General features: G+C 51.1%; 7 protein-coding genes and 2 long non-coding RNA genes across 30 annotated transcripts in view; 2 read left to right on the top strand and 7 right to left on the bottom strand.

Moving 5' to 3' along the window:
- The window catches only part of FAM187B (family with sequence similarity 187 member B), a 21,517-nt gene extending 460 nt beyond the window's left edge, over window positions 1–21,057 (top strand). Inside the window, exons 1-2 of one of the 2 annotated variants that reach the window (XM_082708706.1) lie at window positions 1–273; window positions 20,646–21,057. The exon at window positions 1–273 is cut by the window's left edge and continues 460 nt beyond it. In XM_082708706.1, coding sequence (XP_082564832.1) covers window positions 1–273; window positions 20,646–21,033 — 661 coding nt within the window. In that variant the 3' untranslated portion in view covers window positions 21,034–21,057. Of the gene's footprint in view, window positions 274–17,492; window positions 18,284–20,645 lie in introns of those variants that run through there. The other variant, XM_082708705.1, reaches the window with a different exon arrangement.
- Window positions 21,058–47,667: 26,610 nt separating this feature from the next.
- On the bottom strand, window positions 47,668–51,104 carry LOC309852335. The gene is made up of 3 exons (XR_014305179.1): window positions 50,621–51,104; window positions 50,010–50,178; window positions 47,668–48,058 (listed from the first exon to the last, which is right to left on the bottom strand). It is a non-coding gene; the product is annotated as an uncharacterized lncRNA (long non-coding RNA).
- A 6,023-nt stretch (window positions 51,105–57,127) lies between these two features.
- Window positions 57,128–70,802, bottom strand: FXYD5 (FXYD domain containing ion transport regulator 5). 9 transcript variants are annotated; one of them, XM_082708689.1, is made up of 10 exons: window positions 70,786–70,802; window positions 67,991–68,171; window positions 67,191–67,251; window positions 65,261–65,341; window positions 64,469–64,519; window positions 62,985–63,101; window positions 60,843–60,938; window positions 59,783–59,812; window positions 59,631–59,705; window positions 57,128–57,463 (listed from the first exon to the last, which is right to left on the bottom strand). In XM_082708689.1, the coding sequence occupies exons 2-10, from the start codon at window positions 68,114–68,116 to the stop codon at window positions 57,414–57,416; spliced, it is 687 nt and encodes a 228-aa protein (XP_082564815.1). In that variant the 5' UTR covers window positions 68,117–68,171; window positions 70,786–70,802; the 3' UTR covers window positions 57,128–57,413. The 9 variants fall into 9 exon arrangements, with proteins under 9 accessions (XP_082564815.1, XP_082564819.1, XP_082564814.1 ...); XM_082708693.1 differs by lacking the exon at window positions 70,786–70,802 and adding an exon at window positions 67,576–67,653 and having other exon boundaries at window positions 67,991–68,256; XM_082708688.1 differs by lacking the exon at window positions 70,786–70,802 and having other exon boundaries at window positions 67,991–68,316.
- FXYD7 (FXYD domain containing ion transport regulator 7) lies at window positions 68,543–77,698 on the bottom strand. Of its 2 annotated transcripts, none has more exons than XM_082708698.1 (6): window positions 77,585–77,698; window positions 73,266–73,295; window positions 71,131–71,205; window positions 70,971–71,004; window positions 70,762–70,802; window positions 68,543–68,946 (listed from the first exon to the last, which is right to left on the bottom strand). In XM_082708698.1, exons 1-6 carry the CDS (start codon window positions 77,613–77,615, stop codon window positions 68,924–68,926), a joined length of 234 nt encoding a protein of 77 aa, XP_082564824.1. In that variant the 5' UTR covers window positions 77,616–77,698; the 3' UTR covers window positions 68,543–68,923. The 2 variants fall into 2 exon arrangements, with proteins under 2 accessions (XP_082564824.1, XP_082564823.1); XM_082708697.1 differs by having other exon boundaries at window positions 68,795–68,946; window positions 70,962–71,004.
- Window positions 77,699–77,906: 208 nt separating this feature from the next.
- On the bottom strand, window positions 77,907–82,274 carry FXYD1 (FXYD domain containing ion transport regulator 1). Of its 2 annotated transcripts, none has more exons than XM_082708696.1 (8): window positions 82,099–82,274; window positions 80,812–80,876; window positions 80,305–80,337; window positions 79,680–79,754; window positions 79,347–79,383; window positions 78,394–78,443; window positions 78,152–78,203; window positions 77,907–78,043 (listed from the first exon to the last, which is right to left on the bottom strand). In XM_082708696.1, the coding sequence occupies exons 2-7, from the start codon at window positions 80,870–80,872 to the stop codon at window positions 78,181–78,183; spliced, it is 279 nt and encodes a 92-aa protein (XP_082564822.1). In that variant the 5' UTR covers window positions 80,873–80,876; window positions 82,099–82,274; the 3' UTR covers window positions 77,907–78,043; window positions 78,152–78,180. The 2 variants fall into 2 exon arrangements, with proteins under 2 accessions (XP_082564822.1, XP_082564821.1); XM_082708695.1 differs by lacking the exon at window positions 82,099–82,274 and adding an exon at window positions 81,286–81,413.
- A 3,106-nt stretch (window positions 82,275–85,380) lies between these two features.
- On the top strand, window positions 85,381–93,338 carry LGI4 (leucine rich repeat LGI family member 4). Its single transcript, XM_082708675.1, has 9 exons — window positions 85,381–86,250; window positions 86,691–86,762; window positions 87,023–87,094; window positions 87,987–88,058; window positions 88,189–88,260; window positions 88,502–88,671; window positions 90,685–90,849; window positions 90,954–91,459; window positions 92,284–93,338. The coding sequence occupies exons 1-9, from the start codon at window positions 86,081–86,083 to the stop codon at window positions 92,596–92,598; spliced, it is 1,614 nt and encodes a 537-aa protein (XP_082564801.1). The 5' UTR covers window positions 85,381–86,080; the 3' UTR covers window positions 92,599–93,338.
- On the bottom strand, window positions 88,679–90,678 carry LOC309852331. Its single transcript, XR_014305178.1, has 3 exons — window positions 90,020–90,678; window positions 89,537–89,929; window positions 88,679–88,951 (listed from the first exon to the last, which is right to left on the bottom strand). It is a non-coding gene; the product is annotated as an uncharacterized lncRNA (long non-coding RNA).
- Window positions 93,339–94,203: 865 nt separating the features above from the next.
- FXYD3 (FXYD domain containing ion transport regulator 3) lies at window positions 94,204–100,233 on the bottom strand. 10 transcript variants are annotated; one of them, XM_082708676.1, is made up of 8 exons: window positions 100,127–100,233; window positions 97,216–97,272; window positions 96,038–96,073; window positions 95,912–95,935; window positions 95,044–95,122; window positions 94,926–94,962; window positions 94,589–94,626; window positions 94,204–94,448 (listed from the first exon to the last, which is right to left on the bottom strand). In XM_082708676.1, the coding sequence occupies exons 2-8, from the start codon at window positions 97,256–97,258 to the stop codon at window positions 94,217–94,219; spliced, it is 489 nt and encodes a 162-aa protein (XP_082564802.1). In that variant the 5' UTR covers window positions 97,259–97,272; window positions 100,127–100,233; the 3' UTR covers window positions 94,204–94,216. The 10 variants fall into 10 exon arrangements, with proteins under 10 accessions (XP_082564802.1, XP_082564809.1, XP_082564804.1 ...); XM_082708683.1 differs by having other exon boundaries at window positions 95,048–95,122; XM_082708678.1 differs by having other exon boundaries at window positions 96,038–96,070.
- Window positions 100,234–119,981: 19,748 nt separating this feature from the next.
- HPN (hepsin) lies at window positions 119,982–136,776 on the bottom strand. 2 transcript variants are annotated; one of them, XM_082708631.1, is made up of 13 exons: window positions 136,464–136,776; window positions 135,818–135,888; window positions 130,793–130,894; window positions 130,660–130,701; window positions 125,471–125,600; window positions 125,272–125,394; window positions 125,118–125,158; window positions 124,502–124,667; window positions 124,207–124,397; window positions 121,229–121,324; window positions 120,878–121,020; window positions 120,531–120,695; window positions 119,982–120,341 (listed from the first exon to the last, which is right to left on the bottom strand). In XM_082708631.1, exons 1-13 carry the CDS (start codon window positions 136,748–136,750, stop codon window positions 120,300–120,302), a joined length of 1,599 nt encoding a protein of 532 aa, XP_082564757.1. In that variant the 5' UTR covers window positions 136,751–136,776; the 3' UTR covers window positions 119,982–120,299. The 2 variants fall into 2 exon arrangements, with proteins under 2 accessions (XP_082564757.1, XP_082564758.1); XM_082708632.1 differs by having other exon boundaries at window positions 119,982–120,327; window positions 136,464–136,770.
- Window positions 136,777–137,559: the final 783 nt, after the last annotated feature.

The raw sequence follows: 137,559 nt of genomic DNA, 5'->3' as shown, positions 1-137,559 counted from the left end.
CTGTAACCGCTGCGGGGAGCCCGGGGAGCGGAAGCGGCTGGGCTACTGCTACATCGAGGAGCCCCAGGAAAAAGCCATGCCGTGCTGGCTCTACCTGAGAGGGGAGAAGACGCACTCCAGCCGTCTGCGGACTGAACTGCAGGTGGAAGCCTGTCTTGCACCCTGCGACCATGTCAAGGAAACCAACCAGCCATACTTCATCTTTGACATTTACCCATTGGGCAAGTTGACCAACAACATGTGGCTTACCTGCCCCTTGGCCTCCATCTACAGGTGATGGGACCAGGGCATCAGCCCTGCCTTTGACCCTCGCCTAGGCTCTGTCTCCTGTGCCCCCCTGGGGCAGGGGGTCGCCTTCCAAAGGAAATGCAGGCTCTGTCTCCCAGCCCATAAGCATTCATGGTCAATCTGTCCAGGAAGGGGTCTCTTCACTGGCTTGTCCAGAGGTTCATTCAGTAGGAACTGCTTGTGTCTATTCCGAGCCGGACCGTGGGCAGGTGGTGCTGGGGACATATCGGGGACTGGAAAGGTTGAGCCTCTGCCCTCCTAGGCACCTGATATTCAGGAGTGACCAAATGTAAAACCTTGGCTTTGGCCATCCATGTCAACATCATCACTAGTGTTGTTTCAGTGTCCTCACTGGACTCTGACAGATACAATTTGTCCATCCTTGCACCAATGTCACAGCATTTTTATTACTATACCTTTATAAAAAGTCATATCTGATAGTATAGATTTTCCAGCTTTGTTCTTCAGGATTGTCTTGATTATTCTTGGCCTTTTGTATAAATATTCTGGAATCAGCTTGTAGTTTCCATACCCCCCAAATCCTATTTTTTAATAAATTGGAACTTCATTGACTCTAAAGCTAAATTTGGGTAGAATCAATATATTACAATATGAAGATTTCTAATCGATGAACATCATAAATATTCCCATTAGGTAAGCTTTGTTTAATTTCTCCCAGTAATGCACAGTTATTAATATAGAGATCGTATGTATATTTTATAATATATATTCCTGAGTAATTGATTTTTCACGTTATTACAAATTGTGTCTTTTTTATGGCTATTTTGCATGGTTTAATAAGTTGGTACATGAAATAAAATAATCCAAGGTTATAAACAGTGTTTTGACTATTTACAAAATTTTAATATACCTGATATTAAAATCCGATTCAAGTCATAGATATATAAATACCACACACACATAATATATATTATACATAGTATTATAATAAAATATGTTATTATATTATATGTTATATATTATATTATGTTGTACACCTGAAACTAATATAATGTTACATTCTATTAGTAATTTGACATTTTGACTTTAACATTCAACATAATTTGACAAAATGACTTTAACATTTCAAGTAATGGAAATATGGCCTTATATACATTTCAGGTGTACAATGTAATGATTCAAGATTTCTATACACTGTGAAATAATCACCACAATAAGTCTAATTACCATCCATCACTGTACAAAATTACAAAAAAAATTTTCTTGTCGTAAGAGCTTTCAAGATTTACTCTTTTAAAAGCTTTCAAATATGCAACAAAATATTATTGACCTTTGTCAGCATATTATGCATTACCTCTCCATTTATTTATTTTATAACTGGAAGTTTGTACCCCTTGACTCCCTTCACCCACTCCACCCACCCCTCAACCTTCCTCCCCTCTGCCAACCAACCATTTGTTCTTCATATCTATTTTGTTTGTTCATTTGCTTAGTTTTTAATCTTATTTTTATTTTTTTTAAAGATTGTATTCATTTATTTGACAGAGAGTGATCACAAGTAGGCAGAGAGGCAGGCAGAGGAAGTGGGGGGGGGGGGAGCAGGCTCCCTGCTGAGCAGAGACACCACCCCCCCAATGTGGGGCTCGATCCCAGGACCCTGAGATCATGACCTGAACTGAAGGCAGAGGCTTAACCCACTGAGCCACCCAGGTGCCCATTGCTTAGTTTTTTAAATTCCATGTATAAGTGGAATCATATGGTACTGGTCTTTCTGTCTGATTTATTTCACCTGGCATAATTCCCTTGAGGTCCACCCATAGTGTCGCAAATGGCAAGATTTCATTCTTTTTTAATGGCTGATAGTAGTCTGCTGTGCATATACACTATGTCTTCTTTATCCATTCATCCACTAATGAGTCTTTAGGTTGTTTCTGTATCTTGGCCATTGTAAATAAAGCTGCAGTGATGTAAGGATACATATATCTTTTCAAATTAGTGTTTTCATTTCCTTCAGATAAGTTCCCGGGGTGGAACTGCTGGTTCACATGGTAGCTCTATTTTTAATTTTTTTGATGAATCTTCATACTGTTTTCCATTGTGGCTGCACCGGTTTGCATTCCTACCAACAGTTCTCAAGGGTTGCTTTCTCTGTACGTTCTCACTACCGTGTACCTCTTCTTATCTTTTAAATAATAACCATTCTAACAGGTGTAATGTGATATCTGATTGTGGGTTGGATTTGAATTTTCCTGATGATGAGTGATGTTGAGGCTCTGCCTGCTCATGTGCCTGTTGGCCATATGTATGTCTTCTTTGGAAAAAGGTCTATTCAGATGCTCTGTCCAGTTTTAAATTGGGTTATTTGGGGTTTTTTTGTTTGGGTTTTGGGGGTTTTTTGTTTGGGTTTTTGGGTTTTGGGTTTTTATTGTTGTTTTTGTTTGTTTTTACTATTGTTATTGAGTTGCATAAGTTCTTTATATATTTTGGATATTAACCCCTTATTGGAAAAATATTTTTCAAATATTTTATCCTATTCCATAGGTTGCCTTTTCATCTTGTTGATGGTTTTCTTTGCTGTATAGAGCATTTTAGCTTAATGTAGTCCCACTTGTTTATTTTTACTTTTGTTGCCTTTTGCTTTTGGAGTCAAATCCAAAGATTTGTTACTGAGACCAATGTCAAAGAGCTAAATGCCTATATTTTCTTCCAGGAGTTTTATGGTTTCAGGTCCTATACTTGGGTCTTTAATCCATTTGAGTTAATTTTTGTGTATCATGTAACATAGAGGTCTAGCTTCCTTCTTTTGCATATAGCTGTCCAGTTTTTTCCAACAATATTTATTAAAGACTGTTCTTTCCTCATTTTCTATTCCTTTTTTAAGTTTTTTTTATTTTGATGAAGTCCAATTTATCAGCCCCCCCCCTTTTTTAAGACTTCATTTATTTATTTGACAGAAAGAGAGAGCACAAGCAGGGGGAGCTGTAGGCAGAGGGAGAGGGAGAAGCAGACTCCTCACCGAGCAAGAAGCCCAATGCAGGGATGCATCTCAGGTCCCTGGGACCATGATCTGAACCAAAAGCAAATGTCTAACAGACTGAAACACTCAGGCACCCCTCCTTATTATATATTCTTGATCCTTTGTCATAAATTAATTAACCATATACATGTGAGTTTATTTCTGGGCTCTCTGTTCTATTCTGGTGATCTATGTGTCTATTTTTGCCAATACCACACTATTTTGATTACAATAGCAGTATAGTTTGAAATCAGGGAGTGTGATACCTCCAGGTTTGTTCCTTCTCAAGATTGCTTTGGTTACTGGGGCTCCTGGGTGGCTCAGTGGGTTGAAGCCTCTGCCTTCAGCTCAGGTCATGATTCCAGGGTTCTGGGATCGAGCCCCACATTGGGCTCTCTGCTCAGCAGGGAGCCTGCTTCCCTTCCTCTCTCTCTGCCTGCCTCTCTGCCTACTTGTGATCTCTGTCTGTCAAATAAATAAATTAATTAAAAAAAAAGATTGCTTTGGTTATTTGGGGCCTTAAGGGTTCCACACAAATTTTAGAATTATTTGTTCTATTTCTGTAAAAATGCCATTGGATTTTGATAGGGATTGCCTTGAATCTATAGATTGCTTTGGGTAATATGGACATTTTAAGAATATAAATTCTTCTAATCCATGAGCATAGAATATCTTTCTGTTTTTTGGTGTCTCCTTCAATTTCTTTCATCAGTGACTTATAGTTTTCAGTGTACAAGTTTTTCACCTCCTAGGTTAAATTTATTCCTAGATATTTTCTTTTTGATGCACATGTAAGTAGGGTCATCTTCTTAATTTCTCCAATAATAGTTAATGTATAGAAAGGCAACTGATTCTTGTACATTGATTTCATACCTGACAACTTTACTGGATTTGTTTAACAGTTTTTTGGTGGAATACTTAGGGTTTTGTATATACAAAACCATATTATTCACAAACCATGATAGTTTTACCTCTTCCTTTCCAAGTTGGATGTCTTCTTTCTTTTTCTTGTCTAATTGCTTTGTCTAGGATTTCCAGTACTATGTTGAATAAAAGTGGGGAGAGTGGGCATCTTTGTCTTTTTCCTGATCTTAGAGGAAAAGCTTTCAGCTTTTCACCATTGAGTATAATGTTAACTCTAGGTGTCTCATATATGGTCTTTGTTATGTTGAGGTACATTCCCTCTATTCACATTTTGAGAATTTTTATTACAAATGGATGTTGAATTTTGTCAAATGCTTTTTCTGTATCTACTGAGATAATCATATGACTTTTATCCTTCATTTTGTTAATGTGGTGTTTTGCGTTAGTTGATTTGTGAATGTTGAATCATCTTTGCATCCCTAGAATAGATCTTACTCTATTATGGTTTATGATCCTTTTAATGTATTGTTGAATTTCTTGAGGATTTTTGCATCAGATTTGCATCAGATTATTCATCAGATTAGCCCGTAATTAATTTTCCCTTTCTTTCCTTTCTCATTTCCTTCCCTTCCCTCTGTCCTCCTCCTTCCTCCTCTTCCTCCCTCTTCCCCTCCCTCCCCTCATTCTTCTTCTAAAAATAAGTTTGGAAGCATTCCTTCCTCTTGAAATGTTTGTGAGAGTTTGAGAAGAATAAGTATTAAATCTTCTTTGAATGTTTGGTGGAATTCACCAGAAAAACTGTCTGGTCCTGGACTTTTGTTTTTTTTTGGAGGTTTTAGGTTACTGATTCAATCTCCATACTAGTAACTAGTCTTCTGGGATTTTCTGTTTCTTTACGATCCAGTCTTGGGAGATTTTATATTTCTAGAAATTTATCTGCTTCCTCTTGGTTTTCCCATTTGTTGGCATATAATTGTACACAGTAGTCTCTCATGATCCTTTATATATAAACTTTATAGATTTATTCATTTATTTTAAAGAGAGAGAATGTGTACAAGTGGGACAAGCAGAGGGAGAGGGGCAGAGAATCTCCAGAAGACTCCACACTGGATGTGGAGCCCCGTGTGGGGCTCATTCTCACAATCCTGAGATGATTACCTGAGCCAAAACCAAGAGTCAGACATTTAACCGACTATACCACCCAGGCATCCCATGATCCTTTATATTTTTGTGGTTTCAGTTGTAACTTCTCCTTTTACATTTCTGGTTTATTTATTTGAACCCTTTCACTTTTTTTTAGTGAGTCTAGCTTAAGGTCTGTCAATTTTGGTTTATCTTTTCAAAGAATCAGCTCTTAGTTATGTTGTCCTTTCAACTGTCTTTTTAGTTTCCATTTCATTTCTTTGCTGCCATGAACTTTATTATTTCCTTCCTTCTACTAACTTTGGATTTCATTTGGTCTTTTTCAGTACGGTTAGATTGCTTACTTGAGATTTTTCTTTTTTTCTTGAGGTAGACTTGTATCACTTGTGCACTTCCGTCTTAGAACTGCTTTTTCTATATCCCATAGATTTTGGTATGTTGTAGTCCCATTTTCTTTTGTCCCAAGGTGTTTTTGATTTTTCCTTTCATTTCTTCATTGATGCACTAATTCTTCAGTACCATGTTGTTTTATCTTTACATATTTGTGATTTTTTTCCAGTTCTCTTCTTATAATTGATCTCTAGCTTCCTACTAGCATAGTTGGAAAAGGTGCCTGATATGATTTCAGTCCTCTAATTTATTGAGACTTGCTTTGTGGCCTAACATTTAATCTATCCTAGAGAATGTTCCATGTGCACTTAAGAAGAATGTGTACTCTACTGCTTTGGATGGAATGTTCTGTTATATATCTATCAAGTCCATCTTGTCAATGTGTCATTTAATGTTGATGTTTCCTTATTGATTTTCTGTCTGGATCATCAATCCATTGATGTAAGTAGCTTATTAAAGTCCCCTACTGTTGTTTTACTGTCAGTTTCTCCCTGTTAATATTTGCTTTATATATTTAGGTGATCCTGTATTGAGTGCATTAATATTTACAGATGTTATATCTTGTTGTATTGAACTCTTTATCATTACGTAATGTCCATCTTTCTCTTTTATTGCAGTCTTTTAAAAAATATTTTATTTATTTATTTGAGAGAGAGAACACAAACATGAAGGGGAGGGCAGAGGGAGAGGGAGAACCAGACTCCCTGATGATCAGGGAGCCCGACACAGAGCTTAATCCCAGGACCTTGGGATCATGACCTGAGCTGAAGGCAGATGCTTATCCAGCTGAGCCATCCAGGTGTCATAGTCTTTATTTTAAAATCTATTTTGTTTGACATAAGTATAGTTACCAACCTTTTGTTTGTTTGTTTTCTTTCATTTGCATGAAACATCTTTTTTATCCCCTCACTTTTAGTTTGTGTGTAACTTTACATCTGAAGTGAGTTTCTTGTAAGTAGCATATAAATGGGTCTGGATTTTCTTCTTCTTTTTAATCAATGAAGTCACTCTATGTCTTTTTTGTTGTTGTTGTTTTAGAGACAGAGAGAGAGAGAGAGAGAGCAGGGGAGGGGCAGAAGGAGAGGGAGAGAGAATCGTAAGCAGGCTCCACACCCAGTGCAGAACCCAGCACAGGGTTTGATCTCACAACCCTGAATCATGACCTGAGCTGAAATCAAGAGTCCGATGCTTAACTGACTGAGCCACTCAGGTACCCCCTACAACTTTCAACTGGAGAATTTAGTCCACTTAATGATATAAAGTTATTATTGATAGATAATACTTATTCTCTTTTTGTTAATTGTTTTCTGGCTGTTTTTTTGTTTTTGTTTTTAACATTTCTAAAATCATTTTTTTTAAAGATTTTATTTATTTATTTGATAGAGAGAGATCACAAGTAGGCAGAGAGGCAGGCAGAGAGAGAGAGAGGAGGAAGCAGGCTCCCTGCCGAGCAGAGAGCCCGATGCGGGACTCGATTCCGGGACCCTGAGATCATGACCTGAGCCGAAGGCAGCGGCTTAGCCTACTGAGCCACCCAGGCACCCCCAAATCATTTTTATTGGATAATCAATGCTCTTGATTTTCATTAACAGATATTATATGGGTAAAAAAGTAAAAGATTATTTCAGTGTGAAGATAAAACATAATAAATTAGATGATGACATGCAGCACCTGGGTGTGCTCAGTCGGTTAAGCATTGACCCTGAGATCATGACCTGAGTCTAACTGTCCAATGCTTAACCATCTGGCTGTTTTGTAGTTCCTCTCTGTTCCTTGCTCTCTTCCTGTGTTGTTTGATGACTTTCTTTAGTGTTATGATTAGAATCCTTTCTCATCTTTTGCGTTTTTGCTTTGTGATTACCATGAGCTTCACATATAATGGCATAATATATATACATATGTATATATATTAGTCTATTTTAAGGTGATAGCAAGCTAAGTTGAAAACATTTAAAAAATTTTTTAAGATTTATTTATTTATGGACGCCTGGGTGGCTCAGTGGGTTAAAGCCTCTGCCTTCAGCTCAGGTCATGATCCCATGGTCCTGGGATTGAGCCCCGCATCAGGCTCTCTGCTCAGTGGGGAGCCTGCTTCCCTTCCTCTCTCTCTGCCTGCCTCTGCCTACTTGTGATCTCTGTCAAGTAAATAAATAAAATCTTTAAAAAAATATATTTATTTATTTATTTATTTGAGAAAGAGAAAGCATATACAGGGAGAGAGAGGCAGACTCCCTGCTGAGCAGGGAGCCCGATGCGGGACTTGATCCCAGGGCACTGGGATCATGACCTGAGCCAAAAGCAGATGCTTAACCAACTGAGCCACCCAGTTGAGCACATTCTAGAATTCTGTATTTTTACTTCCATTTTATGTTTTTGATATCACATTCTACATTTTTTAATTTTTGTTTGTCCCTTAACTAATTATTATGAGTCTAGTAATTTTTGCTAATTTTATTTTTAACCTTCATACTAACTTTGTGATTAATCCACTGTGTTTTTATATATATCTTTACCAGTGAGATTTTTACTATCATTTGTTTCATGTTACTAATTAGTGCCCTTTCTTTCCAGCATAAGCACTTTTTAAAAAACATTTCTCATAAGGCTGGTTTAGTGGCAATGAACTTCTTTAACTTCTGCTTTTCTGGAAAACTCTTTTTTTCTCTCCTTCAGTTCTAAATGATAACATTTAGAGTATTCTTGGTTGGAAGTTTTTTCATTTCAGCATTTTGAATATATTACACCACTCTCTTCTGTCCTGCAATATTTCTGCTGAAAAATCTGCTGATAGTCTTATGGGGGGGGCTTGTATTTACACAGGTTGTTTTTTCTCACTGCTTTTAAGATTCTCTCTTTAACTTTTGAAATTTTTGTTATAAATGTGTCTTCGTATGGATCTCTTTGAGGCCGTCTTTTTTTGGAACTTTCTGGGATTTCTGGACCTGGTTGAATGTTCAAGGAAGTTTTCAGCCATTGTTTTCTTCAAATAAGTTTTCTTCTCTCTTCTCTCTCTCTTCTCCTTCTGAGACTCCTATAATGTGAATGTTATTCTGTTTGATATTATCTTATAAGTTCCTTAAACTATCTTTACTTTTCAAAATTCTTTTATTCTTTTTGCTGCTCTGTGTGAGTTCCCCTGCCCTGTCTTCCAAATCACTGACTCTTTCTTCTGTTTTATCTAATCTGCTGTTGAATCTTTCTAACCCACTAGTGTATTTTCAGCTCAGTTATTGTTTACAGTTCTGTGGCTTCTGTTTGGTACTTTCTTAGATTTTATTTATTATTAATTTTTGGTTGAAGTTCTCACTGTGTTTACCCATTCTTCTGAGTATCTTTATGCCATTACTCTGAGCACTTACTCTATCAGTTATATCAATTATCTCCGTTTTCTTTTTTTTTTTTTCCTGAAGTTTTATCTTGTTCCTTCATTTGGAACAATCTCTTCTGTTTTCACATCTTGCTAACCTATCTGTGTTTGTATCTAAGTATTAGGTGAAACAGCTACATCTCCCAGTCTTGAAAAAATGACCTTGTGTAGGAGATGAACCTTTACCATTCAACCCTGTCCTAGTTCTTGGTTTTCTCTCATACCTTTGTGATTTTCCAAGCAATCTGCCTTATTCTCAGTATGTCCCAGTTGTTGAGGGTGTGCCAAGACCTGTCAGAATGTCAAAGGGAGGAATCTCAGTCAGTGCCTAGTTTCTGGCTGATTGGAAAACGGACCCTCTGGCAATAGCTTTTAAATTAGGCAAATTTATATCATCCTATGGGGCTGCAATTGTAAATTCTGCTGACCTCTAGACTAGGTGATCTACAGGTGTCCCTTGTGTGAGAGTAGTGAAAATTGGGGCTCCAGGTGAGTATATAATCTCCTTTCCTAGAAGTAACAGTGAACTGTAATGAGACCAAGGGAGAGCACATAGTTGGTGTCACTTGGCCTACATTCCCTGAAAACCCCTTCATAGCTTCTATATGTGTGGCAGACTAGAAGCCTGGCCCTCAGGCTAGAACTCTAGGATGAGTAAATAGGTCTTTTTCACAGGAAGACTGCATTGTGTTTCAGTCTGCTGTCTGTGGAGTGCCCTGGAGATAGTAGCCTGCCAAGAACTGTCTCTCCCAATTGTTTCAGTCCCCTGAGACCCAGAAACACAAACACACACACACACACACACACACACACACACACACACACACACACCCTAACCAGCCATCAGGACTAGGCAATCAAGGGGAATCCCTTGTGTCAACTGTGTGTAGCTGCTAGCTTTCATGAGGCAGGCGGAGTGCAGAGGGCGGGGAGCACCCATCAGGGTTGCAGAGTGCCTGTTACCTTTGGAGGAGCAGCTAGAGAGAAAAGTTGTATCTTTTAAATTTCATCTCCTAATTGTTTGTTGTTGGTCTATAAAAATATATTTGGCATTTAAAATATATATATATTTTGTCAGAGAGAGAGTGCATAAGCAGGGGAAGCAGCAGGCAGATGAAGAAGCAGTTTCCCTGCTGAGCAAGGAGCCCAATGCAGGACTCCATCCTAGGACTCTGGGATCATGACTTAAGCTGAAGGCAGATGCTTAACCAACTGAGCCACCCAGGCATCCCTATACTCGGTATTTGTATATGACTTTGTATCAATTTGTTTTGCTAAATTCACTTATCTCCAGTAAAATGCTGAGTGGATAACCTTATGGGAGACATGCTATGTTGTTCTTAATATTTTACTAGTAAATATAATACTGCTATAGGTTTTTAGTAGAAAAACTATCAGATTAGCAAAATTCCCTTTTATTCCTAGTTTTCCAAAAGTTTTGACCCATGAATGAGTGTTGAATTTTATCAAATGCATTTTCTGCATCTACTGAGATGATAATACGGTTTTTCTCCTTTATTATGTTAATATAGTGAATCACATTTATTGTATTCATATTAAACCAAACTCCACCTTCCTGGGATAAATCCAATGTGATCATATTTATTCTTTTTGTTTATCATTGGAGGAAATTTGTTAACATTTGTTAATATTTTGTTTAGGATATTGTGCCCTTGTTCATGAAAGAGATTGGCCTGATATTTTCCTTAGTTGTAATAACCTTATATGGTTTTGGTATTAAGGTGATGCAGGCCTCACAGAAGTTTGGAAGTGTTTCATCTTTTTATATTTCTGGAAAGGTTTTGAAATATTGATGCCATTTCTTAATCGTTAAGAAATTTTTGGAAGAATTCAGTGGTAAAGTTTTTTGGCATTATACAGTTTTTTGTATATAGATTTTAAATTACAGATTCAATTTCTTTCATCGTAAATATGAAACAGTTCAGATTTTTTTCTTGTGCCAGTGTTAATAAGCTTTTCAATAAATGTATCCATTTTTTAAAAAAGATTTTATTTACCTCTTCAAGACAGAGAGAAAGAGAGAGAGAGAAAGAATGAGCACAAGCAGGATGAAGGGCATAGGGAGAAGCAGACTCCCCACTGAGCAGGGAGCCCGATGTAGGACTGGATCCCTGGACATGGGATCATGACCCAGACAAAGGTAGAAACTCAACAAACTGAGCCACCCAGGCACCCATGAATTTTTATAAGTTTTGGTCAAAAGTTGTTTTCAATATCATCTGATTATCTTTTTATGCCTGTAAGATATATAGTAATATCTCTTTTCTCATTGCTAGTATTTGTTGTTTAGGCCTTCTTCCTGCTTTTTTCCTTGATTCGTCTTGCTAGGGCTTTATCAGTCTCATTCCTCTTTTAAAGAACCAGCTTTTCATTTATTAGTTTTGTTTATTATAGTTTTGTTTTCTCTCTAATTGATTACTGGTATTTGAGATACTTGCTTAGATCTCTAGTTTTTATCCTTTCCCTCCCCCATCAAAATATGTATTTAGGCTGGAAATTTCCCCCCTAAGTAAAACTTACTTGCATCCTACAAGTTTTGATGTTAAATATCTTCTGTCAGTTAAAAATACTTATATTTTCAATTGCAGTTTCTCTTTTGATCCATTAGTTATTTAAACATTTCACTGTATAAGTATCAAATATCTAGTGATGTTCTTGTTATCTTATTGTCATTTGTGTCTAACTTAATTCTGCTGACCTAGAATGTGATTCTCTTCCTTTAACATTTATTGAGATTTGTTTTATGACCTAGAACCTGGTTACTTTTGGCAAATATTTCATATGAATATGAAAAGAAAGCATGCTCTGAAGTTGAGCACAGTGTTCTATATCTATACGGTCAAATTTATATCATATAGCTCAAATCTTCTATATCTTTACTAAATTTTTTGACTGTTACATTGTGGATTTTTCATTTTAAAATTTAGTTACTATAAGATTTTGCTTTATATATTTTTAGGTTCACACAAACTTAAGATCATTATAACTTCCTATTAGAGTAAACCATCTTATAAAATGTTTCCTGTAATCTCTATTAATACTTTCAGCCTTTGTATCTACTTTCTGTTACCAGTATAGCTACTACACCAGTTTTCTTTTATTTAGTGTTTGAATGCTATTTTCCCATGTCTTTACTTTCAACTTTTATCTTTTACTTAAGATGAATCTCTTTAAAAGTATGTATTTAGATTTTTGTTTTGGTATTCAGTCTGAATATCTTTGCCTTTTATTTTTTCTAAGGATTTTATTTATTTATTTGATAGAGACATAGTGAGAAAGGGAATACAAGCAGAGGGAGTGGAGAGGGAGAAGCAGGGTCCCCACTGAGCAGAGAGCCTGAGGTGGGGCTCGATCCCAGGACCCTGGGATCATGACCTGAGCTGAAGGCATACGCTTAATGACTGAGCCACCCAAGCGCCCCTAAAATCTTTGCCTTTTAATTGGAGCATTTAGTTCATTTACATTTAATGTAACTACTGATACAGTTGGGTTTAAGCTTATCACTGTCCTCTTTTGAGGACCCATTTTGAGTTTATTTTGGGGATGGTGTAAGAAAGTTGTCCAGTTTTATTAATTTTTTAAGTTTTTTATTTATTTGACAGAGAGAGAGAGAGAGTGCATAAGCAGGGCGAGTGGCAGGCAGAAGAATAAGACTCCTTGCATGTCCAGTTTCATTCTTTTGCATGTAACTGACTAGTTTTCCCAATACTATTTTTGAAGAATCTGTCTTTTCCCTATTGGCTATTTTTCCCTGCTTTGTTGAAGATTAATTGATCATATAATTGTGGGTTTATTTTGGAGTTTTCTTTTCTGCTCAACATAATCAAATAGGATTTGTTCCTCAGATGAAAGAGTGGTCCAATATCTGTGAATTGAAATACGTGATATATCGCATTAATTAGAGAAAGAATAAAAACCATATGATCATTTCAGTAGATGCAGAAAAAAGCATTTGACAACATCCAACATCCATTCATGATAAAAACCCTCAAGAAAGGCCATATATGAAAAACCCATGGTGAACATCATATTCTGTAGGGAAAAATTGAGAGCTTTCCCCCTAAGGTCAGAAACAAGACAAGGATGTCCACTCTCACTACTTTTATTCAACATAGTACTGGATTCACCAAGTATATTTTTTCATCAGATATTTTTAAATTATCCCATCTCCCCCTCTATTAGCTTATTAGATATGCATTCTTCTTATTTTCTCTAGAGATTACAAAATCAGTCCTCACTCATTAGAACATAATATGAATTTGTACTTGCACCATATCCTAGACAATGTAGACTTTATAACTCTTTAGCTCCCTTTATTCCCCTTCTATCTGTTGTGCTCTTGATCAAGTATTTTTATTTTAAATATATTTTAAACCCCACAAGACATTATTTTAAAACACTCTAGATATTCATTTAATTTTACCCACATATTTACTCTTTGGTAGTTTTCATTCCTGCATTACCTTGCTTACATTTTCCTGCTGCCTGGAGAATTCTCTTTAGTACTACTTTTAGTGTGCTCTGCTGTGGTAAATCCTCTCAGTTTTTGTCTGAAAATACCTTTATTTTTTGCCTCTGTCTTTTTTTAAATTTTTTTTATTTTTTATAAAATACCCTCCCCAATGTCCATAACCCCACCCTCCTCTCCCAACCCCCCTTCTCCCAGCAGCCCTCAGTTTGTTTTGTGAGATTAAGAGTCACCTATGGTTTGTCTCCCTCCCAATCCCATCTTGTTTCATTTATTCTTCTCCTACCCCCTTAATCCCCCATGTTGCATCTCCACTTCCTCATATCAGGGAGATCATATGATAGTTGTCTTTCTCCGATTGACTTATTTCGCTAAGCATGACACCCTCTAGTTCCATCCATGTTGTCGCAAGTGGCAAGATTTCATTTCTTTTGATTTTGCCTCTGTCTTTAAAGGATATTTTCACTGTGGCATATAGAAGTCTACATATAGAATTCTAGCTTGGCAATCATTTCCTTTTAGTGCTTTGAAAGTGTCATTCCAAGGACACCTGGGTGGCTCAGTTGTTTAAGCAGCTGCCTTTGACTCAGGTCATGATCCCAGCGCCCTGGGGTCAAGTCCCACATCAGGCTCCTTGCTCGGCGGGGAGCCTGCTTCTCCCTTTGCCTCTGCCTGCCATTCTGTCTGCCTGTGCTCGCTCTCTCTCCCTCTCTCTGACAAATAAATAAAATCTTTAAAAAAAAAAAAGAAGAAGGAACGTGTCATTCCATTGTCTTCTAGCTTCCATAACTTATTTGAATATTGCTTTATTTATTTTTTAAGATTTACTTATTTGTTTTAGAGAGAGAGAGAAAGAGAAAGAGAGAGCACTCAAGGGGAGGGGCAGAGGGAGAGGGAGAGAAGCAGACTCTCTGCAGAGTGCAGAGTCTGGTGTGGGGCTCAATCCTATGACCCTGGGATCATGACCTGAGCTAAAACCTAACAGACTGAGCCACCCAGGCACCCCCATCATTTCTTTTTAAAAGTCAATGTAGGATCATAACCTGAGCTAAAACCTAACAGACTGAGCCACCCAGGCACCCCCATCATTTCTTTTTAAAAGTCAATGTAGGATCATGATCTCAGGTCTTGATTTCAGGGTGATAAGTTCAAGCTCTGCATTGGGCTCCATGCTGGGTGTAGAGTCTACTTAATAATCATAATGATGATGATAATAATAATTTTTAAAAGTCAGTGTAGGGTCTTATGATTGTTACTTTGAAAACATGTATCTTTTTCCTCTATGGCCATTTTTATTATTTCCTCTTTGGTTTGTAGCAGCATTTTCCTATAAAATGCCTAGGTATGGCTTCATTTATATTTATCCTGCACAGGTTTTGAAGGCCATCTTGAATTTGTTGCTTAATATCTTTCATCAGTTTTGGAAAGTTTTCATTCTGTATCTTAAAATATTACTGATGTTCCTGTCTCTCCTTTGCTTCTAAGTCTCCATTTACATGAATGGTAGAACTTTTCCCCATATCTTATATGTCTCTTACACTCTTTTCTATATTATCTTATCTTTTCTTTTTTTGCATGCTTCAGTATAGATATTTTTCTGTGTGCCCATCTTTCTTTTCCTTGATCCACTTTTCTGTTGTGTCTAATAGCTTGCTCCCCTTTCTAGGGAATTCTCAATTTCAGAAATTTTATTTTTTAGTTCTAATATTTCCATTTGATTCTTCTATATAGGTTCAAAATCCTCATCTTAATTAGTCATATTAATCACAGTTACCTTAGAGTCTGTAGTTGCTGTTAGCAAGAGTATTAGTATGATATTGACTTCTCAATTGTAGCAGTAAGCACAACCTCACCCACGCTATTTAAAGTATAGCAGGGAATCTGGATTCTCACACGCAAACTCTTGGATTTTACATGTTGGTCACTGATTTAAATATTCTAAAAACATCCTAGAGAGACCAGTGAAAACATTTATCCAGGCTGGACCCAGCCAATTTGTTGCTTCTCATCTAGAAGATATGAAAATCGGAAGAGGGATATTGCACAGGGTCCCCATAGCCCTGTTTACCTGTTTAGAAAAGAGCCCTGGATGGAGGGGAGAGAGGGAGGGAGGCAGATGGAGGGGAGGCATCAGAAGTATAGATGTTAATATGTTTCAGGTAGAGGGACTTTATAAGGTCCTGGGAAGCAGACAAACACTCCAGATGGGTTTAATAGATGTGAGGACAGAGGGGATGTGTGGCCCACTCCTGGGGTGAAGGTGGCAGCAAAAGGCCATAGAAGAAGTTCCAGAGCCTAAACATAGAGCTTATCCCAAACACAGCCTGTAGAGGTCCCCACATGGGACAGGGATAAGACTAAGAGAGCCCCCAGCCACAGGAGCCAGGGAGAGAGGGAGGCAGGATGTCTTAGCAAAGACCTAAGTGAACCTCTGGCCTCACCCCTTGTCCACTACCCCTTAGTCACTCTGACTTCTATGCCCTCGAAATATGGCAGCCGTATCAGGGGTTTGGGAATCTTCTTCTTGGGATTATTCTTCCTTCAAATATCCACAATGCCCTTTATCTCACTTTATTCAAGTGTTTGTAAAACTTCACCCCTCCCATGAGTGCTCAGACAGGCCTGATCCCACTCCCTGAAATAGCTCACCCCCACACACCAACCCTTCATTTCCCATCCCCATTTCCTTGCTCTCTTCTTGTCTTTAGCAATTAGTGGGCAATCCTTATTATTCAAGGACCCATACCTGTGAATTCACTCACTCACTAAAATTCTGGTAGCCCCCAGATCAACACCCACCGTGGTTTTGTAGTCATGCGCAGACATGCACAGGGTTCTGAAAACACTGGTTCTCCTCGGTGCACACTCCCAGCGGAGATCCAACACCATGACACTGCCTTCTAGTTCCAGCTCTCCTACGATTAAAAGCATCCTTTTCATGGCCTGTTTAGCACCACTTTTTGCTGTTGTTGCATTTTTGTACTTTTTGTGATTCTGCTATTTAAAATGGCTCCCGGGCAGAGCTGAAGGCTGGCCAGTATTCCTAAGCACAAGACGGCTTCGACGTGTCTTGTGAAGAAAACAGGTGTCTCAGATAAGCTTTATTCAGCCATGAGTTAATGGTGCTGTGGGTTACAAGTTCAATGTTAACGAATTAACAAGAGAGGTCTTTAAAGAAAATACGCATAAAATAAGGCTGTGTATTGAGTGGTTGACAAAAATGTAATGACCAAAGGCTGATAGGACCTTAAACCTGCATTAATCCTGGGAACAATGTTTCAGTATTTGCTAATTCAGCAACTTTATAGAACAGTTATAACTTCTATGAAAAGGAGAATCTACTGTATCTGATCTTATATATTATATATTTGCTTATCATCTATCTCTAGTGGGTAAGTCTGAAGGAGGAAGAGGCTTTGTCCAACCAGCTCAGAGCTGCGATTAGAGTAAGGGCCAGTAACAGGCCTTCAGTAAAAATTTGTGAAATGAGTCAGTGATGATGGGGCAAGCCCACACAATCATTATTTTTAATTTCAGGGCCAAGAAGGAGTTTAGGAAAGGATTTGGGAAGGAGACACCTGAGAAAAATATTTATTTGTTTAAAATGAATTGAATCAGGCAGCTATCTGTGGAAAGAGTCTGGGACCAGTGTGTGCCAAGGTCCTGAGGCAGGTGGAGCCTTTTGCTTGGTAACCAGAGAGGAATTATTCACCTCTCCACGCTTACCACTCAGAATTGGGCCCAGAACATAGTCAGTGTTTGGGGGAAATGCATCCAATGCTCACATGTGATATTTGGATGCCAAACCAGGGGATGGTAGAGAAAACCCTGAGGAGACAAATTAAGTTTCTTCCTATCCCAGTGGAGTAGAGGACTTAGAATAGAGATGAAAAAGCATTGTCACACTGTCACCAATCAAATGGGGATTGTGACCTCACATACCCATGCGGTGGACCCCAGGACACCTCCCTCTCGCTGAGGCTTGAATTTCAGGGGTGACTTAACAGTGGCCAGGGGAGTGCCCTGCCCGCTGGCCCCAGTCCCAGTCCATCATGCTCGCCACCCCATGGCTGCTTCTCAGTCTCGCCATCCCTGCGCTGGACTTCCACATGACCTTCAGCTGTCCCAACGAGAACCAATGCCAGAAAGCCCTCCTCTCTGACAATGACATCTTTCTGCCCTGCAACTCTTCAGGGGCACAGTGGTACTTCTTCTTCCTGCAAGACAAGGCCAGCTGGCCGAACAAAGTCTCTAGAGTTTCCAACATAGAAATCATACCCGGGACTGGCATTCTCATCCGAGACCCGGCGCCCTCCCAGACAGGCTTCTACCACTGCCAGGACAGGAACGGCATCCAAGTGGTGCAGTATGGGATTGACTTCCAAGATGTCAGCACCTTGCACATCACCCACAGAGGTCTGGGCCAGAAGCCCCTGCAGAATGAGACCCTGAGTCTGGGTGGCACGGAACTCATCTTCACCCACTGGGAGCCCTGGCAGGACTGTAACCGCTGCGGGGAGCCCGGGGAGCGGAAGCGGCTGGGCTACTGCTACATCAAGGAGCCTCTACAGGAGCCCATGCCGTGCTGGCTCTATCTGGGGGATCTGAAGATGTGGTCCAGCCGCATGCGGCCAGAGATGCAGGTGGAGGCCTGCCAGGTCCCGTGCAAAATATCCACAGTGGATTTCATCACCTTTGACAACTACGAGATCAGGGAGGATTTGGGGTCCGTGTGGCTCACCTGCCCCCGGGGATCTATCTACAGGTGACTCTAAGGGGAGGCATTTAAGAGAGGGGGGCAACTACAGCCCAGAAGGACACAGTCCTTGCCCAAGGGGAGCTGTGTTGACCCTAAATCCTACACACTTGACTGTAGGGATCCCACCCACCCTCTGTCCCTACGGACCTGTGACAGCCCCTCCCTTGGGGGGAGCCCAAGCAAACTCTTGGGGCTTCTGCAGCCACCTGCTCTGTCACATACGGTCCCACTCCCTCCCTCTGGTGTTCTTTTCCTTATTTGCGCTGTGACTGCACTTCTTCTCTTTCCCACACTCTCTTGTCTCCCTTCCTCCTTTAAGTGTAAAAGTAGCACGTAGTCTCTGCAAAGACCCCACAGTTCGGGAAAGGGCACCCGCCCCTGCTTTCTAGCCTGGGACACCTGCTTTGTGTCATTTGGCAGACAAGCAGTTCCCGAGTGCCAATTGTTGGGAAACCCAGAGAAGAACGGAGAGACGTGGGGCGTCTGGGCAGCTCGTTCGGTCAAGCATCCAACTCTTTATCTCAGCCCAGGTCTTGATCTCAGGGTCATGAGTTCAAGCCTCACACTGGGCTCCATGCTGGGTGTGGAGCCCACTTTATATTTTTTTAAAGATCTTTTTATTTATTCATTTTGGGGAGAGAGAGCACAAGCAGGGGGAGCAGCAGAGGAAGAGGGAGAAGCAGGCTGCCTGCTGAACAAGGAGCCTGATGTGGGACTCAATCCCAGGACCTGGAGATTGTGACTGAGCCAAAAGCAGATATCTAACCCTCTGAGCACCCAGGCAGCCCAGGTGGAGTCTACTTTAAAAAAAAGAAAAGAAAAGAATCAAAAGAGGTCACTGAGATTTCAAGGGCTGCCACGTCTCTAGGGAGCTGGGTAGAGTGGCATTCCATGTGACGTTTATGTCTTGGACTCTGGATTCAGCCAGGCCTGGTCTCCATACTTCCCAGCTGTGTGCTTTTGGGCCTGTGGCTTCTCTCTGGGCCTCAGGCTCCCTGTCTGTTGAATGGGGTTGGATGAGTTTCCTTGGGCTTTCTACTGGGTGGCTTAAAACACCTGAAATGTATTCTCTCACAGTTTTGGAGGCCAGAAGTCCAAAGTCGAAGCGTCCCCAGGGCCCCATGCCCTCTGAGATGCTGTGTGAAACCCGTCCTTGCTCCCTCCTCGCTTCTGGGTATGGTGGGCAATCCTGGGCCTTCCTTAGCTTGTAACCACATCCCTGACCTGCCTATCACCACTTGGCCTTTTCCCTGTGTGTTTGTGTCTGTGTCTCCTCCTTTTCTTTAAAGGACACAGGTCCTATTGGATTTAGAGCCCGGGGACACTTCCGTCAGACCCCATCTTAACTGATCACATCTGCAACAACCCGATTTCCAAATAAGGTCCCATTCTGAGGTTTAGAACACATACTTGGTAAGGACACTCCCCAGGTCAGTCCGGAGATCTTGTGGGACCGTGGCCTCATGGGGTCATTGTGATGTCTATAAAGGTACTTATAACAGTGTCTGAGGAAAGTTCCACACTCTCAGAGGTATTAGCTTTTCCTCATAGGATTATTGGCCTCATCAATATTGTCGATTGAGTGCTCCTCTTCCCCAGCCACGATGGCTGTGATATGGGCCTGATCTGTGTGTTCACTGACATGGTGCCACTGAGGGCTTATAAGCCAAACACTGTTCTTGGTACCGGGGATCAGGGGAGACCCAAACTGGGAAAGATTCCTGCCCTCATGGAGCCATGAACAATCGCATAAATAAACATACAGTGTTCTAGGTGGCAGTGGTTAAGGGCCAGGAGGGGAGATGGGCGTGGAGGAGAGGATCGGTTTAAAAACAGAGGGCAGGGACGTCATCTGAGAAGTTGCCGACACTGAAAGGAGGCGAGGGAGCCCTGGGTGCTGAGGGAGATCACTCCTGGTGGAGGGAGGGGCAAAGGCCCTGAGACAGGATGGGGCCCAGCCTGCTGGAGGTTTACCTGGGAGGCCGGTGCAGCTGGGGCAGAGAGAGACAGAGAGGGAGAGCAGAGAAAATGAGGCCAGTCAGGGAGAGCAGGGGTGGGGCGTGGGGGGCAATCACGTAGGCAAGTGTTCTGGCTCATTCCTTCAAACAGCCTTGTGAAACAGGTAAAATCTTTACGTCCCCAGTTTTCAGGTGGAGGCTCAAAAAGCTAGAGACCTATGTCCCTGGCCCATTTAGGGCGGTGGGGGGGGTGGCGGGGGGCATAGGGCTCTGAGCTCCCTGCCAGCCCGGCCCTGCTTTCCCCCAGCACTCCTGGAGGGGATGCCCTGTTGGCTGTTCCACATCCTTTCCCGACCTCTGTCCCCCATTCAGCCCCCGGCTGCTGCAGCTCACCTTGTCCTCCTTTGCAGGCCCATCCTCTGGGAAGTCAACGACATCCCCCTGACCTGGCAGGGCCAGCTCTCCAACCAGGTCCTGAGCAGCATTCTGGAACCCACCAACGGTGGCAGGCAGCTTCAGATCTTCCAGCCGGCCATTTACAAGTGCTTCGTGAAGCAGGAGCTCATGGCACGCTTCAACCCCAGGCCCTTTCCGGATGTGCCGGAGACCCTCCAGCAAGAGGAAACTGGACCACAGCTGGAGTCAAGGGAGGCCCGGAAGGGGAAGGCCAGGTCCGTCCTCAAGGGACTCAAGCTAATGCTGCTGGTAGGCATCTTTTTGGGCCTGCTCGGCCTGCTGCTCAAGCTCTGCCACCCTTCCCAGCACAAAAGAAGCGACCAGGTGCTGCTGGTGAAATAAAGCGAGCCTCCGTGGCCCAGGACAGCTGGTCTCCCGCGTCTTCATCCCCTGAACAGTCCTTCCCATGGCAGCTGGGGCGTGGGCCTGGGCAAGGGCACAAGACAGACCCACAGCTACAGCCCAGGCCTCACGTCTTGTGTTCCTCCCTTGGGGAGGGAGGGATGGAATGAGACCATGTGCAGAGTGAGTCCTTGGGAGTTGGTAAACTGTCGCCACCTTCCTGACTGCATTCCTACAAGGACAGGGGCTGAGATGGAATGGAGGTGGGGAGCCCCGAGACTCTGCAGGCCTGCCCCCACTCTGCCCCCACTGTGCCTAGGGCCTTTGGGCTTAGGGTGCTGCCAGGGGAGTGGGTGCTGCCAGGGGAGTGGCCCAGTGCCACTGGACACGTGTCACCCTTCCTGGCTCTTGCAGGGCAGAGAGCCCCCTCAGGCCCCTGAGAAGGAGAGACAGACCCCTCTACTAGGACAAGGCGCCAGGCCTGGCCCAGTTGGCCCACGGGAATCACCAAGCCTGGCTGTTCCCAGAAATTATATATGCTGTTCAGCAGAGTACAAGAGTGAGAAATCAAATATTAATGCCTTGTAAAATTCATTGCCCTGAGAGTCCATTGTAAAGCCACGACAGGACCAATCTGAAACTTCCAGAACAGAACTTCTGCCCCTGAGTTGAGGGCAGAGTTCACTCCTCACTTCCCAGACACTGTTGCCAAAATACTTAAGGCTTCACACGGTGCCCAGAGACACAAAGATTCATGTAGAATGGGGGGACATTTGTGGAGAACTAAACAGGGTCCATCGGGAAGCAGAGGCAGAGAATCACAAAGACAGGAATGGGAAATGTTTGTGAACTTTCTGGCAGGATCGGAACTCACACCATTCATGAACATTATGTCCTCACGGCCTCCCAGGAGGCTGGGGTTGCTATGAACCTCATCTTGTAGTTGAGAACATCAATGCACAGGGGGTTCAAGCTCCTGGCCTGAGGTCACATGGTAAACTTGGGAGGAGGCCTCTGGGCCCCTTCCAACCAGCTCCCCAGAAACCCCCAGTGTCCTGCACCCACAGGGGCACATTGTATGGTATCTGGGGGCAGAAGAACCGGAGCCGAGCACAGGCCTGTCCGCACAGCCTAGAAGTTCACAACCCACAGCCCAGGCAGTTGGTGTCCCTCCATGACAGGCAGACCCTCAGGTGATCCCAGCGACTGTCACCTCCTGGCCCCTGTGACTTGTTTCCAACCATATCCCTCTTCCCATTGTGAAGGTGTCGGAATGTCAGGCCTGGATTAGATTACGTCACATAAGACTGTGTCTTCACCTGCGGGAGCGAGGGAGGCCTGCTGACCCGAAGAGGTCCGCGGTCATGTTGAGCATGTCTGCTTGGTGGGGACTGTGAGCCGCCTCTGGGAGTGGCAAGTGGTCTTTCAGACCTGAGGCTGCAAGGCAGTGAACTCTGCCAACGATCTAAACGTCAAAAGCAGGTTCTTCAGTCAAGCATCCGGATGAGAACACAGCCCAACCAGCACTTCCGTTGCAGCCTTGGGAGGCCCTGAGCAGAGGACCCAGTCCAGCCACTCTACACTCCTGACCCGCAGACACCAGGGTGTCAGGCATGCATGTTATTTTAAGACACTGAATGTCTGGTAATTTATTATGCCGTGGTAGGCAACCAAGACACCCCCCACCCATTGCCCCAAGCCCACCCTGAGGTTCCCCTGTAGCTTTAGCAGTTATGCAGATGGTCCCTTGCACCAGGCATGGGCCAGGCTGACAGCAGAGTGCTTGGTGCCCGTGGGAGCCACCAGAAGGCATGGGAGTGGGAGCTCCAAGTCCAGGCCACATTCTACACATTCCTTCCGAGGGTCCTCAGTGACACTGAGCTTCTGGCAGCTGCAGCAGTGAGTGGCCCCATAAAGCACTATGGATTGAGTTAGCCCCTTCCCGGCCTTGCTCTCCCTCCCTCCTGCTCCCCGAAATTAGATTCTTCAAATATTTTCTCCCCCCAGCATTCCCTCTCCTCCCCCAGGACTCCAAAGATATGGATGTCGGAGCTGTTGTTGTCCCCCAGTCCCCCAAGACTGTTGATTTTCCTCCCATCTTCTCTGCTTTGCAGGTCAGAGAACGTCTATTTCCTCTCAAGTTTGCTGACACCTTCCTATGTCATCTCCCTTCTGCCCCTCAGTCTGTCCCGTGAGCCTTTTACTTGGGTTAATGTATTTTGTAGTTCTCAAATTTTCATCTGATGGTTCATACCTACCTCCTGCCTCCTCATTGATACTTTCTATTTTCATATTTGCTTTTGGGGGGATCCTAGCTGAGATGCCAGGGTTGCTAAAGCGGTGGCCTGCCTGAGCCAAGCAGAAACCATACATGAGGGGCAAAGCCTGGAGGGGGCTCTGGCAGTCGATGTAGGAGTTTTTATACTGGCGGGGTGGTGTGGGGTGGGGGGGTGGCTGGGGCCATGCCAGAAAATTCTAGCTGATTTCCACCAGGCACAAATGCAGGCCTCTCATTCCTCCGAGAGCTTCTCGTGCTTCTTGAAACTGAGATATCTGAGCAAAGCTGTTTCAACTCATAAAAACTGGCTCAAAAATGTTTTCAAACACAGCCCCAGCCAAATAAAACACATCAGCCCACAGGTGTTAGTCTGTAGGCTCTTGCTTCAACCTTTATCGGGGTCAACTGGACGTTTCTGTTTTCAATTATTCATTCAATAAATATTTATGAGCCAGAGTCGCTAGGGACAACTTCTCTCAAGAGGTGACATTTCAGGGCGCCTGGGTGGCTCAGTGGGTTAGGCCGCTGCCTTCGGCTCAGGTCATGGTCTCAGGGTCCTGGGATCGAGTCCCGCATCGGGCTCTCTGCTCAGCAGGGAGCCTGCTTCCCTCTCTCTCTCTCTGCTGCCTCTCTGACTACTTGTGATTTCTCTCTGTCAAATAAATAAATAAAATCTTTAAAAAAAAAAAAAAAGAGGTGACATTTCAGATGAGCTCAGATGAGCCTTGAACAGTGAGAAAGAGCCAGACAAGTAGGGTTCTCGAGGCGGTGGGTGTCGGGTTCCTACAGCTACTATAACAAATGACTATCAACAGAATGGCTTGAAACAACACGGATGTACAGTGGTACACTTTGGGAGGTCAGAAGACCAAAATGGGTCTGATTTGGGGTGACTGAGTCTAAAATCAAGGTGTCAGCAGGGCTGGATTCCTCTGGAGGCTCAAGGCAGGGAATCCTATGCTTGCCCCTCCAGCTCCTTCACAAGTCCTCCATCCTCCAACAGCGGGGCCTTTTCAGATCTCTGTGCCTGACTCTCTGACCAACAATTCCAGGGTCACATCTTCGACTCTTTGACTCTCTTGCTTCCCTCTTACAAGTCTTTTTTTTTTTTTTTGAAGATTTTATTTATTTATTTGACAGAGAGATCACAAATAGGCAGAGAGGCAGGCAGAGAGAGGGGGAAGCAGGCTCCCTACTGAGCAGAGAGCCAGATGTGGGACTCGATCCCAAGACCCTGAGTTCATGACCTGAGCTGAAGGCAGAGCCTTAACCCACTGAGCCACCCAGGCGCCCCTCCCTCTTATAAGTCTTACAAGGACTTTCAGGATTACATCAGGCCCACCCGATAATCCAAAATAATGTCCCCATCCCAAGATCCTGACCTTGATCATACCTGCAAAGTCCCTTCCACCGTGTAAGTAACATTTTTCACAGATGCAGGGGTTTGGAGCAGAACCCTTTGGGGAACTGTCATTCAGCAGGTCCCAAGTGGTTCTGGGCAGAGGCAGTGTGTATGAAGGTTCCAGAGTGGGTATCTACTTGGGGGATGGGGCTGACTGGGGCAGGGAGGACAAGAGGGAGGGAGCACAGCCAGATCCTGTAGGGCACAGAAGGCCAGGGCTTTGGATTCTGTCTGAAGTGAGATGGGAGCCACAGGAGGCTCTTGAGCAGTAGAGACCCTTGATCTGATGTCCAATTAAAAAGGTGATTCTGGGGGGTGCCCGGGTGGCTCAGTGGGTTAAGGCCTCTGCCTTCAGCCCAGGTCATGATCTCAGGGTCCGGGGATCGAGCCCCACATCAGGCTTTCTGCTCAGCAGGGAGCCTGCTTCCCCTTATCTCTCTCTCTCTCTCTCTGCCTGCCTCTCTGCTTGCTAGTGATCTCTGTCTGTCAAATAAAATCTTTAAGAAAAAAAAAAGTGATTCTGGGGCTCCTGGGTGGCTCAGTCATTAATTACCTGCTTTGGGCTCAGATCATGATCCCGGGGGTCTTGGGATCAAGCCCCACATTGGGCTGCCTGCTCGCCGGGAGGCCTGCTGCTTCTTCTCCCACCCCCCGCTTGTGTTCCCTCTCTGGATGTCTCTCTCTGTCAAATAAATAAAATTCTTTAAAAAAATAAAAAGATGATTTTGGCAACATAGAGATCCTGACGGGTAAGGATGGGGAGTGGCAGCCACTCTCCATTCAGTCAACTGGACAATGAGAAGCTTCCATCACCCAGTGGGAGAACCAGTGAGGCCAGCCCTCGCCACCTCTTCCCCCCACCTCCGAGTGCTGTGGAAGGCACCACATGCCCCATATTCCATTTTTAACCATCCTGTTTTGCCCTGTCATTGTTATATTGTTTTTTTTTAAACTTGTTAATTTTTTAAAAAAAGATTTCATTTATTTGTCAGAGAGTGAGAGCGAGTGCACAACAGCAGAGGGAGAAGGAGAAGCAGATTCCCTACTGAGCAGAGAACCCGATGTGGGACTTGATTCCAGGACCCTGGGATCATGACCTGAGCCGAAGGCAAACGCTTGACCAGCTAAGCCACCCAATTGTCCCTCCTTGTCCTATTGTAATTTTAAGACTTTTTTTTTTTTTTTGAGCAGTTTGAGGTTCACAGCAAAATCGAGGAAGGGACAGAGATGGATGGCCTCTACTTCCCCTCCCCACTCATTATCAACATCTGGTGAATGCCCAGCCTCCCCATCATCCACACCTGCCACCTGAGGGGTGCATCTCTCACAATCCATGAGGGCACAGCAGTATCACCCAAAGTCCACAGTTCACACTAGTGTTCACTCTTGATGTGTACATTCTATGGATTTGGATAAATGTATGCATCATTGTAGTATCAAACAGTCATTTCGCCACCCTAAAGACCCTCTGTGCTCTACCATTCATCCCTGTCTCCCAGCTAACTCTTGGCAACCACTTATTTTTGTACCCTCTCCAGACTTTCCCTCCTCTGGAATATATACAGGTGGAATCGTAGAGTGTGGCACATTTTCCGACTGACTTCTTTCACTTCGACCTATGCGTGTAAATTTCCTCCATGTCTTCTCATGGCTTTTGTTGGCTCGTTTCCTTCTAGCCCTGAATCCTCTTTCATTGTCTGAATCTACCACTGTTGATCCATTCCCCTGTGGAAGGACATCTTGGTTGCTTCCAAGTGTTGGCACTTACAAAGAGAGCTGCTGTGAACATCCGTGTGCAGGTATTTGTATGAACCTAAGTTTTCAACTCCTTTGCAGAAATACCAAGGAGTGCAGTTGCTAGGCTGTATGGTGAGTTTGTTTAGTTTTGTAAGAAATTGACAAACCATATTCCAAGATGACTGTGGAGTTCTCCATTCCCACCAGCAATAAATAGGAGATCATGGTGTTCCACATCCTCACCAACATTTTTTGGTGTCTGTGTCCTGGATTTTCGCCATTCTGATAGGTGTGATGTGGTATATCATTGTTTTAATTTGCATTTCCCTAATGCAAAGACCTCTGACCCTCTTTTCATCTGCTTATGTGCCATCTGTGTATCCTCTTTGGTGAGGTGTTTTCCATCATAATTTTTTCTAAATTCTTTTTTTTTTTTTAAGATTTTATTAATTTATTTGACAGAGAGAAAGATCACAAGTAGGCGGAGAGTCAGGCAGAGAGAGAGGAGGAAACAGGCTCCCGCTGAGCAAAGAGCCCAATGCGGGGCTCGATCCCAGGACACTGAGATCATGACCTGAGCCGAAGGCAGCGGCTTAATCCACTGAGCCACCCAGGCGCCCCAATTTTTTCTAAATTCTGAGGCTCACTTTTTAAAAAAATATAATTACTAATAGATGCAATTCCAGTGTTCGGCCTACAGCCCTTCCCATCGCTAGAGAAAGAAAGGATAATGGAGAAAGTATTCCCCTTTCTTTTTTTCTGACACTGCAGAAACACAGAAAAGGCTGCCCTTAGCCTACATGTCCCCTGACTATACAATTTTGAATGTGCTTCCTTCACATGGACACAGCCTCCTAGGAGGGTACTAGGTTGATGAGTCAGGCACAGAGTGGATCCCGACCTGCCCCCTGTGCTGGCCACACTGCCCAGTGCTGACCTACACAACTCCACAGGGCAACCCTGAATACAGACACCTTCTGTGTTTTGAAATTGCCTTTGCATATATTAATTCTATTAGAGGAGTCCTGTAAGTCATTCTGTAAGTCAGGATAGGCTAGGCTTTGCTACAGTAACAAAGAAACCCCAGAATAACTATAAAGTGTTATTTCTGGCTCACGTTATGATCAGATGCAGCTCAGGGCTTCCTTAAAGCAGTGACTTAGAGGGTACAGGCTGCCCTCTGGAGCATGGTTTCCACAGTCACCACAGAAGGGACAGAAAGAACTGGAATCAGGTATGGATGTTCAGGCCAGGCTTACAAGTGTCATTCATTTTGTCCACATTTCACTGGCCAGACCCTATTCACACAGCCCCTACCTAACTTCAGAGGAAGCTTGGAAACCTGGCCTTCTGTGTCCCCAGAAAGAGGAGGTAAACTGGTTTGCATCTGGCCTGTTATTGCCACAATCCAGGCTTTAGAGATTGTGGCTGCGGCTTCTGAAGCAATTTTAACCCCTAAAAAAATCTGTAATTCTGACTCCTTATACTAATTGGTTGACCTGAGGGGAATATTTAAGTTGACATTTCTGAATTCCTAAAATTTATATATACTGCTCAATTTTTTTTTGTTCAGACATAAAAAGATCATCTCTTCTTATCTTTCATAAAAGTAAAGCTTTTAGCCTGCAGTAGTCTTGGGAGACACAGAGTTTCAGGGGGTCCACATCCTTCCGCAGCAGCTCAGGGCACCCCTCATTAGCCTTCACGAGAGTCCCTGGCCATGCTCTCCCTGAATGCTCAAGCAAATCCAGGACACCCTACATCTGCCTAAAGCCCCAGCAATGGCCATTCCTTGCTTCTAGAATCAGACTGACTACCTTCACGGCCTACCGTGCCCGCACCAATGGGCCACTACACACTTCTCATCTTTCCTTACATATGTCACCCCCTCTCTGCCTCCAGCCAAACTGGCTGCCTTTTACCCTCCTCCCCAGGCTGTGGGCACCCTTCTAGAAAGCCCTTTCTTCCCCCCTCCTCTTCATTAGCCCCTCATATTGTTCAGGCCTCCTTGCCCTCCTGGAAGCCTCCCCACAATATTTACATGTTCAGAATGGTCCCTAGTGCTGTTCACCAAATCTCCCTGGCTGTCCACCTTCCAACAGGATAGGATGGTGCTTTTGGCCTCCTTGGGGTCGGGTGGGGCCATGCAACCATCTCCAGCCAATGAGATGCAGGCAGAAGTAATCCAAGTCACTTCCAAGCTAGAGCACTTAATTCCAGAGCGAGATGTTCTCAAGTCCTCTTTCCTCTGTGTACAGCCCACAGTACTTGAGATGGAGGCTGTTCTGCCAGCCCTGGGTTGTGATGTGAGCAGAGTTCTAACTAACCTACAACACATTAGTAAGAAATAAACATTTGGGGGCACCTGTGTAGCTCAGTTGGCTAAGCACCTGCCTTCAACTCGGGTCATGATCCCAGGGTCTTGGGATCGAGCCCCTCATCGGGTTCCCCACTCAGCAGGAAGCCTACTTCTCCCTTTCCCACTCCCCCTGTTTGTGTTTCCTCTCTGGCTGTCTCTCCCTGTCAAATAAATAAAATCTTCAAAAAAGAAAAAAAGATAAATAAATATTTGTTGTCCCAAGCCATAAGACACGGGATGTTTGTTCCCACAGCATAACCCAGCCTCTCCTGACTGATACACTCTCCTTCCAAAACCCTTGTCACTTTCACAGTTTTTCACTTCTTTTGTCCCTGGTGGGTTAATTGTTTTCTTTCCCTACTGAACTGAGAGCTCCAAGAAGACAGGGATATTTCTGGTATGGTTTCCTCACTGTACCTCCCACTCACAAAACAGCTGGAAGCAGTTAAGAGCTCAATAAATGTATGTCTGCTGATCACAGGAAGAAATGAATGAGCAGTCAGCCTGAGAGGTAGGTACAACTATCTCTATTTTACAGGGAGGCAATGGAAGCTCAGAAGGGCTGCCTTGGTTGCCCAGGGTCACATGGCAGTAAAAGGCAGAGATTGGTCAGAACCAGTGTCTGAGTCTAGAACCTGTAACTGTTGTGTAACTACTTTTTCTGGATGGCCTCAGGGGCCAAGGACACCTCTACTCAAGGGTTTCAGCCTTACCTCTGAGGAATGTCTCTGTGTTGGTGACACTAAAGGATAAAAGGTGTGGATATCTATGGGTCATGGGTCCTCTCTGGAATGATCCACAGCTGGCCAGACAAGGCAGGAAGATTCAAAGGGTGGGAGGCAGTTGGCTATCTCTCTATCCTTCAGTTTCCCTCCCAACTTCCACTGAGTGCTCACTCTCCGCCAGGACCTGCGCCAAAAGCTTTAGGATCGTGAGCTCATGGCCTTCTCATGACACATCCCAAGTGATTTTTATTTTTTGTAGGAGGACACTGAGGGTCAGAAGGATAAATCTACTCACCTATTAATACAAACAGTCTATCAGTTATGGCGGCTAAATAAAGCACCCTCCCAAATCAGGGATTTTGAATAGAAAGAATTTATGCTTACAAATCTGGAGAGGATTTATGGTTTTCTGCTCCGTGGTGGGCTGGGCTGGCTCTCCAGTGTTGGCTGAGGTGTCTTCCATGGGCAGGAGTTGGCTGGCCAGGCTGGAGCAGATGCCATGAGCTGGGGTATCTGGGCTCTCCGTGTGGTCTCTCACCCTCCAGGAGTGTGAGCCAGGCTTGTCTGCAAGCTGGTGGCAGGGCTCCAAGAAAGGGAACAGAACCTGCAAGCCCTCTTGAGGCCCAGGCTGAGGCTGCATTGGACCCGGGACTGGGGCAGAGCGGGTGTGGCTTGCCATGCACCTTAAAGGCGAGGTTTTGGGAAGTCTCCTGGGCAAGGTTGTTTTAGACAAGCTGTATCTGTTATCTCCTGCTGCGTAAGAAACCATCCGAAGTGCAATGGTTTGACACAACATTTATTTTTCTCTCCTTTCTGTAGGGTGGGGACACAGGCTGGGCTCAGCTGGGTAGTTCTTCAGATCTTGGCTGGCCTTGTTCATGCCTCTGTGGTCAGCTCTGAGCAGTTGGATGGCTCTGCTTCCGAGGGTTGGGTGGCAGTTGCCTAGGAAGCCTTCAGTCTCCTACCCTCTAGCAGTCTAGCCTGGACGTGTCCACAAGGTCGCGGCAAGGGTCCAAGAGAGCCAGTGGTAGATGTATAGGCTTCCTGAAGCCTAAGCTTGGAACCAGCACAGTATCACTTTGTCCATGGCCAAAGGAAGTGACAAGGTCAGCGCAGATTCAAAGGGTGGGGAAATAGACTCATCTCTTGATGGCAAGAGTAGCAAAGTCACACTGTAAGGAGGGACGTTGGGAGTAAAGGACTGCATCCCCTCTGTACTCACTTTATCAGAGGCAGTAAGGAACACAGCTGGGATTCTAACCTAGGAGGAGGATGCTAACTTATCTGTATCGCTTCTGTTCCTTTCCTTAGCTTCCCTTCTCCTCAGATGTCTTCCCTATCTGTAATTTGAGCCCCTAGTAGCCTTCTCTATTAGTCAGAACCCATGGGGCTGCAAGTAACAGACATCCAGGCAAAGGTGCTTAAGCTAACAAGGAGTATACTGGCTCTTGGAATGGAAAAGCCCAAGAGTAGGTCTGGCTTCAGGCACAGTTAGATCCAGGTGCTCATGAGTGGTGAGGCTGGGAGTTGAACCCAACCAGGCTGCTCCAGAGTCCTTGCTCTTAACCATTTCACAAAAAACAGCAAGCCCTAGTCTGAGCAGATACTCTGTGCCTGACACTGTTTGGAGCCTCAGGAGATAACAATAGTAATAGTAATAATAATACCCATTTAATAATTTAAACCTTCCAGCCACCCTATGGGGTAGGCATTGCTATTATGTTCATTTTGCATATGGGGAAACTAAAGCACTGATGGGGTAAATATGCCTAAGGTCACACGTGGAGCAGCTAGGAACTGAACCCAGATGGTGGAGTCCAGAATTTGTATCTTCTGCCCCCAGGGTCTCCCTCCTGAGCCAGGAATGAGGTCAGCCTCCGAGAAGTTCATGAAGAAAGATGGAGGGAGGCCCCAGGACAGCCCAGTTTTTTCCCCTCGCTGTGTCTGCCTCTCCCTGCTCTCCCCTCCACCCGCCGCCTGGCACAGCCTTCCCAGAACCCACTTGTGAACAGACTGACCTAATGCAGGCTGGGCCAGAGGGCTGAGTCCAGGCAAACAGGCAGGGGCTGGGCCTGAGTCACCCGGCGGGGCTTGCCAGGGCCCAGAGTGGCGGCCTGAGCCTGTGCCAAGGAGGGCGTGGGCTTGTCGAGACGACACCTGGTGCCACTGGGCAGCTGGAGCTCCTTCTGAGCCCACAACCTTGACACCCCTTAGATCTCTGCAAAACAGTCCTTGCCCACCACCCTGACGGGAAACCTGGGCAAGATGCCACGTCATTTTTAATGCATTTATGAGAAACCAAACATGCCTATTTATAGCCTTTTGATTTGTCAGCCAACTGAGAACTGGGTAAGTGTAATGACATCCCGTGAGCGGAATCCAGGCGTGGCTGCTCGCCCCTCAGCAAAGACAGCGAGCTTGCTTCATGGGCTCATCAGCCTCTCATACAACCTGTGGGCTAGGGAAGACTGAGGTTCAGCGGGGGAGGGTCAGGCGCTCATCGCCTCAGCTGGGACGCTTCAGGGCTGGAAACAGTATCCAACTCGGCAGACCTCCTCAGCTGCGTGGTCAGGACCCTGCCATCCACCCCCGGAGGGACAAAGCTCTTTGTCCAGTTGTTAGTGAGAATCTTTGGGAACACTCCACCTGCTTCCCATTTCTTCTTCAGCACCCCACTTCCCACCTCCCTTCCTTCCTTCCTCCCTTCCTCCCTCTCCTCCTGTCAAGGCGATCATCACAGCGCTCACAACATCTGGCATTAGAGAGGCTCCGTTGTGCCCCGACTTCTCCCCACACGGAAGCCCGCTGGCCTTAGTGGATTCTCTAGCAAATGCCCAAATTATCGCCATTTTCCAGATGGAGGCCAGTGCCCGGTGGCTCCTCCATGCTGTGTTCCCCCCTGCCACCGACGCTCTCAACACTTGTGCACAGACCCTGTGGCTCCTGCCACTGAGACTGAAGCGAGGGCACCGGAAGTGAATCACCCGTGGGGAGCTGCTGTTTGACTTGGCATATGTCTCCAGGGGTCCTTTGAGGCCGCCATGTCATGTGGGAGTCTCTAGGACAATGGCCTTTCCTGGGATCTCATGCCCCGTGCCTCCGTGTCCCCTCCTCGTCCTTGTTGTTGGGAGGATCGAGTCAGCTGAGGCCATGACGTGCTTCACTGGCCCTGAGACATGAAAGACCAAACTTTCCCCAGAGATAAGGCCTGACTGCATTCAAAACAGCTGCCACGGGTGCCCGCACGTCTGTGCAGGGTCGTGGGGACCTACGGCTAACTGCCGGGCACCCGCCTCTCCTGCACGCAGGCCCCCTCCCTGTCCCTGTTCCCTGTTCTTGTAGCCTCCCCGTGAAAACCCTCTGGCTTCCCTTGGACGGGAGAACACGGCCTTGGGACTTCCGTCCACCGTCTTCCCAGGTTGCTGGCTCCCTGCATAAAGCAACCTTTCTTTTCCCGCTATCGCTTGTCTCTTAAGTGTTGATTTTCGAGGGGCAAACAGCTGCAGAACCTGAGTTTGGAAACAGTTCTTGGTCCTGTAACACTCCAAGCCTGGCCTGGAGCACAGGCTTCGGTGCTATTGTCTTCAACGGCTTTGGAGTGCTGGCCTGTTGTCAGGACAGGTCCCCCGTAGGTGTGTCTGCGTGGACCACCCCGGCCTCCGGTCTCTGGCCTCATGCTCCAACCACAGCCTGAAACCTCCTCCTTGGGCTCGGATCATGCTGACCCGCATCCCACATACCCTCACTGGGTAGACCCGCTGGCCTCCGTGGGCCATGCAGACGCTTGGGACCCGGGGAGCACAGCCTGCCAGACTCCCAGATTCGTGGCTTCGGCCCTCCTTTCCTGCTGCGGAAACAGCACCGGCCACCCCGGGATCGCCCCCCACCACTTCCTCCAGAGGCAGGCAGCTGTCACGGCTGCTCCACACCCTTCCGCCACAGTCTCCCCATCTCCTTACAAGATGTTGATGCCTCTGGGTTTTGATTCATCAGTGGTTACCCACAAAGCCCTTCCCCGTTAACTTCCTGCCCCAACCCCGTGGTGGGGTGAGGATTTGATTGACACCAGCCCCCTCCCACCACTGTACCAAGCTAATATCACCCCTCCCTGGGCCTCAGCTTCCACATCCATAAATGAGAACAACCAAGAACAGGTGGATGAATTCCTCTAAAGCCCTTGGAGCAGAGCCTGGATGGAGCTAAGAGCCGGTGTTGGCTCTTGTTCTGACAATTACTACTATCACCACTTTTGGTTTCTCTGTTAGTTATCTCTGTAACTCTCCATCTCAGGCAGATCTCCAAGTCTCCTTCTGGCCTTTCCCCTCCCTTGGCCTAGACCTAGAAGGTGGGACTGTGGGCAAGGACCACACACCCTTGGGGGAGCGCCCCGCTGGAGAGAAGGGCCCGCTGGGTTGTCACCAAGAAAGATCCATAGGCTTCTCCTCCTCCCCCCAAACCACCAACATTGAAGTAAGAGAACTTTCTTTAAAAAAAAAAAAAAGATTTTATTTATTTATTTATTTATTTGAGAGACAGAGAGAGACTGTGCAGGGGGAGGAGTATGGGGGGAGGGAGAGGGACAAGCAGACTCCTTGCTGACTGTGGAGCCCCAACCAGGAACCCCTAAGCCAAAATCAAGAGTACATGGTTTAATGACTGAGCCACCCGGGGGCCCTTGTGTTAGAACTGTCCAAGCTACAAAGAAAGTGATTGAACTTCACCATAACCCCCAGGTACCCATCATCTAGATTCCACGATCGTTAACGTTTTCCTCCGTTTGCTTTATCACATACCCATCAGCCCGCTTCTGTTCATTCATCAACCGTATGATTTCTCCGTTGGATTTTTAAATGAGTTCAAGTGAAGGATTTTAAAGCTGACATCTGCACTTTAAACTCATTTCAGCATGCACACATCACTAACAGGGATTTGAGGTCTACAGTTCTTTTTTTGAGGTAAAATTTGGATACGATGAAATGTACGAATCTTAAATGGATGTTGCTGAGTTTCCACTGGTGCACACACACGTCCCGACTCAGGGAAAGAACAGTACCATCATCCCACGAAGTTATCCTGCCCAGGTAATCCCTGCCCCACTCCCCAAGGCGGTCATGGTTCTGTTATTTTTCTACTGTCCCTATTGAATTATCAGGGTTGATGACATATGTGCTCTGGGAGTAACCTTAGCTAAATGTTAAGAGTTGGTGGCTAGAGTTAAAAAACAAAACCAAAAACAATTACTGAGCCCTTCTGCAAAATACAGAAACCATAATCACTATGATGCCAGCCGTGACAGAGCCTGGAGGGAATGAGGGGGCTCTTGTGCAGACAGCCAGGACCATGCCTGGTGAGGGCAGTGGTCTGAGCACTGCATGGACCATACTGTTGAAGTTCCCTTGCCGTCTCCTGTGCATCCCTCACTCTGGGAGGATCATGTAGGATGCTCCTGGCTGCAAGTAGGGGAAGAAGAGATGCCAAATATCTTTAAAAAAAAAAAAGGCTTTTATTATTTTGCAAAACAACGAATATCACGAAGATAGAGAGGTTCTACAAGGGCATTGCATTTCTCATGGACTAAGAGTCCTTGCATGTGGGGAGTTCCTCCCTCAAGGTGGCAATATGGCTGCTACAGTTCCAGGCATCATTTCCTACAGATGCAAAACATTACAACCTTCCTGTTTCTTTTGCTAAAATCTTGTTCTGCCCATTTTCCTCCTCCTTTTTAAGTGTTTGACCTCTCTGATTTCTCTCTTGGTACTTATAGGCTCTTCTAAGTGCTGGTTGAAGAAACTGCAGAAAGATAAGTAGAAAACTGATCTTTCTTTGCAGCTGTAGAAAATCAGACACTCCTCAGCATTATACAACTCCTCTTGCAAATACTCTATCAAGCAACCTTTAACCTTCCAAATTCTGTAATTCTCATCTGTCTTACTTAATAATTTGTTGCCCTGGGAATAATACTTAGATTGCCATATAGATTGTGACAAGGCTAAATATTTGTGAGGTTTTTTTTCTTTGTTAAACTAATCAAGTGTGATCGGCACTGCCTTTTTTTTCTCCCACATGGATGGAGGGGAAAACCAGGCAGAGTCTGTCATGATTCTGCTTTGGATGAAGAGTTTGAGAAAGTCAAATCCGAGGTCCGTTAGTGCCTCCTCACATGGCTGCACTTTCTGTGGGAGGCACAAAAGGGAGGTTTCTTCCCCTTGCATTACAAAACCATTTTACCCCAGGAACCCCGACATGTGAGTTTAAGTCTGCTGGGAAGTGGTTAGTCACAGCTTCTTCCAGAACCAGTCACTGACCAGGAGACGAGAGAACTATGACTGGCTTACATACTTTCCCTGGACACATGGACAGAGCTAGTAAAAACAAGCTAATAAAATCAGGGCTCAGCCCATCCAGAAGAGGGAAGGAAAATGGATTTGCTTATTAATAATGCAGATTCCCAGTTCGTGCTGCTGGTCGCATGGCTGCTTTTGTAAGTCACCCCATGTCTTGGGCTCACGCCTGGATTCTGCTTTTTTTTGTCTCAGGTTGAGCGAACCACTCAGGCTTTGTAGAAAAGGAGCCTCTAGAGGGGGCGTGGCTTCTGAATTAGGGAAGTGCCTGCCCACATCCCTCAGGGGGAAAGTACCTAAGTTTGGCTGCATGTGTATCTTCAAGACTTTGTTACCAATTAGACTGTCTACTGCTACTGAAACCCAAACTAGCTTAAGCACAGAGGGAATGTACTGGTTCTTACAATGGAAAAGTTGGGGCGGGGGGGGGGGGGTTGGATTGCAGGTATGGCTGAATCCAGGTGCTCAAACAATTCAGTCAGGACTGTGCATTGCTCCTTCTTTCACCTTTTCTGCCCTCAATATCAATTTCATTTTCAGGCAGGTCCTCTCCTACCCAGAAGCTCCAAACTTGCTGCCCACCAGGTGAGCAACCAGGGTAGGAACAAAGCTTAGCTTTTCAGGAGCTTCAGCAAAAGTCCTGCAGCTTTCTCACTGGCTTTACCTGGATGATGTGCTCATTTCTGAAGTGGGGGAACATGGCTGACACAAACAAATCATGCAGACAAAAAGAAGGGAAGGATGGTCCCCAAAAGAAAATGAGAAGGACATATTTATCTCTTGCATAGAGAGAGAGAGAGAGCCCCAGGAGCACCAGCCTACCCTGTTTCATCATGAAGCGCAGTACAGTCACTCACAGAGTGATAAGGGGCTAAATTAGCTGGGGGTGGTCAGAGAAGGCATCTCAGAAGAGGCGCCACTGGAAGCAGAGCCCTGCAGGATAAAAGGCTGTTTCAGGCAGAGGAACCTGCGAAAGCAAAAGACTTGCAGCAAATCCACATTTGATGGACAAGTGGACAGAGGAATTAATGAATGGATGCCTGCAGGTGGGACTGCAGGCAAGAGCGCTATGTTCTGGTTTAGAAGGAGCCCATGAGCCCTGCGGTAATAGGGGAGCTGGGGTTTGGCTGTAGCTCTTGCAGGGGAAGTAGACAGCGCAGACTGCCCGAGTGGAAAGAGGGGAGAGGTATTTGGACTCGGGAGCCAGGAGGAGAAGATGGCACTGAACCCTGCCTTGGAGACCGTGCCCCACATCCCTCCCTCCAGTCCTTAAGGCTCCTATGGCTGCCTCGAAACCCCCTCCCCTTCCAAAGCTTGCTCTCCCCTCCTTCTCTACATTCTCTCCCCCCACCCCGCCTTCTCATTCTCACTTCCTTTTCTCAGTTCCTCAAACACACCTAACTTGCTCCCATCTGGAGGCCTTTATACTTGCTGTTCCCTCCACCTGAAACACCCTTCCCCAAGAACTCTGCAAGCCTGGCTCCTCATAGCCCTCAGGTCTCAGCCAAGTCCCCTTCTCCGAGCAGCCCTCCCTGACCACCCCAATGGCATTCCCTGCCCCCTGCCCCCTGCCCCACGACCCCTTCCCAGTCACGTTGCTCTGCTTTACTTTCTTTCCTTGAGGTTTTCATGTTTGTGAGGCTGCAGCGGTCACAGCTGTGTCACCTCAGTGCCCAGCACAAACCCCGGCAACAGAAGTTTGCTCTCCCCTCCCTGAGCACCTGCTCAGAGGGTTCAAGGTTCAGCTCTGCCTCCTGTCTGCTCTTTCCAATGTGGTGGTGCCTTCTCTGTGCCTCGATTCCCATCTCTGTAAAGGGGGCATAACACACCCTCTGAAGACAACCGTCTAAGTCATATGGAGCCCCTGGAGCTCGGCTCACATAGGTGCCCCATAAGGGTCAGTCACTATGGTCTCATTCTTACCACCCTAGGGTCATCATGAAGTCTTTGGGAGGGAGCTGGGCACCGCGGTCACCTGTATATGACTCTCCAGGGCTCAGATTCCAGCCACAACTGTGGCTTCCTGGCTGTGTGACCCTGTCCAAGGGATCTCTCTCTTCTGGAGCTGTTCTCTTTGGAAAATGAGCTTTGCTGCTGCACCACCATGCTCTCTGCTCTCCATCATGGATGTGCACCCAAGCGGGCACACACAGCTGTGGGGCGGGTATAATGAACTCATGCAGATAAAAGTATCTAGTGCAAGGCTCCAGGCAGCAAACGGAAAGTGATTTACAATGTAATTTGTTCAGCCAGCTACAATCTAGAGAGGGTTCATGGCAGGACGTGGGACTCCACTGGTGGCCTGGGTCTGGCTTTATCTCCAATCCTCCCCCAACCCCTAGCTCTGTTCTTAAGGGCCAGCTAGAGGCTGTCCCCTGCATGTAGAGAGGATTGGAACAGCAAGCATCAGCCTCATCATGCTCCCTGCCTTGCTCATGCTGTCCCCAGGTAGGGGCAGCCAGATCGAAAAGGATCCCATGACTCTGGGATGAATACTTATAACCAGGGTCATTGTGGGGGAGTGGAGGGAGAGGTAGACCAGAATAGAAGTTCCCTACCCCCAAGCCAGACACCTTCCTATCCCTCTATCTATCTATCTATCTATCTATCATCTATCCATCTGTCATCTCTCAGAGCTCAGTGGACTTAACCTTTTGGTCCCTGAGGTCTTGGGAAAGCTGGATTGTTGTTGTTTTTTAGCTTGATACTTTTTTCCCCAGAAACTGGTAATATGTACACCAAAAACATGAAGTCTGATATAGTATTCTTGCTTTTGAAAAAAATTGCAATAAAGACATGGAAAACAAAACAAGTCCACTAAATGAAAAAGCATTGTTATCTGATCAAAAAATGGACAAAAGATGTGAACAGACATCTCAGCAAAGAAAATATACAGATGGCAAATAAGCCTGTAAAAAGATGTTCAACACCATACATCATCAAGGAACTAAATCTGAGGTACTGCTGTATACCTATTAAAATGACCAAAATCCAGAACACAGATATCACCAAATGCTGATGGGGACGTGGAGCACCAGGAACTCTCACTCATTGCTGCTAGGAATGCAAAATGATACGGCCACTTTGGAAGACAGTTTGTTAGTTTCCAACAAAATGAAACCTACTCTTACCACACAATCCAGCAACCTCAGGCCTTGGTGTTTACCCAGAGGAGGGACAAACTGTCCACACGAAAACCAGCACTGATGTTTATGACAGCTTTATTTATAACTACCCAAACTTGGAGACAACTAAGATGTTTTTCAGTAGGTGACTGGTTAAGTAAACCATGGTACAACCAGACAATGGAATATAAGGCAGCAATAAAAAGCAGAGCACCCAGGATTTTAGGGCAGTGAAACTACTCTGTATGATATGACACTGATGGGTATATGTCATACGTTTATCCAAACCCACAGAATGTACACTACCAAGAGTGAACTCTAATGTAATTGGGTGATAACAATGTGTTGTTGCAGGTTCTATTGTAATAACAATGTGCTGTTTCAGGTTCTATTGTAAATGGACCACTGTGGCAGGAGATGTTAATAACAGGGAGGCTGTGGCTGTGTGGGGATAGGGATTTTATGGGGGAATCTCTGTACTTTTCACCCAATTTTGCTGCAAACCTAAAATTGCTTTAAAAATAACATTTATTGATTTTTTTTAAAAAGGATTGCTTTTAATCTCAGTGGTTTTCAAACTTTCTTGACGCTAAAAAGTCACTTTACATCACAAGTCAGGATGAACACATGCAAACAAAAAAATTTCCCAAAACAATAATTCCTGGCATCCCAGGACAAATCCTGGTATTCTGAAATTTGTCTTGTCTTCTACTCAATTTAAAAGATGCTTGTCATGACTTTCTAAATTGATCTCATGAACTACTAATGAGTCACTACTCACAGTCTGCAAAGCTTTAATTATAGGCAAGAAAGGATGCTTTAACACCAGAAAAAAGTGGGACCCAAAGAATATTCCTTTACGGTGAATATATTTTGCTTGATGAAAGCATCATAGTTTTGTTTTTCTTTTTTTAAATCTGCAGCGGACTGATGAGAGTGCGCTGCATACAAAGAAGCACAAATAGGGGAAGCTATATCTGTGGGACTAATTTCACTCATTCATTCATTCATTCGTTCACTCATTCAGCAAAACTATTGCTGGGTGCTGGGATGTTAGCAGCAGTGGGGTTCTAGAGCTGGCTCATACTGGCCGGCAGGAGTCAGGTGTTAAAATGTTCAGCAGTTTTGGTTGAAATCACATTGATGTCTTGAGATGGGCCACACGAATCATCAAGAGCTATCAATCAGAGCCCCCCCCATACACACACCTTACCCTTTTGAAAATTAATATAAGGAAAGTCCAGTGGGAGGTTGGAAAGGGAAACTGAACCAGTCCTGTCAATGACAGTAAGAACTGTCAATTACAGACCCCAGGGGATAACCCCCAAGGGAAAAAATGATCAACTGTAGGCCCTAAGAGAAGTCACTGAATCTTCTGCAAGACATTGACAACTCAGCTACTCAGCCAATGAGGAACTGCTAGCAGCCTGGACTCTTGTTTTCTCCAACAAACCTTCATTCAGAACAATGGCTCCCAACTTCCTCCTCCTCCATGAAATAGTATTCCTCTCCTTAAAGTTCTCCCAACTTGCCTATAGGTTTGCCATTGTTTGCGTATTCCAAACTGCAATCTCTGTTATTCCCAAATAAACCTATTTTTGCTTAGTAAGATAACTGACTTTTCCTTAAGATTAACACCCCACAGTTGCTTGTTACACATTCGTGAGCATGACTGTGCTGGTCGGTCTACCGTGTGGACAGAGTTTATGTTCTAAAAGGGAGGGAACAGTTCACGGAAATAACCACAAAAGTAAATGTAAACGTGTAAATGCTGTGAAGTAACAGTAGAGGAATCCACAAGAGCATATGATACCAGGGGTTCCAAGAGGGCTTTTCAGAGGACATGAAATCTGAGCAGGGACTTGGAGGATGAGAGGATTTAACTAGATCAAGATTGCAAGGAAGAGTGTTTCAGGCAGAAGGAATAGCATGTGCAAATGCCTTGTGCCAAGAAAGAGAAGGGCCAAGGGGAAAGCAAGCAGAAGCAAGGTGGGAGGCAGGGAGATGTGTCTGCAGGTGGCGGCAGCCCAAGCAAGGTCTGTGGCAGGGCGAGGCGTTTGGGTTTGATCCTAAGCACAAGTCACACAGGGCTCCTCCCACGGTATGTGACGGGATGTTCCTGGAAATGCCTTCTTTCACGCTTTCTCCCATCAGACTCTAGGAACGAGATGTACAGTACAGATTGTACGCAGCTGTGGGGCAGAGATGACAATTCCGTCTCTTCTGCATGTGCCTCTGGTTAATGATGCAGACTGGGGTTTTAAGAGTCAACCTCAGGCAGGTCAGATGAGTCCACGATGTGAGAAAACAGACCTGGAGAGCTCAACATTTCACTGGTACAAGGGAGGATGGGTTGGCCTGATGTTACTTAAAAACGATGAAGGGAGGAGCTTGTCGCCCCACACATGGAATATATTTTGAGGGCGGCCAGAACAGCCTGCAGGCAGCAGTGGAAGAAACCACATTTGGTGACAGAGAAGATACAGGGCACAGGCAGCTGCTTCAGTACCACAGGTCTTGGCGTATGGGATAGAGGGCAGAGTGAGAGGGTGTCTTAATACATTGTTGTTATCATAAAGGGGTTCTTTAAAAAAAAAAAAAGATTTTATTTATTTATTTGACAAAGAGAGATCACAAGTAGGCAGAGAGGCAGGCAGAGAGAGAGAGAGAGAGAGAGAGGAAGCAGGCTCCCTGCTGAGCAGAGAGCCCAAGGCAGAACTGGATCCCAGGACCCTGAGATCATGACCGGAGCAGAAGCCAGATGCTTAATCCACTGAGCCACCCAGGCGCCCATAAAGGGGTTCTTGTAAAGGGGCAGCTAGCCTGTCCCCGTGTGGTCAGGATAGCACCTTTCAGTTTCCCGCTCTTGGGGAGTCCTCTCCGTCTGCTGTCACAGAACAATTGCCGTTCCTTTCCCACTGATGCCTCTTGTTTGTTATATAACTGGTAAGTGGCTGTCTAAGCTGCGCCACACCTAAAACATGGGGGCAATTGTGGTAGCCTCCTTGTGGGGTACATTGAGATATCTGAGGACCTGGTACCTAGTAAGGGTTCAGTAAGTTTAGCTGCCATTGTTAACAGTGTCTCCGGGCTCCTGAAGTTCCTCCCAAATCAAACACACCTGAGATGTGAAGCAGGTGTAAACAAGTTCTTTTACTGAAGGGTCGGTTAATTAGTGTTGACTCTGCTGCAAGTGTCAGAACCCCAATCTCAAGTGGACTTAAATAGAACAACAACAAAGGAGATGAAACTTATTGGTACACTAAAATGTTTTCAGATTCAGGGATAGTTGGATTCAGGTGCTCAAGATGACAATAGTAGGAGCGTATCTCTGTCTCTTCTACCAGCTCAATGTACCTCTATGTGGCCTCATTCTCAGGCTGACTCTCCCTTCCTGGGAGAAACAGTGGCAACTTGAGGTTCACATCCTATTAAAAGGCTGAGTAACCCAGACAAAATATCAGCAGAATTCCCAGAATTGAGTATCACTGGCTGAGCCTAACCATGTACCCATCCCAGAACCAATGGCAGTGGCCAGGGTACAATTGGCCAGGGCTAGGGCCTGTGCTCATTTCTGGAGCTAGGAAAGGATGTCCTAGTCCAAACTATAGGGGCTGAACACCGGGACAAGAATTGCCCAAAGGAAAATATGAAGGCTGTTACTCAAAGAAGAGAGAGTGGTTATTGGTCAGAGGGAAACCAGAGATGTCCTCTACAGCCACACAGATCTCTGCTTAGATGGCTTGGGGGTATAACTTTATCCAGCTTTCTTGCCTCCTTGAACGACTAAGGGAAATGAGCCACTGGGGCTTGTTTCTTGGAAGGGAAAGTATCTACAGTGAAATCTTTTCTCCTGTTGTCTCTTGTTCTATTCTCCACCTTCTCCCTATAGCTCTGCTTTCCAGCCTTTGAATCTGGCATTCCTCCCTTCTTCCCTGTGAAATTCCATCTTCCCATCTCTTGCAGTGGGGGAGTGGGGGGAAGCTTCAGTCAGATGCTAATAGAAACTCTATTCTGGCCAAATCTCCTACACCCAATGGGCCATGCCCACGTTTTGGGCTCTGGTCCTGAAATCACAAGAATTTGGTGGGTGTATCAGTCAGGATTCAACCGGAGAAGCAGAACCACTGAGCTATACCTATAAATAGCTATGAAGGCACTTGTTCCTGGATCTGATCTTATGCAATCTGGGGAGCAAGTGAAGCAGTCTCTGTCAGGGGTTTGTATTTGAGTCTGATACATGAACTTGAAGTCCACAGGGCAGGCAGGCAGGAAGGAAAGATGGATGTCAGGTCAGGGAGAGCAAGAATTAGCAGGAGCACACCCCCCAGGCTGGAGTCTGTGAGGATGGACTGAGCCTATGTCAGTTCCTGTTGCCTCTGACAACTTGGTGGTGTGTGTGTCCTTCTGGAGTCGGAGCCCTTCATCAGAGGGCTAAATGCACACCTGGCCCAGGAGTTAGGCAGCTGAAGGAGGATCCAGGGGAAGGTGGAGCAGTTGCAGGACCAGTGGAGTGAGGCAGCAGATAAAGGCCAGGATGCATGAGCTTCTAGAAGCCCGCTACTTCCAGCTGCCCCAAATCTTCCATAAGAATCCCTCCTATGGGCTCAACCTTACGGAAACACACAGAGAAGGGCATTCTGGGAAATGTAGTTCAACGTGAGCAAGTTGCTACATTAGGAAACCACCACACACAGTCTACCCCTTGTCACCCAGCACGTACGCATCTCCTTAAACCATACTTAATCTCCAAATAAAAAGAATAACAGAGTCGTGCTTTAACTAAAGTACACATGTGCTAGATAAAACTCAGAATTTGCTAGCCTTTTTCTAAGGAGAAGATAGAGCACCTTTTTTTTTTTAAATTATTGGTTGATGCTTATTCTTCTCATAGCTGATTCTCCACCTTTGATATCTTGTCATTTACATATTGAGCAATAAAGCTAACTGCTATGAACACATCCTCTGTTAGCGAACAAGGGAAAAGAGGGAAAGAAAATAAAAATACGTGGTATGTATATATATACACACACACAAATGTATTCATTTCAAAAAAGGGAAGAAGTAAGTGTTTCTTTCTAGAAAATAGCTACAGTTCTTACTTCTGTACCTGCTCATGGCTGGCATTTATAATTATATTTATAACTCCCTTTCCCATTATCCATTTGCTATGGTCTCCACGTTTAGGGTCCCTCCCATTCATATGTTGAATGACCAATATGATGATACCAAGAGGTGGGGTCTTTGGGAGGTGATAAGGTCATGGAGGTGGAGCCCCTATGAATGGGACTCTTACAAAAGAAATCCCCAGAGCTCCCTAGCCCCTTCCACCATGTGAGGATATAGGAAGAAGTTTGCACCCAGAAGAGGGCCCTTACCCGACCATGCTGATGCCCTGATCTTGGACTTCTAACCTTTAGAAGTTTTTAGAAGTTTGAGAAGTAAATTTCCATTGTTTATAAGCTACCCCTGCTTGTGGTGTTTTGTTATAGCGGCTGAATGGACTAAGAGGCCTTTCTGTATTCACTCTGCCCTCAGCGGCCATCTTGTCTGGTCTATCTCTACCTTCTGTTCTGTCAGTTTTTTGCATCATATATGTTCATGGTCTGTTAGAAATGTAAAGTTTAATAATTCCTTTTTAAAAACATTTTATTTACTCATTTTAGAGAGAAAGAGTGGGGGCGGGAAGAGCAGAGGGAGAGGAATAACCAGCCTCCATACTGATCTCAGAGCCCAACACAGGGCTCAAACCCATGACGCTGAGATTGTGACCTGAACTGAAATCAAAAGTCAAATGTTTAACTGACTGAGCCCCGCAGGCACCCCTAATGGTTTATAATTCTATCTTCTTGTTGATTTGAACTTTTTCTTAATACAGAATGTACTTTGTCTCTTGTAACATTTTTATTTAAAGTCTGTTTGCTCTGAAATTAGTAGAGACGCCTTGCTCTCTTTTGGTTACTTTTTGAATGGAGTATCTTTTCCCATCCTTTTGCTTCCAATCTATTTTCAATGTATTTCAATGTGTTTGTGAATTCAGATGATTTCAACCCATTCTACCTATTTCATTTTCTTTTTTTTTTTTTTTGTGACTTGATCACTTTATTTATATATTTATATTTGTTTTTTTTTTTTTTTTCTCATCACCTGCTGATTTATTTAAATCAGCCAGATGGTCAGTAAAACACTTGGAATAGTGCCAAGGTCCATATATGGACATTGGGGAGGGTATGTGCTTTGGTGAGTGCTGTGAAGTGTGTAAACCTGGTGATTCACAGACCTGTACCCCTGGGGATAAAAATATATGTTTATAAAAAAAAAAAAAAAAAAAAAAAAAAAGAAAGGACAAATACCTATTTCATTTTCAATCTGATTTTAGATCCAATCTCTTTGGGTCTAAAATGAGTCTCTTGTAAACAACATATGTTTTTCTCCCTCCTGCCAGTCTCTGTCTTTTCATTGGAGAGTTTCATTCATTCCCATTTATAGTAATTATTGATAAGGTGGGAATTAACTTCTGCCACTTTCTTATTTAATTTCCATATGTTTTACAGCTTTTTAGTCCCTCATATGCTACATTGCTAACTTCTTTGATGTTTAGTTAACTTTTTTATAATGAAGTATTTGAATTTCTTTCTCGGGGCACCTGGGTGGTTCAGTGGGTTAAAGCCTCTGCCTTCGGCTCAGGTCATGGTCTCAGGGTCCTGGGATAGGGCGCCACATCGGGCTGTCTGCTCAGTGGGGAGCCTGCTTCCCCCCCTCTCTCTGCCTGCCTCTTGCCTACTTGTGATCTCTCTCTCTCTGTCAAATAAATAAATAAAATCTTTAAAAAAAAGAATGAATTTCTTTCTCATTTCCTTTGTGCATTCTATAGCTATTTGCTTTGTAGTTACAATGGGGATTATATTTAACATCCTAAAGTTGTAACATTCTGATTTGAATTTAGACTAGCTTAATTATAATAACGTACAAAAACTCTTCCTTTACAGCTCTGTTCCCACCCTTTGGGTTGTTGATGTCACAGAATTACATCTTTAAACATTCTGTGCCCCAAAACATAAATTAAGAATTCTTTTGAGGGGTGCCTGAGTGGCTCAGTGGGTTAAGCCTCTGCCTTCCACTCAGGTCATGATCTCAGGGTCCTGGGATCAAGTTCCATATCAGGCTCTCTGCTCAGCAGGAAGCCCGCTTCCCTTCCTCTTTCTCTGTCTGCCTCTCTGCTTACTTGTGATCTCTGCCTGTCAAATAAATAAATAAAATCTTTAAACAAACAAAAAAAAGAAACCAAAGTCATAATAATACTAGCCTTTTGACTAATAATTTTTTTAAATGTCTCTCAGATAATAGAGCAAACAAAAAGTGCATTTATAAATGATTATTAAAATAATATTAGCTTCTTAATGGCCCATGTATGATATTGTGATTTATAATACAAAATACACGTGTGGTCTCCATTCTCCATTCCTGACACAAAGCTTCTCAAACCCTCAGACAGAGAGATAAAGATATCTTTTGTTATGTTAATGAGGCGAGCCTTGGACCATCCCTAAGGAAGAGATATGATTGTCCATGGACAATCATATGACTAGAGATTTTGGAACTTTGCATCTTAATAACCCTACCTCCTGGGAAGGGAAGGGCCTGGAGGCTGAGTTGAATTGCCACTGGTCAGTCTTGCCCATGTAGTGAAGATTCCATAAAAACCCAAAAAGGTGGGCTTTCTAGAGCTTCCGGGTGGGTGAAGACATGGCTATCTGGGGAGAGAGCACAGAAGCTCCACGCCACCCCCACCCCGCCCAACATCTTGCTGTCTGCCTCCCTTATATCTGGCTGTTCCTGAGTTACCTTCCTTTTATAACCAGTAATAAACCAGCATTCTGGTAAGTGCAATGTTTCCCTGAGTTCTGTGAGCCACTCTAGCTCACTTATTGAACCAAAGGAGGAGGTCGCAGGAACCTCTGATTTATAGTTAGTCATTCAGAAGCACGGGAGACAGCCAGTGCTGACAACCTCCCTCTGGCTTCTGAAGGGGATCCAGGCTTATAGGACAGAGCCCTTAACCTGTGGAATCTGATGCTATCTCAGAGTAGGTAGTGTCAAAATTGTGAAATTGGAGGACATCCAGCTGCTATTGGAGAATTGCTTGGCCTGGGGGGGAAAGGCATTACATGTCAGAATTCGGTATAGAATCTCACCACATTTTAATTTAGATCTTCATTTCCTTAGGTGTTTTCCAGGTGTTGTCAAGCAGCTTTTCACATCACCCCACAAGACCACCCTAAGCATTTCTTGGGGGTGGAACAAGTTCCCTCCGCTTCCTTTTTAAATATGAGAATGTTTTGGGATGCCTGGGTGGCTCAGTGAGTTAAGCCTCTGCCTTCAGCTCAGGTCGTGATCGCAGGGTCCTGGGATTGAGCCCCACATTGGGCTCCCAGCTCATTAGAGAGCCTGCTTCTCCCTCTCCCTCTGCCTGCCTCTCCGCCTACTTGTGCTCTCTCTATCTCTCTGTCAAATAAATACTTTTATTTGACAGTATTTATAAATACTAAATAAATATAAATAAAATCTTTTTTTAAAAATGAGCACAGGCAACTGATGAACCACTAAATTCTACCTCTGAAGCTAGAAAAAAAAAAAAAAAGGAAAAAAAGGAAAAAGCAGCAGCAGTCAGTGATCAGACAACTGATCCTCTATATTTGGAGGACAAGGTGCTTTTTGGCCATTTGGTTCCTACAGGGGGTAATGCAAGCTGCTGGAGGAACATGTGCACAGGCACCTGCCACGGGGCTGGGGCTGAGGGCTGGGCAGCTGCTACTCTGCTAAGAGCTGAAATTGAAGGAAATTACCACAGTGCACCATCCAAGCTTCCTCTGGAAGTTTTCAGGCTTCAGTTGTCTCCATAGTTCCGAAATGAGTCTCCGGTGCAATTGCCATCCAGATGGGGAGACAGCTTCCTTGCGCCTCCCGCTCTGCCATCTTCTCAGAATCCTCTGTGGGTTCTTTGTCAGGTGATGACAATGTTCATTAGAACATGGGTTGTAGTGAAGGTTGTGCATATCTGTGAATAGACTAAAAACTATTAGCTGGTACACTTTAAAGACGTGGATTGTATGGTATGTGCATTATATTACAAGAAAGCGGTTATTTAAAAGAAAGAAAGAAAAAGTGCTGCTCTTCCCATGAGGGAAGCCGTTCGGTGTAATCAGCCTGCTATCACCAAGCTGACCAATCTGCTTGGGGGACTGCTACTGCATCAGGGGATTTAGTGCTGGTCTTTTTCTACTGGCAGACTGAGCACTTACCAGTGGCAGTAGCCAGATCAGCCTTTCCGGGCAGAAGTTCTGATTGCAGATCCCTCCCGCAGCTCCCCTGGCCACCCCCCACCCTCCATGGTTAAGGAACTGGGTTGTTGATGATGGCAGTGGCTGGTCAAAGTGACTGACGGGTGTCCACAAGATAGCTTATCCTATCTTCCTAAAAATCTTATTTTCTGAGTTCACTCTGGCGAGCCCCTGTGTAGGACACAATTCTCTTCTTCCTCCTCTGGAGAGTCCTACCTCCTTATCTCTTCCCCAGACCTCTTTGTAGCAGTCTCTGACCATCCAGCCAAACCATTAGTCGCAACTGATGAATTGATATAGATCTGTATTTCTGGGCATCTCTTGCTGTGGTCAAAATGGACAACTGGGTGCTCTGCTCAAATTTCTGCCCATGGGCAAAGTTTCCCTTGACCCCCATCCTTCAGGGGTGTCCCAGGATAGCGCTATCATGATACAGCTGCCCACTTTTGGGTGGTGCCTCTACGTCCTTTGGAATTATATGTAAACCACAGTTTCCTGTCACTAGAGTTTGACTATCTGCAAAATCTGATTTTTTCCTTCTCAGTCAACTAGTCATAGAGAACTCCCCCCAGGCCATAGGTGAGGTTGGAGAGCAAGAAGGCATTGAAGCAGGAATCAGGGACCTGGACATCAGGGTAACTTCCTCGGGCAAAGTACTCATGCCTTCACCACCTGCTAGAACCGTCTTGTCTAAACCACTTCCACAGATAGCTTCTTTGCATGCCTAACTTTGTGATTTCTTGGGTCGTGCAACAGGTAATGAAATGTCGCTCCATTGGCATAGTATCTTAGTGGCCTGGGGTCAAATATTTAGCCTCTACTAAAGCCCAGTAGAAAGCCAAGAACTGTTTTTTCAAAGACAGAATAATTATTTTCAGAGAATGACCTGACTTTGCTCCAAAATCCTAGAGGTCTACACCGTGATTCACCAATAAGGAGCTGAGAGTCCCCAAGAGCACCCTGTCTACCAAGACACTTCAAGTACCATTGTCTCAGCCCGGATCTGTTGCAGGGCTCCCCCTCATTCTGGATCCCACTCATAACTCACAGCTGTCCAGATTACTCAGTAAATGAGTGACAGCAGTATTTCTGAGTGAGGTATATGCAGATAGATTCCAAGGTCTGAAGAAGTTCCCCCAGCATTGGGCCTCTCTTTCAGGGTCAGGAGGGCCATGAGCAGCAACTGCACCCAGAAAGGAATATCTCTACATCCCTCCAATCCCTGGACCCCAAGAATGCTCACTGAAGTGATAGAATGAAAATTTTTTTTGTGGGTGGGATTTATTTCCCAATCTCTGGCATGCAGTTGTCCTTCCAATGTGTATAAAGTGGTGGCTATTTCTTGCTCATCAGATCCCATCCTCATAATATACTCCATGTAATGGGCCAGCGTGATGTCCAGGGAATAAGGCAGGTGCCTAAGCTCGGTCCAGACCATCTTATGACATAGGGCTGGAGCGCTGGTATACCTCTTGGCTGGGACAGTAGAGACGTTTCTGGCTTTGCCAGCTGAAAACAGACTTCTGATGGTCTTTACTATGAGGTATAGAAAAAAATTAAAAAATTTTTTTAAAAAGCACGTTTTTCAGATCAGTAACTGCTGATTCCTCCAACAATGAAACCCCATTTGGAACAATAGCAGCCATTAGAGCCACCTCCCCTGCTTACCTCTACAATGATCCATGGTCCTCCTCCCAGATCCCTCTGTCTTCTGCACAGTCCAGAGAGGCAAGTTGATGGGGTTGTGGTGGGACTCACCCCTCTGGCATCTTTCAAGCCTTGTTGGTGGCATCAATCTCCACAATCCCTCCAGGAATGTGGTATTGCTTTTGATTTGCTATTTGCATAGGCAGAGAGAGTTTTAGTGACTTCCACCTGGCTCTTCCTACCGTGATATCCATCAACTCCGTGGTTCAGGGAACCAATGTTGGAATTTTTATAATTGCTCAATGTATCTAATCCCATTATGCATTTCAGCATTGAGCAAATATACACAGGATAGATTCAGTGACCAGTTAGGCTTTCTGCGGGCAGAACTTCCCAGAAACTCTATTGATCACCTGACCCCCATAGCCCCACTCTGACTAACAAACCACTAGCTCCTGGGGTTCCAGGAACTCGAGTCAGTCCCCCCGACCCAGTGTCCAATCATGCTTGGAAAATCAGATTATCTCCTTTCCCCCAGTATATAGCTGCCTGGTAAATGACCACAGGTCTCCTTGGAGAAGTCTAGGAGAAAGATTACCAGCATGCATTTGGGCAGCATAACAGGGTCTTACCTCCAAGGATCCCAGCCCCTCCTTTCATCGAAGGCTCAAGTGTAGGACATGATCGAGGTGCAATGACTGTGTTGGTCATCTAGCTCTGAACTCATTCACTAGTCCCAGAGCTCATCCACTAATTCAGATCAAGCAAGACTTTAGTAGGCTGCCTGCCTATTTCATTTCAAACTAGGAAATGCCAATGAGCTCTGCAAGTCAGCCTGTTCTCATTCCTGGTTGGGCTTCACTCTCCAGTGGAAACCACGTCATCTGATCTTTGGCGTGTCAGCGCCCGCAGGATCCCTGCCACCTCTGGTCTATCGTGCCTATAAAATTTAGAATTCCTAGTTCAAGGGCAACCGTTTCCCCTAGGATTTCTGACCTTCAAAGAAGAGCCACCACGAAGCTCTTCAAGGACGCTAGGAGTCCTTCCTATGACTTTATTTCTGACAGCCACATGACAGCTGATGATAGTGACCTCACTGTGGCTCTTTAACACCGCCCACCCTGTCCCATGGTATAGCTAGTCTTAAATGACAAAGCCTCTCAGTATTCCAATCTTTCTAAGCCTATGTGGGTTTCTTTCCAGCTTAACTGAGATATCATCAATAAATAAAAATTCTATATATTTACAGTATACAGTGTGTTGTTTTGATATAAGTATATATCATGAAATGATTAACACAATCAAGCTAATTAACATTTTCATTGTGTGTATGTGTGTGTGTGTGTGTGTGTGGTGAGAACTCTTGAGATCTACTCTCTTGGCCAGATTCAGGGTTACTGTAATAAACGCAATATTATTAACTATGGTCACTATGCTGTATATTAGATCTCTGGAATTTACTCATCTTGTATATCATTGGAACCTTGTGCCCTTTGACCAGCATCTCCCCATTCCTCCCATCCCCCAGCCTCTGGCAAGCACCACTCCACTCTCTGCTTTTATGAATTTGATTTTTATGGATTCCACTTACAAATGATATCATGCAGTATTTATTTCTCTTGTGTCTGGCTTATTCTCCTTAGCATTGTGTCCTCCAGGTCCCAAGACTTTTGGATACTTTCCTTCAGAACAGGACTCAGCAAACTACAGCCCAGGGACCAAATCTATTGGACAGGCTGTTTTGTATGGCCTGCTGGCTAAAAATGGCTCTCACATTTTTTAAAATTTATCTGAGAGAGAGAGAGAGAGTGAGTGCATGAGGTGGGGGAGGAACAGAGGGAGAGGGAAAGAGACAAGTAGACTCAGTGAGAAGCCTGACGAGCCAAAGGCAGATCCTTAACCCACCCAGGCATCCCAGTTTTCACATTTTTAATTCAAATAAAATCAAAAGAATAATAATATTGTGTGACACATGCAAATGATATGAAATCCACATTTCAGTGTCCATAAATAAACTTTTATAGGGGCATAGCCATGCTCATTCTTTTACCAATTGTCTTTGGCTGCTTTTCCACTCTAAAGCTGGAGCCACAGCCGGCACTGGCTTATAAACCCTAAAATATATCCTATCTGGCCTTTTACAGACAAGGCTTGCTGACTCGGGCTCTGCGGGTCCACCAAGGAACCTCTGACATTTTAACCTAGGACAGGCCACCTTTGGGTACACAGGTCTGTCAAACAACCAAGAAAACCATCAGAGGTATTCTTGGACCCTTATGTTGGAGCATCGAAGCTAGAATCTCTGCTTGCATGAGCCAAATCAATACATTTGGCCTGATCCAATTTTATATTCTGCCCTACCTTGGTTCAGCACACCAAAGACCCATTTCTATGCATGTTCTGCAGTTTTCTGTGGACGGAAATTGGCAATTGTTCTGGGGATCTCCTCACAGTTCCTATTTTGCTTCTTGCCCTTTAGGTTCTGTTGAGACTTGAGTCTGGCTACAGGTCTTAGAGGCAAGAAAAGTTCTTAGGAGGATCACCAGCTCCTACAAAGGGCACTGCTTGAGGAAAGGCCATTCCAGTTCCTTCAAGCAATAGGAGACCATCCTCCCCAGACAGGGGTGCAGGCTCACTCGATGGGCAAAGGAGATGTGATAGCCTTGTCAGAATCTGCCCATATAACCCAAACCCACTTTTGGGGCTCCCGTTTCTTCCCATTCAGTGCCCTAGCATTAACCAAAGGACCGTGTAAGGTTGGAAGTTGGATGGGAATTGTAAATTCAGTTGCTCACAGGATTTCACTTTGAGCGTGTTTTCAGAACTCTGGGCCCTTTCTCTGGAGGAAATAAGTTTCTCTCTCCACAGCCACAGAAACGTTCGAGTCCCTCGGACAGCTCTTAGGCTGGGGATATAAAGCTCTGAGCTCCCGTTTTCTTTCCTCACATTTTCTAGCACTCTTAGAGGCAACCAGCCACTCATTAACCACCTTATTTTTACCAAAACGTCCTATGGAAGCAAATACTTGGTCCCCCGGAGCCTCGCTACTGATACAGGCAGTTATCGATACTGATCTGAGTAACTGCTTTGCCACTTCGTGCCATGGGCTATCAGTGTCTCCTTTGCCACGGGAAACAAGGTCATTAATGCCTTTAAATCTGATTAGATCAGAGAACCAGTTGCCTGTGACCTTGGTATGTGTCCCGCAGAAGCCAGGACCCACCATCGCAGGGCTAGGCACACAGCTGGTGCAGGGGTTGGAGGAGCTGAAAGAGGGGGGAGGTGGGAACAGAAGCAGGCCCGGCTCTTGCTTTCTACCAACGAGGTGAGTCGTCATAGATAAACAGTGACTACTGGAAGCCACAAGATGGCCACGGCTCCAACCTTGACCCCGCCATCCACCATGAGAACGTCTCTTGCATCCTACCTTAACCAGAAGCGTACAGAGAGGGGAATGCTGGGAAATGTCATTTCACCTAGCCAAGTGGACACATCCCAGAGCCACCTCACGGGGTGTTTCCAAAGCTGTTTAATCTCCCCACAGACAGGAGCTCACAGACTCACCCACCTCCCTAAAAGCAACACCTCACTGAAGCAAGCCTTTAAAGTCCCTCCCAACAGCCCCAAAAAGGCACGAGGTAGTTCCATGTGAAGAAAGCAGATTCCTTCCAGTGAGTGTGATGTGGCCTTAATTCTTCTAGAATAAAAATCTTGTCAGTATTGTACTCGGGAGTCTGGCTGCATTCCGAGAGCCATTCCATTAGGTCTTGGCAAGCCATCTCTCCCCTGATGTAAGAGCGGGGGAGGAGCTGCAGTTTAGACACCACAACAGAAAAAGGGGTCTTGTGCCAGAAGGGGTTTGGGCAGCAGATGGACAGCCTTTGGAGAGCACTGGGGGCCTTGCTGGAGAGATTTCTGGATGTTTTTTCTGAGTCTGAGAGTCAGTATTCTGTCCCCTGGAGGTCTCCACAGACTCCAGTCTTAGGAATTACTTATTCCTTTCATATTTGAATAAAAATAGCATGAGTCCCCATCCTTAACTTGAGAGAAGCTCAGCGTCCTCCCCACCATATCTATGCATTCCTCGAGGCTATTGTTTTCCATGATGGTAGCCAGAGTGTCATGGATTCAGCTAAAAGACTACATTTCCCAATTTCTTTTAGCAGATAGAAGTGGCCAATCGGCAGTAAGCAGAAGTCTTTGGGAGGGGATCCTGGGATCCCCTTTTAAAAGGACGAAGCTCACCTAGTGGTGCCTTCCCCTCCACACCTTTTTCTTTTCTTCTTGTTTTTCCTCTGGAACATGACATGATGGTTGAGGCTCCTGCAGCCATTTTGTGATCATGAGGTTTAGAGCCACATGCTAAAGATGGCAGAGTGGTAGGTCAGTAGGAGCCTTGTCCCTTATGACACCAATGAACCCCTTCTCCAGTCTCAGACTACACACTTCATAGTTCTGTTATGTGAGGGAGAAATAAATCACCTCGTTGAAACCACTGTTGTCCCCGACTTAGTGGCTCTTGACATTGAATATGGTTTCTGCTTCCAGAATTCTTGGTATGTGAGATAACAACTTTCCTTTGTGGCATTACCCAGTTCCCTCACTATAAGAAGATTGTAGTTTCCTACCTTCTTGAACGCAAACATGGTTGTATGATTTGTTCTGGCCAATAAAATGTGAGCAAAAATGATGTGCATGTCCCTTCTGGCAAAGACTACAAGAGCCAGTGGTATCACCTTCTTCTTTCTTCTTTGTGTCACTGATAACCAGAGATGTTTCCAATGGTGGCTTCTCCATCAGCTTAGGTCACATCATTGCTCCCAGGTGACCTATGATAAGCACGAGGTATGACTGCAAACATACCCTTACCATTGTAAGCCACTGAGATTTTGAAATTATTTCTGTCACTTTTTTTTTTTAAGATTTTATTTATTTTATTTGACAGACAGAGATCACAAGTAGGCAGAGAGGCAGGCAGAGAGAGAGAGAGAGAGAGGAGGAAGCAGGCTCCCTGCTAAGCAGAGAGCCCGATGTGGGACTCGATCCCAGGACCCTGAGATCATGACCTGAGCCGAAGGCAGCGGCTTAACCCACTGAGCCACCCAGGCGCCCCCTATTTCTGTCACTTTTCAGCCTGATATAGGGAATGAGGAGCTGAGAAGCTTTTTGGAAAGCCTGGTGGAGTGGGCTCTAGGCCAAGACTTTGCAGATGATTTCCAGAACCTGACTCTGGAGAAAAATTTGCCTCCACTCCTGTGTGCTGCTTGTTGATACTCCAAGATCACCACACCAAGCAATTCCCCGTGACCCCAGCTGGTCATCCTACAATTCAGTTCAATTCTCACATGCACCAGAGTGAACGCGGAGCCCAGAGGAGAATGGATGGGGGATGAGGCTGCCCCTCCCCCCCTTCTGACACCCCTGGATCGTAGGTCCCAGGTTACCCACAGCTTCTGTCAAATGTGACTACAGATTGGGGGTTTCCATGGTTCCCCCATCTTGGATTTGATTATTTGCTGGAACGGCTCATAGAACTCAGGGAAACACTTCTGTTTACCAGTTTATTATTATCATTATTGCTTACTCCAGAACTTCATATAAGTGGTAGTATTAGGAGTGAAGGTACCTGCGAGCTTTGGTACCCGGCTCCTTTCACTCAGGCTAATGCTTCTGCGAGTCCTCCTTGTTGCTGCCATGTTTCGTCGTGAGCCGTATTCCTTCTCAGCATATGCCACAGTTTGTATCCACTCACGTGTGTGTGTGTGTGTGTGTGTGTGTGTGTGTGTGTGTGTGTAATATACACATGAATGACCTCCCCCGCCATGGGTTAGGCCTCCAATTAGCAGCTGGTGGCTATCAATCAAAAATATTTTTAGAATCCCCATATGTATATATCATACTACATACATCACAAATATAATATACTTGTATCCCATGTAATATGTCTATGCATATACATAGTATATATCACACATGTCCATATGATATATATCACATATAATACATGTTTGTTTTCAAGGGATTGATCCCATTTATTTTTTATTTGAGAGACAGAGACAGGAGAGTGAGCGCAAGCCAGGGGAGGAGCAGAGGGGGAGGGAGAGGGAGGAGGAAAGAACCTCAAGCGGGCTCCATGCTGGGCGCGGAGCCTGATGCAGGGCTTGATCCCAGGACCATGAGATCACAACCCAAGCCGAAACCAAGAGAAGAGTATATAAAGAGTCAGATTATTTGGAGTGTACTCTGATGTTTTTCTTTTCTATTTTATTACTTTTCTATTTTTTCTATTTTATCTATTTTTTCTACTTTAGTTTCTTTTTTTTCTGTTTTATTACTTTTTTATGCTACTCACAGCCCATGAAACTGGTTTCATAATCCATGAAGAGGCTGTGACCCAAGGTCTGTGAACTCTTGTTATGCAAGCCCCCGAGGACAGGACCTGGTCTCTGTACTTTGTCGTGATGGCCTGTACACCAGGGGAGTGGCCTTTGCCCTGGGCCCCACGCTACAGAGGGCCTGCTCCAGCCTTATCCGGCGGAGCCCCTTTCCAGGGCCTTCAGGATGTGCCCACCAGAGTCTATGCCTTTCTTGACCCTGCTCGGGGTCCCCGGGACCCTGGAATTCCCTGCCCAAATGGCTTTGAGCCCTCCCCCTCCAGGGCCTGTGTGGGCTTCTTGATGGGCCTCCCCCTCCACCAAGAGGTGGCCCAAAGGCAGTCATTTGTAGTGGGGGGTGTGGGTAGAGTTCAGATGGGCAGGCTGGGGAGTCCACACTCGTGTGTGAGGCCCTTCACAGTGACAAGGGATCTGCAATGTAAAGAAAAGTAGGCCCCTGTGGGCTTGGGACTTCCATTTGCACTTGGCCAGTTTCCTTCCAAGGTAAGGGGTGAGCTCACATCCAGACGCCAGGCTGGGGTCTTGAACTGCTGTGGGCCCAATCCAGTGCTGATGCTCCCACCAGCCAGAGTCCCCACGGCCTACCCTCCCATCCCTGCTGCCTCACACCAGCCAGGCTGTGTTCTCTGGGTTCCCTGCCTTGGCTTTTGAGTCTGTGGCCCCCTTCCTTCACTCCTCTGGGGGCCCATCCCCAGTCCCAGCTGCTTTTTTCCACTCCCCAGTCACGAATGATCAGAGGCCATGGGCAAGGACCACAGTGCTTTACTTTTCATCTGAACACAATGGGTAACTTGGGGAGCAGTGCCCAGGGAGCTGGGCAGCCCTCTGGGTGGGCAGGGTAGGGAGGGGAGGGGCCTTGGGCCATCAGCCCCGGCTTTGGCTCCATCCGGGTCTTCCCTCTCAGGCTGGGCTTTATTGACTATTCTGTAGGCTTCGCGAGGGGAGGGAGGTGGCTGGGCACGGTGAGCCGGTGGGGACTCAGTCTTGGGGTGCCCATCGATTCAGTTGCCGGCCCCTACTTCCAATGGTCTCACCTGTTACGATTCCGGCATAATTGGGGTAACCGCCTACACTTGCCACCTGTGGGTAAAGAAAAGGCATCAGTCATGAGTTGGAACAACAGTGATTATCGCGTATGCTCTGGTTGCTAGGGGTCAAGGCCTGCTGACCCTGTCCCTCAGGAAGCTCCAGGGCAACCCTGAGCCAGAGATGAGGGGCACACAGGAAAAGAGCGAGTGCGAGGGCCCCAAGCAAACAGCCTCCCACACACACAGAGGAGCCTGAAAACCCCTCTGAGCTTGTGTGTGATTCGTTCATTCAGTAAATTTTTACTGCACACCTACTATGTGCCAGGCTCTGATCTTGGCACCGGGAGCACAGCTGGGGACAGGAATGGATAAAATCCCTGCCCTGCGAGAGCTAACTTTCTAGTAGTCGGGGAGACCGACAATGAGCAAAATGACTAAGTCAAGTGTATGGACAGTGATATCAGATGGTGATGTGGGCTCAGAAGAAAACTAAAGCCAGGAGGGAGGCAGGGAGGCCCAGGGGCCGGCGCCATCCTCACGGCATTGACTAGAGAGGCCTCACTGAGCAGGTGACATTTGAGCACATTGAAAGAGGTGGGGGGGGGCACGTGGACATCTAGAGGAAGGGTGTTCCAGGCAGAGGGAATAGCCAGTGCAAAGGCCCTGAGGTAGAAGGAGACAGGTGGGCTTAATGGACAACAGTGGAGGTCAGGGGGCCAGACCAAAAGTGAATGAGGGGGAGGATTCCAGAATACAAGTCTCCAGCTGCCACCTTTGCCTACTCACCTCTTTCTACTCCCCGCCAGGCTCACACAGTCCCAGCCACCCCGGCCTCTTCCTGTGGTTACTGCAACATGCTCAGCTAATTCCTGCTTTGGACTTGCTGCTCCCTTTACCTGTTTTTCAAATCGTCTTTCTCATCATCAAGAATCTGTTCTGACTTTATCTCTTTAGCAGGAGTGTCTCTTCCCATCCCTCCTGGCTTGTTATTCTGCTTTTTTTTCCTTCTGGCAATGTCCACTCTGCTCACTAATGCACTCGCTTGTTTACTGTCATCCCCCCACTGGATGTGAGCTCCCCAAGGGTGGGGACCGGGCACAGCATAGGCACAGAGTAGGTACCCACAGATGACTGTCCCCGGAACCACTGCCGGCCCCAGAGCTAACTTTCAGGCTCTGCCCTCACACAGACCTCGGTCCAGTCCTTCCCTGATTTTCAGGCGCTGCATGACCTTGGGCACACCCCTAGTTCTCTGAGCTTCACTCTTCCCACAGCGGTCTGGGTGGGGGATGGCGGGAGGAGAAGGGTGAGGACAGGCTCCAGCACAAGGTCAGGATCAACAAATGGCAGAGACAGTGTTTCTCAAGTCCTGGACTCGGTGGGGGGCAGGAGGCACCCGCCATCTCTTCTCACCACTGCTAGTGTTCTGCCTCCCACCTCAGACAGAAAAGGATGTGGCTGTGTGTGCTTTCCTGATGGGGAAGTTGGGCAAGAGAGGCAATAACACTTGATGTAAGCTATATGGCTTCACGCAGAGCTTGTGAACGGGCGGCCTGTGTGTTTTAGTTCATCTGCAGCATTTTAAAAATTCATTTTTCTGCTCATTGTTCTCTCTCTGCCCCCATTCCCTATACAATGCTGGGCTCCATGCAACGCTGTCCCCAACCCCCAAGAGATGGCAACCCCTTGGCCCCTCGTCACCTAGCTGAGCCCTGGCTGGGAGGCCGTGGCCAGAGAGAGAGGTTTGGGTTTCAGATCCCTTCCCCCTCTGCTCCCTCCTGGTGGGATGGAGGGCAGGGGCATGCAGAGGCTGGAAACCTCTCCCTGGAGCCACGGAGCCACGACCCAAGCGAGTGGCCCCATCTGCAGTTCTGTCTCCCACTAGTCCCTGGCACCACCACTCCCCCCTGTCACCTCTCCAGGCTGTGGGGACACAGCTGCCCCTCCCCGTTGCTGTGCCATCCTGCTGCCACCAGAAGAACCACCCAGCTGAGCTCAGCCTACATCTCTAAGGGCATGTTTGGGCTAAGTCAATGGTGATCATTTTAAGCCATTGACTTCTTCCAGTGTGGTTTCTCCAGACATGTAGCTAATATGACCTGTTTAAAACAACTCTGTCTCAGGGAGGAGGGGCTTCAAGAACTGATCCCCTGAGTCAAAGTCCAAGCTGAAGCCTCCTCCCTCCCAGGCTTGGGGCCTCCCCCAGCTCTGAGTCTTACTCGTGAGGATGACAATGCCGGTGATGAACAGCACAGCTGCGACCAGCAGCCCCCGCTTCCGGAGAGTGTATTCATCTGCAGAGAGAAAAGTGGAGTAGGACAAGAGGGGCCTCCCTCCCTGCCTCTTCCCACTCCTCCCATGGGTAACTTACCATAGGAGAAGGGGTTGTCCTCACTGGAACCTGGGGGGACAGACAGGGAGCAAGTCAGTGTTCAACAAAAATTGTGGAGTGAAGCAGTGAATGACGGAGACAGTAGGGAGGGAGGGAGGAGGACCTGGGCCTCAGCCTTGGGATGCTTAGAACCAAAGCCTCATACAACGCACTACATGGCTCCCACCTCCTCTCTACCTCAGCTCCTCACTCCAGCGCTCACCTCTATGGCCACCCCACTAGCGGCTGGACAAGGCCCCTCTCACCTCAGGGCCTTTGCACTGGCTGCTGCCTCTACCTGCAACACCCCTGCCCAGACATCCACATGACTCCCCCTCAGCTCCTTCTCAGAGAGGTCTCCCCAGCCCTCCAGTCACCTCTGCCCATAATGCTACTTTATTTCTCTTGATAGCAGCTTTAAACTACCTGATAGATAATTCTTATAACTCTTATTAGTGTCTCTATCCCCCACAAAAATGGGGAAGAGATTTCCCAAGAGAAGAGATTTTTGTCAGCTTTGTTCACTGCTATCTCTCTGATACCTAGAACACAGCAGGTGCTCGTCAATGTGTTTTGAATAAATGAATGAACTCTCTATGTGACCAATCATTTCTACCCCTTCAGTGGGGCTGGCTGGGCAGGAAGTGGAAGATAAGGCCACAAAGGGACAGATCAAGGTATCCCTGAAACAGAGCTCCCTTCCTGACCCCTAAACTGATCTCAGAAGCATCAGTAAGTACAGCTGAGACCAGAAGAGCCCCTCAACTGAGCCCAGATGAAATCTCCAAACTGCAACCTTGGGAGCTACATAAATGGTTGTTATTTTAAGCCAGTGAACATCACGGTGGTTTGCACTGGGCAATCATTCATGGATTCGTTTGTCTATCCAGACATTTATTGGACGCCTACCTTATAACCCCCTCCTTCCAGCCTTGAACTCATGTATCCACCCAACACATGTTTACGGAGGACTATTTCATGCTGGGCATGGTTCCAGGTGCTAGAAATACACAGGGTATAGGAAATTTCCTGTTTCCAGTCTGGGAAGGGAGTTACTGACCAGTCGGCCCGAGGATAGGGTCTGGCCTGCCGCCTTTGCCTGGAGACTGCCTTTTGGAGACCGTTGTGCCTTTACTGGGTTCAGCCGAGGGTGTGGCTAGATGGTGGCAGAGGGCAGAAATGAGTTGTGGAGGAGACAAGGCACAATGACTTCCCTTCCTGGGATCATGACCTGAGCCCAAGGCAGCCGCTTAACAGACTGAGCCCGCCAGCTGCCCCACCACCTCACTTCTTAAGTATGAACCGACAGGCAAGGGTCACGAGATGTTTGGGAAAGCCTTGGCCAAGGGAAGGCTCAAGCCAGACTGGCAGCAAGGACAGACACATGGAAACCACAGAGAACGTAAAGGACTGTGTGCTGTGCGGGGCTCAGACACACTGGTCCTAGAGAGCCTGGGCTCACATTCTGGTTCTGCAGCTTTGGGCTGTGTGGCTAGCAGAGGAACCTCTCTAAGCCCCAGTTGCCCTCCTGTAAAATGAGGTTTTGACAGTTCCTACCACGCAGGGGGCCATGAGCACTGAATGAGTTAACATGGGAAAGCTTAGCACAGTGCCTGCCACAGAGCAAACTCCTCTGCTGCTGTCACCCTAGAGCTGGCTCTCCTCCTAGGAGCAGCTTCCCCTTTCTTTGGGGTGGGAGGGCCTGCTCCCGCTTTACCCAGTCCATCTGGTTCTATTGTAACACAGGCCACAAGGGGGAGCATGTGACCCAAGCTCCTTCTTCCCTGGGAGGAGGGCTCTGGTGAGCCAAGGCTCTAAGATGCCTTTTACCACTTGATTTCATGACCCCCTCAGCCCAACTGAATTTCTCTCACGCATATTCAGGAACATGATATCATAACACAGAGTAGCTCGGGTCAACACGGACTCACAACAAATGAATCTAGAGATGTGAGAATGTTTTCTCCATTGGGAAGAGTGGACACAGTCACTACACATCCCCGTACCTCCATTTTGGTGGAAAATAGAATAGTTCTCTTCTCTAAGACATTTTATTTCCATCCATGGTAAAATTGCTTTAATAGATAGGCTCTGTCAGAATCAGATGCTTCACTGCCATCCCTGGAAAACTACAAAGATTATAAAAATCCACAAGGGGAATGACATGGCCTTGGAGGTGATGCTCTTGTGCAGTGCCCAGTCTGCACAACTGTGCATGCATGTCAGCCTGGGAATGATCCAAGCTAAGGTACCTTCCAGATGGGGCTGCTCTTCAAATATGGGTCACACAGGAATGGGAGACCACCTGCTGACTTCCCCTCAGCTCAGCGTCCTTTCCCATGCCTGTTAACTGACTCACTGTTCCTGAGGGGAACTACTTCTTCCCTGACTGTGGTCTATGCAGTGCAGACAGGGGTGACCCTGCTCTCCAGCCCCAGAGTGGGCACAAGTCTCGGGTCTAACCAGTCAGAGCAATCCATTTCCCTGGCTCCCTTGCCAAAGGCCATACGTGGGCGTGTGACCCCAGCTGGCCAGTGAGTGTCAATTCTATGCCTTGGGCTACAGGTGAGAAAGAGATGTGCTCTATCTGCTGGGTTTATGACTTAAATAGAACTATAGGACTATATTTGCCACCAAGAGGGGAAAAGAAACTTGAGAACTTAAGAACATAGTCAACAGAGCTGAGAAAGAGAGAGCAAGTCAGTTATGATGGCAATCCTTGAGGACCTAGATCCACCTATTCCTGAAATCCTATATTGGGACTTTACAGAACACATATAGCCAATAAATCTATTTTACTTTTAGTTGTGTTTGCAGTATTTTGCAAGTGAAAAGCTCCTGCTCTAACATGAAGAGGTACACAAAGGAAACATCTACATCCACATTTCCAGGTGCCAGCCCTATAAAGGAACCTGAAAAACAAAAGTCCATCAGGTTTGGAGAACACTGTGTACAACAAGCTCCTGTAGGGGATGCTTGCTGCAAATGAGTGTTAATAGGACTCCAAGAAGTCCCGCCAAAAAGAAATGTGTTTAACTCAGAGTTTCCCAAACACCTTTGACCGCAAATCAAAACAGAGTTTTTTGAAAATGTATGAACAATTCCCCAAACAGGTGCTCTGAGAAATGTACCTGGGGAACTGTTGACCCAGATAGAGAATTAAACAAAATTTGTATGTTGCCTTTCTAGTCCCAGGCCATACCTTCTGGGCTGGTCTTGCCTGTCCTCGGATCTGTGGTTAGGGGCGGGTACACTCCGGTCGGTTGCTGGGACTCCATTTTCGGGGTCTGGATCTCCTCCTCCTGCTCTCGTGTTGTTCCTACTCAGGTCAGATGAGTGAGGGAAGGGTGAGCAATGAGTGAGACAGGGGCTTGCAGATCCATAAAACATCAGAGGGCCCTCTCCCCCTCCTCTGGTTCGCAAAAATCAGGGACGGTCATGTTGCAGCTGTCACAGTGCAGGTGGGAAAGGGGGACACTGGCCTGTGGCTGGCAGTAGGGTGAATCTGCACAGCCACTTCCCAAGAGGCTTTGAAAACACATGTCGGTGTTCGTGTTCTTTGTCCCATAGCGTTGTGGGTAAACGCCGACATCCGGGACCCCCAGTCCCACCTCAGTCCCTGACTTGTTGTGACACCTTGAGTGAATTATTCTGAGCCTGTTTCCTTGCCTGTAAAGGAAGGCTGTTCTATTTCAGAAGGTTTGGGTGAGGATTGAGTGAGTGAACGCAGGTCAGATAGAAACATGACCAATATATCATAAGCGTTGATGGGGTTTGCTTAAGGAGGAGGGAACGAGGTTGCCTATTGCGTTGCTGGGTGTAGGAGAGAAGACTAATATGTTCACAAGACGTGCAAGTTTTCCTTAACCACGCGCAGACATCCAAGCGGAGTACCAGACAGCAGTGCAAAAGAACAAGACCAGTGGTTTATACAGGAATGTGGGGAGAGCCTCCAAACATACCGTTGAATGGGGGGAAATAGCAAGTTGCAGAACAACGATCATTTTGCAAACGACCAGCTCACAGGAACACGCTCCCCAGTCAGGATATTTTCTGCAGGCAATCCCCCTGTGGTCCAACATCTCTGGGGGGCTACTCCCCAACCAGCGCCAGCAGTGGGGGCCTCTTGGAGACGGTGGGGAGAGAACAGAATGGGGGATGGACCATAGGATTTCATCCCGCCTATAATATCTGTATCACTTCTAAGCAGAATGTGTGCACGTACTATGGTATCATTAAATATTCATGGAGAAAATCGGGGAGAACTTTTTGAATGATACTCCCAGAAACAATTCAAAGCTCGCTTGAAAACTCAAAAAAGGCAAAAGATACAGAGATTAAAGGAAGGAAGGAATGGCTTTGGCCCCTGGGGAGTTGCCGGGGTGTTTGCAAAGCTCTGATCCTTGAGCTGGGTGCCGGTTACGCAGGGGATCGATTTAGAGTGATCTGCTTTAGTTCTATGTTTATGGGTTTTGTATTTTTCAGTCTGCATATTCTTTTTCACAATTTCGAAGGATTTGTTTCTAAAGAAGCGGAGGTGGGTGGCTGGTTGTCCCACCACAAAGTAAGACAGAGGGTTCAGAGCTGGGGGACCAAAATGAGTAACCAAGGACCAGGAGGGTCATGTGGGAAAGAAAGAAGAGGGCTCCATCCCAGGCCCACGGTCCCGCCCCCTCCTCCACTCACCACTAGTCTGCAGGCTTATCTGAGGGGTGGGCTTGGGTTCTAGGTCTGCATCTGGAGTCCAGAAACATGGAAAGAAGAGAGAGAAGATGTGGAGAAGGTCTATGGGTAGAGGAACTGGGGGATTTCTGTAGCCGTTCAATTTTTATAAAATTGAGATGACTTAATTAACCGAACCACTTGCTAATGTCCCAATGGCCTCGCCCACACCTGCCCTGCTTCAGCCTTCTCCTCCCACAGATGCATATGCCCCTACTCAGAACTCAGCCACCTCTGGAAAGAGCCCCCTGGAACTTCCCTTATGAACCACCATTCCCTGAGTCTGGGTCCACTTCATTCAGTGAGGCCGGCACCAGTCTTATTGGGGTTGGAACATGAGACTGGGGTCTGGTCAATCACCTTTGGCCTGTGGCCACAATGATCAGCTCATGGCTGGACTTGTCACCTGAGGCCAGTCAGGGATGCTCAGTTGTGGGAATTTTGCTGGATTGGGGAAGGGGAAATCCATTTTCCTCTGGCTTCCTAACAGGACGGACGGAAGCCTCAGGTCTCTAGGGGCCGTCTTGATCTCATAAAAGGATCGTCCAGCCAAATCAGAAAAGATAGAACCAAGAGACTGAGATAGGTTCCTGATAGCATCATTTGAGCACCTAGACCCAGCCATGCCTGAAGGCCTCTCACCAGACTTTCTGATTGCACAAATCCAAAATTCCTAAGCGGTCAGAGCTTGAGATTTTTGTGGCTGTTGTTATTTGCAGTGACAGGATCTTGACAGATCTATCTCTCTTTCCTCACCTGGGGCTGGTGTCAGAGCACGAACATTTGATTGGTTTGGGTCTGCTGGAGAAAAAACTGTGGCCTCCTTCGATATCTGTCCTGAGAAACCAAGGGCAAGGAGTCAGAGAGGAGCCTCTTGTCCCGCTTCTCTCATCAAAATTCCATCTTGCCCTCCCCTCTGAAGCTGTGGGCAGTTGCTCAGGACATACTGGTGAAGCAGCAGACAGACAGACAGACATTTGAATAGTGATATCCATCCATGGTCCTGGAAGTGTTTTAAGAAACGCTGATGCCCAGCACTCCTTCTCCAGCTCCTCTCCCTTGCCCAGACTTGTGGGAAAGGAGAGGTGATTTAGCCTCGTGAGCCCGGGTCCTAAAGTTAGCCAGGGCTATGGTCTCAAATTCTGTTTCCAGCGACTTCCTTCCTATGTGACCTGGAGCAGGTGAAGTCCTCTCTCTGAACCTCAGCTGTCTCACCTGCAAAGACGGCATACTACCTGAATCTGCTTCTCAGGGCTACAAACAGGGTGAAAGGACACAGCAGAGGAAAGGGTCTCCCCTACTCCCTGATATGCAGCCAGAACTGGATACAGCCACTGCTCCCGCCCTGGCCCAGCCTCACCCTCTCTGGCCTGGATACCCCCCCGCCCAGGGCTCCCTGCCTTCATCCCTGCCCCCTGCAGTCTGCTCCCACTGGCAACCAGAGAGGCCTGTCAACCCCTGGGTAAGGTCAAAGTGTTGCTTGTGCAGAGCCCTCTCCTTGCTCCTAATACAAGCCAAAGGACTTGTGGGGCCTGGGCTGTCCCCCTCTCCCCTCCCTCTGGTCCCCTGTCACCCCTTTCACCTCTCCTCTTCCCACCCTGCCCTTGCTCACCCCAGCCTAGTCACTTGGCCTGCGCGCTGTTCCTTGCACTCACTGGACAATACTCATCCCCCAGATGCCTGCTTGGCTCACCCCAACCATGTCCTTTGAGTGTCTGCCTAAATATCACCTTCTAGCGAGGTCTTCTGGGGCCACCCCGTCTAAACAGTCCTCATTACTCTGCTCTGGTTTTCTCCATAGCACTTACCACCTTCTAGCATGCCATATAGTTTGCTGATGGATTGTTTATTGCCTGTCTTTCCCAGCTAGAATGTGAGCTCCTGTGTTATGTGATGCTGCTTCTCCCATGCATAGAATAAAGCCTGGCACACAGTAGCTGCTCAGTGAGCACTGGCGAATGACTGAAAGAATACATGAAAACCATTTTAACAAAGACAAATGGGGCAGTTTATGACCCAAATTCTGGGGGCAAGAAAGATGGTTGTATCCCAGCCTCACTGCTCTCTAGCCTCTAGCACACGACACTTCCCTTTGCAGAGCCTCGATCTCCTCATCCATAAAATGGGCCTGACCATATGCATAACAGGGTAAGGCTTAAGTTGAAATGAGTTCCCCTAGGCACCACAAGCCATGTAGAAAGCACCTGCAAATGCCCACCATGAGTACTGTCTTCTAGAAACCCTCCCCAGGGAGGACTGAGACAGTTCTTACTCTTGGACTGGCCCCAGCTCACCCCCTTTGCCTAATCGTGTATTACCCGGATTACCCGGCTGTCCCAGGAGCGGCTTTGCTGAGAGCCTAGGGTTCCTGGCTGCTCAGTAGAAAACTGACACCAGTCTCCCAGCCAAACCAAACTCAGTGAGTTCTTCTTGGAGGTGAAATGAAGATGCTCAGCAGGACAGGCTCTGGCCAGACTTATTGGAAGCGGCCACCCAGGTGCGAGGTGTCCAAAGAGGGTGTAACCCCGGTCCCCTCCACCAAGCCCCCACTTCCTGGTGCTGCCTCGGTAGGAGGGTAGAGACACAGGGCAGGCTATCGAAATCCACTGGGCGCCCGCCCACCCCCCACCAGTGTACTCAAGGTGGGGCACCCTGGGACAGAGTGGGGACAAGGGCTCAGCCTTACCTCTGGTGGGGAGAATCAGGCCAACGATGGTGAGGAGACATAGGCGACCAGAGGGCGACATCTATGGGGTGAGCAGGAGCTGGAGTCAGCCATGATGTCACTAGGCAGGACCTCCGCCCCCCCCACACACACACATGCTGGTCCAGTGGGGATCCTGCAGTCCCTTCTTTACCCAGAGGAAGCACCTCTGGCTTCAAGGACACCCCCGCCAAGCCCCGCCAGGGCTTCAAGGAGAAGGAGGGCTCTAGAAGTGGAGGGAGGCCCCCAGCAACCACCCCCTTCTTCCATCTGCAGGCCCCCAAAGAAAACAAGAAGCATCAGACCGAAAGGGGCTTCCAGTAGCAACCACCACACAGGGGCACCCCTGGGGCAGAGAAGAACTTACCCCACCAAGGCTGAGCCTACAAGGCACAGGAGTAGATCAGGAGGGCCCCGTGCCTCCCTCCGGGGCTGTCCCCAGAGGCTAGGAGTCAGCAAGGAGGGGAAAGAGGAAGAATGAGTAATGTGCTCCCGATCGAAGGAAAAAGTGAGCTGGTGTTAGGGGCCTCACTGCCTCAGGGACAATAGAGCAGGATGCTGGGCACCTCTTGGAGACCCGACTGGAGAGGAATGGCAGAGAGCTGGGGAGACTGAGGCCCACGGGCAGCCCGCAGCCCACCGTAGTGCCCGAAGAGCAGGCGCGGAGACTGGAGCATGAGTAAAGAGGAAGAGAGGCACGAAAAGAGCAGTCCTCCAGGCACCTGAGCCCGGCCCCTGAGCAGAGGGGAGGCGGGCGCAGGCGGATCGGAGGAGAGACTTACGTCAGAGCCGGGGGTCCCAAGCCGGCAGCCTCCTCGTGGACAGAGGGCAGCGGCGGTGGCTGCGTCCCGGCGGAGGGTGTGGCCAGGGGAGAGCTGGCGGGCGGGGACCGAGACGGGCTCAGTCATTTCCTCTCGGGTTTCCTGGCTTCAGAGCCCGTGGTGGGAGCAGGAGGGGGAGACGCTGAGGGCGATGGGGGGCAGGGGTGAGAGGCCGGTTAGTGGCCTCCACCCACCCGCTGTGGGGAGGAGGGCGGGAGAGCACCGGCAGGTCTCGGTGGGTGGGAAACCTTTGGGGAGGCAGGGGAGGTGGGCGGGGTGTCTACTCTGGTGGCGGGGGCGGCGGGGAAGCGACGGGAAGGGGCAACTGGGGAGGAGGCGCGGAGCACGGGAGGGGAAACTCCCGGGTCTCTGAGACTGGGGAGGCCACTGGGGCGCTGGGGGAGGGGAGGAAGAAGGAGGTGGCAAGCCTGGGGACGGGAGAGAGTTCCCCCAAGGTTCAGTTTTGCCCTCTCCCCCATTTTGTCCCCACAGATGAGAACTCACAGACAGAACAGGGGAAAAAACCAAGTGCACATTTATTAAGCTCAAGACAGAGACTCCAAGGGTGCAAGGAAACCGATCTTCGGAGGGGAGACAGGGAGGTGCAGGGGAGTAATACGTGGGCATTCTGGGGGGCTGGGGCTGGACTCCTGGACTCCAGGAGCTGGAGGCCTGAGTCCCTGGGTCCGGGATGCAGACGGGCTCTTTGGGGGGTCGTCATTGCCAAGACCTGGGGAGGGGCAGCGGGGTGCAGCCGCACCAGCCTCGGGTGGGTGGGGCGGCTCATTCGGGGGAGCGCTCCCCGGCGCAAGGCTGGGGTCCCCACCGCCTCCACCCGGTCCTCAGGCTTCTGCACTCAGGCAGGGACAGCAGTGGAGGTGCCCAGGGCTGGTTTTACACGCCACCACCTCCAGGGGCTGGGGACCGGGGGTGGGGGGTGGGTGGAGACAAAGAGAGACACAGAGACAGTGTCAGAGAGCTGTGGTCACCCACACTGGGCACTTGTGCAAGCAGCCCCTTCCCACAAACCAGTGCCCCCTTCCCCCATCCTCCCATGGAAACCAGACCCCCAGGAACTGTCACCCTGAGCTAACACTGGGAATGTTTTGCCTCCCCACACAATGATTCCTTTAGGGACACCTGTGTGACTTTTGTCCTGCCCCACAGGACACTGTCATGGAGGGGAGCATACTTGTGATGAGGCTGGAGACCCCTGGCCCATCTTGGGACCTTCTGGAATGTCCCCCCTGCTAGAAGGAAATCTCCATGCCCCTTCTGGGTCCCCAGCCTCCTCCTATACCCCCATCCTAGACACACACCCTATTTCCCCAATGTTTGGACACAGTTGGAATTCCTCTGTGTCCCACCCACTGGGGACCATCAGGCAACTGGAGTGGGTCACAGTCCTGGGCATATTCTGAGACCTTGCCCCAGGTACTAGCGCCACCCACCCCACCCCACCCCCGCCGCCGTCATCCACAAACACCCCCCCCTTAGGGTTTTTAAATGTCATGAAAAGAACACAAAACAAAACACATCAAATTCCACACAAAATCCCCCCAAGCACAGAGTACCCCAAGACCCACTTTTTAGTTCTAAGCCTTTCTGTGAGAGGCAGAGAGATTCCCATTTCTGATTTTCATAAGTCCCTGGAAAGGACGCAGTTCCACTAAAAACAGGTCAGGATATTTTTACATAATTCGAATTAACACCCCCAAGGAGTCCCAATCTCTCATCTGCAGCTTATTCCCTCCTACATCCTAATCTCTGTCCACCTTCCACCCACCTGCACCGCCTCCTTCCCCACCCCCCTCACCCCCTCACACTCCCACACCCTCATACTCCTGACCTCTCCATGCCCCCACCCCTTCCATGGCCCCACCCCTTTTCCCCACCCTTCACTCCCTCCACACTCTTCACCCCTCCACACCTGCCACCCCTTCTGTGGCCCCCCACCCCCCAACTCTTCCATCCCCTTCATCTCCTGTACTCCCCCCCTCCACTCTCCACCCCCCACGTACACCCCCTCCATCCTTCTCACACTTTATTCCCTTCCTGTACTTTCCATCTCATACTCCTTCCATCCCCATATTGTCTTTTCCAAAATCAGTTTTTAAAATCTGTATTCTATGCTTTGGTTATTTTGATACAATTATCCAAAAACCCTTCCCTCCTTTCCTCCCTCCTCCTTCCCCCTCTCCTCCCTTCCCGCCTTCCTTTTTCTTTCTTTTTCCGTCTTTTAAAGTAATCTTTTCCCCCAATGTGGGGCTCGAACTCATAACCCTGAGATCAAGAGTCACAAGCTCCCACCAACGGAGCCAGCCAGATGCCCATCTCCTTCCTTTTTCTTGATCATTTCATCCTTGGTCTTCCCAGCTGAACAATAAGGTCTGGGAAATATCCCATCTTCCCCCCCCCCTCCTGTAGTGCTCAGCTCTGTCCCTAATCCGAATGCTGTGGCCCCGCCTCTCTTCACAGACTTGTGGCTTTCTCCCCTGGAGAATTAGTTCATCCTTGCTTTCCCGGAGCTTGACTGCTTGTTTCTGGGAAGCTTCAGTGGACTCTAGGACGTTCCCCACACCCCACTGACTCCATAGGTTACCCTCTTCCATCCGAGGGGCCTCAGCTCCCACTGCGGTTGGCCCATCCATGCATGGGTGGCTTCATTCTCGGGGGACATCCAGTGCCACCCCTCTTCCCCAACTGCCCCCATTCCCCTTCCTCCCCCTCACCTGAGGAGGGCAGCTCCGACTTACAGGATTTGCACGTTGGGCTGCAGAAGCAAAGACCAGAGAGAAAAGCATCAAGAAATCCAATAGCCACAGGCTTTCTGGGAAAGATGGGGGGACCCTGGAGCCCTTCTGTTAGGGAAATACCCCTGCACCCCAGGCTGCTCCCGCCCCTCTCCTCTCTCTCCCCGCTGCTGCCAGACCTCTCAGACCTGGAGTCCGCCTTCCTGCACTTGACCTTCTTGCCTGTGAGGAGACAGATAGACACAACGAGGCAGGACGTAAGAGTCTGGATGAAAGCCAGCAGGGAAACTGTAGGTGCCCAGGGATCCCAAGGCGGCGCTCTGAAGCCCAGGAAAGGGTCACACTTACTGATAATGATGAGGATGCCCAGCAGGAACAATATGGTGGCCAGAGTCATGCCCACTGTCTGCACAGTGTCATAGTCTGGGGGAGACAATGGCGGACATCAACATGGGAAGCACCTCAGCCCTCCCTGGAGCCTCAACCTGGCTTCAAGGCTGCCTGGCCAGGGGCCCAGGGTCTAGGGATGCTGCAGGCTGTGCTGGGGGCTCCCCCAATGGGCTAGTGTGAGGATGGAGAGCAGGAGCTCAGGAGCTCCCTTGACTTCTTTACCCTGACTCTTCCCTAGATGCTTCATGTATACAAAAAACCATCCTCTACATCATAGAGGCTGATGTAGATCATAGATGTCTGAACTATCTCAGCAAGCAACCTGCTCTGTGGTCTCCCCGCACCCCAGACACAGGGATCCTGCTAATACCTGAGTCAGATCAGGGTCCCCCAGCTTGGAGTCCCCACCCCACCCTGGCTTCCAGTGCATTCTGAGGAAAAGCTGCAGTTCCTTCTCAGACCTCACCCCACTCCACTTTCTGCCTCAGTCCCCTCCCCCAGGCATCCTGGTCTCTCTGCCATTCCTGGAGCAGATCAGGTATGGTCCTACCTCAGGGCCTTTGAATTTGCTGTGCCCTCTGCCTGAAAGCTCTCTCCCCGCCAATATTCCCACCTTACCAATTTCTGGGCTTTATTCAAATGTCAGTGAAAGCTTCTCTGAAACCTTGTCTATTTGGAATTTCCCATTCTTTCCCTAGCACTTTATAATCTCATTCTTTCCTGTATTTTCCTTCATAAGAATCATTATTGTCCAAAATGCCACAGTAAATATGATTGATCCTTGAAGAACATGCAGGTCCCCTTAGATGTGATGTTTTTTCAATAAATATAGTATAGCACTGTAAATGTATTTTCTCTTCTTCATGATTTTTTTTTGGGGGGGGGGGTAAGCTCTACACCCAACTAGGGGCTTGAACTCATGACCCTGAAACAAGAGTTGCATGCTCTACTGACTGAGCCAGTCAGGCGCCCTTCTTCCTTATGATTTCCTTAACAACATTTTTTCCTCTAGTTTCCTTCATTGCCAGAATGCAGTACATAATACACATAATATACAAAATATGTGTTAATCAACTGTGTATGTCATCAGTAAAGCTTCCAGTTAACAGCAGGCTATTAGTAGTTAAGTTTTGGGGGAGTCAAAAGTTACATGTGGATTTTCAACTACATGGGAGGCTCGGCACTCGTCATCCCCATGTTGTTCAGGGGCCAATTGTATTTATTGAAATATGAATTTATAGAGCACCCACTCTGTACCAGCAGTGTCCTGGCCTCTGCCTCAGGGAATTGGCTTTCATATTGTGACAAAACAAGGGACAAGATAAAATGAAACATCTGGGCCATGTGACTATGACTAGATGTGTCTGTGGCTCGTATTGGCAGAGAGTCAGGAAGGGCCTCTCCCAGCAGAGCAGTCAATATTTGATCTGAGCCCTGAAGAAGGAAAAGGAGCTTAGTCAGCTGTGTGGAGAGCTAGACAAGGAGCATTCCTGGCAGAGGGAACAGCACATGCAAAGGCCCTGGGGTGGGAAAGAATTTGGCATATTGGAGGAACAGTACAAGTGAGCAAAGGGAGAGAGCAGAGGGTGTTTAGAAAGGGAACCTGGGCCATGTCTGCTCAACTTGGGGGTAACTTCTTTAAGCTTCAGTGTCATGGGGATGATATAATGGCATCACCCAAGTAAAGCTTTCCACAAGCCTCATAGGTAGAACCTAATACTATCCCTTCTTTGCAGAAGAGCCCAGAGAGGACAAGTTACTTGCTCAAGGCCACACAGCTATTGAGTGGATAAGCTAGGATTCAAATCCAGGCAGCCTGGCCTCAGAATTGTATGCTTCTCTGGTGACCACAATGTACCACCCCAGAGACATGATGAAGCGTAGATGAGGTCCAAAGTGGGTACCGCCCCCCACATCCCACCAAATCCAATTCTGAGCCCAGCCGATGTAAACTGAAACCTCATGGTCACACGGCAAGTGGCCCAGCAGGTATCATGTTGCCAGGGCTGAAGCCACTTCAGCAATAACCTGTGGGGACCAGCAACCACCCCTCTTTCCAGCCCCAGGGTACCCTCATCACATCTACCACTCACCATAGTAAAATGGATCAGGTTCCTGAGGAACTGTGGCAAGGAAGACAGGAAAAGAGAGAGAGGGAAAACGCATTTCAACACTGGGTTTCTTAACATTTTTGAGACTCCAGATGGGGCTACTGGCCCAATATTTTCTGGGTAGAAATCAGATAAAGATGTCCTTTGATCTGAATGATATAGCCTCATGCATGGCAAGACACAGGCTTGAAGCGTGGAGCATAGGCTGGATTCCAGTCCCCACTCACACCATTAGTCAGTACCTTCCCTTGTTCAGTGCACAACCCACCAAACTGTACATGGCAGTCCTGGAACTGCCTGTGGAAATCTGAGGCAAGCTACGGACTCATTCCTAAAAAACACATACACCTATCATTTGCATATGATGCTGGAGTTAACAGACTTCAATCCCACTGATAAACTGTTGAGTGTATCAGCTTCCCCTGAATACTCCCTAAAACTTCTCAGTTATTTGACAGCTCCCAAAAAATTAGGCACTGTGGCTATAATTCTCATCCACTCACTCCTGCCACTGAATCCAATGCAGAGGAATTGTCCTATAAAATACCCTATATTATATTACATATAATATATATTTTATGACTTATTTCTAAGACATCAATTTTAAGATTCAAAATTAATTTCATAATAGCTTTCTCAGTGTGTGTGTGAATATGTATGGAACTCTACCATACAAAACACACCCACCCATTAGAAGACTCATCCCAATTTCAGAAGTGTTAATGTGTGAATAAAATGTGTGTGTGTGTGTATTTACCTTTCCCCATCCCCCACCTCCCTGTCCCAAACCATATTCCCCTTCGGAAGAGCTTAGACCACACTTCCCATTCAAAAAGCCCATCTTGATGGCTCCCTCATTCCTGACAGCTCTCAGGACATTCTGTCTTGTCTAGAGCTGAATTCTGCAGAGCATGCATCACTAGCTGAGGGGAACCAGCAATGTGAGGCCAATGCTAGGTACAGTCATCAGTTTTCTCTTCCAGGCTTGGGGAAGGATGGCAGCTTCCTTGACGCTGGGGGGTGGGGGGTGGGGAGTGTTGGGGGGGGAGACCATGTGACTAATTCTGGCCAATGAATTGTGAGTGGAAGCATCAGGTGACTTCCAGGCTGGAGCATTTAAATGTTCTTACAAGAGCTCCCTTTTGCCTGTTGCCCCCCTGTTGCGAAGTTTTCTCTCGTGAACAGAGACATCCCCCGGGGTCGACCTGCAATGGACGTATGGTATAAACGGGACTTCAACCTTGATTGTCAGAAGCCCCTGGAATTTTTGATAAAATCTTTACTATGGCACACTCTAGCTGACACATACAGATGGCACCCAGGCAAGATTCGGAATAGCACCATTTCTCATGATGTGTCAGTTTCTCCTTCGTAGTGCCCTGTCCGGTCTTCAAGGAGGAAGTCTTGGGTAGGTGTGGAAGTGTCTTTAACACCTTCTGCCTTGCTAAGCTCCCATGAGGACACCATCCTTGGGCTCCCAGCCTTCAGCAGACAGTGATAACTCTGTAGAATTTTGTGACATTATCTGGTTTTCTCCTTTATTTACCTATCTAACCAGCATTTGATAGCACTGACTGCATGCCGGGTTCTGTTCTAAGCACTTCACAGGTGTTAACACACTTCCATCTACACAGCTGCTCCCTGATACGGGTGCTGTCTTCACCCTTATTCCACACAGAAGGACACTGAGGCCCAGAAACATGGAGTCACTTGTTAAAAATCATGTTTATACTTGCCTTTAAGGCAAAAAAAAAAGGGGGGGGGGATGAAAAGTCCTGATTTTCCATTTGTGATGGTGATATAAAATGAAGCTAATTAATTAAGCTTTGTCAAAAACAAATCCTTTAAAGGGAAAAAAGTAAATGTGAGGGTGGAGAACATCTAGATAGGGCAAAAATCGTCCTCGAAAGCATCAAGACGAAAAAACATTATTTTAGAGTCGCATGTGCTGTCTTCGCTCCCCCACCAGATGGGGAGGAAGTTTGCTTGACTCCTCTGCCATTAATCCTGACATTTATAAAAGTCTTTCTAAGAACTTTTCTGGAATGAATGAAAGAAGCAATGCACACACGAGTGGGTAAGTGGGTGAATGAATGAAAGCCCCCGCTAGGCTGCAGGAAGCCCCATCAGAGGTGGAGCGGTTGGATTAGACTACTTTGTCTCCTGGGTTGCCAAATAGCCTGCCTTCCCAAACCATCAGGAGCCCACGGGGGGAGCACCTGGTCCAAAATCCTCTTTAGTTCATCCTGGGTGCCCCAGGCTCTACGCAGAAGTCCCTCTTCTGGTCCCTGCCGCCCCAGGAATCTGGTTTCTCAGGGGGAGACTGGGCTAAGGGTGGAGCCAGGAGGCAAGAGAAGAAATGTGCACCACTCCTGGCCAGTTGCCAGGGAGACATCAGGAAGGAGGTGGTTGCTATGGCAACTGGGGCATCTTCAGAGGTGAAGAGAGGTAATGGGTCCCGGCACCCCAGGCTGGGTGGGGTCCTGGGGGTTAGGTGTCTAATTCTGGGGCCAAACTTGGCTCCGTCTGCTCCCTTTGTATCTCTCAGTGTTGCCCTGCAGGGCTGGCTTCTGGCCAAGCGGAGGGTCGTTCTCAAGGATAGGGACCCAGACCCACAGGTTGTGCTCCTGCATCCCTTTTCTGTTTGCCCCCATCTCTCCCCCTTGCTTTCTGACAGAGTGGGAGAGGCCTCATTTCCCTCCCCCGTACTCCCCCCCCACACACACACAACTGATCCATTAATCAGTTTAAGTGGTGCAACACACAGCATGCTCTTCTTCCCCCCTCCCCCGGGGTTTCCCAAGACCTGCGGTCCCCTCTTCTGCTGTGACTGGGGAAAAGGAGGGGGTGGGGCTGAGGCGTCTGTCCTCCCACCTCGGCCCGTCTGCTGCCATCGATCCTGTTAACCACCATCTCTGCGAAAAGAAGCCCTGGGCTCCCGCCAGGCCCGCTGGCTCAGCCCTGCCCCCTCTCCCTAGGGTGGCTTCCAGCCTCTGCAGCCCCCCCCCCCCCCGCCCTGCTTCAAATTCTGCAGATATGGCTCGGTGCAGCAGCCCCTGCCTGCCGGGAAAGGGGGCAGGGAAGGCGAGATCAGAGTGGAACTGGGGTTCCCTTCACCACCAGGGGCTCCTCGGCACCACCGGCCCATCCCCTCTGGCCCTGCTCTCAGTGATGGAAACCCCACCCCCACCCCCATTAGAGCATTCTTCTCCTGGTTCCTCTGCAGAGACAACCTCAAGAAAGGGGGCTGTTAGGGGGCAGCCAGTGTTTAAGTGGGCACATAACTGGGTTAAGGGGCGTGAGATGTAAATCGCGCCGCAGCTGAATGGGGGTAAAGAAGGGACATCTGTGTGCACACCTGAGTGCACCTCCCGGACCAGACAACACCCCTGCATGCTGGCTGGAAAGGAGGGTCCCACCATCCATTCCTGCCCAAGCGGGGGCTCACCGCAGTGGCTCGGCCCCACCCCACGCTGCTCCTCCTGCTATCTCTCTCCCGCGCTGTGGGTCCATCTCTCCTCCTCCTCTGTGTCTTTCTCTATGCCTCTCTTTTTGTCTCTGATTTTCTCTCTCTCTGCATCCTTTTCTGTTGCTCTCCGCCTTCCCCTTCACTCTCAATCTCTTTCGGCATCTTATCTGTCTTCCCCCACGTCTCTGACTCTGGGTCCCCTGTCTCGCTCGCTCTCTCTTTCAGGCTTTCAATTTTTCACATTCCTTTCCATCTCCCTCTCTCTTCCGTCTCTTTCCATCTTTTTCTCACTTCCTTCAGCTCTCTACACCCTGTCTTTCCGTCCTTCTCCCTCCTTCCCGCGGAATCTGCCTGTCAGGGATTTCTGGAGACACCCACCATAAGAGCCCGCGCTGGAAAAGGGAGGCATATGCCTCCCCTCCCCCCACCTTGCCCATCTTGGAGACCCTGAAATTTGCGAGAGCCCCTGTGGTCGCAGACCCATCCGTTCCCACCCTCGAAGCCCGTCACTTCGCGTCCACTACCGCCGCTGTGCAGGACCAGCCGCCCGGTTGCCATAGCTACCGGTCCGCGCATCCTTTCTCCCGGGACTGCCGCTCTCCAACCGCGGGTCCCGCACAGGAACGACACCACCGAGAGGGGGTGTCCACGAGGCCTGGAGGGGCGCCAAGGGGTGCACTGCAGGGGCCTCCACCCATGGAAGGAACAGACATCCCCTTCCCCATTCCCTTCCCTTTTCAGTACTGGAATCTCCCTAGATCCTCTCCCCTAAGCGTTAAGATCCAGGACCCTCCCCACCAACCCGCTCGCCCTCTCCCCAGGCGGCGCTCACCCTTTGTAGGGGCCTGGGTCGGGGTCGCCATGCCGGGCCGGAGCAGGGGGCGGCTGGATGCGGAGACGGTGAAGGCGCGGCTGCAGCAGCTGGAAGCTGGACGGACTGATGTCGGGGGGGAGATGGGGGGAGCCCTCGTGTGGGGGGGGGCCGTAGCCAATGGGGGCCCGGAGAGCCCGCCCCCGTCCCGGCCACCCCCGCCCCCGCCCCCGCCCACTCCCGACGTCCCCGCCCCTTCCCCAAGGGTGGGGGCGCCCCCTGCCGGGGCCAAGGGGGCGCCCGAGCTTCCGCGCAGAGGGACTGACAGATCCACCAAACGCTGTCAAGAGAGAAAAGCACGTTTTATTGAAGTCTGAGCGGCAGAGAGGAGTCTGTGGGAGCAGGGCTGGGGAAGAGGGCAGTCCAGGGGGCGGTGGGCGCACAGGTGGTGGGTGGGAGGCATCAGGAGCCAGGGGAATCCTGTGGGGGTGAAAAACGTGAGAGGCAAGAGAGCCCCCCAACCACCCCATCCCACCCTTCGCCCCCTTCTCCTCTCCCCACCCCCCAGCCCAGCCCGAGCTGCAGGACCTGGCTGGGTTCCATAGCGCCAGGTGTCTCTACCGCCTGCGTGTGGACAGACCTGAGGAGGAACACGGAGAGTTCGGGTGTCAGGAGGGCCACCCCAGCTCCTGCAGAGCAGGGAGCATCAGGGCAACTCCCGTACCTCTGGTTTCAGATCAAGCCCCTCCCTCCACGTGCCTGTCCCGGCCAGGAAAGGGGTACTTAGAACCCGCCCTCACCCCCAAACACCCAAGTCTCCCCAGACTCACGTCGGATGGAGCTGCGGAAAGTTCCCTCCTCTTCATCAGGTTCCCCAGTTCTGGCAGAAGGAATTGGGGATGAAAAAGGAGAGAGGCAGCCACCCCCATGAGTCCCCCAGTGCAGCCGTCATTTCACAGTCCCCCGAACTGAGGACCAGAGATGGGCAAGGAGCAGGCTCGGGGTCCGCCAGAAAACCGGGAGCACCCAGTTGCGGTTTAAGCGGGTGGCAGGGGGTGAGACAAGTGCCTCCCCGAGTGCTGGGGAAGAGCCTGGAAGTTGGTGGAGGATGGGGTGGCGGAAGGACTGGAGAGCAGACAGCCTAGAGACAGCCTAGGCTAGAAACCCAGAACCCTCATCTCTTAGTGGAGTGATCTCTGGCAAGTGACTTCACCTCCATGTGCCTCTGTTTCCTCATCAGTAAAATGAGGCTAATAACAGCACCTACCACACATACAAGGGGTGTGAGGAGTAAATAAGATAATTCACAATAAATCGGTATCTGGCACCTGGGACTAAATATTAGCTATTATTTAAAATCACATCTATAATTGTTTTAACATGGAGAAGGTATTCATACATTGCTTTAAATTTTTATTTAAAGATGAATCAAAGGGCTAGGAACAGGACGCTGAGCTAAACTGGGCCGCGGAGAGAGGTGATCTCATTTCGCCGTGGCTCTTTCTCTCGCCGCTTACCACGCTTTGTGATTTTATATTTGTGGGGCTGCTGGAACCCACGGTCGCCGCCCCCACTGGGCTGGGAGCTCAGCCAGGCAGGGAGGGCAGTTTACTTATTCACCATTTGGTCCCCGGGGCCTGGCTTTGGGGCTTGGCACATAGTAGGTGCTTGATACATAATTGCTGAAGGGTCTCTGGCTGCGGGTCCGATGGACTCCCCGCCTCACCCCCAGCGCCCCTCTAGAGCGAAAGCAGATGAGTGAGAGCCTGGAGGGGCCTCTTACCTCTGCTGCTGGTTGAATTTGCACCGGCACCTTCTGCCTGTGGGTGGGGGTAGGAGGAGGACGAGGCTAAGCTTCGGCTCCAGGCGGGCACCGAGCGGCGCTCTTGCGCCGGCTCAGGCTCGCGAGGGGCGCGGTCATGGGGACAGGGGCGGGGCGGGGGCGGGGTAGGGCGGGGGCATCAACAGGGCGGGTTGGAGCAGATGGGCGGGACAGGGGCGGAGATGGGGCGGAGAGTGGGCGGGGCTGAGGGCGGGGCGGGGGCGGGGCGGGGGCGGGGCGGGGACGAAAACCCGCTCCTGCGGGGGCTGGAGGTAGCGGGGTGTGGGTACTCACTCAGGACGATGAGGATACCCAGGATGAAAAGGATCCCGGCGATGATGAGGCCTCCGATCCGCAGGGTCTGGTAGTCTGTGGGCGGCAGGGAGGAGAGTGAGGGCAGGGAGGGGAGGAGGAAGGATAGAAGAGGGGCAGAATGGGGAGGAGGGGGCAAGGAGGATCGGGAGAGGAGAGGAGAGAGAAGGAAGAAGATAAGGAAGGAAGGAAGAGAGGGTTCAGGGGGAGGAGAGGGTGGGAAGGAAAGGGAGGAGGTAGGCAGGGCACGGAGGAGGGAGGTAGGGGAGGTTGGTGGAGAGGATCAGGGGAACAGAGAGGGGAGAAAGGGAGGCCCAGCAGAGGATGAGCCATAAGATACTGAGAGGTTAAAGGAGAAAGAGACTCAGAGAGACAGAGAGGGATCAAACAGACGGACACACAGAGACAGAGACAGACAAGGGGAGATCAAAACAAAGAGTCAGAGATCTGAGAGACAAGAGAGAGAGAAGGAGAGTGACAGAGATACAAACACTGAGTCAGAGAGACAGAGATGGAGAAAGAGAAGAGGAGTAACTAGGACAGGACGGACAAACCCAGGCCATACGCCCTCCCAACTCCCAGGGAGAGACACCCCTCCCTCCCTTACCATAGGTGAATGGGTCGTGTTCCTGTGGAGCTTCTGGAAAGAGAAAGAAGTCAGGGGTTGGATGCTTCCTGGGGCTCTGGACAGGGACGGGTGAAAAGGGACCTTGTGGGGGCTTTACTCTCCTGGGCTGAGAGTCTGGGGACCGCTGGACCCTGAGCAGTCTGCCCAACCTCTCTAGGTCTTAGTTGCCACATCTGCCCTGTCTTGGTGGGGCAGGGGGCACCTAACTGCCCCCCAAATCTTGTCTTATCCCGTGTTGTCAATGATTCTGTCATCTGAGGGAAGTGGGCCTCCATCCCACGGTCCACCTTTGCCTGACCTAGCATCACCCCCCACCCCAAATACTAGCTTCTGACTGGACCCATGTGAAACCCCCAATTTCCTGGTACCCCACTGACTCATTTAGCTTGGAGTCTCCAACTTGGTTCTCTTGAAGGGCTTCCCATCACCCCACCCCCGCCTCCCTTGGGGCCAAGGTGAGTGGTAGGCTACATACCCCAGACTCACCTGCGCTGGCCTTGGTGAGAAAACCCACACAGAGAACCAAGATGTGGTAGAGAGGCTCCATTGTCCTGGGGGACACCAAGGGTCAAGAAATGTGTTCCCTCATTCCCCCCACCATTGGGGCTTGAACCCAAGGGGTTAAATCAGGGTCCGGGGGTTTGATTTCAAAAATGTTTATCATCCAGCTTGACCACTGGGAGAAGCAGGGGCACCCCCTGCCTCATCAGACACAGTGTCACCAAAACAAGCCACAGTGGGGGTCATACGACACACAGCAAGGGCAAGGGGTAAGATACACACGGTCCACAGGGGCCTCCACAGGCCTGGGCCTTCCCACAGCAGGCCCCAGATGCCCTACACCTACCCTAGGGGAAGAGCAGGATGGCTTGCCCCAGCCAGCCAAAGAGACAGACACACAGACACACACGGTGAGGGGTGAAGGATGAGGGATGGTCCAGCCAGGACCTGAGGGCCCACCTGCCCGCACACCACGGCCTCGCTGTGTCTGTGTAATATCCCAGCTCTCCTGCCCTCCGCCGCTGGCCAGCTCTCAGCCTGACCCTGGGTATAAATATCTCCCACTTCACCCTGGAGGAATTTGCCTCACACAGGCCACCATGGCAACAGCCTTCCTTCCCCCACTCGGGGGTCACGCACAACCCTGCCGGGGTGAGGCCCGGCTGCCACATTGCTCCCGGCTGCCCCTGTGGGAAAGGCCACCACTCCTCGTCTTCTGGAAATGATGAGAATGGGGGGAAAAACATCCCCTCCTCCCGCCTCTGGGTGACATCTTCCACAGGCAGACGCCACCAGGCCTGTGGCATGAGGCCCAGAGCAGTGGGGCTGAGAGACAGAAGACAGATGCCAGGGGCAGGGACACACACACACACACACACACACACACACACACACTCAAGCACAGGCAATGGGGCTGGAATGGAGGCAACGCCCGTTCCCCAAACTCCTGGTTGGAGCAAGACATGGGGTGGAGACAGTTACTAAAACGATTCTCTTCATCTGAGCTTCCAGTGCCCCCAAACTGTGACGCAATCTGACCTACACACAGGAGTGTCCGAAAGCCACCCCAGCCAGGGGCACACGCAGCAACAGGGGAGCGAGGCGTTGGACCCCCATGCCCACTCCTGGGGAACCCCACCGTCCCAACCATACTCCCTCCCTCTCCGGTCTGGCCCGCCTGGGAAGCCACGGGCTGGCCACTCCTGCTCCCAAAATAGGTGGCCCAGCCAGGCGAGGGGGTGAGGCCTGGAGGGGAGGGCAGGGGACGCTCACCCCAATCAAGCTGTCCCCTGCTGAAAGAAGGCCCCCAAAGGTCCGGCTGTGCCGGGGGTGAGCACTTTGGACCCCCTGGCCCAGAGCTGGACTGCGGCCGCCCTCAGCGATCTCCCCTCCCAGCCCCACCCCAGCCTTCCCCTCCCCAACCAGCAGCTGTAACTGGAGCCGAGGCTGGAGGGGGGCCAGGGGGCGGCCCCCAGCCCAGACCGCCCTGGCCCATTAGGTTAACTCTCTCCGCTCAGATGGAGGAGCAGCAGGCGGCTGGCGTCTCCGGAGAAGGGACGAGTCAGGAGGGAGGACAGGATCACGGACCCACGCATGTGCCCGCACACACGTACCCGCACAGGCATGCACCCACGCTTGTGCCCTGCGGTGCAAGGGTGGGGGTCAGGGGTTTTCTGTGAGGCTCCCTGGGGTTTGGGCCCATTCGGCTCCTAAGGTTATCCCCGTCTGAGTGCTCAGGAGCCCACTGACCCCTAACCCCAGTGTTCTGCGGGAACCTGGGCTGCCCCACAGGGCTCTTGAGACATTTCTGTGTGTGTGTGTTGTCTGCTGCTGACTGTGAGGTCCCCCATGAGTGCACCACACACACACACACACACACACACACACACATTCAGATAGATGCCGTAGACAGACACAAGAACCTAGCCACACACGTGTCCACCCTTACAAATGGTCACACTCTTGTGAAGACATACAAACTGGGGGACAGAAACACACCAATACACACACCACACGTAAATGGACTCAGAAGCCCAGACACACAGCCGGCCCTCCTCCACGGTTTCAGGGATGGGAAGGCCCATACGCCGTGTACATAGGGACACAGGGGATGGCACACAGTGCCGTGGGCACAAAGAGAAGCAGAAATTCTGTCCAGGACACCGCCCTGTGACCCGCCACTCTTATACACAACCCCGAAAACCGAGGCATACTAACTGTGTTCGTACCCTCACATGCGGGCCACCAGGGCATAGCGGGCCACTTGGTCACAGGGAGACAGGCCTACACATGTATGAGGCACCTCCAAATTTGTGTCGATGTGTTTAATTACAAACCTCCCCTTTCCCGATCTCACATGGCCTGTGGGACTCTGTGGAGGACGATGCACATGGTGTCCTCACCCGCAGGCCGGACTCACAGACTCTGGTGACAGAGAAACCTGGCTTCCGGTGGGAGCTCTGCCATCCTGGTTGTGTGACCTTCAGCAGCCCGTGTGACCTCTCCGACATGCCTCAGTTTTCTGTCCCACAAAATGGAGAAATCACAGAGATCATACGTATTGCACGGGGCCAGCCTTAGAGGTCTCTGAACCCCACACAGTCTTATTATTAATTCCATTTTCGGGATGAGCAAACTGAGGTTTTAACAAGATGGAGCTAATTCTCCTGAGGCTCCTGGTGGATGAGGACAGAAACCGGCCCCACCCTGAAAGGGTCAGATCATGGGCTCAGACTGTGGAGGACACAGTTGAGAGCAGGTGGGCGTGTTCAGACCAAGGCACAAGGGTAGAAAGCCCTGACACACACACACACACACACACGCGCGCGTACACGCACCCACATACACAGAGGACCCCCCTCAGAGGACCCACAGGGCTTTGAAATGCCCTCTCATCCCTGTGCGTCTGAGCCCCAGCCCCTCATGGCCCTGCACCCCAAGGCCACCAGCGGTGGCAGTCTCTGGTTAATGATAACCCTGATGTTTATGCAGCCCTGGGGAGGGCTGACAGAGCGGCAGGGAAGGCAAGCAGGGCTGGGGGCACCTGGCCAGCTCCAGCCCGTCCTTGGCTTCTCCCCCTCCCAAGGCCCACTGCACCACAGTAGAGCAGCTCTGCCGCTTTCTAACTGGGTGATGTCCGGCACCTGACGTAACCACTATGAGGCTCAGTTTCTCCTTCTGTAAAATGGAGATAAACTCATAGTCCCCTCAGAGGGAAATTGGGGTGATTATGTGAAACGGCTAGGGCTGTTAAGTCTCCTGAGTGTGCAGCCCTGGCCAGAGAGGCTGGGTGTGTTCCTCAGGGGTGGGAGGAGAGGGGTTCGATTTAGATCTGTCCAGGGCCATGAAGGGAATCATTTAAACTCCTCCAGCCTCGGTTTTCCCATGCGCAAAGGACACATCAGTAGTATGACCCAACTCATGGGACTGCTTGAAAACTGAATAAATTCATGTAAAGTCAGGCATGTAGGAAGTGCTCGATGATTATTATTACTGCTATTTCAGGTTGGATAACAAATGTCATTTCTTTATTCTTTCTTATTTAATGGGCAGACTCTACCCAAATTGCTAAAAGCTTAGTCCAAATGAAAATGACCAATATCTGGGTCACCTGGGTGGCTCAGTGGGTTAAAGCCTCTGCCTTCGGCTCAGGTCATGATCCCAGGGTCCTGGGATCGAGCCCCGCATCTGGCTCTCTGCTCCGCGGGTAGCCTGCTTCCTCCTCTCTCTGCCTATCTGCGATCTCTCTCTGTCAAATAAATAAATAAAATCTTAAAAAAAAAAAAAAAAAGAAAGAAAAGAAAATGACCAATATCCATGAGTTCGGATCTCCCAAGAAAGAAGACAAAATCAGGGCGCCTGGGTGGCTCAGTGGGTTAAGCCACTGCCTTCGGCCCGGGTCATGATCTCAGGGTCCTGGGATCGAGTCCCGCATCGGGTTCTCTGCTCAGCAGGGAGCCTGCTTCCCTCTCTCTCTCTCTGCCTGCCTCTCCATCTACTTGTGATTTCTCTCTGTCAAATAAATAAATAAAATCTATTAAAAAAAAAAAAAAAGACAAAATCACACAGAGAGGCCCTGGAGCCAGCTGCCTGGGCTTAAGCGCTGGCTCTGCCCCAGCCTGGTAACCTAAATCTCAAACTGACTTGACCTCTCTCCTCAGTGTTTCCATCTGTAAAATAGCCAAATGATAGGATCAATGTCAGAGGGTTGTGATGAGGTCGGCATGAGCTGACAGACAAAGTTTTAGGACAGGGTCTAGTGCAGAGCCAATGCTGAGGAAGGGGGTGGCATCCTCACTTTCATTTTTCCCAGGAGTTGGCTCCTTATCCCAGTATTTGGTGGGTACTCAAGGGGTTAATTTCAGGCCTGGGAGGGAGGCTTTGAGTTTGAGGTCAGATAGCTGCCCTGCCGAGTGTGGCCACCAGAGGGAGCAACTGGACCCCCCTCTGAGCCTTGGTGAAGGGGCACATTACACCCTCCTGGGATCCAGGGAAGGGGGCTGTCTGGGCGTGGCCAGGATGTCTCCAACCCCCCAGGGGTCTCTCCTCCCACCCCCTCCGCCTGCCAGCCATCCGGTCCCCACCCTGGTGACATCCTCCTCTCACTCCGAGTGGGATGGAGTAGGGAATCTGGGGAGGGGGCTGGCTGAGAGTGGTCAGGGCAGCTCCAGCCCTTTGTGGCCCCTCCCCTCCCATGGGGCCATCCAGTCTCTTCCTTAGGGCTGCTCTTCCTATGGCCTCTGACCCCCTCCTTCTTAGGCTGCATTGCGGGCGCACCCAGTGCCCATTAAGTCCCTTTCCCAAACCTCCAAGGAGAAGGGGCGTGGGAGGAGGAGAAGAACAGGGAACTGGAAAGGGTGGTGAGAAATAAAGACACCAGACAGAGGGATACACACACACACAGAGGCCAACAGACAGAAACTGAGAGCCTGAAACAGAGACAGAGAGAAACAGAGACCAAGAGACAGAAAGAAATAAAGATGGACAGAGAGTGGGAAAGAGACTAACTCACTGAGTCAGAAATACAAAAAGAGAGAGAGACAGAAAAGGAAAGAGAAATAGACAGAAAATTAGACACCAAAGCAATACAGGAAGAAAGACAGGCTGAGAGAGAGACTGAGAAAGGAGAGACAAGGCGGACAGAGTGTGCCAGCTGGCGGAATGGAGGGTCGCCTGGCACGCCAGAGGTAGTGGCCCCAGCCCGCTGAGCCGGGTAGGCAGAGAGAAGCCGGAGCCTCAGCGGGGGTGAGGGGGCATGGGAGGGGCGGGCGTGCTGCTGCTGCTGCTGGCTGGAGCTGGTGTGGGGGTGGCCTGGAGACCACCAAAGGGAAAGTGTCCTCTGAGCTGCTCCTGCTCCAAGGATAGTGCCCTGTGTGAGGGCTCTCCGGACCTGCCCGAGAACTTCTCCCCAACCCTGCTGTCACTGTGAGTGTCAGGCCCTCCGGGGGCCTGAGGGCAAGGATGGGAGTCCTGGGACCCCAGGGGCTGGAGGCAGGGTGCGGGGGTCCCTGAAGAAGCAGGGACCCTTCAGGATCTTGGGAGGTGGGCAGCAAAGGATGTTGGGATGCCTCAAAGGGGGGTGCTGGCATTTGGACAGGAGCCGAAAGGAGGCTGCAAAGCCCAAGGCAGCATTTGGGACCCAAGAGGGGAGGAGGAAGGACGGCTGTGGGTGGTGGGGGGAAGCTGAATGTTGCCAGGATCCTTGCCAAGTGAGGAGGGCAAATGCCTGTTTCCCTAGGATGGAAAGGAGAGACATCCGGGGTTGGGGCAGCACACCAGTGTCCCCCAAACAAGAGATGGCTCTGGGGCGGGACCAGAGCACTGGGGGTGATTGTCTCCTCACCCGCCATTGCCCACATCCCCAGCTCATTCGTTAGGACTGGAGTCACCCAACTGAAGGCCGGCAGCTTCCTGAGGGTGCCCACGCTGCACCTGCTGTGAGTGGGGCCCAGCTAAACCGACAACTAGCTAGAGGGAGTGGGTGGGTGTTCACACAGGTGCGTGGGGGGCGTGTGCACATGTGTGTATGCGCATGTCTGCGAAGGAATCACATGTACCTGTGTGTGTGTGTGTGTGTGCGTGCGTGTGTGTGTATGTGAATACTGTGTGTGTGTATGTGGAGGGTGGGGGTCAATGTTAACGTGTCAGAGAGGGGGCAGCAGCAACTCTGGAAAAGTCTTTCTTGCTCCCTTGCCAGCCTCTTCACATCCAACTCCTTCTCCGTGATTGAGGACGATGCATTTGCGGGTCTGTCCCACCTGCAGTACCTGTGAGTGAGGTCAGGGAGTGGCAGTGGGGATGGGGGCTTGGGAGAGGAGCAGGGACCCATCTGTGGCTCTGGGAGCAGAGGGAGGTAGAGGCTTATTGGCATGTTGGGTGGGGGGTGTCTGAACAAAGGTCCTTCTTGGAGGGGGATGGGGTCAGGGCTCCTGCTCAGCTGTGTGACCTCAGCCTGCTCACCTCCCCTCTCTGTGCCTCAAGATCCACAAAGGGCCTGGGTAACCCAGGACTCTTTCAGGCCCTCCCTGACGTAGCAGAGCCCAGGGAGAGGACAGGGAGGCCAGAGACAAGAAAATATTTCATATGAACGGGAGACAACTCTGAGGAGGTGATGGGGGTGATGGGGGTGATGGGGGTGCTAGTGTCAGGGTTGGTGACTATGGTGGCGGTCCTGTTGGTGTCATGAAGGCTGTGTTGTTGACGATGCTTCTCAGTATTGCTGGGTGAGGCTTGGTGACGATGGCGTGGGTGTGGATGACGGGAGTGAGTGGTGGGGTCGGCAGCGGTGGTGGTGGCACCGTGTGGCATTAACAAGAGTTGCGGCCATGTTGTTGGCACTGGGGTTGGGGATGGTGATGGATGCCCGGGTGTCTGTGGTGATGGATGTTGGTGGCGGTGGCAGTGGTGACACTGGAGGTAGTGTGGGAGGCCATGAGCCTGTGCAGGCAGGGTTCAATGTTAGCTTGGCAGCGAGCATGGGGTTGGGTTCATGACTCCTGGGATGACCATCTGGAGCCTTGGGGAGGACAGGATTCTGGGGAGGCTTCAGGCTTCAGCACATTCCAGTGGCCTATGGCTTCAACGGGGTGAGTCTCCCCAAGTGCCCTAGGGCCACAGCAGGGAACCGAGGGTCTCCCCCTCAACCCGCCTTCCCTCCACAGCTTCATTGAGGACAATGAGATTGGCTCCATCTCTAAGAACGCTCTCAGAGGACTCCGCTCGCTCACACACCTGTGCGTGCCCCCCCAAGGCCTCACCCCCTCCCTTCCGCCTCACCACCCCCAAACCCCATCACCCAGGGACACTGGGGATCCGGGTCACTGATCTGGGTGACAGCTTCTCCTCCTCCTCTCCTTCCACCAGGAGCCTGGCCAATAATAACCTCGAGACCCTCCCCAGATTTCTCTTCCGAGGCCTGGAGACCCTAACTCACGTGTGAGGCTCAAGGGGGCTGGCTGGGCCCGGAGAGTTGGGGGTTGTTTGAGAGGGAAGGGGAGCTCTGGGCCCACTTTTGGCCAACACCAAGAAGTATGGCTGCTGTGGTTCTTCCGTTATTTTTCACGCCACCTCCGGGGCGTGTCCCATTTAGAACACTTGCCTGGGGAAGGGATGGGGCACATGGCTGCCAGGTGGCGTGGAAGCCAGGTCGCAGCCCCTTCCCGGCCTCTTGCCCCAGGGACCTCCGCGGGAACCCGTTCCAGTGTGACTGCCGTGTCCTCTGGCTGCTACAGTGGACGCCCACCGTGAATGCCAGCGTGGGGACGGGGGCCTGCGCCGGCCCCCCTGCTCTGGCCCACATGCAGCTGCGCCACCTCGACCCCAAGACGTTCAAGTGCAGAGCCATAGGTGGGGGCTTTCCCCGCAGGGTGGGAGGGGCAGCCGGGGTTCCAGAAGAAGGTGGGAGAGCAGGGGCATGGCTCCCAGGGCTGAAGGGCTCACCTCGCTCCCTGTTCAGCTGTTCCCCGGCTTGTGAGCCCCTGAGCATGAGCATTAGCTCTCTGAGCCTCAGTTTCCTCATCTGTAAAATGGAGCCATAGGATTGCCGCAAGAATTCGGTGACGTGTCCACGCCTGCATTTGGGGTAGAGCCTTGGATGCGAGGCCCTCCTAAGTGTGCACGCTGGTGGCTGTTATTAATATAAAAACAGCTATTTAAAAAGACTTGCTATGATCACATTGCTTTTCCATAAATATGTTTTGGTAACGTTATGGGTCCTTAGCAGTGCAGAAGGCACAGCAGTGATGAGGACTGCCCTGGCTCTTGCCTTCCCAGAGCCCACAGCACAGGGGAATGTGGAGGTTGAGAGCCCGGAGTGGTCAGGGCTGGGCTTTGGGTGTCCCGAGCCAGAGCAAGGACCAGGCACAGCAGGAGGGCCACAGAGGGCTTCCTGAAGGAGTGGGTAAGGCTACTAATGTAATAATCAATTTTTACCAGCATCTAAGTGTAAGTCGTGTTCTGCATTTGTGGGACTCATAGAAATGGAGAAGTTAACTTAAGAGTCCCTCTTTATTCAGTTGTTCCACAAACAGTCACTGAGGGCCACTCAGTGGGCATACTGTGGTAACCCAGACAGCCGTGAGCCCTGCCCTCAGAGCCCTGGCGGATGAGGACATAAACATTAAGTAAAACACTACAGAAACAAACTTTGTGCTATACATTGTGATAAACACAGGGAGTAATGAGGGAGATTAAGGCAATGGGGTGGTCCTACCTTCTGTGGGGCATCATAGAAGGCTTCTCTGAAGAGGTGGCTTTACATCCAGATGTAGCTCAGTGAAATACAGAGGAAAGAGCACTCTGGAGAGAGGAGACAGCATGTGCAAGGGTCCTGAGGCAGCAGAGAGTCTGTCCTGCTTGCAGATCAAAGGCAGGCAGCATCTTGGGGGAGTGAGTGAAGGGAAGGACACAGGTGAGATCAAAAGCAGCAGGGTTCTCACCGTGTATTACTTTGAAAGCCACAGAGAGCAGAGTGATCTTACCCTGAGGGCCGTGGGAAGCCTCGGAGGGTTTTGAACCGGGGGTGATGATATGGTGGCCATTTTTCAAAGATCCACCTTTGGGCCGGCATCCTTGGTGCCTCGGTTTGTTGCTTCAACCCTGGTGCCTGGAAACAGGGCCCCACATATAGAGTGAAGTATTATAACCTGGAGTCTACAACCCACCTCCACGCTGGGCAACCTTGGTGTACCGTTACCATAAAGCTAAGTGGCTGTAACCAAGAGGTCCAAAATCCCATGAATTAAAGAAGACAGAAGGGTCTGAGGTGAGCAGTCCTGGCGGGTGGGTGAGCCCCTGGGTGTTGTCCTGGTTTCCATGGTTGAAACTGAGTTGTGGCCCATCTATCGGCCAGGTCACAGGGAAAGGGGGCAAGAGACCAAGTCCAGGAAGAGCCATTAGCAAACAAGGGAGAAGAGCATTACGGCCAGCACTTTGCTCTTTCTCCACAGGGAACTTGGCCTAGATAGGGCCACACCTAATTTCAGGAGGGAGGTATTGGGGGAGCACTGGGGTCAGCGCTGTGGCTGTGCTCCAGTCCTCTTTCATGGAACATGGAAAGGCTGGACTGTGCCTGCCAGCCTTAGCTTCCTCATCTGTAGAATGGGTAGAATGGAACGTACCTAAATGAATTGAGAAATACGTTGTTTCTAAGCAATGATTTGATGGTGTCCTGCGACTTAGAAAACAAAGCATTCCCCTGTTGTTGTGACTTAATTCATCTATAGATGAAAAGATCCCACTCTGTGTCCCTATGAGGTGCACACTGCGACGGTACTCATTTCAGAGATGTGCAAACCGAGGCTCAGCGATGAGGGCCCGCGAGGTCCCGGTGCCCACCTGACTCTCTCCTGCCACCCCCAGAGCTGTCCTGGTTCCAGACGGTTGGGGAGTCGGCACTGGGCGTGGAGTCTTTCTCCTACCAGGGGGAGCCCCACATCGTCCTGGCGCAGCCCTTTGCAGGCCGCTGCCTGATCCTCACCTGGGACTACAGCCTACAGCGCTTCCGGCCTGAGGAAGAGCTGTCGGGTGAGCCTGCCCTCCCCACCCCTTTCCATCCTTCTGCCTGCAGGGGGTGGAGGGGCCCAACCAGGCGGGCCTAACCTGCCCTCCTGCGCCCTGCCCTCCCACAGCGCCCTCGGTGGTGTCCTGCAAGCCACTGGTGCTGGGCCTGCGCCTCTTCGTGCTGGCCGCCCGCCTGTGGGGGGGCTCGCAGCTGTGGGCCCGGCCCAGCCCCGGCCTGCGCCTCGCCCCCACGCAGGCCCTGGCCCCGCGGCGCCTGCTGCGGCCCAACGACGCCGAGCTCCTGTGGCTGGACGGGCAGCCCTGCTTCGTGGTGGCCGACGCCTCCAAGGCGGGCAGCACCACGCTGCTGTGCCAGGACGGGCCCGGCTTCTACCCCCGCCAGAGCCTGCATGCCTGGCACCGGGACACGGACGCCGAGGCCCTGGAGCTGGACGGCCGGCCCCATCTGCTGCTGGCCTCTGCCTCCCAGCGGCCCGTGCTCTTCCAGTGGCTCGGCGGCCGCTTCGAGAGGCGCACGGACATCCCCGAGGCCGAGGACGTCTATGCCACACGCCATTTCCAGGCCGGGGGCGATGTGTTCCTGTGCCTGACACGCTACATCGGGGACTCCATGGTGAGGCTGGGCCCGGTCAGGTGGGGCAGGCAGCCACAAGCCAGATCTGACCTGCAGTGGCCTCCCGCCTCGGGGCTGGCTTTGCAGAGCTGACTCCCACCTTGCACAGGAACTTCTAAACTCTGACCTGACCGCACAGACTCACCTTTGAACTCTGGCCCCACCTGATGTACTGATCTTTGAACTCTGGCCACCCCCTCCCCACACCCCCCCACACCGACTCTAAGACCACTGTGACTCCTCAAGGCTGAGTGACCATAAGCTACTTCGTATCCCCCCAACACTAACACTGCCCCCCCACACTCTGAGCCTTACATTTGAGCACAGCCACCACATTCTGGACCCCCGAGGCTGACGGCCCACCCCCTCCAGCATTCTCATTCTGGGTTGAGGAACAGCCAAGCAGGCGCTCTGGGCCTAGACGGCTATGGTCTGACTCAGGTGTTCATGGGACATGTGTGTGGGGAGCAGACTGTGGGTGCAGGGATGAGAGTGGGGAGCCTAGGGCAGAGCCTGCCGTCATGGAGGGAGGTGACTGTGGCTGGGCGGAGTGCGGCCAGAGGAGATAGGAAAAATAGATACCGTCGTAGGTAAAACGGACTGATTCTTTGTGGGGTGTGAGGGAGAGAGAGTGGCCAAGAATGACTTCAGGTCTGTGGCCTGGGCAACCGGGTGGTGACAGGTATGAAGGTAGGAAAGCTGTGGGAGTTTGGGGACCTATGGGCCTGACTCCAAGCTGTTCCGGGTGCTCTGAAACCCAGGGTGCTACTGGCAGGCCTGGCCCTCCTGGACCCCTGGCCCTAACTGGTCGCCACACTTCACAGGTCATGCGCTGGGATGGCTCCATGTTCCGCCTCCTGCAGCAACTTCCCTCACGTGGTGCCCACGTCTTCCAGCCACTGCTCATCGCCAGGGACCAGCTGGCCATCCTGGGCAGCGACTTCGCTTTCAGCCAGGTCTTTCACCTTGAGCCTGACAAGGGGATCCTGGAACCTCTACAGGAGCTGGGGCCCCCAGCCTTGGTGGCCCCTCGTGCCTTTGCTCACATCACCATAGCCGGCAGACGGTTCCTCTTTGCGGCTTGCTTCAAAGGCCCCACACAGATCTACCAGCATCACGAGTTAGACCTCAGTGCCTGAGACCCCACAGGACCTTGGTCATGGCCGGGAGGGCCTTAGGGGGCACTGACTGGCACAGAGAGTCCCAGGCCTCTGGATACCCACTTGACGGGGAGCCTGGAAGAGATGATGGATCAGTTTGTGAGAGCAGATGGAATTTTCTCCTGAAGACACAGGCCTCCTGGCCCTACTCGGGCTGATGCTACCTGTGAGGTCCTGACCAGAGGCCAAATTCAAGGCAAGAGCTGTCCTTCCAGTCTTTAAGCAACATCTCAGCTGGAGGCTCATGTCCCCACTAGAGATGACTTGGGAGCTCAGGCTGGGGCGCTGCAAGGAGCCAGGATACAATAGTCATGGTGGGGATAATGTGCAGAACTCCTTGCGGTCTGGAAGTGCGCCCCCTCAACCCACTCCCACCGTTTCTGCTTCCTGAGAAAGTACTGAGGAAGAGACAGCTTTCCTTTCCCTCTAAACTCAATCTGGCCAATCGCTTTGGTGCCCGCCTTCGTGACGTCATCAGTCGCTGGGCCGGTTTCCCAGCCGGGCTTGCTTAACTTCCTCTGCTGCTTGTGCGCATGCCTGCTGCCCGGGCGGAAGACCAGCATGTTGGCCCTCTTGCGCATGCGCGGGAAATAGGCGGGAAAGTGGGAAATAGGTAGGAAAGCAGGAGCTGTTGTGGGGAGCCCGGCTGCACATATCCAATGAGGGACAGGGGAGAGGAGAGAAAGTGTATGAGCTCAATAAACGCGCTGTGCAGCTGCCCCGCTCATTGTTGTGGGATCTTTGGGAGAGAATAACAAGGGGGAGGAATGGTGTCCCAGGAGCAGTATTGGGGTGGGATTGCCCCAGGGGTGCATTTTGTCTGCCCTGGTGCACTCACGCTTGCCCGATGCGTGTGGGCTCGTGGGTTGTGGGGGAGAGGTTTATGGGATGTTTGAGAGATATAAGGGCATTGGTAGGGGACAAGTCTCTGGTTTATTCTGGGTTTCTTCTTCAGGTCATGACTCAGTGCATCGTAGGAGATAGTTTTGGGTGTTTTAGAGGGTTTTGGGCATTTTATAGAGTGGCCCTTTGATGCATTTTGGAGATCTTACTGGGTACTGGGGAGTCTCAAGGGAGTTTGAGGCTCCTTGGAAGTTCTCACACCGCTATATATTATTAAGAGTGTCATGAGGAATTATTTAAAGGTCTCAGAGGGACGCTTGGGTATTAGGAAGGGTTTTCTATGATAGAGTGGGGTCTTGGGGGTGAGTGGGAGGGTCATGGGGGTCTTACCATTAAAATCATAATGTATCTGACTAATCATACTGTGGTAGTAAGATCCACATCCTTGTTTTCCCAGGATGGTCTCAGTGTCCACTGGAATATCCCAGCATTCCATCTGGCTAGAGCCCTCGTTCATTCCCCAAAGCATCCACCGTTTGGCTACCAGAAAATTTTAAATTGCCGTTGTGGTTCCCCTAGCCTTGGGGGTAGGGAGCGGGCCTCATGCCATCCAGCAGGCCTTGAACTTTTCCAGCAAAGAGATTTAGCTGCCAGCTTCTGTCCCAGCTGCCAGGGTGTATCCAATCCACCTTCTGCTAGTCCTCAAAAGCCCACCGTGACGTACACATAGGGAGTCTTGAGGACACTTGGCTAATCAATTTTTAGAATAAAGGATAAGGAGGCAAGAGCCATTTTTAGAATAAAAATTGAACAAAAAGACCCCTCCAGTGAGAGGTAAGGTGAGGCCCTGGCAAGGTGCTCTGAGAAGAGGGAGAATTCCATCCTGGAGTCTGGGCTCCCACGCAGAACCAGGACTTGGAGGAAGAGATGGGAAGGGACCTCTGTGTCCTTTCAACGGATCCATCCTCAACAGTTCTGGGCAGAGCCTGGGAGAGATGATGGGTCAGCTTGTGAGAGCAGATGGAGTTTTCGCCCCAAGACACGTGCACACACAGGCACACACCCTGGCACGTGCCCAGCCCTCACGGCCTGTGTTCTCTGCATCCCCATTCTGTTCCCGGCTTACCTGGAGTGATGAGAGGGGGGGCTTCGCCTGGATGGTGGCTGGGGAAAGAAAAGTCGTGAGATGTGTTTCCATCCCCCTTGTCCTCTCCCTTAAGGCTAGAGGATTCTCAGCTTGCTCTAACAGAGCTTCCTGGCTATTTTTCCTGGAATGGGACCAAAGCTTTTCAGGCTTTCGGGCCCTCTGAAGATGATCAGCTCTGAAGAATAAACCTGGGACATTTCAGTGGCAGGAATTCTCCAGGGCAAGGCCTGGAGGCCTCTTTCTGCGAGATTCAGTTCTTTGACCAGGGAAAGGTGTCTGTTCAGTATGAAGTAGGCACCTGGGGAGCCCGTCTTACCTGGGCTTCTGGCTGAACTTGCATTTGCATTTCCCACCTGTCAGGGGAGAAGGGATGGTTGAGGGAGAGGACCCACAGCCCTGCCCTGCCCTGCCAGCTCGGCCTCCAGGGTCCCCACTCACTCATGAGGACGATGATGCCGATGGTGCACAGAACCGCAGCACAGATGAGCCCACCGACCCGAAGTCTGTGCCAGTCTAGGAGAAACCCAGAGGAGGCCATTAGTGCCCGCCTGTGTCCTCCCTGTCCAAACCTCCATCTATCCTGACAGGTGGGTATGGGGAACCTGACCACCAGCAGGGAGTTGTGGATACAGAGGGGAGTGAACAAACAGACCCGCAGCCCTCCTGGGCTCACATTCCCCCTTACACACAAAACAACCGATAAGAGATTTAATGGAAGGTCAAGTGGAGATAAGCATTCTGAAGGCAAATAAGCAGAGCCAGGGAACAAAAAGTCAGAGGGCAGCTCTTTTAGGGAGACTGGTCAGGGAAGGCCTCTCTGAGCAGAGCCCTGGGGAGATGAGGCGGGGGGCGGGGGGGAGGCTGGCAGGGAGATAGGAAAGTATAAAGGTCCGGGGGTTTGGAGGGTGTCTACTGTGTGTGTGAGCAACCGCAGAAAAGCTGCCCAATAGCTTCCCTCCTCCGGGCAGTTTTTGCAAAGCCAGCCTCCTCCTAGCATTTGATTTGAACCATAACAACGGCTTCTGGTGAACCTTCCCGGCTTCCTCTGTGCTGCTCTCCTGCCCCAAAAGAACCTTCCCTGGGACCAGACCCGCGTGGCTCGTTCCTTTCTTCCACTGTGTGGCTACTAATCCTCACAGTGGCTACTAAGTACTCTCTCTCTCCCCATCCTTACCCCTTCCTACCCTCGCCTCCTGTTTCGCCCACATCGGACCCCCGCCCAAGCCCTGTGGGTCCACAGACACAAAATGTGAGCAGGGGGAGTGAGTGGGAGGGAGTCAAGAGAGGGGCACAAGCTCTTACCATAGTAGAAAGGACTGTTTTTATCTGCAAAGAAAGAGAAAAAGAACATGAATCCAGGACAACAGCCAGGAGGCAAGGGTGGGGGCTAGAATTTGGGGGTGAGCCTGGTGGTGGAGTCTGACTCACCTTCTGGGTCATTGGCATCCAAGACAGGCAGGCCTGCTGGGAGAAGCGGGAAGGAGAGGGGATGGCCTGCGGACCTCAGCAAAGCTGGGAGGCAGGGCCACAGAGCCTCAGGGGCCCCTGATGGACAGGTCCCCGCCTCCAGAGGGCCCAGGGGTCCTGGCCCCAAACCTGAAGGTGTGGGCTTCCCCCGCTGCCCCATACCTGTGAGCCCCCCAGGTCTGCCCACATTTTGCCTCCCAAAATAGGTTTTAGCCTAGGTGGCTTGGGACCACTCTTTAGCCTGATGTTTCCAGACATCTGGCTAATCCTCCCTCCAGCAGAAACCGAGCAACATTCTCTTCGAGATGACAGACAGTCCCAGCTCCCAGTCATTCTCAGAGCCTCGTCCATACCCTACCTGTTCTGGCGTGTTCCTCACCGCTTCCTTGTAGAGCAAATTACTAATGATAAACTTAATACACTTTCTTTAAAAATGCAGCCCTCTCTCCCTACCCTGAACGGAATGCCAGCCTGGCCCGATGTAAGGGATAAAAAAATACAATAAAAGCAAAGGACTAGGATTACATTCTGGCTAGAAGCCGTGGGCTACCTGAGCTCCGGGCCTAAACTCTGATCTTTGTGTGTTCAAGGGTGATTAATAAGTTCTAATTGTATTTAAAGCATGAACACCTAGAGCTTACTCTGTCCCAGGCCCTGTTTTAACCACTTCTCAAATACCAACTTGTGTAATCCTCACAGTGGCTACTAAGTACTTACTAGTAGAACTGGGGAAACTGAGGCACAAAGGATTTCCATAACGGCTACAACCTCAAAGCTCCCAGCTCCCTCTCATAATAAAGGGCAAGGGAGGTGCTGAAGACCCAGTGCCCGGGGCTGAGTCTTCTCATCGGGGAGACCTCAAGGGGGTGACTAGCTGTGTGAGCCACTGCCGTAAGGTGGGGCCTGTCTTTGTGTGCACCTTGAAACCATCAGTGCAACACTGCAACCCTCAAGGAGATGCTGACCGGAGAATCGCCACCCGACAGGGGAGGCAGAAAGCACAAGAGAGGCAGACACACCCACAGATGCACAGACATGGGGCTTGGAGTGTTGATACACCCACAGATGCACAGACATGGGGCTTGGCCAACACTCTGTGGCAGGGTTTGGGAAAGGCAGTGAGGGGCACAGGCACTCACCTGCCAGGAGGAGGAGCAGGCTCAGTGTTGTCACCTCCCGCATGTCAGCCAGCTGGCCTGGAGGGGGAGGGAGAGGGTAGGGTCAAGCTCTATGGGGCCCCCCACCAAGGTGCCAGAGCAGTGCCTCTGGTTTCCAGTCCTCTTGTACTCTGCTCTCCAGGGTACACAACTCCCCCCGGGGCAGAGAGGCTGCTATTAACCAACCAGCCTGTCTGGAAGGTGAGGAGGAGCCATCAAAGGGGGTTGAGGAGTGGGGAGGTGCGGGGGCGGGGGTGGGTGGCAACGCGAACCTGGAGAGGAGCTGCAGGAATCACTGGCTCAACACAGACCTGGGGCTCTAGGCACATGGCCCTGGTGACCAAATGAGGGAGGTGCTGCCTGCTGTTCGCCCCAGCTTACAGATGGGGAAACTGGGGCTCTGAAAACTAAACATGGGTGCATAGGGTCACCTTGGCAGGGAGCAGGATTTTGAGCAGCCCAGCTCTGCAGCGGCTGTTTGTGGCTCCGGACTATCGGGGCCTCGGGGTGTTTTGGGAAATGGGATGTAGGGAGCCAGGTGGCAGGAGGCCCGGGTTGCCGGGTGTGTCTCTCAGAGACAGCTCAGAGCCTGCCTGCCCTGGCCAGACTCCACAGATCTCGAGCTGGCTCCTCAGGCTGCTCAGAGCAGGGTGTGCGGAGGAGAGAGCTGGAGGCTTGGGGTAGGGGCGAGGGCCAGAGCAGAGAAGAGTCACATGGCTGGAGCCCTAGCCCCATCTTCTGCCTCCATGACTCCTTGTTTCTGTCCTGCCTCTGCCCCTGCCACAGCCCCTGCCTCTATCCCCACCCCAGCCCCAGCTCCAGCCCCTACATCTATCCCTGCCCCTGTCCCAGCCCCAGCCCTTACCCCTGCCCCAGCCCCTACCTCTGCCACAACCCCTACCCCTACCCTGGCCTCTGTCCCCCATACCTGCCCCTGATCCTGCCTCTACCCCTGCCCCAGCCCCAGCTCCTACCCCTGGCCTTGCCCCAGGCCCCGCCCCCCGCGCCTACCCCTGCTCCTGCCAAGCTCCTCCTGGCAGCCATTACTTCCTCTTTCTTCAGACAGGCCTGTCCAGCAAGAAGAACCCCTCCGATCCCCTCCTGGTCTGGTCTCAGCCCACCCTCTCCCCATTCCGGGTGCCTGAGCTAAGCCTTGGTCTCTGTGTGTCCCCCAGTCCTCTCCCAGTACCCGCCTCACTGCCACCAGCAGACACTGTCCAGCACGTCCTCTGCCCCACCCTGTGCTGGGCCCCCTCCAATGACCTTGCTGTGTCTTCGCCCATTCCCCTCCCCCCACCCCGTAACCCCAGAGATGATCTGTTCCAGCCCTCATTTCACTGATGGCACAGCATGGGCCCTCACTAAGCCATCTGACATTCCCTGCTCTGTCCCTAGACTCCTCTCCACCACTGAAGACAGTGACCCCATCTGTCTCCGCACCCTCGGCGTCACCCCCACCTCACATTTCCTTCTGTTTCTTGCACATTCCTCACAGGCTCCTCCCTCTCCCTGGGTACACTCAGGTCCAGGGCATCCTCTCAGCCCTGAATCCCATATGGTGGACTCAAAGGCATCCATTTCTTGCAGGCAGGGGGCCTATAGCTTTGGGGAACATTGCTAAGGCATTCAGGACCCTGCAGATTTGGGGAGGAGAGCTGGAGCAGGTGTGTGGGCAGGACAGCCTGGTGGTTCCAGGCACAGGTCTGGAGAAGGACCAGCTATTGTCTAAAGCCCCGAGATAATACCCCAGTAATAGGAGCTAGTGCCCTGTGAGCATTTACCATACGCTGGGCCCTGGTCTCAGCGCTTCACGCTTATTCATATAACTCCGCAGCGTGATGGGGTGGCACTGTGGTCACCCCACTGTGCTGTCGGAGCCCCATAAACCCTGCTAACGAAGCTGAATGCTGCAGCTGTCACCAGGGGCCCAGAGTCCCAGCTCTGAAGTCTCTTGCCATGGAGTTCACCTAGTCCCCCTGGCTGCCGGGCTCTGCTACTCCCCATCCCCAGGGCATCTCTCCCAGCATCCCTGGCCTAGGGGAGATGTGGGAGTAATCTTGGCTGCACCCCAGCCCTGGGGCCACATTCCCAACCTGGCTCTCCTACAGGGCAGGCCACTGAGAGCTGGTGTCTGGCATCTGCCCTCACCTTCCCCTCCCAGGCTGTTGCTGGAAGGGGCTCCTGAGCTGCTTCCGGACTGACTGTAGTTGGCGTGAAGCCTGGGAGAGGAAGACAACCGGCAGAGAGAGGCTGTGCCCACCCCTCTGGGCTCCTTCCCCGCCCTGCCAGTCCCAACACCCGAGTGATGGACATTTCCATGGTCCGCCCTCTGCTATCCCCTTTGTTCCTCCGTGATGGTGGCCAGGCCCATCAAGCTTGTGCAGAATGACTTTCCCATGTCCCTGAAATTTCCTACCCACCTCCCCACCTTACAGTTTCCCCCAGGAAGCCGCTGTCCCCTCTTCCAAGAGGTCTCCAGGATCCACACATCCTCAATCCCTAGACATCCCAAGTCCACGCAGTCACCCACCGTGCACTCTGATACCCTCAGTCCAGCCTTGATCAACTTAGCTACCCCCCACCCACCCAAGCAGCCTGCTCCAACCCTATTCACCCAGATACCCCCGATCCAGATGTTTCTGGTCAACTCAGACACCCCCGATCTACCCAATCACCCCAATCCCACTGGTGGGCTCATCCCAGCTAGCTTACCCAGCCTCCCGAGGGGAGAATGATGGGGGGATGATCACATTAGTCAAAGGTGCTTTCCCTAACCTCCTGTCCCCTGCCCCCCAGAAAAGATCCTTGAAGAGAGGAAGTTCTAGAGAGGGGCAAGGAGAGGTTGGGGGCAGAGCCGAGAGGGTGTTGGAAGCAGGGGACCCCAGCCTCTCACCTTTGTGGCTCCCCAGGCTGCTTGGAAAGTTCCGGGAGAGAAGGGGAGAATGCAGCTGCTAAGCCTGAGTCCTGCCTTTATCCACAGCTGCCACGCCCTAGGCAAACCTGGGCAGGTAGAGAACAAGTCAGACTCCCTAAAGCTCGGGGGCTCTCTCACCCCATTCCTGCTCTTAAAGAGACAGCTACCACCCTTTCTTCCCAGCAGGGAGCTCCCCAAGGTCACAAGAGCCTCAGGTAGGCAGAAGGAGCATAGGACAGGGCAGAAGTCTGTTCCTCGCATCCGGGGAGGGGGCTTTCTTCAATCTCTTGCCCCCGTGAAAAGGACCTGGAAGGAAGAAATTCAAGGTCTTTAGCAGCAAAGCTTCTGCCTCGCAGAATGGTGGGGGAAAGCAATGCATTGGCGTAATTGTCTCATTTCCTTCACTTAGATGGCAGGTTACACTTGGAGGAGGGCTTGGTGGCAATTGTGGGACATCCAAGGTCCCCTTCCGGACCACTTGCTGCTTTTGACAGTTTGGGGGTCAGCAGAAGAGGCTGATATGACCAAGATCATGAGGTGGGGGTGGGGGTGCACAAGGGGTGGAGGGGGCTGTCGGGCTTTAGACCATGACCTCTCTCCCACATGCCCTTAATGCTCTCAGGAGAGACTGAAGACTGGTTTCTGAGCATCAAGCAGACCTTCCGAGCTCAGGCTCTTCCCAAGGGTGCTGGGAGCCAGATGCCCGGGTCTATGCAGTGGGCGTTAGGGTGGAGGCTGCCTCCCACTCTGGATAAGGCCACTGCACTGTGCAAGGCTCCCTTCACCTCCCTCCCCCCTCCTGCCCCTCCTCCTCATGGCATTCCTTCTGGCTGGGGTCTGCGTGGGCCCCCACACGGTCCTCGTTGGGGTGCCCCCTCCCCCCAATTCTGCCTTTTCAGACAGAGGGACTTTTGTCTGGGGGCTGGATGGAGAACAAGGCGCCTTTGAGTGGCTGGCAGAGGATTGGGGTCATGGGGAGGGGCAGGGCCAGGAAAGGGGTGGCTGTGCCCTGGCCACCAGCTGGACTCCAGGCGACCCCCAACACCATCTCGGGGGTGGGACAGAGGGCTGCAGGAACCAGGCCAGGGAGAGGGTGGAGTGCAGGATGGGGAAAGGGGGTTTCCGAGGTCAAGACTCTGCTGGGGGTTGTCTGCTGGGGACAGAGAGAAAGGACCCCCCACTTCCTAGCCGAAAGGGATGGGGAAGCAAGGAAGTCCCGCCCAATTACATGCTTTCTTTATGTGACTCCCTCAGGCAATTTTTCAATCCCAGGCCCTAGACTAGGACAAGGCCTCTCCACCCCCCAACCACCACCACCCTCCTCCCATTAGGAAGGGGCCAGTCCCTACAAGGAGTGGAGGAGATGCTCCGGGGTGGGGCTCAGTCAAAGTGGGAGGTTCTGGGGGCGGGGGGGAGACCGAAACAGTTAAGGGAGGCCTGGAGAGGAGGATCCCAGTCCAGCTAAGGGGGTCTTTGTCTCTGGGAAGAGAGCATGCATCCCTCGCCTAGACATTTCCCTATTACAATGTCCCTGGGAAGACCCCTTTGGTGCTCTTGCGGGTGTGGGGGGTGGTGAGTGGTGTCTCCCTCTGCTGGAAAGTTCAAGAACTGCAGGCTTCAGAGAGCGAGGGGGCCAGTGCTCCATGGCTAGGCTGTCCTTCACCTGTGCCAGATTCTGCAAACTGAGATGCCAAAGGGGCCAGGCAAGAATTGTGAATGAGTGAAACGGGACAGGCATGAGACCCCAGGGAGGGCTGGAAACTGGGCAAATGGGAAAATTGTCCTGTTTAAAAGGCAGCCCCCAAAACAACTTTAGCTAGCTCATGCAGACAGAGACAGAAACAGCTCCCAGACATCTTGCTACATACTTGGGGGGAGGGTGGGGGGGCAAGATGTATAGAAGTACATCTTTGAGGCGGAAAAGAATGTGTATACACTTGTTCATGAATGAGGTATCTTTGGATATTCTGCTTCTGGGGAGGAGGAGTGAGAGGCTGGGGGATGGGGTGGAGGGAGACTCCCTCTTGTACCTTTTGAATTACAGATTCTGAAAATGTCCTACTTTGAAAAAAAGTGTAATTAAGAGAATTGAAAGGTCATCTCTACACAATCCTAGCCAACTGCTGCTACATTTTCAATCGATGTCAGAAACCTGAATCTTCATACGGAATTCCCAATATTAAAAGATGGTTCAGGGCTCCTGGCTGCCTCAGCCATTGGGGCGGGTGACTACTGACCTCAGGGTCATGGGTTTGAGCCCCACGTTGGGTGCAGAGATTACTTTTTTTAAAAGTTGGCTAGATTAAAAAAATATATATGCAGGTTTTAAAAGGTATGCAAGTCCAACGAATACATCTAAGGGCTGGTTTCAGCTTGGGGAAGCAACTTCTGCCAACTTCATTTCCTGAACTTTTAATGACGGTGGCTTTTCATTTATGGGGCTTTAACCCAACCCAGGCCAACTATAACGTCCCCCTGAGGCTGGACTGGAAGGTGTCATCCACAAGTGTGCTGGCCTGGGCTGGGGCTTCAGGCCCAGGGAGGAAGGACTTCAGACCCCCGTGTGGACAGGTGAAGGCATGCCCACTGACCCTTGGGGAAGGTTTGCAGGGAGTCAGGATCTATTTTGGGGTGTGTTCTAGGTCAACCTGACTTCAATCATATCTGAAGTCTCCCCTCTCTCTCTCTCTATATATATATATATGTCTGTATATATAATCTTTTATATGTAAATATATGTTGTATATTATACTATATTAATAATAAAGTCATTTGAAATATTTGCCCTTCATTTTGCTTTTGACATCATTTAGTCCTAAAGAATCTGCTGAAGTTGTGATTAGCTGTGAATTCTCAGTATCCTAGGAATTCTTGCAAGATGAGAAAAACCAAACCTACAGATAGCTTCTGAACACCCCAGTTTTCAGGAATGCCGAACTGAAGCACGAAATCAAAGCCATAGGGCGTTACATAGTCACCAACTTAGAATTAATTAATTTTGATTTTGCCATTATGCTTCTGATGTTCAGAAAGACCAAAACTCAACTACTGTACGTGTTTCCTTTGGTTTACAAAGTGTTGCAAAAATTAATAGTCACCAATGTTGAAGCATCAGGATGTTACCAATAGCTAACCTGCATTTCTGGTTTATTAGGAAGAAATAGCCTCACTGTGTGAACGTTCCCATTCGACAGCAGCGGCTGAAGGGGCAAGACCATCTCCCCTTGGTTTGAAGCTTCATGGGAGAGAATATGGGACAGAGAGACCCACCTCCCATCTCAAACCTGCTTCTGCCTTTGGGCCTTCCAGCCCAGGATGGATCTGGTGTGGCTTATGCAGGCAAGACCCCAGGACCGTCAGCCTTAGTCTGCCCTTGACTGCAGAAAAAACACAACTAAGGAAAAGCTTAGTCATGTTTTGTGACTCTGTCCCAAAAAAGCTTTGATGGGCAAGTACCAGTGGAGAAGAGCCAGTCTTTCGCAGTGCCCACCTGCTCAAAGATGGTCAGGGGAAGATGCCTGCAAGGCCAGACACTCAGAAAAAAATAATAACTAGGGTACAGATATATGGAGTGCAAGCAGACAAAGCAAAATAGTCAGAATCAGGGCATCTCCATGAAGGGTACTTGGGTTCCTCATATCCTCGGGTAAATCTCCTGTCGTGACAAAAATTCAAACTCAAAGTTGCAGAAAAGGAATAAAAAACCTCCAAATCTGGGGCGCCTGGGTGGCTCAGAGGGTTAAGCCGCTGCCTTCGGCTCAGGTCATGATCTCAGGGTCCTGGGATCGAGCCCCGCATGGGGAGCCTGCATCCCTCTCTCTCTCTCTGCCTGCCTGCCTCTCTGCCTACTTGTGATCTCTCTGTCAAATAAATAAATAAAATCTTTAAAAAAAAAAAAAAATCTCCAGTTCAAGTCAACACAAACTAATCCCTTGCAAGATTTTTTTTTAAATGGCAAAAAAATGGAAGAAAAGGTCAATCGGAATTGGATAAAGTGTTAAGTAAACAGAATCTAATGGGACTTAGGAAATTATGGATTTATGTATATGGCACCTGGGAGATGAATTGTTCTATGAATTTCTTTCTTCATGGATAAAAGCTGTGCTCTTTACTCATCCTCCCCCGGTGTCTTCCTTTTCCTTTGCTTGGGTGGCCTGCATCGTCTTGGACCCCTGGGTGCCCAACGCTGGCCCTCCCCAGCTGTGGGGGCCTCATGGGCTCCTGGCAGCCCAGCCCAGCCCCGCCTGCTGAGGGGCCCTGGGGCTCTGAGGCTGGCGCGGGGGCTGGCAGGCTCCCACCTGGCTTTGGACATAGGGAGATGAGTCTGCAGTTCTAAGAGCTTTGCTGGCGCCGGTGGCTCCAGGGAGGCACTGACCCAGCAGCTTGCTGGCAGTGGGGCCCCTGACGTTCCAGCACTCCCATTCTCCTTCTCCCTGCACCCTGGTGTCTAAGAAGGCGGTGCCACACCCGGCAGAACCAACTCCACACCCCTGCGCATCCCTGAGTCATTTACCAACTATCCTAACTGCCTCACTCTCTTGTCAACAGATTGGATCGTCCTCTACTGGGTTGTGGGCCTCGCCACCTGCTGGGCGGGCATGACTTGCCCAATGAGGGTAGATGTGGCAGAGAGGGGCTGTCATTAGTCCCAAGGCACACAGTTAACAAAGGGTCAAGTTTGGGATGCCAAGCCAGGTCACTGGGCTCCACACTCGTGTGTATGTGTGGGGAGGGGAGGGAGCGGAGCGACCAAAGATCAGGACCCCGCGTAAATTTGAGGGTTCTGAGAACAGACAGCAGGTTAGAAAAAAGAATTAGATCACAAAAAATATTTCCAGAACCAACCACTTCTCCCCTGCTGCCCCTACCCTGGCCCGTCCTGGCCCCCATAGCCGCCGCTCCCGGGGCTCCATGCTCCCTTGCTGGCCCTTGGTCTGTTCCCTGCTCACCTGCAGCCAGAGGGAGACTGTGAACCCCTGAGTCAGGGCAGGGCCCTGCTGGCTCAGAGCCTCCTCTGGCTGCAGCTCTCTTCTGGTAGAAGCAAAGTCCTCACTGTGACCCACGACCCAGAAGTCACTGCTCTGGCTGGTCCCCTGTCATCACTCCGACATTGTCATCTCCTCCCCCTCAACCGCTCACTCACTTGCTTACTCCCTCCCACCACCCTGAGCTCCCTGCTGGCCCCAGCCTCCAGACATCCGGCCGCTGCTCTTGCCTCTAGCGGACCCACTCTTCTCTCAACGCAGGTGCATACATGGTTCCCTCCCTCACCTCCTTTCTTCAGGGCTTTGCTCAAACGTCACCTTCTTGATGAGGCTTTCCTTGACCATTGGATTCAAAACTACATCTTCCTCCTGGAAACCCGTCCTACCCTATTTCTCTTTCTTTCCTTCTAGCATTTGCACCAACCACCTCCTGACATAGTGTATACACACTTACTGGTTCTACTTATTATCTCTTTCGCCTCTGGAATGTCAGCTCTGGGAGGAAGGGACCTCAACTGTTCCATTCCTTCCATGTCCCCAGTGCCAAACACAAGGGTCCAGCACATACTAGGTGCCCAAGAAATATTTGCTGAGTGACTGAATGAAAACCGTTTTTGAGAGTTACTATATCCCAGGCCTCGTAACAGATGACTCAAAGACCCTGCACTCCTTAAGTGGGAGCACACCTGGGAGGCACACAGTAGGTCCACAGGTGGAGAGGGAAGGAACTTGGAGCCAGAGAGCCCAGGTTCACATCCTAGCTCCACCCCCTTCTCACTATGTGACTTCAGGGGAGCCAGTCGTCTCTCTGTGCCTCAGTTTCCCCATCTGTAAATTAGGCTAAGAATAGCCCTCACCCTGCCTGGGCTGCCCTTTCAACTCAATGGGGTTGTTGTGTGGGATGCTGGCGGCCCGTGACTAATTCTGAAAGCTGGTTCCCTTCCTGGAAGGGGGTGGGGTGGAAGGGGCAGGGTGGTGTGTTTTCTAACAGCCAACAATGGAACTCTTGTAGGCAAGGGCCCTCAGGCATGGAAAACACATCCACCCCTATGGGCTCCAGATAAAATTTTCAGGTCTCAGGAGGGAGTTTTTCCAGGGCATTTACATTCTTTGACGATTGTTACAACGAGAAATACTGGTTTGGGAACGTGAGCCCACCCTAATGGGCTCCCTGCGATGAACAGCTACAAGGGCTGGGGTGGGGGGTGTCTCTCCTGGGGTGTCTCTTCCACCTGCAGCTCCTGAGGGTAGGACCAGAGAGGCTAAGATAATCTTTGGGCCACAACCATTGGTCCAGTGGGGTCCAATCAAAGTGAGGCCCAGAATTTTGCTTAGTAATTGAGGGAAGAGAAGATTTGGGTTTTGCTTTGAATAGTGGGAAATGCACATTTGGGTTCTGGAAATTGCGATCATTTTGCCACCACAGGAAGAGCCAACCTCAGGACAAGGCTAACACTAACGAGGACCACAAACCAAGAAAAATGCTGAGAAACAGAATCTGCACCCTGATCAAGTCATGCCTGATTTCCCTCTGGAACTTTCAGTTATGAATCTAAAAATCTGACTTGTTTGAGTTAATTTTAATGAGGTTTTCTGCTATTTGTAAATAATAATAACCAAACTAGTGCACAGAGAAATTCTGTGGACCCGGCATCACTGCACTTTCACTGGAATATGTCCCATGATTTTTATTTCATTTGAGCCAAAACATTTCTTTTTGCTTTAATCACTCCAAGTATCTCCAGGAGCCAGTAAGTACTTACCTTGGCCAGGTCAAGTCTCTCTGTGGACAAGTCTCAGACTGCTCACCTGGGCAGACATCTTTGAGAAGGACCTGTCCTCGTCACAGCTTCCACCTGGAAAAAGGGCAGTGAGCCAGAGGAGCCACAGGGGTTGGAAGAGACAGAAGCAGAGGTGCCTTGGAGCTCAAAAGTCCTCCCATGGAAGGCGGTGATGGACGAGTACTCAGATGCCCAGTAGGTATCTCCCCAGGGGAGAGTAGGTGACACCCAGAGATGCCTCTCAGGCTCCCATATTTCTGCCCAGGCCTGTGGGAGGAGAGGGAGCAGCGAGCACGTGGCATGGTCGGGCAGTGGCAGAACGGCTCCCAGCGCTCCCCAGCCCCCAAATCTCCCCTGGCCAGGTGGTACCTGCCACCCAAGGAACAGCCACTTGGATGAGGGGCATACAGTCAGTGTCCCTGAGCACGAGGCCCAGCTCACACTGGTAGCCTGCCTGGCATGGTGTCAGGCAGCAGTCGGGCAGGGCCATCTCAGTGCAGGAGCCAAGACATGTGAGGAGTTGCAGAGCTCATCATGGCTGTTGGGAGGGCAGGCCAGCTCTGGAGGGACACAGATGTGGGTTAATAAATAACTGAGTATTACCGTTCTGGAAAGTTTCCAACCAGAAGATGACTAAGGGAGCAGAGGGCAGTTTAGAGGCCAGGGGCGGGTCATAAGGGCAAGGCAGGGAATGTGGAGGTCTCATCAGGAGGTATTGTGATGGTGGTGCTGATGGTGAGGATGGTGGTGATGACAGTGATGATGATGGTGATGATGGTGGTGATGGTGGTGATTGTGATGATGGTGATGGTGATGGTGAAGATGATGGTGATGATGGTAGTGATGGTGGTGATGGTAATGATGGTGGTGAGGGTGATGATGGTGATGATGGTAGTGATGGTGGTGAGGGTGATGATGTGATGGTGGTGATGATGGTGATGGTGGTGATGATGGTGATGGGGAAGATGGTGGTGATGGTGGTGATGGTTGTGATGATGGTAAGGATGGTGATGATGATGGTGGTGGTGGTGGTGGTAGTGATGGTGGTGATGATGATGATGATGGTGGTGATGATGGTGAAAGAACTGTCTTAGATAATGTTTCCTGAGCACCCACTGCATGCTAGGCCCTGCTCTGGACTCCTTCCAGGTGTTATCTCTTATAATAATTCATATTTTCTTCTTGAATTCACTGAAGAAACCTGGGTTAGCCAGAAACTATACAAGGTCATTATCACACATCAAATTAGAAGAACAACCAGTAATTGAGCAGTTCCCTGAAGCTTGCTCTCCACACACCATCTGGTTTATACCTTGCAACAATCTCATGAGATAGAGACTTTCATCACCCCTTTTACAAATAAGGAAACTGAGGTCCAGAGACGGTGATGGCTGAAGATTTGGAGAAGGCCTGCAGCATGACCTCAGCCAGAAGCAGGGGCAGGCCGAGCTAGGACCTGCTCATCTGGAACAGAACAGAACAGAAGCCCAGGTGGGTCAGGAAGCCCTCCTCAGACACCAGGCCCTCGGGGCCGCTGGCTTCTGCCCCCGTGATCCAGTCTCCATGAGATCCTGTCGCTCCTTTGCTCAAACCCTTCCATGGCTCCCTGGTACACTCAGATAAAATCCAAAGTCCTCACTGCGGCCTGGGCAGCCCTCGGAGACTGGCCTCTGTCACCTCTCTGTCCTCATTGTCACCCACTCAGCTCCTTGCTCACTCTGCTCCAGCCATACACCAGGCCCTGTTCCAATCTCTGGACCTTTAGAGTGTTTGGTCCCTCTACCTGGACCCTCTTCCCTCATGTGTCTACATGGTTCCCTCTCTTTAACCTCCTTCTCTGCCTTATTTTTCTCCAGAATGAACTGCATGCATTGCCTTTGGACATACTTGAGGCTTTTATTGATGTTTATTGTCTTTTTCCCAGGAATTTTTGTCTATTTTTCTTTTCACCGAAATAAACAAAGTCCCTAACCTTGGAGAGCTCCTATACTGTCAAGAGGAAGACAGGAAACAAAGAAGTGATTAATAGAAAGGGTGATTTAGGATACTGGCAAATAGTTTGAAGGGAAGAAAATGGGAGATTATAGTGAAGAGAGCCTTAGGGGGACTCCTTTCATGGGGGTGGTCAGGGAGGGCTTCCCAGAGGAAGTGACATTTGAGCTGACACATGAAGGATGATGTGTCAGCATCTACTGTGTGAGCATCTCAAGGAAGACTATTTCAGGCAGAGGGAACAGCTAGTGCAAAGGCCCTGAGGTGGGAGCCTGCCTGGAGTGTTGGGGGAACAATGGAGAAGTCGATGTGGCAGGAACAGAGTTGGGAGGTGGTTAGGAAGAGGATGTGAGGGCATAGAAGCCATTTTGTGGGGTCACACAGGCCACAGTTTTAGTCCGAGTAAGATGGAGCCATGAGAGGGCTTTAAAACGGGACATGTGATCTGACTTGGCCATTTTTTAAAGATTGCACCTTTGCCTGCAGTGGGGCGGTGGGGTGCTGCTAGAAATCTGGTTTGACTTTGCAATTATATGTTTTATTTGTTTATCAAATCCTTTTATGCCCTGACTAAATGCCTTGTCCTTGGCAATTTGCATCTCTTTGTCCTCACACACAGATAAGCACATGTTAAGAAATCTGTATGTTGTCTCTGCCCCATTCCTGGCATAGCTCCTAAAACCCTTGTCACTTCCTGAGTGATGGGGGCACTAGGGATATCTTTTGTTCTGAGGTTTGGTCCTTGACCCCAGTTCCCCAGCACAGATCTCCTAAATCTCTTGGGATTTCCCAGGGAGTAGTAGTGTCTTTTGTTCTAATAAGTCAATGCTGGGCAGGCACCTGGATGGCTCCGGTCATCAGAAAGACCAAATTCTGACCAGCAGCTTGGAACTTGCAGTCCCACCCCATCGCTGGGGAAAGGGCAGGGGCCGGAACTCGAGTGAATGACCGATCATGCCTATGTCCGGAAGCCTCCGTAAAAAATCCCTCAAGTATGGGGTTCACAGAGTCTCCAAGTTGGAGAACACATCCGCACGCCAGGAGGGTGGCCCGTCCCAACTGCCCGGGGATAGGAGCCCCCGTGTTCCGGACCCACTGGCCCCGGCCCTGTGTATTCCTCCATCTGGATGGTCACCTGCGCCCTTCGTGACAGCCTTTATAATAAACTTGTAAACGTGAGCATTAGAGCAAATGACCAAACCCGAGGAGGGGCTTGTGGGAACCCCCAATTCTGAGACCAAAGTCATGGGCAGCCCACTACTTGCAGCTGACATCTGAGGTTGGGGGGACAGTCTTGTGGGGCAGCCTGTCACCTGTGCTCTCTTCAGGTAGGTAGTGTCAGAATTAAATCGAATATTAGGAGGCCCGGCTGGTGTCCACAGGGAACTGGAGAATTGCTTGGTGTGTTCTGTGTGAGCAGAGAATTGTGCCACGTGGAACTGACAGTACCCTTATGCCCCAGAGGGGGAAACCAAGCCACACAGATGGAAAGCCACTAGGCCAAGGTCGATAGCTAGCAAAGGGCACAGCAGGATTCAAACCTGGGCCACCAGGCCTGGTGCAGCCTACTTCATTCCTTTCCCACATTGTTTCTTAGACTGACTCCCTGCGTTGTGTGGGCCCAACGTCCACTCCCTCCCCCACCGCCTGTGGGGCCCAGACCAGGAGAACAAATGGGGGCCCACACGCCATGTCTTCCAGCTGCCAAAGTGTTCAGTGAACTGGGTTCTGTCCTCCTGTCTTGACACGCAGACCTTTCTAATGCCCTGGAGGCCAGCTGTGAATTCAGAATTGGTGATGCCTCAGAGTTTCTGGACAGGACTTGGTGCCCAGGAGAGGTTGCCCAGGGCCACCTCCTGTCTTCTCAGCCCTGCAGGAGGCCTGGCACCCTCGTACAACATCCACTGCACTCCCCAGGTCCCCCCACCCCCGCCGGTGATGGGGCTCGGTGTGTCCACTTCTCTGAGAACAGGCCTGGGATGAGGTCACTGAGGGCCCTGGACTGAGCTCAGAGCCTTTTTTGCAGGGATTTCGGACTCCCAGAGCAGGCCCCACAGGCAAACCTTGGGGGAGCAGCACACGGCGTTGGGGGAAGATGGCAGAATTACTCCCTGCGCTCCCCAGGCCCCGGAGATCTCCCCAGCCAGGGGGTGTCTGCCCCTGCCTCCCATAGGGCAGCCACACTGGACAGGGGCACACAGTCGGTGACATTGAGCCTGAAGCCTGTGTCACACCGGCAGCCCTCCTGGCACAGCATCCCTACAGCTGTCGGGCAGGGAAGCTGGCTGTGGAGGAACACAAGTCATTTGTCACAAGCACGTGGATTCACCACCCCAAGATCAAATTCTCTTGCCTGCTACCTCCCCAGTACCCAGCACAGGCCAAACCTTGATGAACAGTTGCTGGAAGAGTTCATGAACATGTCGAAGCCCCTCTCTGTAGCATTTGTTCAACCCAAGCTCAAGCATCTATGACATGCCACATCCCAGCCCCTGCCCAGGCTTATCTGTCACCTCCCAGAAGGGATCCTCCGTCATCCCCTTTAATCCCACGGGTGCCCACCTTGATCGACCGTCCCCCAGTCACACTGGCTGTGAGGCCTGGGTACCCACTGCCCACTCACACCGTGAAGACCGGCCCCCCTGGGGCCCCTCAACAGGTGTAGGACCCAGCGCACAGCAGCAGGACCTCTGGGCAGGGATGGGGGTCACCTAGCACCTATCTTTTGGGAACCCCACCAGGCTCCAGTATGCACTCACACAGCTCCCAGCAGAGGGCGCTCAGCTCTGGAGCCCCTAGGGCCAGTACATGGCCCTGCTGGGGGCAGCCACAGACGGCTCGGTCCCCCAGCCCCCACCACTGACCAGACAGCTGATGTCCCTCATGCCGTGCTCATGACTGACCCAGGCTATGACAGGCCAGCGGCTTCTCGTGTGGGCAACTTGCCTCACAGAGATCAGCATGTGTCTCCCTGTGACCATTTTGGGGGCCGGATTGTTCCGGAGCGAGGAGGGATGGAGAGAAATCAGCACCAAGCATTGGACAATCCCCTCACCCCTCCCTCAGAGCCCCAGACCTGTGTTTTCCTCAGAATCACCCCCAACACACACACACACACACACACACACACAAAGAGTTGTGTCCTCTCAGACCCCAAAGCAGGGGCAGACGTTTCTGTGCAGTTCACAGCCTGTGCGACTGTACACAGGCGGTCTCGGCACAGATCCCACCTCCTCTTTGCTGTCTCCCTCCAGCTCACCGCTGAAGCCGGGAAAACACTAGGTGCCCACAGGGATGTCAACAGTTTGACATGCTCAGGCCAAGGTGGTCAGATCCTGACAGCCAGGCTGTCACTGGCTGCACACAGCTTCTCCATGCAGCTGGCCCTGAACGGGCCCACAGGCCCAGATTGCTAGGGGCCTGTCAGTTCTGAGAGCTGCCCACAGGCCTTGGGGCCTGCCTACCTGGCTCTCCTGTGGGCTGGGCGGCTGGACCATTCTGAGCTGCAGGGTCCCCACTTCCTACCCTCCGGCCTGGAGCTGCTCAGGCTCCAGCTGACGCATTCCCACAGGCTGCAGGGCCTCGGGCCCACACACACTGCAGCAACAGTGACCTCAGCTTCCAGGTGCGCATTCTGGATTCACAGTTCAAGGCCCACGTCCACGGCCAGGTGGACGACTGAGTACCGTGTGTGGACAGCCCGCCCAGCCTCGGGGAGGGTGGAAGCAGAGGAAGCAGGTGCCCACTCGGCTGTGGGGACAGGATGCAGGACTGGGATAGGGGGCCCCTGCAGGCTCAGCGCTGGGGGGGCAGTGCAGACTCTCGGTGGGAGGCATTTCGGATAAAAAAACCCTGTATCAGGAAGAAGGAGGTAAGGCTCAGGGGATGAGTGAGACTCTGGAGAGGGAAAGGGGACGGACGGCAGAAAATATGAAAGTGATGCCCAAGGTTATGGGTAAAGATGAGAGAAGAGGAAGGTGGGACCCAAGAGCTTGCAATTCACACACGAGTTCCCGGGTGCTGCTGATGGTGCGCTCTGGGACCCCGCTTTGAGAACCACAGATGCTGAGGAGCGAGAACAGGAAGAGTGCCTGGGTGAGACCCAGGAGAAGAGACCATGGTCACCATAGCTTCCAGGACTCAGAGGGAGCTCCAGAGTTTCAAAAAAGGATGTGTGAGTGGTCATGGGGCGGGGAGGGAGAGAGCAAGCGTGCGTCGCGGGGACTGGGGAAGGTGGCCCTTCAAGGTCATGATGGCTTCACCTTCAAGGTGAAGCTGGCCCAAGGTCAAGAGCAGAAGGTCAGGGGAGCTTTCTGCATTTGGGTTTGCCCAGTGAGTGGTGGGCAGGGCGCAGGCCAGGAGGAATTGCAGACCGAGCCTGGAATCCGAGAGGACAGGGCACGGGGCAGCTGCGGTGGTCTCAGAGGGTTGGGGGTTGGCCAGCCAGTGGGCTCAGCCAGTGACTAGGGTCAGGAGGCAGCCAGAGAGGTTGTGCAGCCAGGAAAGTCGGGGGTGGAGGGTAGTGGAGGTGAAGCCCAGGCCTTGGAGGAAGTAACAAGAGGCCTGTGGTGACGACCAGACCTGAGGAGGGCCCGCCCGTCCTGTGTCCCTCTGTCTCGGGAGAGCCCGCTGTGCGATTCACCCTCTGCCTACTGTGTGTTCACCCGTCCGTCTGTCTCCCTGACTTCTGTCTCACCACTGCTTCTGTTCATCCTGATATCATTCTGGCTTTCTGGTTTACCATCAGCTTGACGCTCTCTCTGTCCATCTGTCCGTCCATCTGCCGGACGGTCTGTCTTCTTGTCCCTCTCTCCTTCTGCCTGCCTGTCCAGCTGCTGTTTGCTCTCTGCTGCTGGGTTCTCTGCCTATCTCTGTGACCGCCCAGTCTCCCACTGTGTCAGTCACTCCCTGGGGGGCCACTCCCCGCTCCACTCTCTAGCCCAGCCCCCGCCTCATTCACCAGCACACATCCAGTTGGGGTCTCAGGATCTCGCCACCATGACCCAACCCGGCACCGTGTCCCTACCCGGCACCACCAGCCAGACCAGCTCTGGCACTGGGGCTCCCCATCCCCCAGCTCAACTTCTGCACAGACGACGCCAGGACAAAGTGGCAGGGCTGGATCTCAGCTGCATCTCAACAGAGTGTGCAGACGGCCGTGGCGACCCAGGTGGCCAGCCGGGGATGGGAAGTGGTGTGCAGGTGCCCACAGTGGCCCTGCCGGCTGCGGGGATGGCTAATCCAGAAAGCGGCAGAGAGGCAGGGACTGGGCTGCGCAGAGAGTGGGACTGGCACTGGACTCCAGGTCCTGAGAGAGGACGGCACTGGGGACCCTGCTTCCAGGGCTTGAGAGTGGAATGGGGCGGTGGGAGTGTTCACCAGATTGGGAGCGTGTCCAGCCTCACCTCTGATCGCCTCGCTCCCGGTCACTTGATTCTGCAGGACTGAGGGGAAGGGCGTCAGCCAAGCGCAGGGATCCACCCACCACAGCTGGTCCTTTTCCGGCACCCTCGTGCCCGCTGGCCCGCCAGCAGCAGCTGGAACATCGCCATGGCAGCCTCGTGTGCTGGGTGGTTGCAGTGACTGATATGTAGGGCTGCTGTGGGGACCCGGGAGGGGGCTGAGGTGGGCCTGGGGATCCTGTACCTCAGCTCCACGACCCATTTTTTGAGGATCAGCCAGCCCAGGAAGCTCGCAGGGAACCTGGTCCTCAGCCGGTCTGGTCTGGCAAGGGCCAGCCGGGGCAGGGCTGCAGAGGTGGGTGTGAGGTAAGATGGAGAGAGCAGACAGATGGCTTCCAGGGCCTTCCCCAGGGGCAGGGTTTCCACAGGCACCCGGAGTCCAGGAGGAGCTCCCCACTTCATCAGCAGGCCCGAGCGTGAGTCCAGCAATCCACAGATGGGGAACTGGAGCTCAGTGAAGACGCAGGTGCCTCTCCTTCCCTGGGCCTGGCCCGGGCCGGCGCTCTGCAGGACGTTAGAGAGCACTCTCGGCCTCCTGGGCCCTGAGCTGGCAGGGGCAGAGGGGGTGGTCCAGATGTGCCCCTGGGGAGTTTAAGGTGCTGCAGGCTGGCTGAGGGGCCCATGGGGGGTGGCTGCAGAGAACGATGTGAGGCTCTGTGCTAGAAACTCATAGCTGAGCATTTGGGAACACGCGTGGGGGAACCTACCGGCAGAAGGCGAGATTGATGTGGAGCTGGAAATAAGGGACCAGCAAAGAGGGCTCCTGCCGTGCACCCGTGGAGATCAGTGGGGGCTGCCTTGGATGAAGACAGTTCTGAGTTAGGCCAGGGGACTCCATGGTCAATGTGGGGAATCCTCAGGGCACTGCACTGGGCCCTCAAACCCAAGGGTTCACCTGGCCAAACCAGGTGGGAGAGAGGGGTGCTTACACCAGGCCCTGATGTGAGCAGGCTCCTCACCTTCCCCGACTCTGAGGAATCTATGGTTGAGACTTCCCAGCTGCATTCCCAGCACACCCCATCATGGGGGCTGGGGAACCCCCCTCCCCCATGGGAGGAGGCTTGGAGCAGTGTCCAAGCCTGATCAGCAGGGAGGGGCTGGCAGTGGGGGACCCGGGCCCCTCTCCTGAGATGTTAAGTCACGGCCCCAGCTTCACTCCCTCAGACACCTGGAGCAGATTACGCGACCCCCTCTAGGACATCATACCCCACAGCCCTCTCCTCCTGGTTTGTATGAGGATTAAAACAGCATTTCCCAGAGTGTGGCTGGCTGGTGGGCTGCTGGTGCAGGAACTCCAGGAGCACCTAGGAGGGAATGAGGAAGCACTGGGTATTATTTTACTCCTGTTTGTTTATCTAATATTTGTGGAGCTTTTTTTTTTTTTTTTTTAAGATTTTATTTGTTTGAGAAAGAGCACAAGTGGGAGAAGGGGCAGAGGCAGAGGCAGTGGGAGAAGCAGGCTCTCCATCGAGCAGGAAGCCCAAAATGTGGCTTGACCCCAGGATCCCAGGATTATGACCTGAGCCAAAGGTAGACACTTAACCAACTGAGCCATCCAAGGTGCCCCCTAATATTTTTTATTTCTATTGAAAAAAAAGTATGCCACTGCCACATGAAATCTTCAGCTTTTGAAAAAGTGTTGAAGTCAAGGCTAGGTTGAAAAAAGAGAAACACAAAAAGAAAGAGAAGCAGAAAGAAATGATCTAAATAAAATAATAATATAAGTGGGACCAGTGGTATTTGATCCTGGTCTGTCCCCACAACACCCCCCCACACACAAGACAACTCCATAAGAGCAGGGATTTCATCTGACTTGTCTCCAGTTGGGTCCCTAGCGCTTGGAACAGAGCTCACTTGGCACATAATAGGTGCTCAATAAATAAGAGTTGAATAAATAGTAAAAATTAAGAAAACTACACTCAAATGCCTGACTTGGAATAAATAATGGAATAACACACATAACATTCTCAGCAGTGCCCAGCACAGAAGTACTAAACAACATTCATACCCTTATTCTGATGAAAATTATTATTACTTACAGGCAACAAAGAAGCATACTGGCCAAATCCTGACCAGCATTAAAATCCAGACAAGCCAGGGCGCCTGGGTGGCTCGGTGGGTTAAAGCCTCTGCCTTCAGCTCAGGTCATGATCTCAGGGTCCTGGGATCAAGCCCCGCATTGGGCTCTCTGCTCAGCAGGGAGTCGGCTTCCTCCTCTCTCTCTGCCTGCTTCTCTGTCTACTTGTGATCTCCATCTGTCAAATAAATAAATAAAATCTTAAAAAAAAAAAAAAATCCAGACAAGCCCAAAGCTGAGTATCACCATCCAAGGATGAACTTCTTGAAACATAAAAACAAATCTGAAAACATATTAAACATTTATTACTGTCACAATCTTTTTATCCACAATCACAGCAGGCAAATCTTTCAGGTTGAACACTTTAGTGAGTGAGAAGGTCTCCACTTGGCCACCGGCCAACCTGCTCCTACAGTCCATGAGTTTCTGTGGCAGTTCTAAAACACAGCCCTGAATTTTTTCAGCAGATTGGGGGGGGGGGGTCTGTCTCTCTCTGCTCTTCTGAGTCTGGGCAGGTTTGTGACACCTTCAACCGACTGAGTAGAGCAGAAGGGAGGCTGGGGTGTAAGAGGCAGTGTTTGCAGAAATGTTCACTGAGGAACCAGAGACCCCTAAGGTGTCCCAGTGTCCTGAGGCAGCCGTGCTCAGAGGCTGGTGGGCTGGTATTGGAGCCCAGCCTCTGAGCTGCTCCAGCCCAGGCACCAGACCTGCGAGTAAAGCAGCTTCCCTACTCCTGTCTCTGTCCACCAAGACCCTCCATCCTTGAGATCTTTGAGACCGTGACATCACTGAGCAGAGCCAAGCAGTCCCTACTGCTCCCGTTTGACTTTCTGAGCCACGGAATCCACAAGCATTCTAAGATGGTCACTATTTCACGCCACTAAGTTTGGGCTGGTTTGTTATGCGGCGAGGGAATGAGAGCCGCTGCCCACGTGATACCACAGGATTTAAATAGTGTTATTTTTCTGCAGAAACGAAAATCCATTCCCTGCTCGCACCACTCCTTGAACGTTCACAGTAATTATTTCTGATCATCACAATCACTGTTAATCACGGTGGCATTTTCCTTGTAAGATAACTATTGTGAAAGACTGTGCGTTGCTCCTTCCGCTTGACTGGGAGGATGCCAGCCGAGGAACCACGTGCGAGGCTTTCCATTCCAACTTACATCCGGCAGCCTTTTCTATATTTGCAAGCGAATATTCAGCACATAGAAGCACTGACTGTGGATGCAAAGCCTTGCTTGAGCTCCTGATATGGTTACACTGGGTGGGCCGGATTCTTCTGGCTCAGAGATGCCCACCAGTGACATGGAAGTGAAGAATATGGATGGTCAATTTTTCTGAAGACCAAGATCCCAGCAGAACATCAAGACAACCCTATATTTCTTTAAAAAAAGATTTTATTTATTTATCTGACACAGAGAGAGATCACAAGTAGGCAGAGAGGCTGGCAGAGGTGGGGGGAAGCAGGCTCCCCGCCGAGCAGAGAACCCAATGCAGGGCTCGATCCCAGGACCCTGAGATCGTGACCTGAGCTGAAGGCAGAGGCTCAACCCACTGAGCCACTCAGGTGCCCCAAGACAACCCTGAATTGTCGTCATAGTTCTAATAGCTGTGTGGCTCCTTGGGGAGGGGGGTCAAGGTTGGTGGGGGCAGGAGGAGAAACTGAGGCTCACCGATCCCTGGCAAAAACAGGAAGCTGGTAGATGGCTGTTGAGTGAATCAAGGTTTCCCTAACTGATTCCCAGCCTCCAAGAGAGCAATAATGGTGGCAGATGCCGGAGTGGCCTCCTGGTCGACCTCTTTCCGGCAGACCTGCTATTGGCTGTTAATGCCCAAAACATCTACTAGATCACCTAGAATAGGACTGCCTCCCCTCAGGTCCCCTAGGGCAGGCCATGCCCTCTTTTGTCCCCTGCAGAGCTGGGCCAGGTCTGCTCAGAGCACCCCCTCCTGCCAGAGTAAGTTGTGTCCCCTTATCCCCTCTAGGACAGGAGCCCCCACCCTGGGGCCATGTCCTCTCTGGATCCCTGAGCTTCATAAAACACAGGCGCCATTCATTTTTCAGCTAATTACAAAATTCTAACAAAACAATGTGTGAGCCAAGTCTCAAATGAACATCTCCAATAGGATGGGTCAGACCGCACAGCCCCGTGCAGACGTTTGGGAAACCTGCCTGGATCTTGCAGATGAGACTGGGTGGAGGTGGTGGGCGGGGGTGGTGATGGGGGTGGGGTGCTGGGGTGCTCTGGAAGGAAAAAGCTATGGTGGGGATCAGCTACGCTAAGGGTTGGTATCCAAGGACTAAAGCTTGGAACTTCTTCCAAATAGTCGACTATTAGTCAAAGGCACTTGCCTGCATCTATGTTTCAGGAAATTGCTTAGGAGCATGCAGGTGATGGGCAATATGCTATAATTTTTTTTATCACCGGAAGTCATGGGAAACAGGCTCCGGTGAGAATTCTCCCCGCAGACCAGCTGGTTTTCAGCAACACGTGGACAATTAGGGCAGAAAATGCTCAATTTCTCACAGTTTGGGGCAGCAGCACCCCCTGGTGGCAAACACAGGAAACACCCGCGGTGGCTGTCAAGCCTCCATGAGATGGGCAGATGCTCTAGGGAACAGAGTGGGTCCCAGGGGAAGCTGGGACATAACCTCCAGACTAGATGAAGGGGCAAGGATCTCAGGGCCTGGGACTCCTGTCTCTACCCTACAGCGCCTAGTTTCTTGTGTTGGCCTATGGGGAATGTCTTTTTTCCCTCCACTGGGCATCTACATACCTTTTTTTTTTTTTTTAAGATTTTATTTATTTATTTGACAGAGAGAGACCACAAGTAGGCAGAGAGGCAGGCAGAGAGAGAGAGGAGGAAGCAGGCTCCCTGCTGAGCAGAGAGCCCGATGCGGGACTCGATCCCAAGACCCTGAGATCATGACCTGAGCCGAAGGCAGCGGCGTAACCCACTGAGCCACCCAGGCGCCCCTCTACATACCTTTTTAAAGAAAAAGCACTCCATTTTCCTTTGGGGAGCTCCCTACACTGAAACCCCTGACTCACATATCACACATCGTGATTTGTTGAGGGGTGAGCATATAACCCAAATCTGTCCAGTGAGAACCAGGCCTGGGCCTTTCTTGCTGTAGCTATTGGGAGGAAAGCGTTTTCTTTTCACTGGGGCTGCTCAGTACTCCATGGCATATCAGCCTAGCATTTGGGTAGGTGGGGGACATCTCTGTCTCTGGTTGTAGGGGAGGCTTCTTGCAAATAAAGCTTCTCTCCATGCAAAAGCAGATTATGGAGCAGAAACAAGGCAGTTCTGATGAGAAATATTTGAGCAGCTGGATCCAGCAGTACCTGAAGCCACTTGCTCCAGGGCATTTTCAGTTAAGTGAACCAATTAATTTTTTTTTTCTCTTAAGCCAATGGGAATTGGAGGATAATGCTCCTTGCCTGATTTGTACCAGTCCCTAATTTCTCCCTTCCCTCCCGGACAAATGTCCTCATTGCTATTTACACTTGCAAACTCAGAGGCCATGTTAATCAAAACCATCTTTATTATTTAAAGAGCATCCTGTCATCACGGGCACCTAGATGGGGGTCCCCAGATGGCAGAATAATATTTACATGGGGGTCAGGAAGGTGAGGCTCGGGTTCCCAGGGCTGAGTGGGCCCGCCACTGTGGAAAAGAGGAGCCTGGAGGGAGGGTATCCTTGGACCTGTGGGCTCAGCCCAAGAAGAAAAACGTCCCATTCCGGGCCTAGGGTGAACCCCCACCAGGTGGGGCTGGAGCCACCTAGGTGAACTTGGGCCCTGGAGGCGTGCGCATCAAGGAGAAGCCACAGGTCAGAGCTGGGTCACCATGCCGCTGGCTTCGGAGTGAGTCTGGAGAAAGACAACTGGGGGCTTCTGAGGTCTGAGAGGCTTCCCCAGCCCCACAGCTAACCTCACCTCCCCACAAGCCCTTGGAAATCCATCTATCCCCTGGCCTGAGCACAGGTTTCCAGAAAACCCCTGCCTCCTCCCCCCTCCCCATTAGAGTCCCAAACGCTCCCACCCAATGGCCTCCATCTGGGCCCAACGTTCACCTTTATGGCCTGGAAGATCCACTCCCGGAAGTCACTGACTTTGGTGTAGACACCTGGCTTCTGGGCCAGGGCACAACCGGTACCCCAGCTCACGATGCCACACAGCCGCCAACGTGGCGTCCGAGAGATGCTGTCCTCACACACGAAGGGGCCACCACTGTCACCCTGGTGGGGGCAGGGGAGGCCTGGCTGGAGACCAAGAGGGCATCCGGGAGGCCCTCTGGAATGGCCAGGGGCTGTGGTCACAGAGCCCTGTGGCCCAGAGAGAGGGACCCTGGCCACCCACTGCCCTGTGTGTCCATCCCTGGAGTGGCAGGGGCTCGGGGCCACCGCACACGGTCTCTCACCTGGCAGGCATCAATGCCGCCCTCAGGGAAGCCGGCACAGAACATCTTGGGCTTGATCTGGTTCGCGTAGAAGTCGGGGCCATTGCAGACCTCATTGCTGATTATGGGGACTCGGGCCTCCTGGAGTACCCCAGCCTGTTGGCCTGGGGGTGTGCGGGCAAGGCTGGCCGAGGCTGGGGAACAGGCGTGGCCCCCTTCCCTCCTGCTGCACCGCTCCCCCCCCCCACCCAGGCTCTTCAGCATTCCAGGGCCCCAGGGCCAAGAAGCATTTGCCTTTCCAGCCAGACTGCCTTTCCCCAGCCCACTTCCATCTCCCTCTTGGTGGCTCTGCAGGCAGAAGACGGGACTCACCGTAATACTGCGTGTTGCCCCAGCCAGTCACAGTACAGATCTTGCCATGCACCAGCGCCTGGCCGGCAGCCGGGAGGCACACAGGCTGGATGTATTCTGTGAAAGACCCCAGCGGTTCAGCCCCTGTGGGCCTGCCCTGCCTGGGACAAAGCCTCTGTCCCCAGCCTCAAAGGCCCCGACACACCCTCTCCTCTGCTCTTTTAGAACAATGACATTAGAAGCTGCCTCCCCTGAGAGCCCACCAGGGTCGATGTCGTCCTGCCTCACTTCCTCCAAAGTCCTGCCAGTCCAGAGAGCGAAGGGCTAATATGAGCCCATTTCCAGAGGAGGGAGATGAAGCCGAGTCACTTGTCTGAAGTCTCGTAATGAGGCAATGACAGAGCTAGAATTTGAACCCACGTTGGCCTGGTTCCCAAGCTCTGCGTTCTTAACCGTGGCCCACAGGCTGTCCCCACCCCGCCCTCCCCCAAGAAGGTGCCTTTGTGAGAAACAGAAGAAGGCCATCCCTATCTTTAGATACTTGACTTCCATCTGCCAGAAGATCATTATACTCGGTACACAGATCTACACAGACAACAGTGAGAATGGTGCCCCTAAGATGTGATGTCCCCGTGCAGTACAACCCACACCGTAGATCCTGGCAGCTCTACGGCCTGCCTGCTGGAGACTTCACAGGCCTATTGTCAGGGCTCTCAGGCATAAAATGGACAGAATAATCGTCTCGCTTCGAGGCTGTGGTGAGAAACCGGTGAAGCCCTTAGCAGCATGCTTGACAAATAGGAAATGCTCATGTAACTATTAATAGTAATAAACAATGACAATAGCAATGACTTCTCATGGTAACTGAGTGCTCACTGCTTGTTGGCATCGCTCTAAGCTCTGTACTCATATTACCCTTCCTTTTTAAAGATTTTATTTATTTGAGAGAGAGAGCAAGAGAGCGAGCCTGAGGGAGAGGAGGGGCATAAGGAGAAGCAGGCTCCCCTCTCGGTGGGAAGCCTGACATGAGGCTCTATTGCAGGACCCCAGGATCATGACCTGAGCTGAAGGCAGATGCTTAACCGACTGAGCCACCCAGGCAGCCCTCATATTACCTTTTTTTTTTTTTTTTAGATTTTTATTTATTTATCAGAGAGAGAGAGAGAGGGAGAGCGAGCGAGTACAGGCAGACAGAATGGCAGGCAGAGGCAGAGGGAGAGGCAGGCTCCCCGCCGAGCAAGGAGCCTGATGTGGGACTCGATCCCAGGACGCAGGGATCATGACCTGAGCCAAAGGCAGCTGCTCAACCAACTGAGCCACCCAGGCATCCCTCATATTACCCTTTTAATTGTCTTGATATCCCTAGGAAGTCATTTAATGGATCAGGGAAACTGAGGCACAGAAAGGTGAAGCCAAGATCACATGGCTGGCAAGTACCCCAATCTGATCCCAAACCTTAGGCTCTTACCCCCTTGGCCATGTGTCTTCCAGCCAAGTGGCTCTCACCCCACCTATCCATGCTTCCATGGACCCTTCCCTATGTCATGATTTGTAGCCCTTCCCTCCCTAAAGACAAGAGTTAAGTTTAATTTTTTAAAAAATGTGTATCATCCCCTTTGATGGAAAACCAGGAACACGGACCATTCAAAAGAAAATAACCATGAAAAGAAGTAGAATGCAAGCCACAGAACAGCCCCGGCAGCAAAGCTTGGGGGTTATAAGCACAGACTCCAGCGCCAGGGGGCCTCAACCCAAATCTTTGCCATTTTCCAGCTGCAGGATTTCAGAGCCACTCTGCATGGGGACCTTCCCCTGTGTGGGAAAACAGGATCCTACCAGGACCTGCCCTCCTAAGGTTGCTGTTGGAGCTAAATGCACACAGGCTGGGGACATGCTGAGGACATGCTGAGAACCAGGCACAAAGGAGGTTGAGCTGTGAGTGTTGACACTACGACATCATCGCCGGGATAGTATTTTATGGTACTTTTTCGTTTTGCTATACTATTGCCTGCTAAAAGCTCATCTACACCCTCTTTGATGACTTCGTCAGCACTGTTTTTATGAATATTGTCATCACGCTGTGGCCTGCATAGAGTACAGGCTCTCAATCCACCGGCATGCGGTGGAGAAATGCTAAGGACAGCCGAGGCCCCAAGGGAGTCTTTCTCCGTGAGAGCAGGGAAAACACTCCGGAAAACTGCAGAGGGAATAACTTCTGATTCCCTCTCGTTAACAGCTGTTAAAAGTTTTCTTCATTGCACTTCACTGTATTTTTTGGTAACAGCTTTTCTGAGATGGAATTCATACACCACACAGTTCACCCCCTTTGAGCAGACAAGTCAGTGGGTTTTAAGGGGTCCACGGAGAGTTTAGTTGCGTGCCTGGCCATAGGAAGGTGCCACCATCACCACCAATGATTTGAGGACATTTGGATCACCCCCAAAAAGAAAGCCTGTCTTTTCTGCTTGTCACCTCCCGATCTCCCTGTCCCCATCCTCCTCCCCACCTCACACCACCCCTACTCCCCGGCAACCACCTTCTCTGTCCCCTGTTCTGCCTCTTCTGGACATTTCCTGCAAATGGAATCACCCAGTGGCCTCTTGTGTCTGACTTCTTTGGTTTACCACAACGCTTTCAAAGTTGATCTGTTGTGTCACGCGTCAATGGCCCATCGTTCCCTCTTAAGGCCAAATATTACTCTATGGTAGAGCTCTACCTCATTTAGTTTCTCCCTGTGTCCAATAAACATCTGGGCTGCTTCCGTCTTTTGACTGTCACGGACAGAGCTGCCACGAACACCGGGGTCTAAGATCTTACACGCACCCGCGTTTTCCTTTCCTCTGGGCATGTAGCCCCAGGCGAATCCGCTACAGCAAATGGTAACTCCGTGTTCCACTCCCCTCGAGATCAGTTTCCTGATCACCATGGATTCCTATAAGTCGGTCCTCTGTCCTTCCCGCCTCTGGAGTTCCCAGGCCCAGGCGCATCCCCAGACTTACCCGTGAGGGGCAGGGGGCTGGCCAGGTGGACCAGGGCGATGTCATTGCTGTTTTCCTCACTGTTGGGGTCTCGAAAGGGGAGGTAGGCCCCGTGGTAGATGACTGCCTGCACCCCCAGCTGCAGGCCATGGGGGGAGGCCTGGGCCACGGCGCCGGCAAACACTCGCCACCGAGACAGGACCCGGTTCCGCCTACCAGGGAATAGGAGAGGAGGGAGGCAGCTTCCCCTGGGCACAACCTCTCCCACCTCGCCTCTCCTCTGCCTCTCCCGCTTGGGGCTGTGCAGGGCACTCACTCAGGGAAACAGTGGGCAGCTGTCAGCACCCAGTCCCCAGAGAGCAGGGACCCTCCACAGAGGTGTGCCCCATCGTAACGAAGACTGACTTGCCATGGCCACTTGCCCAGGCTGGTATCTTGGCCTCCCACGATGCGATCCACAGGCAGCTTCCTTCGGCCACAGTCTGTGGGAGCAGAGTCAGGGGCTGTGGGAGGGTCTGAGCCTGGAAACTTCAGGACATAGCCCCGTCCCTGGGGACCTATAGGAACATGGCCCAGCTTTGGGGGACTGAGGGGACACGGACCTGCCACCCTGGGAGAGTCCGAGGACACAGCTCCATCCTCATCGGATCTAAGAAGATATGGCCAGTGGGAAGGGGGAGGGTGTCTGAGGGGATGAGACCCTGACCTGAGGAGTCTGCGGGAACATGGGCTCACCCTAGGGGAGTGAGGAGACATAATCCCATCCCTGGTACTCTATGGGGACATGGCCACACCACCTAGGGGTGTCTGAGAGGACGCACACAGCTCCACGTTTGTGGGATTAGAGGAGTGTATATTTGGGGTGTCTGATGGGACATGGCTCTGCCCTGGTGGGGGTCTCAGGGAAAGAGTTCTGAGTTTCAGGGTCTCACCTTGGCAGACGGTAGCTAGGAAACGGCCCCTGGGGCAGTCACTGTGACAGAAAGATCCGGGCAGGGGCAGAAACAAAAGGGGAGGCCAGTTAAGACAGGAGAAAGGGTCCCAAGGGTGGGTGGCATGGGCATCCCAGCCCGTGGCCCTCCTCACCACACAGAGATGACCTCGAGCAGCCTCCGGGCCAGCGGCAGCCTCCCCTCGTCCACGCAGAAGAAGCCTGACGTGCTGTTGGCGCCCGCGGTCCGCACGTCCAGCTCCGAGTGGCTCAGGGCCCTGGGCAGGCAGGGGTCAGGCCTGCTCCTCCCGCCCCGCCCCACCCAGCCCGGCCGCCCTCGGGACTGCCCGGTACCTAAGGAAGCCCATCTCCTCGCAGCCAAGGCCCGCCACCCTGGCGTTGGAGCGCGAGGAGCACAGCAGCCGCCACGTGCCCTCCGTGTCGTCGAACACCATGAGTCGGGCGTCGGCCGGGCTGACCTGCACTGCAGGGCGACAGGACGGCAGCCTGGGTCACCTCCCCACCTCCCCACCTGGCGCCGCCCCCCAACCCAGCCCAGCCCCACGGAGCTCCTGGTCAGAGTCTCCACAGGGGTCGATAGGAGATTGGGGCGCACCTGCGGGCGGGAACCCTGGGTCCTGCCTGTCACCTCCTGCTAACTACAACGGCTGCGCATGCGCCGCACATCTGGCCCTTTGCTCCAACATCAGACATCCGGGGGGAGGGAAGCGGTTTCAACCACGCTGCCAAGAGCATGGCGTTTAAAGCTGGAGCTGCTGGGGGCCTTCTTTCCACCCATGTGGGGAAAAACAAGCCAACGTGGAGGAAAGTCAGGGGATGTCTACCCCTCGATGGTGGGAGACCCAAGGGACCCCCAGGATGGTTGGATAAGTAAGTGAATTGTTTCCCTTGTTATTTAATCAGTTTTCCCCTTTTGTCTTATGCAGCCAAAGACCCTTGACTAACACCTCAAATGGCCAAAATTCTTAGATACCTAGTCTTTTTTTTTTTTAATCTTTTTTTATTTTTTGGTAGATACCTAGTCTTTAAAAAAGAAAGAGGAAAAAAGGGAAAAGCTATCTTTTCTGCAGGACTTGTCCGAGCCTTGAATATTCTAAAGTGCAATTCTCCAAGCTGAGCATGAGGTATTCGTTCCTTCACTGGTTCACTGGTTCACTCGTTCATTCATTCATGGGATAATAAGCGTTCACTAGACGTATACCCCATACCCAGCCCTGCAGGTGGGTGATGCTGGAGGCAGGAAGATGACCAAGACAGCCCTGGGCTGTGCCCTCACCAAGCCAAAGTCTAGGACTGGGGGAGACAGACAGTAATAAAAAAAAGTCACTCAGCCAAACACATCATCGCAAACTTTGAGAAGAGGTGGGGTGCAGATACAGGAAGGCTGGAGAGCACTGAGGGCTTCCTTGTGTCTGGGGCTGGTTGTGTTGAAAACGGCCGCCCGTCCCAGGCTGCTCCCTGCTCCCCGAGCTTGGCCAGAGGATCATCTCTTGCACCTAAGCCAGGTCAGTCCTCAGGTGTATTTATCTATATATACTACACCAGCTGGGCGAGGCTCTATTTTGGGCAGTGAAACAAATTGTCACGGCATAAACAAATCAGACAAAACCCCTGCTCGGGGGAACTCCAGGACCAGTAGGTGAGATGGATAAGTAAGGAAAGGGACAAGCAAGCAAAATAGACCCTGCCTGTCACAAAATGAGGGGCTGGGGAGACAAAGCCAGCTTGACTGAGGCAGGGGCATCCTGGCATGGGGGGAGAGCTTGCTGTTTTCCACAGGCGGGCAGGGAAAGCTTCACGGAGAAGCTGGGGTGAGAACATAGATCTGAAGGAGGGGGGGCGAGTCGCGAAGGTAGGTGAGGGAACAGAGAACTAGGCCACAGGAACTGCAAGTGCAGAGATCCCAAGGCTGGTGCCAGCGGGGGGGGGGGGGGGGGGGGGTACAGCAAGGAGGGTAGAGGGGAGGGAGCGAGGGGGAGATGAGCTGGGAGGCAGGCCAGGCTCATGGGAGGACTTCGCTTCTCCCAGGAGAAAGGTGCAGCAGGGGGAGACTCTGAGCAAGCAGCCCCCTGACCTGACTCAGGTTCCCCTGTGAACCTGCTCCTAGGTGTGAGCCAGGGGCAGACTGCAGGGGGGCGCCCCGGGAGCGGGCGGGGGTTTGCTGCTGCAAGGTCCAGGCAGGGGAGGATGGAGGCCCAGCGAGGGCAGGGTCCATGGGGAGAAGCATTGAGATTCTGGAGAGATTTTGTGGGTGGAGCTGACGGGGTTTGCTGACAGACTGTGAAGGAAAAAGAGGGGTCAAGGACAACTCCAAGGCATCTGGCCTGGGCCCTAGAAGGATGCAGCTGCCCTTGGCCAGGATGGGGGAGGGGCAGGGGGAGCAGGTCTGGGGAAAGGCCAGCTGGAACCCCCTCTGTTCTATTCTCCTGAGCCTCGTGCGCTGCTGGCGCCAGGATAGCACATTCTAGGAAACCAGATCTAGGGCAAACTCAATTTGGCCTCATCTGAGCTGAGGGGATCTGGACAAGGGAGGCAGGAGTTCCAGACACAGTTCTAGAGAACCCTGTCTGCTGAGAACCTGCCATGTGCCCAGGATTATGCCTCACATCCTCCCTGCCCACCAACAGCAGGACCTCGCCACACAGGACCAAGGTCAGCAGGACCAAGGCCACAAAGACCATCCCCCTTCTGATCAGAGGAGGAAAATGAAGCTTGGAGAGGTGGGGCGCCTTGCCCAGTATCACCAAGCGAGTGAGAAGCAGAGAGGACTGGCATTCAGACCTGCATGACTCCAAACCCCAAGTTCTGGACATGTGCATAGCCTCTCCAGTGACTTCCTTACCCACAGCGGTCACGGATCGCTTCCGGGCTGCCTCGTTGCAGTCTCGGCCCCCTGCTCTGGGGTTGGGGATTGGCGATGCCAGCGCCTCTGCTAGATGGCACCTCCCACCCCTAAGGCTTGAGTTTGAAACACCAGCTGGGGGTGAAAAGCTTCCAAGTGTTCCAGATAGGGTCAGGTTTTAGGAAAGGATCACTTTATGGATATCCGTGGGGGGAGCCAGAGGGAGGGAATGTCAAAGGCCCTCTCTGATTATTTTTAAAGCCATGTTCTGTACCACTGTTTCTCACTTTTCCACTCTTTATTCTTGTTGGTATTATTTGAAAAAAAAAAAAATGTGTTCTGGGTCATCTGGTTTTGCTTACTGAATTATCTGATATATTTAGAGGTGTGAAAATCCCAGGAAAATGAGGTAGGGATATAGTTTGGGGGTTGTTTTCCTTTATTTGTTTTGTGATTTCCCATCATTTTTGGAAAACCTAAGTACAGCTGGAGGGCAGGAGTGCTGGCCTTGGCGGGAGTGAGGTCTGAACCACAGCCTTGTTACTTTCCAGCTGGAGGCCAAGGACAAGTTAGTTCATCTCCATGACTTGTCTTATGCATGTTCTCAAAGACCTCCTGAGCAACCCTATGGGCAGGACACCGTCTGGGGTGGCAAACCCAGGGACCCCCGTCCTCCTGAAATGTCCCAGAAGTCAAGTGTGGGGAGAATTTTACCCTGGGTAACAGGCATGGCCGCAGGGTTGCGGGAGCATGGGGCCTGGGGGTGCAGGAAGGCCTCTCTCAGGAAAGTTAAAGCAGGATGAGACCTAAAAGCCACATTTACCAAGTGGCTCAGAGCCAAGCACTGCATCATCTCTCCTTATCCCCCCTGCCCCCCGCAGCTGATAGCTAAGGAGGTTGGGACTCAGGGCAGGACTGGCCTGAAGCCCCAGAGCTCAGCAGAACCTCGAAACTGCTTCTAGGTGTGAGCAGGCAAGAGGTGGTAAGCCAAGACCGTGAGGGCCAGGAGGGTCCTTCAAGGGCAAGAGAACGGCCCATGGGCTGGACCCTGGAAAGTGCCAGATGCATGCGTGAGGTGAAGGCCGAAGAGGGGTCTGCCCCCAGGGAGCCCGGAGCCTGCAGGGGGCTGAGACTTTAGCCCAGTGTCCGTGGGGAGCTACGGAGCATTTTCTGGGGTGTGATCCCTCTGGCCTGCTGCTTCTTCAGTGTGTGGTCTTGGGCGAGTCAGTTCCCTTCACTGGGACTCAGCGAACCCCATCTGCAAAAGGGGGGCGATGATGATGGGTCCAAGGTTACAGTGTGGGTGCGGCAGATGGTAGCTGTCGCTATAGTGAGTCACTTGGCTGTTTCTCGAGAAACAGCAGAGTGTAGTAATTCTGCATAGACAGATTGAGGCTGCCTGGGTTCAGATCCCAGAGCTGCCATTTCCTAGCTCTGAGACCTGTGGCAAGTCGCCGGGCCATGCCTCGGTCTCCCCATATTAAAACAGGCTTTTGTGAGGGTTAATGAATTGAAACCATAAAGCCCCAAGGCCTATGCCTGGCCCCTGTGAGTGGTTGCTAAGTGCTGGGATGGTGACCAGAGCTGATGTAGGCTTTCCCTGTCCGGATTTTCTTGTCTCCTCTTAGCATGATCTGAGTCCTTTAGGGAATTAGATGAGGCTCCTGGGAGTGAAAAATACATCCCATCACCCAACTTCCCCTTTCTTCCTGCTGAGCTGGGCCATGGAACTGCAGCTGGGGGCTGGCACCCAGGAAAATTCATCCATTCATTCCCCATTTAGTTTCCACATCTATTATTAGTGTGGCCGTTCATTCTCAGCTGCCTGCAGGCACAGCTCTGCCGGGCCTGTCTGAGAGCTAGCTATTCCTGGCCTCATCATCTCCCAGCTGTGTGTCCTCTCTGGTCTCACTTTCCACATCTGTAAATGGGGATCATAGCAGTAGCACCCTACCCCTACCCCCAGAGAATGAGGAAGTGGTCGCCAAATTCATATAGCACCTCCCAAATGGGCTCTGACCCTGCCTCGTTGTAAAGAAACACATTTTTATATTTTACGATGTAGCCCTGAACTTGTGCTTTCTGGAGCAGATCACTGCATTGCTCTGAGCCTCAGTTTCCCCCCCGCTGTCAAATGGAGAGAACAACAGCACAGCTCTCATGGAACCCAAACGAAAGATTAACAAAACTTCTCCGAGCTGAGAGAGATGCGCTTCAGTCTTTTATAATCTAATCTTCTTCATGCTTCTCATTTTTTTTATTGTTTAAAAGATCTTATTTATTTATTTGAGAGAGAATGAGAGAGAGCACAAGCAGGGGGAGAGGCAGGCTCCCCGCTGAGCAAGGAGCCCAGGCGAGACTCAATCCCAGGACCCTGGGATCATGACCTGAGTGGAAGGCAGACACTTAACTGACTGAGCCACCCAGGCGCCCCTCTCCTTCATGCTTTTTAAGTGTGGTTTCTCCCTAATTGGATTGCATGAGGCACTAACGGGTAACACATCTGGAAAGCGCGAGACAAGGTGGAGTGCTTAGAACTGTCCCTGGTCTAGAGCAGGTGCTCAGTACCAGCTAGCAACATCTCTGTGCATGCTCACACAAGTCACTCAAAAATCTTTCCTTGAGCTCCCACCAGGTTTCTTCCAGGGATCCCCAGAGGGTCCCGGCCTGCTTTACTCACCCGGATACAGCGGCTCTTGATCACTCTTGAGTAGAAAGGTCACTGCAGAGAAGACAGAGGTGAGGGCAGGCAGGCAGGGGGCTGCAGGGGGGTAGGGGGTAGGGGAGGGGAGAGGCGCAGGGGCCACTCTCACCAATGGCCCAGGACGCTGCCCCGATGCCTGTCAGGAACAGCAGGGTCCCCGCAGTGAGAGCTGCCACCTTGGGTCCGGAACAGCATGGCACCGTCCGGCCACCTGCAACAGACACCACACCGGGGCGGTTGCCAGGCCTGTCCTCCCCTCGGAGGGGCCTGGGCACGGGGCCAGGCCTGGGCACGGGGCCAGCTCTGCCCTGCCCCCCTGGGGCTAACAGGACGCTGGATCCTGCCAGGACCTGCCCTGGGCCAGGTTTCTCAGGACCTGCCCTCCCCTACAGTGTGGCTGACCAGGTGTCCCCAGCATTCCGCTGGGAAGGGGCGTGGCCGGGAGAGCTGCCACCCTCTCCACCCTCCCCCCGCGGCACTGCTGGCACTGCGGACTCTCCCTTGCCAGTGAGGCTGCACTTTGCTATCTCCTTCTTTTCTTGAACCTGTCACTTCTGCTCCCTCTCTCAGAGGTCTTGGAGCCTCTGGAGGGCGGGAAGCCCTAACCTCCGCTCTCTTGGCATCTCACTTCCCCAAAGTTTGGCACATCCTCACGGCTCCATCCTTCTCTGCTGTCCCAGTCCCTCTGTCCCTGAGTATTCCCCCTCAAACCAGCCCTCTCCCGAAGTACCCAGCTCTGAGGTCAAAAATGACCCTGGAAGTTAAGAACCTAAATTTGAAAAGTTACTGGCCTCAATTAATAAATAGTGGTCTTAGCCCTCCCAACCCAGGACCTTGGGCGGGTGGCCTCACAGCCCTGAACCTCAGCTTTCTTGTCTGTTTATTGGGCATCCACCTAGCACTCACCTCTAAAAATAATACTTTAAAGTTCTCATAATCATAGTAGCCAAACTCTTCTCACAGGCTCATGCCCCCAAGCACTGTCCTCGTTTTGGGGGAGGATTCCCATTTGTCAGAGAGGGAACACTAAGGCTCAGGGAAGTGGAGCGAGATGTGTGTGGAACTCAGCCAGCAGGAGGAAGTGGCGAGTCCTGGAACCCTGGGAGCATGGGGTGCTGGAGCCCAAGCCTATAAACAAGAAGCCATGCTCCCCTCCCTGAGGGGAGCATGGAATGCCTGCCCAAGAGCAAGTTGTCAAGAAATGCTTTTACATCATTGGAGCTGTGTGCTCCTGGGCAATACCTTTCACTATTCTGGGCTTGGTGAAAAGGAGCTTTGTTCACTCCTTGTTCTACTATGGCACTGTTCTAGGCTCGGGGGACGTACCCCAAGACAGATGAGAGGCTGGCTCTCATGCGGCCCACATTCTCATTCGTGTGAGATTGAGGGGAAAACATAAGCAAGTAAACAACTTGATCGTTCCCAGATGGTGGCAAAGTCTATGAAAAAAGTAATGCAGGTCAGGGCAGCAGGTAGCTTCTGTGGGGTGCTAAGAGGAGGCTCCCCCAAGAAGTGACCTGAAGGCTGAAACTAGCCACGCAAAGATCCCAGGGAAGAGCCCTGTGGGGAAAGGGAACAGCATAGGCATTCTTGAGGCAAGAATAAACATGATCTGTTCCAGAGAGAGACTCCAGATAGGGCCAGGATAGCATGAGTTCGGGGAAGGCAGGGACCTAGGCTGAGAGCAGCTAGGTAGGCCGTGTGGCCTGAGGGAAAGGGGTTTTTATTCCCAGAGCAACAGGGGCCGTGGGGATTAAAAGCTAACCCCTTCACTAGGGATGGTGGGAAGGCCAAAGAGGAAGGGCTCCCAAGAGTCTACAGCTGGGCCTGGGGTGTCCCTAGCCTCTGCAGGACATCCTCGGAGAGGCGGGAGTCGCAGGTCCTTGACCTGTATCGCGGTCCTACAGCTGGTGGGCACAGGGCCAGACCAGCACCCAGAATGGAGCAGGGCGTAATCTGGAATCTTCCTGGAGTGGCCATTGTCCGGGTGTCTTAAGAATTTGAGAACGCTGCCGTTCCCATCAAGGTGAGAGAAAACAAATACACCCTCCTTCCATAAAAGAGGCCACAGGGGGCCAGGCCAACGCTGGCCTCCCGCCCACCTGCCAGCTCTGTCCCCAGCCATCTTCCTGGTTCCGGTGGGAGGTCCTGGCTCCCGCCGCCATTAGGCTGGTCCTGGTCTCTTTGTTTTCAGGGGTCCCCTTCAGAGCTCTGGGCCACTCTGAGCCCAGCCCAGACGCTTTGGTGCGTCTGCTGGGTTGGCGAGCATTGCCACTCCAGGAGAAAGACCTCCTTCCACACCCTCTGAGTCAGGGGGCTTTGGGCAGCCCTCAAGGAGGTGTCCCGGATAGGACAGCAAGTGTCCCCACTCTGGGTCCTCCAAGTACGAGGGTGCCCCCACCTTAGATCTTCAGCCCCCACCATCTGGCTGCTAAACCCTCACAGCCAACATCTTGGGCTCCTTGTCCCTGAAGTTCCGCTCAGTCAACAGCTCATGTCTCAGCCCTCAGTGTCCCCAACTCCAACTTCCCAAATGAAAGTCTTTCCTTTGGCCTCTGGGACACCTCATGCATCTGGTTTTCCTTCCACTTCTCCAACCCTCTTACTCCCTCTCTTGACCCTCCTCCAACTCCCTGAAACCTGGAGTTCATAGGATGGGACGTGGCTTCCTCCCCCTCATTCCCCCTGGCTCCCAGGTCTGACTCACACACCTCCACAGCCTCAGTTTCCCTTTTCTGTCCTGCATGTTCGTAGATGCTTCCCTCTGGGACCCTCTGGGTCCTTCACATCCCCCAGGTCCCAAACTGCCCTCAACGTCCCCCTGAGTCCCCAGGTCCCGTCTCAGAGGCCCTCATCCTCAGGACTGTCCCTCTTCTGCAGGACACTTCCCGCCCACACAGCTTGCCCTCCCCGAAGCCCGCAGGTCTCCTGAGCAGCTACTGTCCACCCTCTTCTTCCCTGTACCCAGCCCCACGCAAGCCCTGGGCTCAGCCTCCCCTCTGGTCAGCCTCCACACGGAAGCCTGACGATTGTCCTAAGCACCAAATCCGCTCTGCCCCTTCTTTACCTCGAAGCCTCCAGGACTCCCCAGTGTCCCCCAGACAGAGTCTAAGACCCTCAGCCCTGTGATGCCAGCCTATCTAGGATGTAGGCATGGCTGTTAGAGGTTTGGGAGTCAGAACCTAAGTTTCCCCAAATTCCCAGACAGCCTTATGGGTCATTTATCAGGCCCCTGACAGAGCTTCCAACAAGCAACCAAACCCACAGAACTTGTAAAAACACAAGCCAGAATAAAAGCAACAAAGAATGACTACCAGCGCCATCTTGTGGAGACACCTGGCACTGCCGGGGCCTCCGCGGGCCCTTCACCAGCAACAGTCCCCAGGGACCGGCTCACTCCCCTCATCACTTTCCCAGCTCCACTTCCCACATGGCCTCCAGAAATACCTGAATTCTCCAGCTGGCTGCCCTTCCCTTTGCTGGGCGCCCCCTACCTAGTCCCAGCTCACCCTGGGTGTCAACCTCCTCCAATTCCAAGTCCCCAGGGAGCGCCAAGAACCTTATCTCCAAGGGAACACAACCAGCTTGCAGCCCCTGCATAGCCCTGTCCTGCACCTTCCTTCCAGCCTCACAGCAGGTGTTTATAAGGAAGGTGTCATTACCATCATCCCCGGTTTGCAGATGAGCAAAGGAGACCCAGAAGAGGCACAGCCACCTATCCAGGGTCACCCAGCAAGTAAGCAGAGCACCAGAACCTTTGCACGTCTGGGTCCAGGTTTGATCACCAGCTCCAGCCCTGACAGCGGGATGCAGCCACAGGACCAGGCCAAGCTGCCTGGAAAATGCACCAGAGCCCACTCAGCCTCAGTTCTCTCTGTCCCCAGACCATCTCTGGCCATCCTTCCAGGCATGATCTGCTTTTCTCCCTGGTTCATTCTTGCAGTGGCCGGGGCCAGGGCCCTGCAGACTCCCTTCAGTCAGCTCCAGGAGGAAAATCGTCCCGAAGGGTCTAGGCTCTGCCAGCCACCTGCTCACCAAGGGTACAGTGGCCCCACTCCTGAACCACTGGGAGCCTGGGTTTGCTCTGGGCCCTAGCTGTGTGGTCTGGGACTTGATTTGCTAACTGCTAGAACCCAGGAGGCCAGTGATCCACACAGCTCATTTCAGCCAATACAACCAGCCCTCCCGGCCTCTCATGCCCTTGAAACTCTCACATCACCCTGGCGGGGTGCAGTCACCCCAGTTCCATTTTCCAGATGAACACTGAGACCCAGAGAGGGTAAGCCCCTCCAGCTGGCTCCCCAGAGGGGTGGAGGTTGAGAGGGAGACAAGCTGTTTAGAGTCTGCCAAGGGCCCCTCAGGGCCAGCCACCCAGGCAGCTGCTCGCATCATTCCTGGAGCGGTTTCTCTGCGCTGTCTCCTCTCCATCCATCCCAGCTGAGTCCAAAGTCCTCCCTCTGCTCTTTTGCCCACAGTGCTAAGAGGTGGGAGGAATGTCTGGAATTGGTGGGGGTCTTGGGTCCCTGAGACATAGGCTCGCTGGCCTCTGTCATGATCATGACAGCTCTGGTTCATGGCGTGTGTCTCACACGCTAAGCCCCACGCTGGTGCCTTGTGTGGGTCCCGCGCTCCCAGCAAACCCTGTGGGTCGCTAGGCAGGTAGCCTTAGGATCCATGCATGACCTAGGGTGCGGGGGAAATGGAGCCCAGAGATAGGACGTCACTTGTACAAGAGCACACTGCTAAAAAGGGGCGGAAGCAGATTTGAATACAGGCATGTGTGTTCATCTCCAGAGTCTGTGTCCATAACCGTGATAGCTGGTCTTCCCACCTTAGCCCCAAGTGGGGTACAGGTCCAGGGTTAGCTAAGACATCACTGGAGTGTGAGGGGAAACTGAGGCAAGGAGCCAGGAAGGTCGTATGGCGTAGGCAGGAAGGCAGGTGGTGGCACAGCCCCACAGAAAATTTGGTTAATAGTTAATCGGGTGGAGGAGACTTCAGAAGGGGGTGGGGATGCGCTCAGGAGGGGTGCCAGAGAGAGGGGGCTCTGAGAGGGCGGAGGGTTGGGAGCAGAGCACAGAGGGAGGGGCGCCAGGCCGAGCCAAAGTTGGGACTCAAGGAAAGGGGGACTCACCCTCCTTCTCCGCCATGTCACGGACTCTTGTTAATGATTCCCCGGCTGACCTCCCGGGCCCGGGGTGGGACCTGTGGGGAGATGAACAGAGAGGCAGGGCCTAGGGGAGCCGAGCCCAGCCCCAGTGCCCCCAGTCCCAGGCGTCCATCCAGGGAGGCTGGACGGACTGGGCCCTGGCCAGAGCACGCCGTGATCACAGACGCAGATCAGGCTGGGTTCAAGGATGGGGTCAGTGTCTGACCAGCAGCCAGGGGACTCCTGGATTTGCAGGGGTGGGGGCCCCTTGCCTGGGTCTGGGGGAGGAAGAGACCGAGGGTCTGAACTCCCAGCTCTGAGGAATCAGAGACACCTGGGGGTTTGAACTTTTGGGTCCTGGGGAAAGAAGGATCTGGGGGCTCAGAACAACTGGGTATGTGGGAGGAGGGGCGTAGGGGCCCGGACTCCTGAGTCTGAGGGAAGAGGAGACCCGGGACCCAAACTCAGAGTCTGAGCGGGAGGCAGCTGGAGCTCCGAGGTCCTTGGAGCGACCTCTGAGAGCCCACTCTTGGGGTCCCCAGGAATCCCGCTATTGGGAGGTGGACATTAGGTTGTGTGGGGATGAGGGCACCCGTGCCTTGGGCCTGGAACTGAGGGCCCTGGTCCTTACCCTGGGGTCCGGCAGGTGGGGCCGCAGCTGAGAGATGGTGCCCTCTTCGGGTCAGTCTCCGGGCCTGGGCAGGAGCATGGTGGCCCACGGCAGCGGTGGCCCGGAGGCAGAGGCAGCGGCGTGGGGCCTGCTAGGCCTGGCTGCCTCACCTGAGGAGGAGGGGGCCGGGCGGGAGGCGGGGGAAGGGGCGGGGAGGGGCAGGGCAAAGGGATTGGCAGCGCTGGAGGCCACCTGGCAGGCGGGGCAGGGTTTGCAAGGGCTGGACCTGGCTGGGCCCGCAACCTCATCACCTCCCTCTGGCCTGGAGGGGGCCCAGGTGTGCCATTCTTAGGGGAGGTGGGAGCTGGGACAGGTTTGGCCTGAGGGCAGGGGCTTTGGGCGGACAAAGCAGGCTGGGAGGGGTTGGGGGGGGCGGGGTGCTTACAAGGACTGAAGTGTGGGCCTTTGAATTGGAGGGAACGAGATAGGGGGCCCCAGCTGCCTCAGCCCACCCTGCTCCTGCCGCTTCTCCTGCTACCCGCACAGCCCCTGCCTTACTCCTACCGGCCCCAGCTTGAGCCTTACTGCCTCCCTAGCCACCCCTGCCCCTTCTAGCTCGCCACCCCCATCCCCAAGCTGAACCCAGGCCTGCTACTGCTCCCTGCCACTTCCTGTCCCCATGTTCCAGCTCCTGAACAAGGCCGTCCTGGTCCCTGCCCCAGCCTTGGCCCCAGAGCCCTCCCTCCCCCAACTTCGGCTCCAGCCTCCTCCCCCCAGCTGCCTTCCTACAAGTCACGGGGGCTGGTTTGCTTTGGCAGCCTTTCTGCTGCCTGCAGCCGTGACCTCTGGAGCCTGGAAGTCCTGCATGTGGGGGGGATGGGGGGGCTTGGGCCGGAAAAGGCAGCACCAAGCACTGAGGTCCAGGCCAAGGGGCCGGAAGTGTCCACAGGCGGATACACACTGTCCCGCCAGCAGCCAGGAGCGATCCACGTCAGACCCCAGGCCAGATAAACACCCAGACACACAAGGGTCACCGGCAGCCACCTGCTAGCGGACAGCCATGCACCCAAACACAGGCAGCAGCTGCTCACCCCACTCTCGCCCCACACAGAGCCAC

Source organism: Mustela nivalis (assembly GCF_964662115.1).
Source record: "Mustela nivalis genome assembly, chromosome: 18".
NCBI lineage: Eukaryota > Metazoa > Chordata > Mammalia > Carnivora > Mustelidae > Mustela > Mustela nivalis.
Note: the sequence above shows the minus strand (reverse complement) of the source record. Positions and strands in the feature narration are given on the sequence as shown.

What these genes read in the sequence shown, in the direction of transcription:
- FXYD5 (XM_082708686.1), bottom strand. Translation starts at nt 68,116, where the DNA reads ATGACTGAGCCCGTCTCGGTCCCCGCCCGCCAGCTCTCCCCTGGCCAC. An exon ending in CCTGATTCTCCCCACCAGAG is followed by an intron (nt 65,342 to 67,190) that starts GTAAGGCTGAGC and finishes TTGGTTTCTCAG; the next exon opens with GACAGATATCGAAGGAGGCC. An exon ending in TGCTCTGACACCAGCCCCAG is followed by an intron (nt 64,520 to 65,260) that starts GTGAGGAAAGAG and finishes TCTGGACTCCAG; the next exon opens with ATGCAGACCTAGAACCCAAG.
- FXYD7 (XM_082708697.1), bottom strand. Translation starts at nt 77,615, where the DNA reads ATGGCGACCCCGACCCAGGCCCCTACAAAGG. An exon ending in ACCTGATCCATTTTACTATG is followed by an intron (nt 71,206 to 73,265) that starts GTGAGTGGTAGA and finishes TGTCTCCCCCAG; the next exon opens with ACTATGACACTGTGCAGACA. An exon ending in GTCGGAGCTGCCCTCCTCAG is followed by an intron (nt 68,947 to 70,761) that starts GTGAGGGGGAGG and finishes CCCGGTCCCCAG; the next exon opens with CCCCTGGAGGTGGTGGCGTG.
- FXYD1 (XM_082708696.1), bottom strand. Translation starts at nt 80,872, where the DNA reads ATGGAGCCTCTCTACCACATCTTGGTTCTCTGTGTGGGTTTTCTCACC. An exon ending in ACACGACCCATTCACCTATG is followed by an intron (nt 79,755 to 80,304) that starts GTAAGGGAGGGA and finishes TGCCGCCCACAG; the next exon opens with ACTACCAGACCCTGCGGATC. An exon ending in TTTCCGCAGCTCCATCCGAC is followed by an intron (nt 78,204 to 78,393) that starts GTGAGTCTGGGG and finishes GTTCCTCCTCAG; the next exon opens with GTCTGTCCACACGCAGGCGG.
- LGI4 (XM_082708675.1), top strand. Translation starts at nt 86,081, where the DNA reads ATGGGAGGGGCGGGCGTGCTGCTGCTGCTGCTGGCTGGAGCTGGTGTG. An exon ending in CTCCGCTCGCTCACACACCT is followed by an intron (nt 88,059 to 88,188) that starts GTGCGTGCCCCC and finishes TCCTTCCACCAG; the next exon opens with GAGCCTGGCCAATAATAACC. An exon ending in GCCTGAGGAAGAGCTGTCGG is followed by an intron (nt 90,850 to 90,953) that starts GTGAGCCTGCCC and finishes GCCCTCCCACAG; the next exon opens with CGCCCTCGGTGGTGTCCTGC.
- FXYD3 (XM_082708676.1), bottom strand. Translation starts at nt 97,258, where the DNA reads ATGCGGGAGGTGACAACACTGAGCCTGCTCCTCCTCCTGGCAG. An exon ending in AAACAGTCCTTTCTACTATG is followed by an intron (nt 95,123 to 95,911) that starts GTAAGAGCTTGT and finishes GGTTTCTCCTAG; the next exon opens with ACTGGCACAGACTTCGGGTC. An exon ending in CCCCCCTCTCATCACTCCAG is followed by an intron (nt 94,449 to 94,588) that starts GTAAGCCGGGAA and finishes CATCTCTCCCAG; the next exon opens with GCTCTGCCCAGAACTGTTGA.
- HPN (XM_082708631.1), bottom strand. Translation starts at nt 136,750, where the DNA reads ATGAGGTTGCGGGCCCAGCCAGGTCCAGCCCTTGCAAACCCTGCCCCG. An exon ending in GGGCAACACGCAGTATTACG is followed by an intron (nt 121,021 to 121,228) that starts GTGAGTCCCGTC and finishes GCACACCCCCAG; the next exon opens with GCCAACAGGCTGGGGTACTC. An exon ending in GGATCTTCCAGGCCATAAAG is followed by an intron (nt 120,342 to 120,530) that starts GTGAACGTTGGG and finishes AGAAGCCCCCAG; the next exon opens with TTGTCTTTCTCCAGACTCAC.